The sequence below is a fragment of the Antedon mediterranea genome, chromosome 3 (assembly GCF_964355755.1).
Source record: "Antedon mediterranea chromosome 3, ecAntMedi1.1, whole genome shotgun sequence".
NCBI lineage: Eukaryota > Metazoa > Echinodermata > Crinoidea > Comatulida > Antedonidae > Antedon > Antedon mediterranea.
In genome coordinates this window covers 19,519,905-19,630,682 of record NC_092672.1, presented here as the reverse complement: position 1 = coordinate 19,630,682, position 110,778 = coordinate 19,519,905, and the positions used below count along the sequence as shown (strand labels likewise).

Genomic DNA, 110,778 nt, shown 5'->3' with positions numbered 1-110,778 from the left:
CACCTATTTTTTACCATTAGCTGTTGCCTCCCTCTAACTAATTAGAGATCAAAGACCACAATTTGGATGAATCCAACATTTTCCTTCAAATTTTTCCAAATTAAATACTCACTTTAAAATAAAATTTATAGTTCAGTAATACATTTTTAGAGTAGAACAGCGAATAATTTGAAGAAAATTTGACAAAATATTGGCAACACACTTGAGCAGTACTTAGCTGGTAGATACCACACTTAGACTGGCAACACACTTGTTACTTCTAATGTTGTCTGTTCATAGTGCTGAACTGTTTATGTGAGCGGTACTTAGCTGGTAGATACCACACTCAGACTGGCAACACACTTGTTACTTAACAAAATGTTTTCTGTTCATAGTGCTGAACTGTTTACATGAGCGGTACTTAGCTGGTAGATACCACACTCAGACTGGCAACACACTTGTTACTTAACAAAATGTTTTCTGTTCATAGTGCTGAACTGTTTACATGAGCGGTACTTAGCTGGTAGATACCACACTCAAACTGGCAACACACTTGTTACTTAACCTAAGTTTTTCTGTTCATAGTGCTGAACTGTTTACGTGAGCGCTACTTAGCTGGTAGATACCACACTCAGACTGGCAACACCCTTGTTACTTTAAATCCTTTCAAAGAAACTGGACATTTTGATGTTCATATGATTCATCGTTACCATAGTGATCAAAAGGTAAACAATGATTCGCTAGTATACTATTGATTTTTAGGAAAATTTATATGTTGGTGACATCACTATTAAAATCTTGACTTCACTTTATCTTCAATATTGGGCAAAAATATTAAAATGTCCTCAGTTGCACTTAGAAGTGAGAACTTAGAGATATATGCAGAGCTCCTCTGAAAAGATAATTGTTTTGCTGAATATGCTATTTTATGTCACATAATACTGTAGTTATTCACTTTGACCAAAAATTGGAAAAAAAACATTATTTACCTGAAAAACTGTAATTTTTTAACATTTGGTTAAGTTTAACCATTAATTTTGTCTTTTTTTAAAGTAAAAACACTATATTTGTTTGTTTTTATTTCTTTAAAATGAATAACTTTTTTAAAACAGCAAAATGTATTTGGAATTGCAGAAACAGCTTTGTGTAATCTTACTAGAAGACTAGACAAGATTAATCAGTCAATAATTGTCAGCGGTGAAAGTGGTTCTGGAAAGGTAATTCAACAATTTCAGTTTTACGTTTGTTTTCACCAATGTAATCAGAGTCAATTTTTTACCTTTAAAACCATTTCTTGTTTATTTTGAAATAATGGAGAGGCCCAAACTTAAATAAAAATAGAGAGGCTAAAAGCATGGACAAGTAATAGAGAGTGCTATAATTTGTTTTTACTGTTTCAAAGGACACTGTTACAAAATCAGCATTTATTGAATGTCACATAAATGCTTGCCAGACGTGCAAAGAGGGAATGTTGGCAACCCATTTTCACAAATGCAGTTTAGTCAATATTTTTTGTGAGCATACAAAAACGTTTGTTATTCTCTGTCATTTATTATTGTTTTATTACAGACATGGAATGCAAGATGTTTACTAAAATATCTGACAATGGTGGCAGTATGTAACCCTGGGTAATAAAAATAAACACATTAATATCATTAAACAATCTCATGTATGTAAAATTACAGTTTTTATTTCATCATAATTATAGATTTGTCTCTGTTTTGTTACTTATTTGTGATAACTTGTTGTCTTTTTTGTTCATAGTGGTTTTACACCATCACCAGCAGATTGCATTGAACGTAGAATATTAGACTCAAATCCTATTCTTGAAGCATTTGGTAATTATTATGTTTATCTTTAATAAAGTACAGTAAGATACACATGTCATTCTCAAATGTAAAAACATCTATGTACTGTTATGGTCCTAAGAAAGATCGCTAGAAGTTGGACCTTTATTTTTGTAAAATATACAAAATCAGAATTTTTAAATCATATCAATATATCAAATTTTCTATATTCATCATCATTATCATCAACAGATAAAGAAAAAATAGAATAAGAACAGTCGATAAAGAGATGAGAACCAAATAAAAATGAGCATAATGATAGTGTACCATTAAAATTACAAGAAAACCAGGGAAGAGTTAAATTAAATTGTAATTTAACTCTTCCCTGAGAAAACTGAAATATAAAAGTCAATAAATATCATACTGATTTAAAAATAAATAAATAAAGCTACACCTAACCTAAAATTGATTAACGCTTTATGTAAAATGAAATTTAAAATGATAATTTAAAGCAGTTTGTGTACTGATTTTACATTTTGTAATTCCTGCATAATCTTTAACCTTCAGTCATGGTGCCAAAATCCTTTAAACTCCTAATATAATATATAGGCTAAAACTGTTGATCAGCAGTGGCCAACTTACAGTATGTTCTAAATATGAATTTGGTGAGATTTTATGCTCAAATTAAATTTTTGGCAGATTTGGTATCATTAAGACTAGTAGAATTAATTGCAATTGATGGCAATATTTGATGGCCTGCACCAGTATATATATATACAGTAATATTAATCTTTTTCCACCCAGTACCCTACACCTCCCTACAACTCCATCTCTGTTAGACAACTATTATTTCATTTTCGTAGGCAATGCTAGCACAACCAGGAATCACAATAGTAGCCGCTTTGGAAAGTACATTCAGCTACAATTCAGTCGGTAAGTTTCATACATTATTTTTATTTGTCAATGTTCAACCAACATACTGTATACAGGCCATGCATTTTGAGTTTCTACATATGCCATTTTGTGTGTCATAGCAGGCAAGAATGAAATTACACACAAGAGCAATTCTTATTTTAACTTTACAATTTTGTTTTCAGTGGAAATCATGTTGTTGGTGCTTCTATTCAGACATATCTTCTTGAGAAAACTAGAGTTGTTTATCAATGTGATGGTGCCAGGAATTTTCACATCTTTTACCAAGTTAGTATTAGTTATGTTTCGTTTTTGTGTACCTTTAAACCGGATAACCAACTGTTTAACTTAACTGCTGGAAACTGTGATACATTTGCATATTTCTGTTGCCATGTTTCTAAAGTGAGTAGGCTAATAGCAAACATATACCCTTTGGTTTTAATCAGGTTGTTAAAATTCTACTGATATTCACAGGGGCCTGTTTTTTTGTTTGTTCTGCGCATTTGTGCTTTGTCCTGGTATTTAACTGACCGTACACCTGTTTGAAAGTATCGAAGCGTGACTTTTTTTTTCTCACAAACTTGAGATTGTACTAATGATAGCACCGTCAACTATACAATGACAATACTTTTCCCGTGATTTCACAAGGTTCGTGAGTAAATATGAAAACATGTAATAAGTCTGGAGATCAATGTAGGCAGATGTGAAAAGGATCTTTCTGGTACTGATATTAAACATCTTGAAACAAAATTGTCACTTTGTAATATTTTGTAATATAGCGCAAGAAAGCACTCACTCTACTAATGTTATCAAAGCATGAAATATATTATTAGTTTATATTATTCTCATTATTAGTCTTTTTAATAATATCATTAACATTTCTTCTTTCAAATTATCATAGATGCTGTTTGGCGCAAATGAAAGGGAAATGAGGAACTGGTTACTACCAAATGTATTGAGTTCAGACAACTTAAACTATGTGAAACTAAACCGTTCAGAAGATGCATGTAATCAAAAGGATAAACAAGATTTTATAGTTACAAAGCAAGCAATGTGTAATGTTGGACTTAGCAGGTCACAGCAACAAGAATTATTTAAAGTAAGAAACTTTTACTTAATTAGTTAGTAAGAAATTTCTAATGTTGGACTTAGCAGGTCACAGCAACAAGAATTATTTAAAGTAAGAAACTTTTACTTCATTAGTTAGTAAGCGATGTCTAATGTTGGACTTAGCAGGTCAAAGCAACAAGAATTATTTAAAGTAAGAAACTTTTACTTCATTAGTTAGTAAGCGATGTCTAATGTTGGACTTAGCAGGTCACAGCAACAAGAATTATTTAAAGTAAGAAACTTTTACTTAATTAGAACTGGTTACTTAACAAACATTGTTTTACCAGGGAAGAGTGAATTCACTGGTAAAACATGGTTAAACTTAGTGATATTATTAGTAACTGAACCAAAACAATGTGTTTAGATGCCTTGGTTGAACTAATCCAGCACATGTGGACAGTAAACATCAGTGAACTAACTGAACCAAAGCAATGTGTTTAGATGCCTTGGTTGAACTAATCCAGCACATGTGGACAGTAAACATCAGTGAACTAACTGAACCAAAGCAATGTGTTTAGATGCCTTGGTTGAACTAATCCAGCACATGTGGACAGTAAACATCAGTGAACTAACTGAACCAAAGCAATGTGTTTAGATGCCTTGGTTGAACTAATCTAGCACATGTGGACAGTAAACATCAGTGAACTAACTGAACCAAAGCAATGTGTTTAGATGCCTTGGTTGAACTAATCCAGCACATGTGGACAGTAAACATCAGTGAACTTTTACCTAGTTTTTACAATCATGATAGTATATTGATTCAAAACAACTTTTACAAATTTATGGTAATGAAAACCAAATGGTAGTATATAAATAAGTGATAATAGACTTTGATGTTTTTTATACATAAATCTAATAGTAATGTTATAATTCTATTTTTTGAATTATTGAATTGAATTTGAAAATGTGTTTATTTGTAGGTTCTAAGTGGTATACTTCATCTTGGAAATATAGAGTTTATTAGTGATGATGTCACTGGACCATGTAAAATTGATTCTGAAAAACAAGGTAAATGATATAAAGGTTATGCTGTTTAATTATTTTCTGTATTATACCAATAAAAAGATTGCATACAGTATTTATAGTTTAGCTTAAAGTAGTTGCAACCTTTAAGATTGCATACAGTATTTATAGTTTAGCTTAAAGATGTATTGTCCCCCTGAAAAAAAATTTTTTTTCGATATTTTTGTTGAATAGGCCATTTTAATTGCACATAAAAGTTATTCACTTTGACCTCAATTTGGATTGAAAAAAATATTTTTTTACACGGGAAAATCGCAATTTAATGCAAAAATTAACCAACCGGAAGCTATTTGTCTGGAAGACAAATGTGTTCCGGTTTAATTTAACCCTTGACCTGAGTTAGCTCATAAATATTCATATAGTATGGATACATCGTGTGGATGATGACGATTTCCAAATCAACAGCCAACAACGATAGCAATGCCATGCGTGCGATCGAGAGAGTCGAGTAGTGATGCGAGACGAATCTTGAAGAAAACACGAAAACTATAGCTAGCAGAATGCTAAGTTAGAATTACAGTTGGTAACTTTGATGTTGAATCTTATTCATTTAGGTGAGTTTTTGTTTCGCTAACAGGAGAGGCCTAGCTAGGCCTAGGCCCGAATTTGCTGCTACTGTACTACTAGTCTACTACTACTAGTACTAGCACTGACAGTCTCGAGTAGCCTAACTGCTGCCTACTTCTGTCTCTAGAAGTAGAGTGTAGTAGGCCTAGGCAGTACACTGCTAGCTAGGGCTACAGTAGACCACCACCAGAAGGGATGTATTTTTGTTTTAATCATGATGAATTGGTTTAATTTTTAAAGATTTCAACTATCTATTCGGCAGTGAAAATTAAAAAAAAAAGAAAATCTAAATATTGTTTTGGATGTTTTACTGATGCAATATTTTAAAAATATTTTCTGTATCAAATGCAATAGGTTCAAATTAACATTCCGCAAATAAACATTTTATGCAGATATTTTGACACAAATTTCTTTTTTTTTTTTAGGTTGATTGATTGAACAATAAGAGCAAGTAGTGAGAAACATAAAATGTATCGTACAGTGGCAACATTCACAATTTATTGAAACGTTTCTTACTATTAAAATGACACTTTGTAATGGATGTGATTGTGAGCGATCTTAGAAGACTAGGCCTATAGCTGTCGTAATTACTGCCACAATCAACACATTGATAATTAGTAGACAAATTGACACAAAAAACAATACAGGAATTCAATAAAGATATACTGTATATATATATATTTTATTAACTCCTTTTGCACTGTAATATTTACAGTAAAATTATGAAGTGTAAGTAAATTTGAAGAATTTATACTGTGCACTGTTGTACAGTAGTAGTTTTTTTTATTTATTGAATGTTATGTTTACAAAATAATATACTGTACATATAATACAAAAAAAATTATACAATATTTTACAAGCTGGACAAGAACATATTGGCCGAATGCAGCAGGAGAGTCAGAAATATTTTTCCTGCAATATCCAATCATATTCCAATACCGAGTCTATCATTGTTGTCTTTGGGTGACCTCTGTTCCAGTCTTCATCAGCTCAACGTCTTTAAAAAAAGTAAAAGCAAAGTATGAAAATCTGGAAAAAATAGATCATGCATATTTAGTGCAAAATTGGGCTAGTGAAATTGCTTACTTTGACATAGTCAAATAAGTATACTACTTTTCTATGGTAATTAAAACACATTACTTATAATGTTATAACTTATAAAAATAGAAAATAAATATTTGACTTACTACAGTACAGAGAACATTTGTTTGTGTTGTAAAATGGTTAAGCTGGCTTTTCCCCTCTGTCTACTTGTACAGTGCTGCTGGAAGGTTCTCAATTTCAGGCTTGTATTGCAACCATTTTCCCTGAAAAATGTTTGTTTTATTTTTATCATAAAAATTAGTTAAACAAGCTTCAACTGTAAATATATATGGTACAGCAAGCTGGCTGTATTTTCAGAATGATGGCATAATCCTAGGCCAGTCTATGAAGAGTACAATGTATAGGGCCTAGCTGGGCATCTTCTGCAGGGACCCGATTGTCACAGTCTGCTTGCTACTAGCCTAGTAATATGCAGCAGCATATACTAGGCCTAGCCCTGAACTGAAAAAATCCCAGGCTAAGTTAATTAATTTACCTTCCTGTTATTATTGCGTTATATATATTATTATATTTAAAATAACCGTCTAGGCCTACATACCGACAAATTAACAGCTCAGCTTTACATATTTATACGATCAGCCATCCCAGGGAAACCCACAGTCGCGTCGATCTCTGGTGGTGGTGTTGTACCATACAACGTGCATCGTCCATTGTTAGATCAGATCTCTGCTGTGTGGATGCTCATTAACATATCATGCATATGTATGAGTTAGCTCTACCGGCCGAATTTCTGAGCCGATGAGTTCGAAAAAATGGTAAATTTATTTTGATTTTTTTATAAGCGAAATCAATATTTTTTTCGGATTTTTTTTCGGTGGAAGTGAATAACTTTATGTTAACTACAAAACGGTCTATTCAAAATTTGATTTTTTTCATCTTTATTTTTCATTTTTTGGGGGACAATACATCTTTAAAGTAGTTGCGACCTTTAAAGGGGGATTCTGGGTTTAAAATTGCTTTTAAATATCGTTTATTTATTAAATAAAAAATATTATAACAATATAGACATGTCAGAATGAAGAAGTAATAACGAGAAATTAAAAAAATTAAATTTCATATACATTTTAGGGTAAATTCATGGAAAGTCTGTTTTTCAGCAGCTTAGGGAAGCTCATTAATATTCATGAGATATTCACAAAATCACGTATTCCAAACTCGCGACGTCATGTACGTTGTGTTTGTCAACTAATTTACATCTCTCTCCCCTGTCAAACGACGACCACCCGATCATTGTGAAATACATTTTTTGTAGATTTTCTAAGCTAGGCCTAAAGTGTAATAATAACAGTAGTAGCATATATTTATTTGACATTTAATGAAATACAAAATTTAGTACAGATTACGGAGTCATAAATTATACTATTTTTATACCTCTATAGTACAGATCGTATTATCGGCTTCACGTACAATACTACTCTAGGCCTAGGCCTAGCCTAATGGGCGAGAGCCATTCTGATTCCATGCCACGATGGCTACGTTAAAACAATGGGGCCCATGGGCCTAGAGCTAGCCTACTACTAGACGTTTGGCCCATAAATAACAAAACCCATCCTATCAACCAAACTCCTAAACAATCTAAACCTAAAACGTTCTACAAAATCGGCTGTAAATATTGAAGCAAAACAAGGTCCGATCGCCGTCCACACGACGTATGGTGTCCCGATCGTCTAAGTAGGCCTAAAATAAAATAGGCTTAGTTTACTCTCCAAAAAAGCGGATACTCATGCATCAAGCAAGTAGACCAGGTAGTAGGAAGGAGACCTAGCCGATCCGGCCCAGCTAAAAATTGAGCTAGCTAGTGTAGTAGACCCTATGCGAATTTATACTACCAGGCCTTTTACTATAGGCTGCACTACACAAATATTCCAACTCTCTCATTCGAGCTATATTATCTATACCATTCCGGTAGGTCGAGTCGACCTTCAATCAAATACTGTACATCGTTCATGTTGTGATTATAGACGGGGTATACTCGACCCGACCAGTTTGGTATTGTTGTATCTGCTTATCACGTGATGATGCCAGGCATGGGCAGCAGAGAGAGCACGTGTATCGTCGTCTCGCTCGATCCTCAGCAGGAATTTACAGTATGCGTTACGCTTCATTGATTTTGATTTTTCCCTAAGTCGGTGCGAAAATCGGCAAACGTAAAGTGCAAACATATCTAATTTTTCACTGTTTTGATGAATTTTCATAAAAAATTGACTTTATAAATGGGAAGACCGACTAAAATTACATCAGATAAGTATAATTTTACAAAAGTAATTGATATGGTTAATGATAACGAGTCGTCGGAAGATGAACCATTTCACGAATTTCCTATTTTGTAACCACAGTGTGATTTTGCCGTAGCTGCACTTGTAATCTGGCCTGATTTCACAGCCTTCGTTCTGCTTCACTGGGCGCTTATATAAATTGAAACTTTTACCGTTCAAGAGACAAACAAATATATTTTACATTTTTTACTATTCATTTTAAACCCGGAACCCCCCTTTAAGATTGCATACAGTATTTATAGTTTAGCTTAAAGTAGTTGCGACCTTTCATACAGTATTTATAGTTTAGCTTAAAGTAGTTGCGACCTTTAAGATTGCATACAGTATTTATAGTTTAGCTTAAAGTAGTTGGAACCTTTAAGATTGCATACAGTATTTATAGTTTAGCTTAAAGTAGTTGCAACCTTTAAGATTGCATACAGTATTTATAGTTTAGCTTAAAGTAGTTGCAACCTTTAAGATTGCATACAGTATTTATAGTTTAGCTTAAAGTAGTTGCGACCTTTAAGATTGCATACAGTATTTATAGTTTAGCTTAAAGTAGTTGCGACCTTTAAGATTGCATACAGTATTTATAGTTTAATTTAAAGTACTTGCGACCTTTAAGTTTTAATTGGTTGCTTTTTTTTATATTCTGGATCTTTTTTTTTTCTATGTAATTCTTCTTTACACAAATTTTGCTCGCAGCGTATCTCTAATTCTGGTCAACATAAGATTGTATAACTTTGTCATATGATTGACCTGTAGCTGTATATGTGCAAGAAAATTCGTTACATGACTTTACAGTCGCACAGCGTAAGTTACGCGCGATTTTATGAAATTGTATGGTTGATAATAAATTCTGAACAAAAATTTATTTTTCAATGAAACTTTACAAAAGTGTATTTAATAATATGGAACAATGTTTAACATGATAAAAATGGCAAGCTATGCAAAATATTAAGTGAGTACACATATTTGAAATTTTAAATTGCGCAATTTCTAATTAATTTTGCATACATTTCTGGCAATTTTAAGCATTTCAAAATTTTCAAATTTTTTTGCGTTTTGCGCACGCACTTGTGCGCACAGCTCGTACAAAGAGTAGGAAAATGGTTTTTGAAATTGATCTTCGCTTTTCATACTGTACCTTCTGTATCAGATTTCATTCATTTTGATGAACTTTAATTGCAAAATAACGACGCATGTGCACGTTAAACTTTAATAATCATATGCTGAAGAATAGGTAATTTAATGCAAATTTGTGCAAAAATATACCTATTTTGAATCGTTATAGCTCCTCAGAGTGGCTGGTTACCCCCGTTTTTTTAAATGTATTATGGAAGCTAATGAGTTGTACTGTAGATATCAATTCATGTACAATTTGTACCTACAGGATGTTCTGACGTCACCATATGGCCACTCAAATTTTTAAAATAGATTTTTTTTCTCTTTTGTTCTAGTTAATCCAATTTAGTAGAGCGCATCGCGCTAATGCGTACCCCATTTTCTCCTAGATTTTAATAAGTTCTTTCGCAATCAATTCTTTTTCACATGAGTTACAACAATTTTAATTTTTATTGCGTCATCATACAAAAATATAACATAAGTTACTTAATTGCATCTTTACCTAGTATATTTTAATCTGTTATAGCTCATCGTAATGAAAAGTGACCCATATGATTAAAACTTATTATGAAAGTTGTTTAATTGTAGATTTGAATTCATATACATATTGTGTCTATCTGATGTCATGACGTTATTATATGGCCAGTTGAATTCAAAAAGTCATATTTTCATCTCTTGCGTAAAAGTTCATCGCGTTTAAATGAGAGCGCATCTCACTTTTACGTGCCCAAAATTCTTCAAATTTGTCTTAAAGTAATTATTTAGGTAATTATCTTCTAAAATAGTTATCTTTATACTGTATGTCAATTTGATGACGTCATTGTGTTTATAATTGGATTTAAAAGATGGGTCTCGTAATTTTGTCTACAGTATGTTACACTGTATATAACATATACATTATTTTCTGTAAATACTGTAATATGCTGTATGACACAAAATAGGTACAATTCAGCACTGTAAACATATTTAATTCATGTCATAGGATGGCATAATAATTGTTGGCGTTCATATAGTTTAAACATAATATGTGCAAGTTGCGTTTGCGCGGATAACCCGAACTCGTCAAAGTGACGAGTCGAGTTCAAATCTAGTTTAGTTTTCATTCTTTTTTGGTTTTATTAGAATTTTTAATCTATATTAAATTGGCATTTATTTATTATTCAAAAAATTCTATCAACAGTTTATATATCTTTTTAGTATTTTTTAATTTGTTTTTATTTCTATCATAATATAATATATGAGAAATAACTAAAAACAGACATAAGGAATAGCTTAATATTATTGTAGGTTGGTAAAAAAATATCGTTATTAATTATGTCATTTTAAAATCTTTCTTTTGATAAAATATTTCAGCCAAACAGAGATTTTATAATTTACTAATTATTCAATATATCATATTTTTATTTATTAATTTTTTTCAATCTTTCTTTAATACATTGGAATACAAAAAAAAGCAGACATTACATCACACAGAGTAAAAATAGAAAAATTATACATAATCAATTCACCTATATAAACACCCTCTTATAAACTTATGGAAATACAGTTGTGCACGTCAAGGCACAATATAGAGTGATACAAATCTATGTTACAGAAGATTATCGCAGGCTCTCCACTCTTCCCATTCTTCGGCTCTATTATTAATCAAACATCTAAACTTTTTAATTGTAAAGTAATATTTTACAAAGCTTATGAGGCCGGTGGATGAGAGGAGGCCCAAAAACTTAGTTATATATATATAAAACTTTAGTATTGACAAAAGTAAATTAATCCTATTAGATGGTGTGTATATATATATTTTTTTATATCATATTGTTGTACTAATAGTACTAATACTATTGATGTTGCTTCATCAGGAGTTGACACATCTGTTAATGCTGCTGCACAGTTACTTGGTCTTGATGTTGATGCCTTAACTAGATGTCTTGCATTCCGACAAATCACTGCATCTCACAAGCGTAGAAAGAGTGTCTTTATGAAACCTTGCTTAAAAGATGAATGTCATACAAGGAGAGATTGTCTTGCAAAGTTACTCTATGCCAGGTATTTTACAAACATTAAAGCTATATTTGTTTGTAGTGAAAGAAACCTATTTACTCTTTTGAAAATGATCTTGTGCAGTATTTGCCTTTTTACTGACCTGTTATACATTCAAAACAAACCCACAGAAGATGTTGTACAAATCCAATAACTTGTATTTGCTTCCCCATATGCATGCTGGTCTGCACCGAGGCGGATTGTCCACAACAAATCGTACATACACCTTTAAACATTCACAAAAATTAAATAAACATACATTACATGCAAACTCTAATACATAGTCACTTTAATTTCATTTTTATTCTGCCTAATCTCTCTTGCTGTCATGGTCTGACTTTTTTCTTTCTGCCTAATTTCTTTCTTTGTCATGTAGTTAGTATGTAACAGGAGAAAATATTTTCATGCAAACGTTTTCAACCCTGCTTTGGTTTTACCAAAAAAAACTAGCTTTGAAGACTGACTAAATTATGTTTTAATGTTTCAGAGTTTTTGATTGGCTCGTTGGATTTATCAATGACAGTACCATGGCCAGGAGTTGGCAGTCTTACATTGGTCTACTGGATGTCTACGGATTTGAAAGTTTTTCATTTAACAGTTTGGAGCAATTATGCATAAATTATGCAAATGAGAAGCTTCAGCAACATTTTGTGCACAACTTCCTCAAAGCAGAACAGGTATTCCAACAAACTTATTTTCTATATATAGAGTATGCTAATATACAGTTGGTGCTACGGTGTTTTATTAGTGATAATAACAACAGTTCTTTTATTTAAAAAAAAATGAAGAAAAATAATATGGCACTTCATTTAGTTTATATCAAATGAATCTTGTAAAAAAAATATCAAAATACTAGTATAATTATAATATAATATAAAATAATTAAGATAACAATAATAATTAAAGTTTATGAGAATTATCATTCACTTTTTTTCTCTAACAGTGATAATGATGAACCTTTATAAACATAATTATACTGCTGATTAAACAGCCATGTTTGTATTATTTTAGGATGACTGTCAATCTGAGGGAATTCCAAGGAAATTTGAAGACTTTACTGACAATAAAACATGACTTGATGTTATTAAAGGCAACATCAGTATATTTGCACTTATGACTCAAGTAAGTGTTGCTATTCCACAGCAAAATACAAAAAAATAATTTGTCATAGTTTTTCGCCAATTATGGTTGGAAAAGACCTGTATTCTGTTGTTTGTCTTTTTATTGAAAGATAAACTGCTGTAAAAAGAAAGCTTAACCCCAATTTAAAAATATTCACCTACTGCACATCAGTGATGGTGAGTGACCTTTTGCCCAGTGAGTTAGGTGCAAAAGTACAGTAGCACCACAACCGGTTGCAATCTACAAGTTGGTGTGCTTAGTGGAGACTGTCCATCTAAGGATCACAATCATGTTATTATGTCATTTACTTTCTATGAACTAATTGCAAGTTTATCTTGTTTATAGCAATGCAAGTTAAACAGACATTCAGATCCAAGTTCATTTTGTGAGTTTCTTCATGACACCATCAGCAGTGCAAGCTTATCTCGTGCACACATATCAGTGACATCACCAGCTTTTGTTGTGCATCACTATGCAGAGAAAGTTACGTACCAAGTGGATGGTCTAATTGAAAAGAATAAGGTAATATACTTACAACTGAAAGCCAGTTTTACAGTATATTCACAAAAAAGGGGATAGAAGGTTATAAATAGTTTCTCAAAGCATTGCAATTATGGAATAGTGCATCTGCTTCGTTTAAACTCATTTCTCATAATCTTATAACTGAAAATAAATACCACAGGAAAATGTATCACTATCAATGGCTGTTTGTAGCTATAGGTAATGCTCTATCACCTGTGTAAGAAGAGAATACACCATTTAAGTTGGAAAATCTTTTGCTCTTGCTAAACTATCTTAGCTCATTTGTTCAAAACTTGTAGTGAGTACAAGGAGGAAGTACCAGACAATTTAACTATGAACTAGAATACAACATAGTGTATAGGAACAAATTAAAGGTTAGCCTGTCATTAATAAAAACAATGGTCAGCAGTCAAATAGTTTATATTTATTTTATACAATGATATTATATAGCCAAAGGCTAGATGTCAAACTACAATGTTATCACAGTTCAAAAGGTGACTCTCCATGGAGAGGGAACCAACAAAACAGCGGCTGCAATCGACCAATCAGATATGCCCTACGCAGTATGCACTGCTATATGCCTGTGTTGAGCCTATCTGCGTGAGAACGATACGAAACGCAGCGTGTTAAGCGTATAAACGGATTCTATATGACCCTCGTATACAAAAAATGCTAGATTACCAATAAATTATTCATTCCATTGCAATTAAAAATATATTTAATTTTATAAATCTTCACTGTGCTTTGATAAGAATATATGTTGTAATTTATGTGGTCTTAATGTATTATGTTAGATTATTATTTTTTATATTAAATAATGTTTTTGAACACATTTATGGCCGACATCTTTTAGTTCCCCCTCCTGTTGGAATCACTTTTCAGTCTGGAGTACGCGCTAAGCCTTCGGCTTATTACGTATCTCTGGTTTTATATCAAAATAAGAATTGGTTCACTAACACAATTCTATTTAGAAAACGACAAGAGTGTTTCGACCTATTTAACCACACATCCTCTCCATTATTACAATTGCATCAAGTTAAGAACAATCAATTTAACAACTTGCCCTCCTGCCCTATTATCAGGGCTTTTTTTTTTCGAGTATCCCTATAATATTTACTTCGAATGGAAACCTTTATTGCTATTACATTATATTTGCTCATTAGATTTGATGTGCAGTGTACACAGGTGAATGTTCATTTACTAATTAATCTATTGTGTATCATTTGATTTTTTTAGGATGGTATTCCAGCAGAACTTGTAGATTTGCTTAGAATTAGCAGCAAGAAGTTTGTGCAACAACTAGTTGATGCTGATGTTACCAGTTTACAGGTGATTGATCTTGTCATTTGTTTTATACACCGTAGTAATACCATACTAACATCATACTAACATCAAACTAACAATGTAGTAACACCATACTAACATCAAACTAACAATGTAGTAACACCATACTAACATCAAACTATTACATAAAACTAACAATGTAGTAACACCATACTAACATCAAACTAACACCATACTAAAACTATACTAACACCATTTTCTCTATTGTTCAAATCCATTGCTTTTTAAGTTCTGTCTTCATCAATGTTACATCATGAAACTTTTAAACAAAGAATAAATGTGTGATATTTATAATGCCTTTGCATCTTGTCAGTTATGTTAATAGTTCTATTTAACCTACAATAGGTTAATTTTATTATTTTTTTTTCAGAGTCCAAGTAAAACAAAAGGCAAAAAGACTACTTCTACAGTGGTATCAAAATTTAAGGTACAGAATCCTGAAAATTGAAACTCATACAAAACTTAATTTAGAATCTTGATGACTTTAGTATGGAACATCAATTACAAAAATACCTTCAAGACTGAGCTCTTGCTTTAGAATTTAGATAGGTTTTTTGCTTTGTTGTTGTTTTTGCTTTCTTAACCCTATATTTTCTTGAAAGGAGGAGAAACAGGGAAACAAGGCCTTTTATGGGTTTTCCTCAGCATCCCTGTTTTTGTATATTGTTGATGTTTCATATTTTGTTTCCTGTATATTATATTAATTATAATTTATCTGTAAATGGTTTTTTATGATAAAATAAATAAAATAAACATCTGCAAGATCACTCAAATTATTGCTTCCCAATTTTTTTTTACTTCTGTTGAAAATGTAACTTATAATATATGCAAGATATTTTATTTTTTGATTATCAGACATATTTCCTCAATCTGTTTTGTATTTACTTATACTTATTTTGGTTGATACCATTTAGTTTTTACATGTAATCTTCGGGGTAACAATCTAACAATTGCATCTTATATCTTAGAATTCATTGGACAGTCTTATGGCTACTTTACATGAAACAACACCTCACTACATCCGCTGTATCAAACCAAGTCTTGAGTGTCAACCAGACAGCTTTGATAACGTTCATGTTATAAATCAACTACGTGCTTGCGGTGTTCTTGAAACAATTCAGATCAGTGCAACAGGCTTCCCTACCAGGTCAGCTTACAGGGATTGTTTTGTGTTCTTTTTATACTAACAATGCACCCATCTATGACTGGTTTATACCCTGGTTAGTTAAGTTCACTTGAAACAATTCAGATCAGTACAACAGGCTTCCCTACCAGGTCAGCTTACAGATTTTTGTTTTTGTTTGATACGCTGGCTAAAAATTTTCGATATTGAATAATTAAGCAAAAACCAAAATCGTTGTGCGTCGTAATTTGTATTTTTATTGTATTTTTTACTATTACCAATCAAATAGCTTGCTCTAGGACTTTAATACTAAAAGATGAGGGCGTATCAATTTGATCTCTAGTGCACGTGCGTACAACTGAGGGACTAGTGCTGTTCCACCGTACCACACCGAGAGTGCTATTGCTATCCAATCTAGTTTGAACAATACCATGAAACCCCCAGTGGTCTAATGGTTAGGATATCTGCATATCAAGCAGAAGGTTCCGGGTTTGAATCTTGGTGGAGGCGACTTTTTCTCATTCTCACAGATTTCCTCATCTTCATCGTTTCAAATTAATTAATTAAATTTCAGTATATCACCGGGCGGTATAGAATTTATTCTGTGCCTGTGATGTTTATAATATATACTATATATATCCCTGTGCATACTGTACATGTTGAACACCTACTAACATACTTGCCAGTGTGTTGTTTATAATATATACTATATATATCCCTGTACATACTGTACATGTTGAACACCTACTAACATACTTGCCTGTGTGTTGTTTGTTATACTTGATTCTGAACGATAATGACAATTTTCTTATAGAATGTTGTACAGTGATTAGAAGAGGTATGAATTATTAATAAGGTCAAACTCAGAAGATATCAAAGATTTGGATACAAAAAGTAAATGTGCTGTTATTACGAATCTGGTTTTAGCTGAAGCAGACAAAGAAAATAAATTGAAAAGCTTTTTGTGTGGAAAAACAAAGATATTCCTAAGAGAGGGACAGGTACTTAATAGTAGTTTAATAATAATTTAATTATTTTATATTTGCAGTAGAATAAATTAAATTTTAATTAGTTTAAGTGAATATTTTATGGCAAAGGAATCATTAGCAATTATTTGACTTTATACGGTCATTTTTCGCCAAGGTAAGGTGAACTAGGCAGTCTTATTAATTAGGCTAGCCGACCCAGCCAAGTCTACTTACACTTTGCCACATATTTTAATATAACAGATGTAATATAGTTCCTCGAGAAAAATATCGTTCCCTCGGGGATGTCAATTTTTATATTTCACCTCTAAGCAGGCAATATCTGTATAATATAAACCTTTGCAGTAGAGCTGAATGAGTGTCGTAAAATAAACCTTTATTTTAAAAAGTAGTGCTACAGGAATATTTTGTAGTATAAGATAGGAAATTCACCAAAATTGACTAAATAATTATGTAAAATTGAGGCATTTTTCTTTTAAAAAAAAGTATATAAATATAAAAAGAAAAGAACAATTAATTTGACACAATTTAAAAAATACCATTTTATTAAAAATTATTACCCAGTTAAATGTGTGTAAGTCATTGAAAGTCAGTAAAATTCCTATCTTATAACATTATGAAAAAGTTGTAGCACCAAATTATAATACTTTTAGCTTTTAGTTTTTAGCTTGTCAGTGTAAAAAAGTAAGTAAGAATCTGCATCATTGTATATTTATTATATTCCGTTATTTTTCATTTAGTTGGATAAACTTGAAGTTGCAAGATTGAAGGAATTCAATTTAAGTGCTGGTGTAATACAGATATGGTGGAGGAAGATCCTGGCAACCAAAAGTAAACAAGAGGCAGCTGTTGTTATCATTCAAGCAGGTATTGATTGTAATAGTGTTTTGACAAATATCTTGCAGGCATCATGCTGTTACCAAACCAAGCCACTAATTGTCACTAATTAGAATTGATATGTTGTAGGTTTTAGAGGCTGGTGAGAGAAGATTTAAAGAGACGACATGAGGCAGCACGTGTCATACAGTATGCTATGATTGGATATTCAATTCGTTTACACCAACGCAAGTTAGATGAACAATTAAATGAATTGAATTCAGACGAGGTAGGCCTTTTACTTAAAACTAGCAATTTTCAATCTTCGTTGCACCAACAAACTTTACAATGTGAAGTATGTTCCTTCATCACTAACACATCCACCTCATTTACATGTACTTACTTTAATGTTAAATTAACACATCATCATATGTACTGTGCTATAAAACTAATAATGTTGAATAGAGTATATTTCATTTACTGAGAGATTGCCTGTGCTTGGTTCCGCCTCATTAAATGGTCAATCAGTTAATTTTCATGAAATATTCTCCGTATTCAAATCATAAACATTCAGTTTATGATTTTTAATCTAATATTTTTTTTTCTTGATACAATTTAATACAATTTAACATTTATTTTTACCAGTTTGCTGATTCTGATGTGCAAGAATGCAATGATGAACAATCGCAACAAAACAATAGCATATTAACAGAAGGTATACTGTCAGCAGTATCATTGGATATTGAACCTCATGACAGTAACCTGTCAGTGATAGTTCAAGCAATGGCACCAAAGAAGTTGAAGATCAAGACAAGAGAGATAAGTTTACCAGTAAAGAAGTTGAAGATCAAGACAAGAGAGATAAGTTTACCAGTAAAGAAGTTGAAGATCAAGACAAGAGAGATAAGTTTACCAGTAAAGAAGTTGAAGATCAAGACAAGAGAGATAAGTTTACCGATAAGAGCATCAATGAAATTAAAGAACCAGAAAATGTAAATAACAATTATAGAATACAATTTAATGAAAATGGTAACCTGACCTGTAATAGTGGTAGAAGTGAGGGAAATAGAATAGTAAACATTGAACAAAAGAAAGATGGGGATGAAATATCTCAGAAGAGCTCAAATGAACAAGTGGTACACATACACCAATGGCTAGTGAGCACCAGAATAGTATACTTGTTGAAGAGGAGCCTGTAAATCAAGGAACTACTACCATCATTAACAAGTTTGTGCAAGTTGCAACAACTCCTGCAGTTGATATAGCTTTTGGTATTGTGTTACTTGGTTTGTTGTATCATGGTCCAGTTAGGCTTTAACTTTTAGTCTCAAACGCTGCAAATGGTCTACTCTATGGGTCAAAGAAAAATGAAGATGGATGACACAGAAAGAAAGATGTTCTCAGTCACGTAGTTTTGCTGTTTCAGATTGCAGTATTAGAATTTTCAATTGTTTATATATTTGTACCATCGTATACAAACAACAAGAATTTAGAATCTTTGTGGAGCTCTGTCATCTTTGATTTTGCTTTCATGCATGAGTAAACTTTATGAATATGAAATTATCCTAATATTAAATTTTATTATAAACAAATCGTGTAAAACTAACAATATAATTATAGTAAATAAAACTAATTCTCAGGAATATGATTTGTGATTTTTATGTCTCATGCATTTAGGATCATTTACAGATTTCAATGTTGTGTTTTTCTCTTAAATTCTTTTTGACCCTATTGGTCACGTTGAGATTTAAAAGAAAATAGACAAACAAAAATACAATACAAAAAAGTTAACAATATTGTATATCATTTATTAAAATAGAATATGAAATATGTATTTATGTAATGCATACACCACAACATTGTACTTTATCTTGATAAGTTTACAATTTTAGTCAGATCATGGAGGTTTTTCCTCCATGGTCAGATCAATAAACAAAAATATTGAAAAAAAGGTATACCAATGAAATATATTAAAGATGTATTGTCCCCCAAAACCATGAAAAATAAAGATTTTTAAAATCGGACTTTGAATAGGCCATTTTGCAGTTTTAATGAAGTTGTTGATAGTCCGGTGGCAGGAGGGGGGACATCACCACCCGAAAGGGGACAAATTGCCATCCAACTTTTCTAGACTAGAATTTTCCGTAGATTACGAATATGGAAATCGATCAGGATAGGAAGCGTTTTCGAGATATAAGGGGTCAAAGTTCAAAATTGACCAATTACAACAATGTATTATTATTATAACAAATTTATTGAAGCACAATTTGGTCTTTTATTACATTTTTATGATTATAAGTGTCTATTCAATCACTTAATGAAAAAAAAATCCTTTGTGATTAAGGGTCAAATGTCAATATTGACCAATCATAGAACGTACCTATAAAACCAAATAAAAACAAATATTGAATAAAAATTGGATGTTTTCTCATCCTATTAATCAATCATACGCAATGTAAAAGAGCGAATACATCATTTCATCAGTTGACATAAGGTCAAAGGTCAACATTTTAATACGCGTATTAGTTAACAAATAAATGCAACGTTGTCCAAACTATGATATTGATGGTTTTACAAGTAATCAAATTATTTGATTAGTAAAGTTATGTTATTTCATTATAATACTGTATTTAATCAAATCAGACTTCGATCAGGATAGGAAGCGAATAGGAAGAGATAAGGGTCAAAGTTTAAAATTGACCAATTATAACAATGTATTATATACATATGTATTATAACCAATTTATTAAAGTTCAATTTGGTCTTTTAATACATTTGTATGGTTATAGGTATTGTATGGTGTTATTCAGTCGCCTTATAAAACAAATACTTTGCAATTAAAGGTCAAATGTCAATATTGACCAATCACACAATTTGCATTTAAAACCAAATAAAAACTAACATTTAAGACAAAATGTTATGTTTTATCATTCTATTAAGACATCTATCAATCATACACAATCAAAAGAGCACATTTATCATTACACAAGTTGACATTGGTCAAAGGTCAACATGTGAATAAATGATATAGGCCTACTAAATAATGCAAAGTTATTCAAACTATGAGATCGATGTTCATAAATGTAATCACGTTATTTGATCAGTGAAGTTATGGTATTTTTATATTTTTTCTAGTGCGCATTATTTTAAATATATTAATATAATACTGTAAAATAAATAATAAAATTAATATTATGACGATTAAAATGTTATGATGTTAAAATGTTGCGCTGACCTTCAATGATTTGCCACTATACAGTTGCATTTATTAGGGCTACAATATTCGTTTTTGGAAAATAAACTACTATTCATCAGAACCAGAGAATACCAATTCGTACAGGATAAGGCATAGGCAGATCCAGGTGGCCAAACTCAATCCACAACTCACTACACAGACAGACCACAATTTTTATATAGTTTGGCCCATACAGGAAAGAGTTTCCTGTATACAAAGGATTCTAAATAACCTATATGGATTTGCCCGAATGAACCCTCTAAGGACCCTTTTGGGATCTCTATGTGGTGTGCGACATAATCCCCTGTATTAGAAATTAGTATGGGGTAAATAGTTCATAGATAATAAAACTAAATGTGCACCCTCAATCTTTAAATAACATTTATGGATTTGCCCAAATGAACCCAAGGGCCGGTCGTTCTCCATGGATGGACATTAAGCCCCATAATGGAAATATAAGGGGTGACACTGTGAGTTCATATAGACAGGCGCGGCCCATGAATTAAGCTGCCTGCGCACTCTCGATCCTTAAGAAAAATTTATGGATTTGCCCAAATTAACCCAAAGGCCGGTCCTCCATGGACATTAAGCCCCATAATGGAAATATAATGGGTGACACTGTGGGTTTATATAGACAGGCAAAACCATGGAATAAAGCTGCCTGTGCACTCTCGATCCTTAAGGAACACTTATGGATTTGCCCAAATTAACCCAAGGGCCGGTCCTCCATGGACATTAAGCCCCATAATAGAAATATAATGGGTGACACTGTGGGTTTATATAGACAGGCACATGGAATAAAGCTGCCTGTGCACTGCCTGTGCACTGTGCACCGATTTGGATTTTGCCTAAAATGAAACAACAGCAGGTCATCTATTTAGACCCTTCTGTGGTTCTCTACTACTGTATGTTCAGTTCTACATTTGGCTCCTGTGTTGGATCAATGCATTTGGCTACATAAGTTACTGTGTTAGAAATATATCGGGTAACTAAAACTGTAGGTTCCAATATTAAGCCATGGGAAAAGCCTGTCTGTGCACCCTCAATCCTTTTAAAAGGAACCCATATGGATTTGCCAAAATGAACCAAGAGTAGTAACTTCTGAATTCTCTATGAGCCGTACATTCCGTTTATTGGAGATAGCCTACATGGATACCTGATTGAAATTGCTCAAAAGAAAGACATTGTACTGTATAGTAATAGTATTATTCCCCTTCCACACCTCTTTGAATTAAATCCGCCCTGATAGGCTCTTATGTACAGGATTTCAAGGCAATAATCACACTTGTATTTTTCAAACAGTATAATCTATTAGATTGAATAAAAATATCTATTATAAACAATTTGCCGTTAGAAATCTCTATGCCATGTCGTTATTTAGATGAGAAAAACAGGTCAAATGTTAAAATTACAGAAAAATAGGTGTTTCAGTCACTTTTTGAAAAAAATGTTGCATTATGGCAAGTATAAACATATATATTGTGAACAATTTGACACCAAAATTGGCTTCTTACGACAAATATTTATTAATTTATGTTTTTATAACCTTATTCAATTATGTCAAAGGTTAATAACCACACTTCCGGTCATTTTCAAGCAATATCATCTGTTATACTGAATATAAATGTATATCTTGGGAACAATTTGCTCCTATTTTTAATTCTCTCCGACCTGCCGTTATTTAGATATAGCAAAAAGAGGTCAAAGGTCAAAATTGCTAACAATGGGGTTTCCTGTCAATTTTTCAAAGAAAGTTCTGTTAGAGCTAATATAAACATATACATTGTGAACAATTTGACACCAAAATTATCTCACTACGTCCAGAATTTCCAGAGATATAGCATGTTTTTATTTTGGTCAATTTTGAACTTTGACCCCTTATATCTCGAAAACGCTTCCTATCCTGATCGATTACCTTCCATATTCGTAATCTACGGAAAATTCTGGTCTAGAAAAGTTGGATGGCAATTTGTCCCCTTTCGGGTGGTGATGTCCCCCTCTTGCCACCGGACTACGACTTCCATAAGAAAAAAACGGGGGTGGGGGGGGGGGAATTATTTTACCTATAAAGACAAAATAAACAGTTAAATTACCCAAAAACTTCCAGACAATTCGACAATTTTTTGCTTTAAATTACATTTTTCTCAGGTAAATACACTTTTTTTCAGATCCAATTTTTTGTGAGAGTGAATAACTATTATGTGACATTAAAATAACATATTCAACAAAAAAATTTAAAAAAATATTTTTTTAGGGGGACAATTATCTTTAAATTATGAATGTTAATGTTCAAGTATTGCTAATAAATATACAGTGGGTTTACACATATTTCTCATGTGAAATTGTGTGTAAGCCGCTAAAACTAGCCATAGCCACCAAAGCACAAAAGACTCATCCATTTAACAATATATAAAAAAAAACCAGTTACAGAAAGTCCAAGTCCAAGTCACACTGTGGATGTGATTGACTGATTGGAGGCATCGGTATGGCCAGTAAAAATATCTTTTATTTTGGTGATGAATGGGGAGAAAGGTCCATTCTATTTTAGGTTTTCAGAAGCCTATCACACACTAGACAGCAGCTGACCATGTTTTTGGTATACAGAGTAAACAACTTTAATCACACACACCATCTTTTTACAGTTAGAATTATCTTCTGATTAAAATTTATTTTAAAACATATGGTTTTATAATCCCAATTGTTTATATTATTGAAGCATTATGGTACCAATAATCTTTGTAATTGATCAATTATGAGGAAATATGCCTGTAAATTTGTAAAAAAAATTGACTTGATATCAATTTATATCATACATTTGTGAATTTAGAAATATAATTCATGTTATAGGTACTCTTGTTGTAATATTATCATGTTATAGGTACTCTTGTTGTAATATTATCTATCTAAATATTATCGGTAATAATTTTACGACATTTAATAATGCCATAGCACATTTGCAATCAGATTTGATATTTTTTAAAACTTTGACCCCTTTTATCTCAAAAACGCTTCCTATCCTGATCGATTACCTTCCAGATTCGTAATCTACGGAAAATTCTGGTCTAGAAAAGTTGGATGGCAATTTATCCCCGTTCGGGTGGTGATTTCCCCCTCCTGCCACTGGACTATTATCAATACTTTTAAGATTTAACCAGATACAAAAATAATACAAATATTTTTGTCATTCACTTACCTGACATCTCATATCAGGTACATGACCTATGTTCTATTACTTTGGTCTATTAAAACATAGTTTAAAGATCTTTCACTTTTAAAAACATTGTTTCAATAGGTCTTCTTCATTGTCTTTTATTAACTATGTATCTCCTATTGTTAATACAAATTGTTTATTTGTTGAACTGAGTTACCATACAACTACAGTTCATACTACTACTGTTCGCAATAGACTGTGTCTAGTAATTCTACAATATCCATTCTCTCAACACTGCTCTCAAGGCTTTTATTACTTCCTCTCGTTGAACTGGTGAAATTTAAATGTCACCTCCATTTCATCTTTTTAACACCTCTTTAACCTCTTCTATTTTGTCTTCATTCAGCAACCCACGGGTTTCAAAGTCCAAAAGCAGACTCCAGCTGTCTGTATACTCCTTAAGGACAGGGAAGTTGTATCGTCTATCAACAGCTTCTATATCTGAATCACTAAGACTTTTTCCAAGAATAAAAATCTTTTTTGCTCGTAGTGAAAATGATGCTACCTTACGCTTCTTGATATTTTTGAAAGCAGGAAGCTTTTCTTTAATGACCGACTGAAAGCCAAATTGTTTCGTTACTTTTATTGCATCATACAGGACAGAAAGATTTGTTTGACTCAATTGTCCATTTGCAGTTAAAAGAGCTAACAGGTTGATTGTACTGGTAACCCTTTTCAACTCTTCAATGTCATCTACTATTTCTATGCATAGAACTTGTAGTCTGTTAAGGAGACCACGATCATCAAACCATTTTGCAAAGTCTGCAATCAACTGTTTGAAATTATCTTCCGAGAAATCTACATGGTTGAAGAAAAGCAAGTTTCCAATATTGTGAAATAAATTTAGGATAATTAGCATAATTATCATAGTTGTTGAATCATTGATTGAATATGTCTGTATGCATGATGAATTCCAGAAATGAGATCAAAATTTATATTGATAATTAATATCCCCAAAACACAGACATGGTAGTTGAAAGTGAATCTCCTTAGTTTTTATCCCAGATACATTTAACTTCACATAATGTATCTATCCTTCTGGTTTCTTGACGTAGTTCCCAACAGTAGTTTCATCATAGTTGTGAAGCATGTTTTCACCTTAACTGGTACTAATTACATATGAGTAAGTTATTTCTACATTTAGCTATTGCCATTTCAACATTAGCTAATATTTTCTACATTAGTGGTTGTAACACTACCCTATCCAAGGATCTCTAATGATCTAATGATAACCAACTAACCTGTTTGTAATGAGCTTGTAGCCAGAGGAGTAGTAGTATCTATACAAAATAAAAGTCATAAAAACAGTATCACAATTTATTCAATACACATTGTTAGTTTCTATATATAAATTTACGTAAGGGCAAAATTCGGTAAATCGCGCCTTACTTCTAGAATGTTTACTCGATGGTATATAAAGTTGGTTCATACTTTCGATACTGATTTTAACCACCTGATGTAACCCTGTTTACTAATTAAATGGAGTTCGATAATTAGTTATTGACGTTTAAAACGAATTTAGGTTCAACGATTTGCCCCAAATAGGGGTGTTTTCCCGATCGTGGTATACACTGTCCAATGCATGTCTATCTTGAAAAATACCCGCATACAATAATACGAGGATGCTTCGCATTTTCCTATCTCCTCCTACGATAATTGTTTTTAATGGATGAAAACCGGTTGAACAGCTCGAGTACAGCATCATAATGTTGAAGACAGACCTATTTTCTTAAAAACATACTATTTTGATAGATTTAATATACATTTATACAAATGTATTGATTTCCGATGAATGGAACATTCCAATAATAACTCTTTGCTTTAACGCAAGTACCACCAGCTGTAGGTAAATTTATTGGCCCTTGGGGAATTAACCTAAAACCTATAGATAAGTATTGCAATACTTGGACATTACTGTAAATACGTATTAACATTTGTGGTCGCCATTGAATTTGAGTGTGGGTACAGTTAGATGTATAACACAATCATGTACAAATAAACGTATTACTGTGAGTGTAGGCCCTACTGTTATATAGAACGTACAATATACAAATAAACTGTAGTACTGACAGTTGCTTCTCAACGTTTGTATTAATTAATAATTACAAAGAATATAAACGTTGTAGTGGTACGTGTATCGTTACATGTACTATGCTATTTCAATCGACTATGACAGTGACAGTTTTAACAAAGTATTAAGTCGCAAATGTGTTACTGTATCAAGTGGTATATTATTTATAGGCCTGTGAGTAGGCCCTACTGTTATATAAAACGTACAATATACAAATAAACTGTACTACTGACAGTTGCTTCTCAACGTTTGTATTAATTAATAATTACAAAGAATATAAATGTTGTAGTGGTACGTGTATCATTACATGTACATGCTATTTCAATGGACTATAACAGTGACAGTTTTAACAAAGTATTAAATCGCAAATGTGTTACTGTATCAAGTGGTATATTATTTTATAGGCCTGTCAAAGTGAAAAACATATTTCGTTACTGTGTAGATAAATAATATATTAAAACATTGTTCTTCTTTGTACCCATATCCTCTTCCCCATCCCTCAAAACTAATGTTACACACAAAACACAAATTGGGTTTATTTAAATGAGTCCAAATAACAAATTTGGACTCATTTTGTGACAAGTTTCTCTTTCGGAAGTAATTCCCAGTGTGCTAATTTCAGTTTAATACATAAATCATCGTGTCTATTTATTCGTTTCTGTAAACAATAATAACTATTATCGTCCTGCAGTACGTACATTACAAAAAGCATTTTTTTACGCTGAAATTACTGTGTATTCGAGAACCATCTGTGGGCACGACCTAGATGGTACGCGAGCGAAGCGAGCGTACCATCTAGTTTATTAAATTAACTATTCACTAGGATACACTGTTTTATTATGCCATTCACATTGGACCTTATTCATGTATTTTGTGTCATGAGATTTGTCTCACTAAATAGAACATTTGCGATTTAATACTTTGTTAAAACTGTCCCTGTTATAGTCGATTGAAATAGTAAAGTTCATGTAACGATACACCTCTACGTCGTTTATATTTTTTGTAATTATAATAAATAATTAATTAATACAAACGTTTTGTATATATTGTGTTTATATATCCAACAGTACCCACACTCGCGGTAAGAAATTTGCGATTCAAATGGCACCCAAAAATGGTTAATACGTATAAATTTTGTATTGCAATACTATATCTAAAGGTTTCAAGTTTATTTTCGAAGGGCCCATAAATGTACCTACTTATGTTAAACCAAATACTTAAGTATCTGGGAGACTGAGAGATTGAATTCTTCCATTCATCGCAAATCAATACATTTGTATAAACGTATATTAAATCTATAAAATATTATTTTTTAAAGAAAATCGGCCTGTCTTCAATGGTTTTCAGCTATTAAAAACAATTATCATAGGAGGAGATAGGTAAATGCCAAGCATCCTCATATTATTGTGTGCAGGTATTTTTCAAGATGGACATCCATTAGACAGATTGGAAAACTCCCTATTTGGGGCAAATCGTTGAACCTAAATTCGTTTTAATTGTCAGTAACTAATTATCTAACTCAATTTATATTAACAAACAAGGTTATATCAGGTGGTTAAAATCAGTACCGAAAGTACGAACCAACTTTATATACCATCGAGTAAACATTCTAGAAGTAACGCGCGATTTACCAAATTTTGCCCTTGCGTAAATTTATATATAGATACTAACATTTTTCTAAACTTTACTTAAAAATGAAGACCATATCAATTTTGTTTTTAATAGTTTGATTTTTAAGCCAACTTGTGGGAAAATTAGCTTGTGTGTTAGTGTTAGTTAATACTTCTATGCTTTTGTTAATCTCAGATAACATAATAATTCAGGCCTAAAATAGTAGCTCACACAGCTTTGTTTAAAAACAGATATTCCCATTCCTAGTATAATCGTTTCTAAAAAAACCTGCCAACACATCTTTCATGATTTTTGTTTAAATTCTATTTCGAATTTGCTGAACTTGAGACATGATGATTTTTAGAAATACATTATTTATAATGTTTGTTTAATTTGGGGAAATTAAGTGTTAAAACTGTCATCCTGTATTATATCTCATCCTTATTAATACAAACAATTGTAAATCTGACGGAATCTACAATGAAAATATTATATTCTTTCCTTGATGATTTTTTTAGGTTTATCTTAAGTGGATACTGATAATTTCATGACTATATGCAGATTCCACTTTCAAATTTAAAGTCAAGTCAGCCCTCCACATCTCGTGGAGTAAACCTTCCTTGAACAAACAAATCTATAACTTAGGCGTCACACTTGCCATATGATTGGTTGTTGCCTACATTCCTTGCTTTATTATGCTAATTATTTACTTATTTACATACAATATGTCCTATTGGTATATAAGCACTCTAGGCGTTGTTTACTGTTCTGATCATGAGAATATTTTCTCGAAACATGTCACATTTACATTTTAAGGCAATTTGCCTTTTTATTAAATGCCTTGCTATAGTCACCCTAACTCGTAAATTTGGTGGTATTATTCATGATAGTTTCATGTTATCATTTTTTATTTTATCTTAGGTGGATACTGATAGTTTCATGTTATCATTTTTTTTTTTATCTTAGGTGGATACTGATAGTTTCATGTTATCATTTTTTTTTATCTTAAGTGGATACTGATAGTTTCATGTTATCATTTTTTTTTATCTTAAGTGGATACTGATAGTTTCATGTTATCATTTTTTATTTTATCTTAGGTGGATACTGATAGTTTCATGTTATCATTTTTTTTTATCTTAAGTGGATACTGATAGTTTCATGTTATCATTTTTTTTTATCTTAAGTGGATACTGATAGTTTCATGTTATCATTTTTTTTTTTATCTTAGGTGGATACTGATAGTTTCATGTTATCATTTTTTTTTATCTTAGGTGGATACTGATAGTTTCATGTTATCATTTTTTTTTATCTTAAGTGGATACTGATAGTTTCATGTTATCATTTTTTTTTATCTTAAGTGGATACTGATAGTTTCATGTTATCATTTTTTTTTATCTTAAGTGGATACTGATAGTTTCATGTTATCATTTTTCTACTATTAGCAAGGACTAATAATTACATACAAGACATTTTTTTTATTATCTGGTATTATCATCAACAAACCTGATGAGCTTGTTTCCCCTTATTCTGCAGGGGAAACTCATATAAACTGATTTACATTATATTGTAAAACCATTATATGGTTAAAACCATGTATTACTTTAACAATTAAACCTATCTATAATTAAAACGGCCTTTGTAGATGTCTCTGGACTAATCTTTGTACATTGTATTGGTAAAATGTGGTATCAAATAAAAATACTGCAAAAAGAAAATTGTGATGATAATCAAAAATTTCAACTAACCTTCCAAAAATAGCCGCTTTAAATGATTGGTAATCATGCGTTCATTGCCACATTTAACACTATTAGTATCTAGTTTCAAGCACTTTTTCAGATCATGTAAATGAGGCTTCTCTGCTGGATTACAAGCAGTACACAACACACATAGATTGTAGCCAACTCCTTCTCTAGTCACAAGTACAGTTTTTAATTGATGCTTTAGATATCTTAACACCTACAACCAAGTAAAATGTAGAACATAAGTTAAAAATATAATAGGTTGAAAGCTTGAACCAACCCATATAGGCAAAAGTGCTAGACGCAATTAAGCAGAGCAGAATAGATTATGAGGGGTGCCTCAATGGCTCTGAGTGTTACATGATAACAAAGATTTAACATAGAAGGTGGAAGCTGTTTATATATAGTATTTAGCCAGTTTGCCAAATTCCAATTTGGGGCATCAAGTTTTCCTGGGATACCTTACGCCTACAACTAGGTGGTCCAGCGTGCCATGAATTTACATAGTTTTTGGGTGAATAAAAAAGACATTATATACATATCGTAGATTAAAATATTATAAATATGTCTTTTGTAATTTTTATTAGAGTCAGCAATTTGAGTTTCGTACATGGCGACTTGAACGTACATATGATAATTTCCATTTATTTCCGTTTATTGGCAATCATTACATTCAAGTGCTGGTGTTAACAATGTTATTAATAAAGCCTATCATGCTATTCTTTACCTCTATGCAGAAACTTGGCTGCGGTTCATTCATTTGGTCTCTAACATTACCATCAACTTCAGTCAGATAAGTTATTTCAAGCTGATGAGGAAAATTGTCTTTGTTAATTTAAAATGAGTTAAATAATATATGCAAAACATTACCATTGTATTCATTGTGCATTCAATGTATTCATAAAAATGAAAATGTAATACTGTAGTGTAATAGTAGTAATATTGAGATTGTAATTATTTAAAACTCTGTTTGCAATTACAATTTTGTCTTTAAATATATTTATTTGAAAAATTAAATAAATAAATGAATTTCCAAACCTTTAATGCATGCTTGTTTTCAATTTTCACTGTGCCTAGATTGACCCCATGTTCCTTAAAGTCGAATTCACTGCGGTTTTGAGACACAAGTTGTTCTCCATCTTTATTTTTTACCTCCATCAAGTCCAGAAACGCAACAACCAATGTATTGTAGACAGCATTAGGAAGAAAGTCTACAGGTGTAAGATAGATTGACACCATATTTTGTTTGTCCGTTTCAACTTCAAGACTCTTTTCCTCGGTTTTCATTCGAGATGGAACCAGGAATACCCGGTTACCTTCGGTTACCTGCAGATGTAAGCAAAGAGTTGTAAATTAAAATATTACAAGTATAACATTTAAGCTAATTTAAGTAACATCCAATCTAAAATAAAATGTTTAAAATTTTGAATGTAAATACAATGTATCTGTATGATGTAGTATGTTTAAGCGGATATTAGCTCTTGATGGCATTTGCAGCAATAAAGAAATTGAATTGAATTGAATTAACTTACCTTCAATTTCTCAAAGAGCAAACTAAATGTTTTCATCACTTCAGTAAAGATTTCAAAGCGATGTGGGTCTTCCTTTAATTCATGTTTCCATAAATACCGTAGCAGTCTTTCTTCCAGCATTCCTTCCTCATCAAGCCTTTTCCACAGCACCCTCATTTGCTTCTATATTTAAAAAAAAAACCCAGTTTATTCTTACTTTACACAGTGCAATCACATGATCAATACAATTATACTGTTTCACATCAAGTTACTAAGAACAGATTATTAACATCACCTATACATCCACATGATGACAATCTAATATCATAATAAAATACATTATCTACCTACCACTTTAATAGACGGTTTAACTACCGTGATCACTTTTGTCACCATTTGAATCATCATTTTAAGATCTGTTATCACAGTGTTCTTCAGTTTTTTGTTAGTACTTGAATGCAAAATGATCCCAATGTCATTCATATACTCTATGGCAGTGTCGAGCCCCTCTTCGGAAATTTCACATTTAGTGCCAATCCTGGAAACCTAATACAGAATTTAATTCAAACAAATAACTTAACTTAGTACATTACTTGTAGAGCCTGGAGAAAATCTAATGGAAAATTCAATGATAGGCCAGGACTATAAATATTACTAATGTCTGTAGGAATAAAACAAAGTAACAATAAATAATAATATTATAATTACATTGGAATCCACAATCAAAACTTTACCTCCTCAAACGTAATACACAATTTTGTTTCACCAATTCTTTGCAAACTTTCCTGTAAATTAACCCACTTTACTGGAACTTCTCTCACCATTTCCTTCATGTATCTACCAACATTTCGCTTAAGTTTTGTAATACCTTCAGGTGATTTCATGGTGTTATCAACCATGTACATTTCACGATCTACATGGTGAGCATATGGCATTCCTTCCATTTTATCAAACATTTTCTTGTACATCTTCATAACCTTCAATTAATAAATACATTCATATTGCTACTATCGCTGATAACTCATCACAATGATTACTGATCACGCTAATACTGTATACTGTATTATCTATATTGTATATTTCATTTGTATGTATACTTGTATAATGTAAAGAGGGACTACAGCGACAGGCCCATCGGGCCTTTTGTAGTCCCTCGACTATATATATTATATGCCAACCATTGTTAATGTTATGCTATGATATTGTCAATAAATGTTTCTAGAATGAATTGAATGAATGAATGAATTTAATATTTTTACTTTGTATTCAATGTGTGTGGTAAATAAAAAACAAACAAGTTTAAAAAGGCCATTTAATAGGCATTATAAATACAATTTAGCTCAATTTGAAGCGATTTTGAATTTTGATGGCCATCTTGGACTTAGAACTCATATGTTAAATTACAAAATACATTCTGAGGATGACATACCCAATCAAAATTTTTCTGAAAGAGCATTTAATAGGCATTATAAATACAATTTATATCAAACGGGCAGTCATTTTGGATTTTTGTCGCGATGTAGGATTTTGTTTGCGCCTCCAGGCATATTTTGAAGCTAAGTGTTGACAATAATATATCCACTGAGAATACTCACATGATCAGCGAGATCAATCTGCGTGATCTCAGTGATCATCATGATCAGTGGTTTACAATACAATATGTCAAAACCTAATATACACAATCTTCCATAACTGTTACAGGCTGTTTTATTTAATTCATACTGTAATTCAAAATGACAAAATCTCAAACAATGTTTCTACTTTACTTTCTTTAATGAATTCTTTTGTAATGCATTAAATTAAATGTTCAATTTTCATGTTATATTAGTTGATTGTATAAACATGTACATTATACCTCAAAATGCTTTTTGTTCTAATTGTACTGATGGGTTGTTAATACAGTCAACCTTTTTGTAGGCAAAATATTAATTCTAAAGAGCCTATTAATTTACCTTACTCCACGCACAACGCAATTCATAGTTGTATAGGAACCAGTATATACAAACAAATTACGACTGGTCGCCGTTACCCATACCACACGTGTGACACATTTAAAACTTTTCGGTTTCACTCAGTTACAGTATAAATAGAACATGGGCAACTATACATGTAACTAAGCTTATGTCTACATTTTTGTGCGCCTGTCCGTTTCAGTCAGTTGAGGTGTATAGTGTTCAGTTGCTAGGAGCGCTTATGTTGACATAGTTAGGAAAAAGAAAAGATATAAATATCAAATATTTATATACTATTTACCTCCTCCTCTTTTTCTGATGCTGTCCCTGACAATTTGTCCACATGAGTTGCAACCAAACAGATGGGAGGTGACTCTATGTTCTTGCCATCAATTGAAATAGTGTTTCCTGAACCATGTTGTACAGTATGTTCATAAATGGACCTTATCCAGAAGAAATTCATGTCCAAATTAGTCATTCCTAGCTGACCCTAAAATGACAATGACAATATATTTTTAAACTAAAATTGAAATTAAATTACATTATTAAATCATAGCATTTGTAGTTCACAAGATTGTCTAAAGTACTTGAAAGTTTAACTTACTATTTTTGAACCCCGTGGTTTAGCTGGCTCATCCAAGTTGTCCATGACATTGAAAGCAACACAGTATGATACTGTATTTGTCAGGAAAAACTGGAAATTAACAAGGATTATGTTTTCATGGTTAATTATAATAATAATATTACAATATTTTATATAGATAAAGTTTAATGACTCAAGTAAAAACTTCAACATTCTATTTGCACACTACATACTGTACTGTTTCATCAAGGTGATGAAATAGCTCTTCTTTTATCATTTTTATGAAACAATCTAGTGCGCAAATAAATAGTCATTTATTTATCTATTTTGCTCTGCTTTTGTTGTGAGCACTTTTGTTCATGCCTCATCAAGTCAAACATGCAGATTAATGCAGACTGTAAAATAAACTTTCACCATTTTTACATTGTGATACCAGACCCCTACCAGGACTGTGGTTCCTATGTTGTGGGAACTAACTTGACATGATGTGTATTGCTATGTATGTTTTATACACTGTGATACCAGACCCTTACCAGGACTGTGGTTCCTATGTTGTGGAAACTAACTTGACATGATGTGTATTGCTATGTATGTTTTATACACTGTGATACCAGACCCCTACCAGGACTGTGGTTCCTATGTTGTGGGAACTAACTTGACATGATGTGTATTGCTATGTATGTTTTTTACACTGTGATACCAGACCCCTACCAGGACTGTGGTTCCTATGTTGCGGGAACTAACTTGACATGATGTGTATTGCTATGTATGTTTTTTACACTGTGATACCAGACCCTTACCAGGACTGTGGTTCCTATGTTGCAGGAACTAACTTGACATGATGTGTATTGCTATGTATGTTTTTTACACTGTGATACCAGACCCCTACCAGGACTGTGGTTCCTATGTTGCGGGAACTAACTTGACATGTGTATTACTATGTATGTTTTTTACACTGTGATACCAGACCCCTACCAGGACTGTGGTTCCTATGTTGCGGGAACTAACTTGACATGTGTATTACTATGTATGTTTTTTACACTGTGATACCAGACCCCTACAAGGACTGTGGTTCCTATGTTGTGGCAACTAACTTGACATGATGTGTATTACTATGTATGTTTTTTACACTGTGATACCAGACCCCTACCGGGACTGTGGTTCCTATGTTGTGGGAACTAACTTGACATGATGTGTATTGCTATGTATGTTTTATACACTGTAATACCAGACCCCTACCAGGACTGTGGTTCCTATGTTGTGGGAACTAACTTGACATGATGTGTATTGCTATATATGTTTTTTACACTGTGATACCAGACCCTTACCAGGACTGTGGTTCCTATGTTGCGGGAACTAACTTGACATGATGTGTATTACTATGTATGTTTTTTACACTGTGATACCAGACCCCTACCGGGACTGTGGTTCCTATGTTGTGGGAACTAACTTGACATGATGTGTATTGCTATATATGTTTTATACACTGTGATACCAGACCCTTACCAGGACTGTGGTTCCTATGTTGCGGGAACTAACTTGACATGATGTGTATTGCTATGTATGTTTTATACACTGTGATACCAGACCCTTACCAGGACTGTGGTTCCTATGTTGTGGGAACTAACTTGACATGATGTGTATTGCTATGTATGTTTTTTACACTGTGATACCAGACCCCTACCGGGACTGTGGTTCCTATGTTGTGGGAACTAACTTGACATGATGTGTATTGCTATATATGTTTTTTACACTGTGATACCAGACCCTTACCAGGACTGTGGTTCCTATGTTGTGGGAACTAACTTGACATGATGTGTATTGCTATATATGTTTTATACACCGTGATACCAGACCCTTACCAGGACTGTGGTTCCTATGTTGTGGGAACTAACTTGACATGATGTGTATTGCTATGTATGTTTTATACACTGTGATACCAGACCCTTACCAGGACTGTGGTTCCTATGTTGTGGGAACTAACTTGACATGATGTGTATTGCTATGTATGTTTTATACACTGTGATACCAGACCCTTACCAGGACTGTGGTTCCTATGTTGTGGGAACTAACTTGACATGATGTGTATTGCTATGTATGTTTTATACACTGTGATACCAGACCCTTACCAGGACTGTGGTTCCTATGTTGTGGGAACTAACTTGACATGATGTGTATTGCTATGTATGTTTTATACACTGTGATACCAGACCCTTACCAGGACTGTGGTTCCTATGTTGCAGGAACTAACTTGACATGATGTGTATTGCTATGTATGTTTTATACACTGTAATACCAGACCCTTACCAGGACTGTGGTTCCTATGTTGCGGGAACTAACTTGACATGATGTGTATTGCTATGTATGTTTTTTACACTGTGATACCAGACCCTACCAGGACTGTGGTTCCTATGTTGCGGGAACTAACTTGACATGATGTGTATTGCTATGTATGTTTTATACAATGTGATACCAGACACCTACCAGGACTGTGGTTCCTATGTTGTGGGAACTAACTTGACATGATGTGTATTGCTATGTATGTTTTATACACTGTGATACCAGACCCTTACCAGGACTGTGGTTCCTATGTTGCAGGAACTAACTTGACATGATGTGTATTGCTATGTATGTTTTATACACTGTGATACCAGACCCTTACCAGGACTGTGGTTCCTATGTTGCAGGAACTAACTTGACATGATGTGTATTGCTATGTATGTTTTATACACTGTGATACCAGACCCTTACCAGGACTGTGGTTCCTATGTTGTGGGAACTAACTTGACATGATGTGTATTGCTATGTATGTTTTATACACTGTGATACCAGACCCTTACCAGGACTGTGGTTCCTATGTTGCAGGAACTAACTTGACATGATGTGTATTGCTATGTATGTTTTATACACTGTAATACCAGACCCTTACCAGGACTGTGGTTCCTATGTTGCGGGAACTAACTTGACATGATGTGTATTGCTATGTATGTTTTTTACACTGTGATACCAGACCCTACCAGGACTGTGGTTCCTATGTTGCGGGAACTAACTTGACATGATGTGTATTGCTATGTATGTTTTATACAATGTGATACCAGACACCTACCAGGACTGTGGTTCCTATGTTGCAGGAACTAACTTGACATGATGTGTATTGCTATGTATGTTTTATACACTGTAATACCAGACCCTTACCAGGACTGTGGTTCCTATGTTGCGGGAACTAACTTGACATGATGTGTATTGCTATGTATGTTTTATACACTGTAATACCAGACCCTTACCAGGACTGTGGTTCCTATGTTGCGGGAACTAACTTGACATGATGTGTATTGCTATGTATGTTTTATACACTGTAATACCAGACCCCTACCAGGACTGTGGTTCCTATGTTGCAGGAACTAACTTGACATGATGTGTATTGCTATGTATGTTTTATACATTGTGATACCAGACCCCTACCAGGACTGTGGTTCCTATGTTGCGGGAACTAACTTGACATGATGTGTATTGCTATGTATGTTTTATACATTGTGATACCAGACCCCTACCAGGACTGTGGTTCCTATGTTGCGGGAACTAACTTGACATGATGTGTATTGCTATGTATGTTTTATACAATGTGATACCAGACACCTACCAGGACTGTGGTTCCTATGTTGCGGGAACTAACTTGACATGTGTATTACTATGTATGTTTTTTTACACTGTGATACCAGACCCTTACCACGACTGTGGTTCCTATGTTGCGGGAACTAACTTGACATGTGTATTACTATGTATGTTTTTTACACTGTGATACCAGACCCTTACCAGAACTGTGGTTCCTATGTTGCGGGAACTAACTTGACATGTGTATTACTATGTATGTTTTTTTACACTGTGATACCAGATCCTTACCAGGACTGTGGTTCCTATGTTGCGGGAACTAACTTGACATGTGTATTACTATGTATGTTTTTTTACACTGTGATACCAGATCCTTACCAGGACTGTGGTTCCTATGTTGCAGGAACTAACTTGACATGATGTGTATTACTATGTATGTTTTATACATTGTGATACCAGACCCTTACCAGGACTGTGGTTCCTATGTTGTGGAAAATAACTTGACATGATGTGTATTACTATGTATGTTTTATACATTGTGATACCAGACCCTTACCAGGACTGTGGTTCCTATGTTGCGGGAACTAACTTGACATGATGTGTATTGCTATGTATGTTTTGTTGTTATGATTATTTCAAAACCATTGGCTAGGTATAACCTACTTGTTTAGACGTTCAAAAACAAGCTGCATGCTGTCACCCAGACAGTGAGCAAACCCTGTCAATGTCTAAATATAGCGCAATTTCATTGTTGGTATACACATGAGCCTGTCGTATTGTCGTCATTGACTAGGCCAGAGTGATACATAACAATATGATTGTAAATTGGAACAGATACCATCAATGCAGGCAAGAACACATGGTAATTTCTTGTAAGAGGGATGCATGTTTTTCCACCATCATTCAGCTTGCATTGATACATGTGGTAATTCTTACAAGAGGGGTGCGTGTACTACGTCAAATGGAATTTACACAACTATTTTTCAGCTTGCAGGAGGTCACTGGTGCATGCGTGTGTAGGTCAAGTTTAGTCATTTATTAATCATTTCACTTTTCTTTCAGTTAACCAAAAAGAAATTAATGTTTATCATTTTGCAATTTAAATGACTAAAATCCGAGTATCCGTTCAAGTTCTTTAAGTGGTAAAAAATATACAATTTTTGGTTGGAAATTGTGTTTTTTTGCAGTTAAAATATAAAGCTTTTTTGATTACAAGACTTTTACTTGTTTACTTGTAATCCCTCATAATCATATGAATAGAGGGAAATTGAGGCGAAGTATATTGCTTATAAGCCCCTCGCAGGTCATCTTGTACAAATGGTGTGGACTTTAATGGATGGTTTACCCAAGCCTCATTTAGTCTATTTTTAAACAAATTTAAAGAACTAGCTGAAACAACATAGTCTGAAAGACCATTCCACAAAAGTACAACTCTAAAAGAAAAAGAATTCCTTCTCAAGTTTAACTTGTATTAATTCATTGTTTTATTTGTGAATGTAGTGTATATTTCATTGATATATGTTATCCGATGATGTTTTGAACGCGTGGAAATCAGCTCAATGAGATTTTAGGATAGATTTAAAATCACATTTTCTCTGAATAAATTGATTTTAATCATAAACACACTTATGCATAGCTTGAGACAAACAATTTAAATTTTGTAAGTATAAATTACCATTTAATACAATTTCTTTAAATTACCATCAAAGTCATACTACTTCAATTATTGATATTATTTCAAAAGTGATACCTCTCTGTTTACTTTTTCATTTGGATAGTGATTTGCATTTATTATTGAGTCTTACGACCTTCTTCCTTTTTAGATCAGGAATAGTATTTGTTGTATTTAGATTGTGAATAGTATGTGTAAAGTATTTATTTTAGCATTGTTTATTGTAGATCACCTATTGATCTTTATTCAACATTGCAATATTGCATGAAATAAGAACAAAAGAGAAAGAAAGAAAGGCCTGGTATAATTGGTGGAGGTATGGTATTCTGAGGTTTTTTGATTTGTTTACTGACGATGTTTAAATAATATATTTAACCTCCTCATTCCCACATCTACTCCACTCTGCCCTCCACCCTCTCTTTTTACTGTTGACAATATTGACAGGTACAAATGCCCTGTGGTCCCCTCCCCTGGATCAGCCCCTGGTGATGTTTTATATGAAAACTTGTGATAAAAAAAAATCAGTAATTGAAACATGTAAGATCAATGGAACTAGAAAAACCAACAAAAACATAGCATAGTCTAAAAAAAAAGTTGCACATTGATAAAATAACCCTGTTAAAAATGTTCTTGGCAAAAGAACACATTATGTAAAAAGAAAAATAAAGTCTGTTCTTCTTATTTTAATCAACAATTAATCAATACAAAAGGTCTAATAGTATTTAAGAACTTCAAATTTAATTATTTCTGAACCCAATCAAAATAATATTTGTTTTAAATATGACCCTTAGAATACATGTGATATTTATAATACAATAATGAAAACATACCCTGTGCGTTATATAGTAGTCTAGTTGACCAGCGTAGTCCCATACACTAGTTATGTCACTCACTTTTTCTTTTCTTCTTACCATCTTATACATACCATTCTTAAATTTAGCCCAGGTTCCAACATTGCCTTCTACAAAAAATTACAGAAACAAAACCAATATAACAGTGTTACTGATCAATATCATTATACATCTTTTATGCAGATTTAAATGTTATAAAAGCTTTATTAGTCTGTACCTACCTTCTTGTAACCTTTTATCAACCTTTTCTCCTAAAGCATGTGAACGAATTTGCTCTGATAGGTCAATACCTATACAAAGCAAGAAATGGACAATTAGATTAGGAAACCAATGTGTTGTATGGGATGAGAGGAATACAATGATAAGCAATATTCTGAACATTGACAGTAATTTTCCAATTTCTGGTATCTGAGGTGATTTCAATCACCTCTTTGAAAATAGAAGACCAAGACGTAATGGTTGCATAGCCAAATGAATTTTGAATTGTTATTTGTTGTATAACCAATGTATAAATGGCATTATATTATACATTTAAGAATGTTTTTATTTAAAAATTAGTATTATTTTATCAAAAATAAATTAATGTTAAAATTATAGCAAAATGATGAATATGTAAAATTTAACATTTTCAGTTGCTTTTCTCACCATTTACATCTTTTATCTTTTTCCATTGACTACAATCCTTCTTTGCTTGAAACACTGTGGTTGTAACGATTCCATCTGTGGATTTTTCTGCAGAATTGAATCTATTATAACATTGTATAGTAAAGTTAAACATTTATTGTACGTTTTAGACACATACAAAGTATGTATAAAATGACTAAATCATAAAAGGAGACTGCATTTAAATATACATTCCAATCATAAAACAACTGATAAATTTTAAATAAATAGAACATTTATAGTAAGTTAATTAAAAGTAAATTAAAGTGAATAAAATTAATGTTTTTATTATTTAATAAGAATCATAATTTAAAATACTACAATGTTACCCTTAGTGTATAGTAATTCAAATTAAACATTCCCTTACCAAAGCTGAATGCCTTCACTTACCATTCACAAAGCATTTCTTAGCATTCTGATTAAGAAGCTTAAACTATGAATGCCTAAAATCTTAAAATGATCACTAAAATGGTTGATGGTTAATACACAGCAAGATACCGTAATATAAACAATATACCATTTTACTTCTTACCTTTCTCCAACCATAGCCTTTACACAGCTAGTCTTGCCAGCACCTTCTTTTCCTAGAAACATACATCTTGAATTCACAACAGACATGCTACCAGTTTTAAGTTCTTCTTTATATATTTTAATAGCTTGTTTACCCCTGGCACGTATCTCTGCAGGAACTAACAATTCTATTATGACAAAAAATAAATATCTCAATCAGCCTCTGTAAGCCTTAAAAATGCTTCATATTATCATCTATATATTAATGCTACTAAATTGGGGCCGCACATAATAGGCTATGTCACTTTCCTAAATTTTAAGGATAAACACTAAAAAAGGCAAAAAATAACTGTAATTTGACGTCTCATGCAGCGACCATGTTACGTCACTGTATAAACTACGCAACTTCCTCTGTTGTGTACCACCATGGCCGGATCTACAAACACCATGCCGGGCCGCCAAATTAAAACAGTGTTTAGTCTCGGTAGCCAAATAACCATATTGAATGATCGCGTCGCTTTAATTAATTATACTTATCCTTTGAACAGAATGATTTTCGTAAATCACGGTTTGGCCCAGTGAGTAAAACGCCGTGGCAATGATATCAATGCTTATGGTACATTTAAGTTCGATTACGCGATATGTGTAAATAAGCACCACTTAAAGCAAAAGATAAAAAACTAGCAAGATACCAAACCTCACACAAAGAAATAGCAAAATATCAAAAACAATTGAAATAAAAAAAAATGTAAATGAATAAAAATAAACACACTCAAACCAATCCCAATATTTCGGATTTAGGGCGTGTTTTTCATTCGATTTATGTCCCATTTTTTTATTTGTAAATGTGACCACTAATTCTGAGCATAACTAAGAAACAAAATATCAAACAATACACAACGAAAAATACACCCAAAATATAGATTGGTATTTTACGTTTATGTTACGTTTTTTTTTAATGTTATTTTCGTAAAATCCCATATCCAGTATTGCTTTCATTTTTGAGCTTACAGATATTTCAAAGTAAAGGAATATTTTGTGTAGCAAAATCAATGGCTGTAAATAGTTCTGAATTTTTATTCTTGACAATTAAAAAAAATAAATAAATTTCAGAGTACTTTTATCAGGGAAGACTGCATTTTTATTATATTTTCTTCTCCCATGCGAATTAGTATATAACCACATATAAAGGCAGAAAAAGACTATACGGAGCACGGGTTACTGCAAAACATTATTTTGTTATTAAACAGTAAAATAAATGTCATCTCATATACAGTACAATAGTTCTCGTCAACTTTAATAATATAATACCCCTGGTAAACTTGAACCTTGGGAAATGATACCTTAAGAATAATAAATTATGTCCGAGTACCATCAATACAATAATATTAATACAAATATATTAAACCAACTATGTCAATTAACATGATAAAATAGTGGCATCCATGTACAATTATGCTATTGATTGGGCTGGATCCAGAGAATTGAGTTCCATTCATTTGGAATGAAACAGAAAAATAAAGCCTGCCAGCTTATATAAAAAAATATTCACCTTACAGTTTGTTTATGAAGTAAAATTTAAAAATTTATAATAGTAGCATTGATAATTTCAAATGACTACCTGTGCCACACTCTATTTGGAGTGTTGTTATAAACATCTTAAAAAAACTACCACAGAGAAAGTGACACCTAGAAGTAACTATAGTGAATCAAATCTGGAAGTACTGTAGTGACCATTTGAACCTACCTTTTGTGAAACATTTCAGATAGGTAGGATAGGTTACAGTTTAAAGCTTTTGCACTGTGTTTGCCTATCTTAGATTAATGCATAATTTATATTTATAAACTTTACTTACTGTCAAAATAGTTTAAAATCACAGTTTTTTCTTTTTTCGTTATTTTCATACTTGTTTCTACAATAGATTCAGGTGTCTTTCCTTCCTAAAAACAAAAATATTTTACTTAAACAAGCTATTTACAAAGACATATTAATTAATAGACACCAAGATCCAAAACACTACCTCTGTTCTGTAGTAGGCAAGATCTATAAATCCAAACATAAATAGTAATACTATACTAATAATGAGAAAAGCTGCTGGCGGACAAACCAACTTTTATCTATTTGATCGGTAAAAGCAAGAATAGCAATTTTCTATTGGGTGTTAAATTTTCACCACATACTACACTAACCATATAATGGGAAGTCGGTCTCTTTATCCCATAATATAAGGGAGCTTTTACATGTTTGAATTTGATAAATAAATATAAGTGCACAGTTGTTTTGACAGAAAACCCCTACAATTGTATATTTGGCTACCACCATAGACCTACCTTTTGTGGTGGTCGAAGTGGTCCCTTAAGAAAGAGGTTGTGGTCCCTTGAAAGAGGTGGTCACTTAGGAGATGTGTGGTGCTTAAGAGAGGTGATCCCTTACGAGTGGTGGTCGACTATGAGAAGCAGTCACTTAACAGAGATGGTGGTCGTCAAAAGAGGTGGTTACCTATGAGAGGTTGTCGTTACAGGAGGTGGTCGATTAAGGGAGATTGTTTAAGATGTATAAAGGTCGTTTTAGAAAATTGGTCGTTTACGAGAAGTGGATAGACTGATAGCTATAAAGTAAAGAGATGCATTTGCACAAATTTAAGAGCCATTGTCTGTAAGAATCAAAGAAATATCAAAAAAAGTGGCAGACTCAAAAAAATGGATTTCTTTCAAATTTTGCACATGGCTACATATGTGTTGAGAGAAATCAAATATGAAGTATTTTTTATTTCACACGTATATTTCCATGGCAACGGCCAAATTTGTGTTTTTGACAAATTTTGTCCTTTTTTAAGGTTTTTTAAAATGGATATTGGTACTACTTTGATGAACGATATTTTTGTGTTGTTCATTTAATTATAAAAAATAATTAGTGTATGCATAATAACAATGCCTTGTGTACCTGTTTCAAATTTTTTTATTTATTTTTTATTTTATACTTTGGGAGATACCATTTATTTAAAAAGGGGTGTTTTTCACTTTTTTTAAATTGTTCAATGCAACTAAACTTTACTTCACCATAACGCCCAAAGTGGTGTATTTTTTAAGCTGATTTATTACAAATAGGTAGTTCTAATGTTTAATAATTGATTTCTAAAATAAAATACTGGGGTAAATTTAAAATCTACAAGCAGTGTTGCGAGAAACATAGGCATTTTTATAATAAAAAAAAACATGGTATATTAGTAAAAACATTTTATTTTCTTTGATTATTTGATTTGAAACTCATTGGTCAGAAAAATTCTTAATGTTTTATATAGTTCTAGTTGTGTTGTGAGAAAAAAAATTAATTTTTAATTATAGATTCTGTAATTCCCAGTTTTAATTTTATTTTATAGGTTATATCCTCTCTGGAAATTTGAATAAATTATCAGATCGTTGTGAATTTTAATCTTTGCAACAGATTACTCCTCTCTTATTTTGAAGCTCCTCTTTCATTTGTTTACTTCTTTTATTTGCTAACCTAAGCAGATCCCACATGCCCATCCACCACCACTTTCGACTACCACCCCTCTCCCCCCCCCCCCCCGACTATAACCACAAAAAGATAAACTGCAACACTTTGGTCGATCATCCACTATAGAGTGTCAAATGCATGCATTCAAGCACCACCCACACTGCCGCTACCATCGCCCCAATAAATAAACGGATTCAAACTCCTCCATCCCACCCCTCCCCCTTTCTCCAAGCCCCCACCCACCCCAAGTTAAAAATTGCAATGCAAAAGATAGGACATAAAGTTTTTAGACCCTCCTTAACCTCCTAACTATTTAAAAGTCCTTGATCCACCACTTTCCCCTCCCCAAAATAGAACCAATCAAAAGTCAATGATATACTCAGGTATGTTAATGCTACATAACAAATATTGAAGCCCTGATTTGAAATTTCATTTCATTTAAGGTCAGCATGTAAAATATCACACTTTATTATTAAATATTGGTTTTAAATTCTATATTTTTTTTACTGTGATGGTTGGATTCATTATTAATTATTAATTAATAATTATCTGATAATTATTTCATTTCCCTTAGTTATGCATAGCAACAGTTACTATGGTAACTAAAAATGAGATATTCTTTAGATTTTGCATATTTATCTCATACAAATTTAAATTTGTAGATTATTAGCAGGCATGCCTTATTTGCATTTTCAAATTACCGTTTCACAAGGTCATATTCGTAAGCACTTTCTTCTGTGATTATTTTTATTCATGAAAACCCCATATTTTATTTACAGCGGCCACCTCCCTTAACGGACGCACTTTGAAAAGCCTGTTTGTTCTTCCTATCTAATTAGTGCATTTGGTGCTTACCGTAAGCAGCTGCGGGCACCTTTTTATACTAAAAATGAGATTTTTTGTAAGCGGCCAATCGAAAAATGTGATACTTATTGCATGGACCTATGAATTAGAGGTGCATGTTTATTGTATTTCTTTATATATTAGCTTTATTTTGAAGAGGTTTTAAAAACATTACTGTGAAGAGATGAGAAAACTACACAGATTTTGACCGACCATTTTTTATATGATAAAAGTTTTTAAAATTTGTCTGAAAATGCTAAAAAATACTAAACCACCTGATTATAAATAATAATAGGCCTACAATTAGCTGGAAAATTGAGACGCTCGTTTCGTTAAGAATATCGTATATAGCCATAATAAGTGATTTTGGCCCTTTATCGGCAGAACCTCCCGTAAGGGGTCACCGCCCGTAAGCGGCCATTTTTCCAGGTCCCGAGGGTGGCCACTTACGGGAGGTTCAACTGTATTAAAAAAAACAATTATCCTTAGTTACGCATAGAAACAGGTTCTAAGATAACATAAATAATACATTTTGACATAACTTGACCCAACAAATGACCCTTTCACAAGGTCAGACATTTTCTGGGATTCAGTAGATAAGTAAATTTGGGAAGTTAGTAAAGCTATGTATTCAATTGTTTGTAGTCATGAAACCCCATATTAAAAATATTGTACTTAGTTACTTATAGAAACAGTTGCTACAATACACTATAGGTAAAACGTTGATGTCATTTTACCTCAATATGTAAATTTTTTTTTTTTTCATGAAACTCCATATTTAAATATCATTTGTTACGTAAACAGGTTTAAGATAACACTAAACGCTTTTTTACCTTTATTCAGATTCGTCAAGACTTTCTTTCTGAGATTATTAGGATTCAGTATTTAAAGTAAATTTGGCAAAAAGTAGAAATGTAAAACTATGTAGAAAAAATGTTTTGTATTTATGAAAAACCCCTTATTTTTTTTAAATGTTCGCATAGAAACAGTTACTATGGTAAAATGTTGACCTCAAAATGAATGAATTTACAAGGTCAAGTTTGTCATTAATGGAATGCAGTAGAAGTCAAATTGGGAAAAATTACAAATGCAATCAATTCTTTGTATTTATAAAAACGCCATTTTTTACGTTTTTTTTTTAAATTACTTTCCTTAGTTACACATGGAAATGGTTGCTAAGGTAACACTATAGGTAAAATATAAAAATTGTTGAGAATTGTTATGAACTATCTTGTAAATTTTGATCAAACATTAATAGTTGTAGTAAAGTGGGGACCTGTCCTGTTTTTGCATTCTGACCCCTTTTGACCTCAAATGACCTATTTACAAGGTCAGATTTTTTGGGAGGTCTTTGTATCTCTTTACACAAAATAGATTTAAAAATTTATAAAAACCATTGACTCAATTATTTCCAAGTTTAACATTATTTTCCATCAACTAAATATTTCAATGCAAAATACTGTTTTTCAGGCAATTAAATGAAATAAACCTGGCAACACATTCTCCTATTTTATCTAAACTATTCGTATGACTCTAGTAGCATTATGACAAGCCATATATACATTTTATTATTGAATTAGCCATATTTAAATTGTGTTTCATGTGTTTTGTTTGTTGATATTTTGTTATATTTTTTGTATTTTTTGTATTTTCCTGGCAACACAAAACCTATGTACGAAATTTACCCCAGTGTTTTTTTCGTGATTATTGTTGACAAACCTATTGACTATCAAATTAAAAAACCTCATTGATTTAAAAACACCACTTTGGAAGTTATAGGTACGTTTATGAGGTATACTTTTATAAAAAAAATATTTTTTAAAAACACCCCTTTTTAAAATAATGGTATCAACCAAACTCCATTTTGTAATTTTTTTTTTTTTCTACATTAAATGGAACTCAATACATGTTGTTTACACTGCTATAAACAAAAACTGTATACTGTAAGTATTTTTGGTTAGAATAAGTATACAAGTTTGTACTTTTTCACTATAGAAAATCTGTGAAAAATGGCAAAAACATCAAAATTTGGATAATTGACCGTTGTCATGGCAACGGAGGCTAAAAATTAAAATGAATGTTGTAGATATGCTTTTTATTGAAATGTCTATTCATGGTAAAAATTTGAGAGAAATCCATTTTTTTACATCTGCCACCAAATCTTTGATTTTTACAGACAATGGCTCTTAAATAGGTTTGTAAAATATATATTTTTACATAATAGCATTAGTAACTAATTAGCTGTGAGGAAATTTCCTTACTATTAGCTGTTGACGATTCTACATAGCTGGTGTTGACTTTTTATTTACTACTAAAAGCTGTTAGTGTTTCTACATTTTTGACATTAGCTATATTAGTATAAACAAACATCCTCGTATGCCTCTTTTAAGGTTTTAATTGGGCGTTTTTAGTTTATCCTTTTTAATAAGATCTAGACTTTCTAATGCAGAAACTTCTCAAACACTAAACTTGAGTGCACAGGGTCTGCGGAAGATGCCGACTTTTGTCACGAAATAAACGTCAAGCTCTGTTAATTACCGTCCTCAAAGTTCATCATTCTGCATCAAATTTACATCTATTTATGTAAGCAATTTCAAACAATTTTCTGTAGATTACCTTATTTAGCAATGTCAATAATGCACCATCATTTTTAATGAGAAATTTCACAATTTCTGGAGTAGGGTTGGGGTTTTCAATCAGGTATTCATATAGTGGAGGATTTCCATTCTGTGGAAAAAAAATGAATCATGAAGTTTAATTTTTTTTTTGTGAAAGAAGAATGTCAAGTGTGACGCTGTATTTATCTTATCCTTAAAAATAATTCCATAATTCACATGTGATAAAATAATTTGTTTTAACTATCTTAAATGGTAACGATGTTAATCTATTTCCAACACAATCACTTTAATGCAAATAAAATATAAAACCCATGTTTTCACAATACTCATATATCCTAACCTAATAGTACATTCATTACAATTTTTGTGGCAAACCCTATGTTTTCATACCCTAATGGCAACAATTAAAGCATTTTAGTGATCAAATTTCATGTATTACCATGTGAAAAACACAAGTCACGCTTGAGTGATTTTTGTCCAAAAATAGTCACCCTTTTTTCTGGAAATGTTGGGTGCGGCAAAGACGCCAACAACAACAACAATAATATTAGGGAATTCATGATTCAACATTTCAATCTTTATCGAATCATTGTTTAATGTGTATTGTCTTTATGAAATAAGCAAAAGGCCTATAATTGACAATACACTAACAGTAAAGTAAAATACATTGTTATTCAGTTTATATAATCGGCTGTTATAAGTTTGTCACCTCTCAACAAATCAAATGATATATTGGGAGGTTTTATGAAATCATGTCCAAACTATACAGGGCGCTATAATATTTTGAAAAATACATTAGACCATAGAGGGCGCTACTAAAAATGTAAAGGTTTTGGTATTTATAATAGTAAATATGGGTATGCCAAATGGCGGAAAATACAAATATTTTAATTATTAAACAATACATGAATTTATTACAAACGTTGTGCGGATATTTAGCATATTTTCTTTTTCTTCTTATCTAGAGTCTTAATAGAGATTAGAAATATCAGGATATTTTTCTGTATATTCAAAATTGCTTTCGCCATTATCAGCATAGTTGGGAGGTCTGCTCTTTATGAGTTATTTAACTGAATGATTTAGATTTCAATGTCAATTTCTAGATTGAATTACACATTGAGAATAATCCTGAAATCTGTTCAAAAAATAACATTAAATATTCTTTCTTTCATTTAATTCAGATTCGAGCTGTGCGCATGTGTAGATCAGTATTGAAATACTGGTGGCTACAGAGTATAATAATGAAGCATAGGTTATAGGATTAAACGCCCTTATTAAATAACTTATGAAGCCGGGCACATTATCTCTACCCACTGCCATTACTTCATGTCGTCGAAATATCCGATAGGTCCAATCTCAGCATAAATTATACAACCCACAATCTTCCTATCAGTTTAAAATCGCTGTGATAGTAGATATTGTCATCTTTGAAGGAATGGTTTTTTAAATAGGTCTACCAAAAATCACACAATTTAATAATAATTATCATTATTATTAATTATATGATGAACCAGATATAAAAAAAAGAAAAAAAAAGAATAGAATAATTTACTAGAGTAGGTGAAAGATTGTTGCCATACAGTATTACTGAAATTGTCTGTATATATATTACCTTATTTTGTGATGTCACTGACGCCCCCTTATTTATGAGACAGGTCACCATTTCTAATGTAGGATCCTTATATATAGGAGCCAAATGTAAATGTAGTGGAGTGTTTCCAGCCTGGAAAGAGGTCATAATCATCAGGTTTTAAAATACTGATTAAAGAAAAAATGTTACATTGGTATTCTGTCACATGACAATTTTATTCCTAACTCATTTATAGCAGAAAAAAAAAATAACAGAGTTACACTGACAAGGCTATAGTGCCACTCACTTACCTCTGTATAAAAATAAATATGTAAATTCCTTTTTTTCTTTTTATTTTGTAAATGTACGACCTCTGATGCATTTTACAAATTATATATTTATACCATGTGAATATTTATACTATGTTCGGACATACAATGTTGTCTTTTTTTTTAATGATATTTTTTTATGAAAGTTGTAATTTACAAAAATATCCCAAAGTGAAAATAATTTTAGATCAGGAATATATGCCTTTCTCAGTTTCAATATAAAAAAACAATATATATATATATTTGTTGATTTTTTAAAATACAATAGTGGACATTGCACTGATATGTTATACAGTCATTAATTGATAAAAAGTGTTACTGTAATAGTAGACCAAAATAATAAATATTTTGTCATTGTCACTGGCAAGCCCAATAAACTATACTGGCATGTGACCATTAACAAGTCAGAACTATATTTGATCTTGATCTACCTAAAAAAATAATTGATTTTGAATGAAGGTTGGTATTAGACATTAGGATAAAACAACATTTGTATTTGTATGGTCTCTTTCTTGATAAAAATAGTTTCTATAATATTGCACTGAAAGAGTTTATTTTCACTGCACAACATAGAAACATTGTAAGATGTTTTATTCTTTAATCCGTTCATCTTGTTTAGTTTCACCAACATACACCACGACGACAACAACAAAATTACAACTAAAATTATAAATCAAATGATAATAGGGAAATGATGTGATCACATAAAATCAAACTTTACTTTAAAGTGTATGAATCTCAACTGCAGCAGCAGATATCAAATGATTTGATCATATAAATTACTAGCATCAGCACCCATCTTTGTGTGAGCCCTACTGACGAACAGATTTTAAGGTTGACGTAGTTAAACTTAAAAATGCAAGAGTTGCAATTGAAGTCTCATTTTCTATGTTTTAAAGTAGGCTATGCATGAATGTTTACGGTCAGTAACTTTCATTGTAACAAAAATAAATACAGAATATTTTACACTACTGTATATTTTAAATACACTTTACAGGGAATAATTTCGCCAGTGTAGCATAGCAAAAAGCTATACAAAACAACCTTTTTGCTACACATTTCTACAATTGTGTAGCAAAAAATACAATACAAAACTATGTTTTTTGACTAAAAAATCAGTTTGATTAGCAATTTTGCTAAACAAAATTTTCAAATGAAATTTTTCCCTGCTTTAGGTATATCGTCCGTAATCTGAAGTTAAAAAAGCAAGTACACATTATTTACGAATTCGAAAGTATTGCTAGAACATATTGAATTGAAAAGAATTTAGAAAATTATGGTACGTCCGTAGATATGCAAATAATAAATATTATTATTTAAATTAATAGTTACCGTACAGTACAAAAAAAATGTTTTCTACAGTAGTAGCCGTTTATAACTGAAATACACAAAACAAATAAGATACAAAATGTGACGCTTTTATTATCTTTACATGTAATTAGGAAGCTTACGGAAGAATTATAAATTACTCCATGGGCTTATACTATATATACATTAAGAATAATATAATAGGCAAAGTATGTTTGTGCGTTTAGAGTACAAGGAGGAAAACAGTGATGAAAAACAGGATGAACCAGGAGGTAAATTTATAGTGAAATTTGTCAAGGTGATTATTGATTAAGGTTGTGGGAAGTGAATTAAGTAAACTAAAACATTTAGTAACTTGTACAATAATAAGAATAGTCAATGTGAAATAGGGTTAAAAAGGCAATCAGCATGTATGAGTAGCCATAATGCATTTAAAATCAAAATCAGTAAGTCATTAAAATAAAATTAGATATGGTTTAATTGACTTTTCAATTCTTTAAAGGTTTATAATGAAAAATTCAAGAGAATTAAGTTCACAAACCGAGAATACGCATTAAGTTACAGCAAGTGCAGGTGTTGGTTGTAAGAAATCTTGTGCGCGTAACTTTGTGAAACATGCCATTTTTAATCCATAGAAAGTTGACTCTTGATATGACTTAAATTAAAAAAGTGTCAATACAAAATGACGTTTGGTTTTTTGATATATGATCAATCATTTAAATTCATAAAATCGGGCGAAAGTCATGTTGCGTAACTCTGACGTTTAAAAAAAATAGTAGGTGCACAACTTTACGAAGTTATGAAATGTGGAATGAAAGAAGAATAATACAGATAAAACAAGTTGATGATCATTTTATACAATCACAAAGAGTTATCCTCCAAGGTGTGGATAACTAATTATGCAGCCATTTTACAAAAAAAATAATTATGCTAAAAAATGTTATCTTTTGAAATAAAGTGTGGTAGTTAAAAAAAAAATCCAGATTATTCTGTCCTAGCGAATAGGTCGAATAGAAAAATGATTTGACCCCATGTGTATCATCACATACAGGGTAGATGCTTTTTTTTTTTTTTTTTTTTTTTTTTTTTGGTGTATTTGTATATATGTATTTTTCAAAAGATCTCAATCTGAATACATTTAACCATTTCACATATAAACATCAGTGTGGTAAAAGACCTACTTAACAAACAATAAATTATATAGACACATTTAATATTAAAAACTCATTACAATCCAGCATTTGAGCAGAGAAATAATATTTTGAGGAAGGTTTTCATTTAAATTTCTCCCTGTTACCTTATTCAAGCTGTGACAATTGTATTTATCATGGCTCTGCACAACTATGAATAAACATCAGAATGGTTGTCAATATTATAATTAGTAATAAAGGACAATTATATAAAAACAATCTGATCCCATCATGTGTCTGAGCAGCATTGTGTTGGAATGCATTGGATAATAAGACACAAAGGTGTACAACTGGTGTCTTTAGCTGTGATTGACACGCTGCACTATCATAGACAGGTAGATGTTATTGTGTATTAAATAGTTAAAGAGATGATAGCATTCAGTTAATTCTATTAAAAAGTGGTAGGTTATATAGGTTATACGATAATGTTACTATTGTAGTTTTAATGGAATGAAACTATGTTATGGAATGAATCTACAAAGGCATAGTATTATTCGCTGTTTAAACACTGTAATCATGTTGGATAAGGTATTCAGATTAAGGTGCATGTATATTCAGATGGGTAGTGTAAATCCCAAATAATTTTTTTAAAAGCAATTTAATTATAGAAACTACTATTTCATTTTTGTTCAGTTTTATTCAGAAATATATGCTTGATGTTCTTCTGAATTCAGTTTTGTGAGCATAAAATAATATCATGACTTGTTTTTGTATGCAATGTGTGACAATGCTCTAAGTAACACACAGCGTACCCAATTAATGAAAAGGGCGTTGCAAACTACAGAAAACCACTAATCTCTTCTCTGTATTGACATTATGCTCTTATACTCTTTCATGCTTTTATACTTTATTCAAATTTGTCATTCTCTTATACACGATGTTAAATGCACTGTCATTTTTGTTCTCTTTTGTGGCTTGAACCATATTATATAATTATAGGAATGCTTCATTGATAATCAACTTAAATAGTATCCAGAAGTTTTTGCACACTGGCTGAATATTTAATTCAGATGGTATCGTAATATCATGTATAGTATAGAGTCTGGGCCTGTCATCACAATCACCATGGATACGTGACTTAGTAACACATATTATTTTCCTTTTAGTATATATATCATTTTAACTTTGAAAGAATCAAATGGAGCTCAGGAAGCCATGCTTTATTTATAATACAAAAAAAAGGATTTTATCTCTGTCCACAGCTTTACAGACTGACAGGTCTCAAACTTTTGGGATTCATTAAAAAATAAAAGATAGAACCTTGATAATATAAGTTATAATATAGTAATAATAATAAAATTTGTGAAAATAAATAGTATACAATAACAATATATATTTATTATTTGACCCTTGACCTATTAAGAGTTGCATTTAATAACATAACATTATTACATCAGTGGTGAATAAAAGATGCAAAGAAAATGATTTGAAATTGAAATTGAAATTTATATTTATACTGGGTAAAGTCAAAGACTGGTCTCCCAGAGGGCCCAGTTGGTGATCAGTGGCTGTGATGTACTAATACACCGGGGTAACCCCCTACTGATCGTCTCGAAAGATGTACTAGGTTCTTTAAAGTGCACACGAGCTAGATGTGTACACTAGACCTACGGTTTATAGTCCTTATCCGAGAAGACTCGTTCTACCACCAGACCCATGGAGTGAGTGAGCCTCGAACCCCTGCCGATGTTATGGCTACGTAATTACGGTTCCACTGTCTTAACCGCTCGGCCACTCACTCACTAGATCGTACTTAATATTATGTTGTTTTACAAAAAATCAATTCATATCAAAAATTATAATAATCAAAATCAAAATATTTAAACAGACAATGAAGTCAATTTTGTTTAAGAACTGTTGACAATGAGTTTGAAAAAAGTATGAAATAAAAGTAGGTGCAATGTACCTGGTCTGATGATAAGAACCATGCAACATTTGCAGATTGATTTTGCATTAAAAGAAATATGTGTATACAATATAATAGGAAGTATTACAATAAATTGTATAACTTTATGAGTGATTGTATCTGCATCTTGATGAGTTTCAAGGATGTATACGGTAAGTAGAAACCAGGTGATACATTCAAGTTCAATTTCTCTTTCAACAATAAAAAAAATAATAGTTTATGAGTTGTTAACTCAAAGTCATGTTTGGAGTAAGGAACCTAAAAGTTTTACATGATACAGTAGTCGGTAGACGATTATAAAAAACAAACAATTAATCTGTGCATTTGTATAAGTCCAGTGTATGCACAGTTCTAATAATTATCAGAATTGTTCATTGAAAGTTTATTTTTAAAATGCGATTGAACAAAGCTTGTGAAGTCATTTTTAAACTTAGACCAATACAATGGCCAATCACAAAGTGAATGTATAAGTTTTTTTTAATGTGAACCTATTCATTCTTTGTGTAAGATATTTTTATATAAATTTTTGTTTGTTGCTTCATATCTTGTTATCCAGTTTCTGCTGTATGAATATAAAAGCCACTGTTAAATATTTCCATACGGGGAGGTGCAGCATTTATGAGGTATATTACCAAGGACTTGGTAACACAAGTGTGGGAAATGATGGGGTGAAATTAGTAGTTATGTCCGGCATCAAAATGTCACGATTTATCGCACAATTTTAGAGAGGATTTTAGCTTCACTGGATGCTAAGCCCATTGCTAAAAGGGGTCATACCTTTGAGAAACTTAGCTTCTAGTGTTATTGTGAACTCCTTTGCAAACGCAATTGCGCCCCCTATTGCGTTGCCTTTTACCTGTTAGGTAGCGCAAAAGTGCCTCATTTCTGGAAGTGGCTGCTGGTTTGTATGCAAATAATATTGTCAAAGTCTACATAAAAACTTATGAATTTGGGATTCAATATAGGACATGGCTATGTATTATTATTTTTGTCACCATATAGCATATTGCCATTCAGACTGACAGGAATATATTAAAACCCTCACTAACTTGATGATCAAGATCAATAACACAGGGGTATTGCTAAACTGCACAAACCCCAAAAACCCTGCGCAAACCTCCATTAATTAATTCAATCTAACAAGCTATATGCTATTCTGACCAAGAAAAACCACATGGCCTATTTAGAATTAATTTCATTTTTGTTTTTTTTTATTTTAAACATACATTAATTAATTAATTAGCAGATATTTATTATCAAATCATTTTTAAAAACAGATTATAACATAAATAAGAAAGCATTGTGGTAATCCATGCATGAAATGGCTAAAAAATAACAACAATAATTGTGCCCTCATTATTACATTTAACTACATAATGATTTTCACCTTTTTTGGGTAATTATTCTTCTTTTCATTTAAATCATTTTCCAGGTAAAAGTAAAGTTCTCGGAAAATATAGGTAAGTATGAGGCAATGTACGTTTTTGGTGGTAAATAATATTTATTGAGTGACAAGACATAGTAGTATCAGTATTCTACAAACAATAGAAAAGAAGAATTGTTTTTTTTAAATTGAAGTTTAAATATTTGTTATGGTCAAGGGGGAAAAATATACAGTACAGTAAGGTATAAGAAACGGCATATGAAATGCAATGTACTGAATTCAAACCACTGTGAGGAAATATGACAGAATAAGGTGAGCTTCATTTCTGCTACCAAGAAATATGTAAATAAACATACTGCATATAAATAATGTAAACATTTAATGATAAGGCTCTGATTAATTTCTTTACAAAATAGAGTAACAAAGTTGAGTGATAAATTAGGCAAAATAAACAAACTATTTGTTGTGCACATGTCAACAAATATTTGTGGTATACATTTTCAAACAAATTAAATATACTACTAGTCTAGATTTTGAACTAGTAATAATTTTGAATTATCCTACAATCCCATTATCAATGACAAAACATAAATTGTTATTAGTATGTACTGTCCACCTATGTATTTAAAAATTTTTAAAATACAATGTGTGAAAGTACCTTGTTTTGTTGATTTGCATCAGCTCCCTTATTGAGAAGGACCAAGCAGACTTCGTGAAAACCCCTATTTGCAGCTTCAATCAGAGGTGTTGATCCATTCTAAAAATAATAAATGCATATGATAATTCAATTTTTTCATACAAATACTTTCATATAAACTCTTTTAAAATGGTATTTACCATCAATTTGCAAATTTATTTTGTATTTTAAAAGAATGACAGGTTATTATTACTTATGCCTACATCTCGCATTGAAAATTCACCCTGCTGAATTCTTATTTTCATCATCAAACCTCATTAGGCAAATTGCAATCAATATCATCAGCTTTATATTTAAATTATTTTTAATATTTGATTAATTTTTATTTACTTTTTTAATTTTCAAGATGAGATGAAAGGTACAGTAAAATCATATCAGTCAACATTAACTGTTAATATGAATGCTCTATAATTGTTGACATTTGATTCATGTATTATTGTATCAATGATAACAACAAAGTTCAAGATACAATAAAGAAGTGTTAAAGTATCAATACATCATATAATGAATTATTAATATTACAAAGTGCACAATGATCCCATTATTTTGTGATTAAGCTGTTTCTAAATTTGAATACAGTATTGACTTGATAAACACCTATTTTATTCAAATTGTTAGAAAATTATACATATATGAGAAAAAATGCATTATCAAACCTGTATGATTTATGATTGTTAAAAGAATATAAAATTGCAAGGTATTAGATACTTAAAGCATTGCACTGTATATACAGTATGTATATACTGTAGACAATCTGAGCCTGCATTAAAGAGGTAGGCCCTACTTTAAATGAACTTCTGCTATTGTCTATTCCTATAAAAATGTTTGTTATGTATACAATATAAGAACATATGCTTTTCATTTTCAATAACACATATATAACATTCATTTTTTTCAATTTCCAGATACAGCTGTAAGTTAGTTGAAACAATTTTATGTAATGTTTTATAATTTAGTATATTTTTTCATTTTTCACCTTCTTTATCGGATTTATGTTTTGGGCGTTGAGAGCAACATTCCATTTGTTCAAAACACGAGAAGTAATAGCTTTTGATTTAAAGCATGAGTATACATTTTGCTGTTATGTGTTATGTGTTATTTAATTGTTATAATACATTCATCCTTAATATGTACAGACAGTATGTATGCACAGCTTTTTTATTATTTATGTTTTAGTTTTTTAGGCTAGTTAGGGACGTAGGGGTACACAACTAATCAAGCTCTTTTGAGTTTTTATGTGATTCCTTTTCATTTTTTTTATGTTCTCATATATTGTTGTTGTATATTTTCTTGATTGAGGATGAATAAAGAATATTTGAATTTGAATTTGACATATTGTTGTTATGATTCTTAATTATACTTACAATCTTTTGGAATGGCATCAACTAATAAAGCATATTGCAATAGTCAGCTCTTCTACATAATGTATGGAGGATTTCAATAGATGTTTTCAGCCGGTTAGAATTGATTATGTCATATATTTTGTTAAACCCTGAATCTATCCTTTTTTATATAGCCTTGTTTCTACATAAGTACTAATTTCATGGTAACTGTTTTCATCATCAGATTTTGGTGGGATGAACATGACATAAATTAAGATAAATATGATTACTTCCACGCGAAATTACAGAAATTTTCAAAATTAATGCTTTCATCACTATTGTAAACAACAACACTATTAAGAATAATATAATAGGCAAAGTATGTTTGTGCAAATAGAGTACAAGGAGGAAAACAGTGATGAAAAACAGGATGAACCAGGAGGTAAATTTATATTGAAATTTGTCAAGGTGATTATTGATTAAGGTTGTGGGAAGTGAATTAAGTAAACTAAAACATTTAGTAACTTGTACAATAAAAAGAATAGTCAATGTGAAATAGGGTTAAGAAGGCAATCAGCATGTATGAGTAGCCATAATGTATTTCAAATAATAAGAATGGTCAATGTGAAATAGGGTTAACAATGCCATCATGTACTGTAAGGGTAGCCATAATACATTTAAAATCAAAATCAGTAAAATCATTAAAATAATATTTGATGGTTTAATTGACTTTTCAATTCTTTTAAGGCTTATAATGAAAATACGCATTATTAGTTACAGCAATTGCAGGTGTTGGGTATAAGAAAAAATCTTGTGCGCGTAACTTTATGTGAAGCATGGCATTTTCAATCCACAGAAAGTTACTCTTGATATGACTTAAATTTAAAAAGTGTCAATACAAAATGACGTTTGGTTTTTAATCTATGATCAATCATTTAAATTCATAAAATCGTGCGAAAGTCATGTTGCGCAACTCTGACATTTTTAAAAAGTAGGAGGTGCACAAAACTATACAAAGTTATGAAATATGGAATGAAAGAAGAATAATACAGATAAAAAAAGTTGATGATGATTTTATACAATCACAAGGAGTTATCCGCCAAGGTGTGGATAACTAATTATGCAGCCATTTAACAAAAAAATAATTAAGCTAAAAAATGTTATTATTTGAAATAAAGTGTGGTAGTTGATTAACTTGGATTAATGTAAAACAAAAAAATCCAGATTATTCTGTCCTAGCGACGGATGTAGATATTGAAGGGAAGCGAATAGGTCAAATAGAAAGATGATCTGACCCCATGTGTATACAGGGTAGATGTTTATATTTGTGTTTTTTTTTCTTGGTGTATTAAAACCTTTTTCAAAAGAAAACAAAAAGAGGAATATATTAAAATAAAGAAGATTTAATTTTATGACTATTTATTTGATGTTAAATTATGGTCTTATGGATTGATATTTCATCAGGTATTACAATTCAGACATCTCTGATCATTTACCTATTTCAAAAATAATTGATTATGATTAACTTTCAATAAGGTTGACGTTCTTGACCATTGATACTGAATTACAGATATAGGTGCATTTTGCTTTTATCTTTCTCAAACTGATTCGTCTAAACTGTACAGTTAATCCTAATGTTGGATACATTTTTTTATATACTTTTTGAAGTTAAAAAAAAACCAAAACACTAAAACAACTATTGATGACACCCTCTACACACCCCACCTAAATAAATTTAGTAAACATTAGCATAAACTTTTAAAAATTCATAAAAGTTCAAATATTTCAAGATAAAAAGTATAGCCACATTTGTAAAACTCTGTAATTCTATATTCTAAAATGGCAAAGACCTAATCTGTTAATTACCACCTCCCATATAGCCTCTCATTTATATCTGAAACAGAAGTGCTTAATATAATTAATAATTTGAATTCTAGTAAAGGTTCAGAGCATGATTCTTAAAAAGGTTGCTCCATTAATTATAAGCCATCTCACATACGCCATTAATTAATCATTCATGATGGGTTCTGTACCTAATCATATTAAATGTAAATCCTGTATTTAAAAATAGATACTTTTATACCAATCTTAATTTTACCCATTTTTTCAAAAATATAATGAAAAATGTATGCATACAATACCACTTGTCATGCTTTTCTTGAACTCACTAATATAATTCTGTTAATACTGCATTTGAAAGTACTTTTCTAGATTTATCAAAAACTTTTGATGTTGTTAACCATGATATTTTCTAGTTGTTTCGTTATGGTATTTTGGGGCCTTTCATAGCGTGGTTAAAAAGATATTTTACAGATCGAAATCATTATTTCAAATTAATAATTAGTAAATCTTTCAGACACAATATTTTTTTATGCAGATGATACAACTTTATATTTTCATAACAATATTGATGTCTTGTTGAACTTTTTAAATTTAAAGTTAAGTAAGTTAGTAAATTGTTCACTACAAACTAATTATTAAATAATACGACTAAAACTAATTGTATTAGTGAACTTACACACAACAATTGTTATATTTTTTTAATGGAAAATTAATTGAAAAAAGTGAAGTATCATTCCTTGGTCTTTTAATTAGATTATTGGCTGCCAACAATTTTTCTCAAATAAAATATCTAAATATATTAGTATTCTAAAGAAATTAAAATAAAATGTTTTACTTATACATTACTGTAACATTGTTTGGGGCGGTGAAGGTTTATCAATATTGTTTTTAAACCAAAAAATGATGCTTATAACCACAAAATTAAGTATTTAACAAAAATATATTTAAATTTGTTAATTGACAAACCAAGTGAGTTGTACACTATTGATTCTATCACTTTTATGTTGGTTAAATGAGGTTTGCTATGTTTTTTGGATGATTGCAGAGTTTGGCAATTATTTTAAACAAAAAATAATGTTTTATCCCAAATATAGGTGAAATTGTCTTGATTCAACCCTTGTTTCTAATCAGAAAGACTTTTGTATAATAATTGAAAATCATTATCTCTCCAACTACTTTTCTGATAAAATAATATGCTATTGTCTATATTTCTGTTGATTTTATTTATTTATTTTAAGTTTTGGTTCCTGTATAGTTATTACCTTTATTCATGTAATTTATTTTATGTTTTCATGCTACTTTTTAAAGAAATTAATGTAACCTAAATATATTTTCTGTTTTGTATTCATTTGACCATTACAAAAAAAATTGTTTTGAACTTTAACTTGATAATAAATTATTTGATTTTTAACTCATCACAAGCCCTCAAAATGAGTGCTTATGTTTTTCAAGTGGAGTCTGTTAGGGATATTTTGGTTCACTTTTTTCCAAAAGCATCAAATTTGGTATACAGGTTGCCCACCCTATACAAATTAAATTTTTGATGGGCGCCAAGCAAAATGACCCCTTGGGTCACCTAATTTGCATAATTTTAAATGGCGGACACTTTCGCTTAAACAGTCTATATCTCTGAAACTACTGGTCATAGAGAGTTGATTTTTAGCTCAAAATGTTCAGAACATAAACATTCCTATTTACTCTAATGAAGTATTTTTTTTTTAAAAATGACCGGAAGTACCAGTTTTAACCTTTGACCCATATTTTAAAGCATTGCCATATCTCAGTAAATAGTTGTCACAGACAGTTTATTTAAGTGTCAAATTGTTCAGAATATATATGTTACTATTTAGTTTAATGAAACATTTTATCCTAAAATGACCGGAAGTACTCAGTTTTGCCTTTGACCGTTACGGTGTAATTACCAACCTTGTTACGGTTAATATATTTTGATATCCATAAAACTACTTGTCATAGAGAGTTAATGCGTAGAAGACTTCATTTAAGTACTCGATTAGATGAGATTGGGTATTTTTTGTATATACAATTTTCTCATTTCTCATTTACATTACTCTAGACTCACTACAAATAGGACAATCTATTCAACTTTGTTCAGTATACTTTGTTCAATTGCACATGCAAGCAGCCATCTTCGACAAGTGCTCAAAAGTGGGTTGCAAAATAATATCATAAATATACAGTTAACTATACAATTAACTGAACAAATTTATAAATTTTATGTATTTAACAAGTCAATAACTATACTTCCTGACATTTTTTTGAAAAGTCTTCTATTAAGCAGAATAGAAACATATATATTCTGAACAATCTGAAACCAAAATGAACTTTCCACTCCAACCCAATAATGAGATATGGCAATTTGCCTGAAAAAACAGGTCAAAGGTCAAATATGGTATTTCTGGTCATTATTTGAGAAAAAACTTTATTATAGTAAATAGAAATGTTTATGTTCTGAACATTTTGACACCAAAATTAACTCTCTATGACAAGTAGTTTTATGGATATCAAAATATATTAACCGTAACAAGGTTGGTAATTACACCGTAACGTTCAAAGGCAAAACTGAGTACTTCCGGTCATTTTTGGATAAAATGTTTCATTAAATTAAATAGTAACATTTATATAACACCTATATAAATTCCGGTCATTTGATTGGACGAATGTGGGTCACATGGCGTGCAATAGTACGCACTATTCAACGATCGTTAAATAGTACTTTTTGAAACATTTTTGTTTGTTATTTAGATGTTATATAAAACAAATAATGAATGTTTTGTATTCGTGTAATGGTACAAATAATGGCACTTGGTGAATGATGAAAGGTTATATCAACTCGGCTTTGCCTCGTTGATATAACCTTTCATCATTCACCTCGTGCCATTATTTGTACCATTGCACTCATAAACATTCATTATTTGTATAATATATTCTGAACAATTTGACACTTAAATAAACTGTCTGTGACAACTATTTACTGAGATATGGTAATGCCTTAAAATATAGGTCAAAGGTTAAAACTGGTACTTCCGGTCATTTTTTTCAAAAAAACTTCATTAGAGTAAATAGGAATGTTTATGTTCTGAACATTTTGGGCTAAAAATCAACTCTCTATGACCAGTATTTTTAGAGATATAGAATGTTTAAGCGAAAATGTCCGCCATTTTAAATTATGCAAATTAGGTGACCCAAGGGGTCATTTTGCTTGGCGCCCATCAAAAATTGAATTTGTATAGGGTGGGCAACCTGTATACCAAATTTGGTGCTTTTGGAAGAAACTGAACCAAACACCCTTATTTCAGCCCTAACAGACTCCACTATATGTACATTTGGATAAAAAGAAAAAGCCAGTATACAATCTAAATTAATAGTTGTGCATTAAATCAGGGCAATTATTAAATAAGTCAATGTACATTTTATTTTGATTTCAAATCTCAGGGAATAATTAATTTATGTGTGAAATTATAGGACAATTCTCAATAAAAAACACATTATAACAATACTGCTTGAACATTAGATGAAGGCTTCAATCACTGAATGTCAGTAATTCTTCAATAATTGACAGAAGGTGAAAAGGTGTAAAACTAATCAAAGATTTAACATTACAAGAAATAATTCAGCAACAGAAGGACTTGATTGTTCCATAGTTTTGTACCACAATACTGTAAATGAAATTCTGTATTTACCTAAAATAATACAAGGTTTAGGTAAAAGGAAAATCAACATTTAGTGCATATTTTATTAATTTTTTTACAAAAATACTACATAGTGTAAATTTTAGTTTATTTAAAATATTAAATAATTCAGTGTTTGAACTATCAAGAACTATTGGTGGTTGGACATTATTGTTGGACACGATACCTGGGTCTTTATACATGCTGATATAGAGAGTAGAAGGCATGGAACCACATTAGCACTATTTAGTCAGTGAAATCGACTAGTAGCCACATGCTAGAAAGATGTCCTATTCACGCTGCCGTGCTGTTTAAGGATATTTTACGAAGATGTGGGTACAATAAGTATCTATTTGGACTGCATAGCATTCGCTGGGTTGGTGTTACCTTAGCCGCTAACGCAGGGGTTTAAGGTAGGTTGTTATAAAGCATGACCAATGAAAGGTAAGCCACATGTTAAAGGTTTCCCAGTTGTTGGGCTTATAGTAATGTTGTTATATGCATTCAGCCATATGTGTACTGTGAATAAAGTGTATGTAGACAAGCAATTTTATGTCTCTTGTCTGTTATTTAACATTCTTGATACGGTGCTCTACTACAGGGGAAGGGAAGTTGGACTATTCTGTCTTAAAGGGTGGAAATGGGAAGATAAATTTAGTTTACTACTAAACTATAGCACAAAAATAAAAATTTGAAGTTGCACAAAAACACCAGAAATGTATTAAAACGTTATATTACATATATTTAGTCATCTGATTATGTTTTTTCCCACACCGTTTATTTTTCCTTTATTGTAACACAATAAAATCAAAAAAATTATGAAACATAACTTATTAGAATGTATGATCAATAGAAATTTATTACCGATTAAGACTTTATATTGGTAACATGAGAGAATTCAACTAGTTAAAGCCATAAAAAAGTAAATAAATGAATTACTTAATGAGGTATTGTAGTTGTAAAATAAACATTTTCTATGCATATTATTAGTTAAAAAATGAAACAAATATTGCTAAATGTGTATGAAATTGGTCTGAATCAAATCAATAAACTAAGAATAATTCCATCTATTTATTCATAGGAAAATTGTTATGGGATATAGTTTTATTGAATTTAATTTTAAAGGAGATAAATCTTAATTTACTCTGTGAACATGAATGTAATTCTATTGAAAAGGTAGGACTATCAAACTGAAACAAGGATGAACAAAGGTCAATATTAGTTTTAAAAAAAGGTTGTACTGAAATAGAATCTACAACAATTAAGAGTTTATAAACAATTCTAATACATTTATATAATGCAAAGTCATTTACATCCATTGATTAAAATATAAAGTTATGCTACAATAACTTGGCATATATTTTTTTTTAATTGTTAAATAGCTTGTACTGAAAATTGAAATTATAATATAAGTTCTTTTAAAAGTAATCTTTTAACATTAATGTTAGAAAATGTTAAACTTTTTAAAATTATTAAAGTTGAACCTTACATATAGCTACTGTATGTTTATCCTCAAAAAGGTTTTGTTTGATAAAGTTGGATGATGGAGATAAATATGAATGAATAAAACATGATATAAAGTGCAACTGCAGACTTTGCGAAGCACTGGTGATCACCATTGTCAGTGGTCTAAAATATGTCATAATGTTAAATGTTGGATACACTCTGAACTTGTTACAGTTGTGTAGAACATTTAAGTCTAAGTTCAGCTTTCTTGTGTTTCTTAGTGGTATTTCACCTCTAATGTAGGTTGTTTAGTGTTAAACAATTTCCATTTATTTTTTGTTTACTATAATTTACTATGTGTGTATGTATATCTAAATAAATTTTAAGAAATAAACATTTTTTTAAATAGACTAAAAATATTGCTATGGATCAATCATCACCTAGTTATGCTAATGATGATTTGTTTATTTTTTTATTTTGTATGACATTGTAATGGTGGTTTGATACTGTAATTATTATGTAAGGTGATTTGTTAAAAACTAGGTACGGTAAATAACTTACAAAAATTATATTTGTGCCGCTATTTCAGTTTTATTTATGTTTGTTAATCCTGAGTATAAAGAAAGAATAAATGTGGCAGATATACTATCTGTATCTTATATTGTATATGGAAAAAATAATTACAACCTAATAACAAAGAACTATAATTGTGGTGTGTATTAAAAGATCACTTTAGCTCTCAACCAAATTCTGCATCATCATTCTTGGGATTGGTGGTGGTTACTATAACCAGGAGGTGGTTGGAGTTGGTGGTGATGTTGTTGAAAGGAATAAAGGTAAATGAGTATGATAATAATTATAAAATAAATGAATACAGTCTATATGTCTATCAACTAGCATCTTTGATCATTTGTACCTCTATGTGATATATAGGTAGAATCATAGTGTTTCAAAAGTTATTAAACAGTTTTGTGAAAATGAACTAAAAAAAATTGAAATTTTGTGTAATAGAAGTGTACATAATTCCGACTTAATTACTGTATATCTACACTTTGGAATAAGGATTATATTTCAATAGTATGTTGCTGTAGTTTTTATTGTTTTATAAAGAGTTCAATGGAAATGTTTAAACATGACAAAATGTATAGTGTCATAGCAATTTTTATGACTAAATATCAGAGAAAAAAATATATTGAAAAACTTCAAATAATGCCAATTCTAGCATCAATACAGTTAAATAAAAACATTAAATAGCATTATAACATGCAGATATTATTATTCAAAAGATCATTATATTTAAAATACAAAATATCAAAAAATATGACTATGAAAGAATGTATAACTTACTATGTTTTGGATACTGATGTCTGACCCTGCATCAACCAGCAGGTTACAGCAGGCTGAGTGACCTGCCTTAGCTGCCCAATGCAAAGCTGATTCTCCAAACTAAAATATAAAATCATACAAGTTAATCTTTTACATATTTATTGGTTAATTAATATTTTATATAATTATACATCCATTAAGTGTCAATTTTCAAATTCAATTTGTAACTTGTATTTGCTGTGTGTGTTGTGATCATATACGCAATGCACACAAATACTATCAAATTAGCTTTTTTAAATTTTATTTCTACTTTTGTATACATTTTTATTATTATTCCAGTTTTTACATAAAAATGTTGTTGCCTGGTATTTAAATTAATTAACTTTTTTTTTATTTAATATTGTTTAAATATTAAACTACTGGATTGGTTTGGTGTACAAACTTTTACTTTCAGGGGCATGTTTAAAACTTCAATATATTTAAATTATCCTTTGTGCGATCATAGAGCAAAGAAATAGTTCATTGCTGTATGGTGTGATGGTGGCATTAGCTAGTACAAGTTATTGTGAGTGTAGCATATCCTATTTTATCGATTGCTTTGGTACTTTCATTTCAATTGGAAGCCTTGCACATGGAATATTATTTTGTATGTAATGCAAATCTATTATTTTATATTATCAGAGATAATGGCCTGCACTATTCTAAAGAAAGATTTGTTAGTGTACCAACAAAACATTGTCCGTTTTAAGAGGTTTGACGTACACACATTAGTCTAAATATTGATTGTAACAATATTAATGTTGAGTTTAATCTGATAAAAAAACAAGGCCATATACATGGCTGCAGTCGTGTGCGCAAATTTGAGTTAGTGTTCACCGACCGACCAACATAGTGAGCTGTAGAGTCACGTTGCACACGACTAAAATAGATAAACAAGTTAATTTTAGACATCTTTTTGAACCACATAACAGATATATGTATAAACATGTTTTCATTTTTTTTATTTGTTAGATCAAATGGACAGTTTTTAGAAATACCATGACCATTTCCATACCTCCCTGGATAGCTCAAGCCTGTCTTTAAAGTGGGTGAAGGTTTGGCTGATACCAAACAAATCATATCAATGTAAAAAATATTAAAATTTATACATTTTAATAGATTTTATAACATCTTTATTATTTGTGTTTTATATTTATAAATATATCCGTCATTACGGATTGGACCCCATTGGAAATAAGTTTACTTTTTTGTCGACTTAATGGGTTATCCAGGTATTCTTTTAATACATTGTATATTTTAACTTTTTATGTATGAATATCGAATAAAATCAATCAATCAATTGACTTATTAAAATGATTAAAATTTACACCAAAAAAAATGTTATATTCTTTTTATTTCAAGGATATAACAAAAACAATCACTGGAAATAAGACATTATACAGTAATTATAAAAGAAGTAATAAACATTATTTATTCATATGTATACATACTGACATTTCAAACAAATTTAATGCAACTAACAATTATCTAATAAAAAATTATATAAATCCTATATAACTAATTTAAAACAAAAATAAATAATCTGATATTAATATATTATTTTGATGAACATTGAAGACAAAAAGTTCAATATATTGTGTATAGGATGTGAATAATATTCACTGAGGCTAAAACTTTCATAGTAGACCATGCTCACCAGGAGTATACCAATAAACAAATAAAGTGCTGTATGTTCCATAATCATTGCTTATCCCATCAACATTTTTTATACTTCAGTAAATAAAATAAATAAAAAAGTTAATTTTCAAAAGTAAACAATAATTTTCGCACCAGTCCTTTAGGCAGTTACATTCAAGAGAACGGAAGCATTAGCCATGCAGAAGCTTATAATAGATTACTGAGGCTGAAAAAATGGGTATTTAGAAACACAAACTGGGCATGAGCACACCACAAAGCAGGTCTGGTAAGAAAGTCTAAATGGGAATTTGTAAACTCAAACTGGGCATGTGCACAGAGGGTCTTTGAGATATGTACAGTATGCAGACATTAGTTTGTAAGACCTATGTTCAATAAACAATAACTGTGTTTTGGCTGTCAACATAGAGGCCAAGTATAATTACCATCATATATATCATTGAAGAATGGTCAAAACAATCCTTTCTATATGGTAAATATTTTTGCCAAATGGGGTGTATACAGATGACAATTGTTTGATTAGTGTGTATGTTTGTCGGCTGCTGCTGTACAACGAAGGCTCATGGAAAATTATACATTTTTTGTTCACTGAAATGTATGGGTATGAGTGGGTCACTCCAACCTTAGGGAGTAATGCCACTCAGAATATGCATAGTACTATAGTCTATAGTAATTTAAACTATATTTATGTTACACAAAATGTTTACTACTGATTTTTAAACAAAAATAATTGATAATAAATCTTTATTTCTTAAATTATTAAATAGAATATCAATTTAAAAAATATCATTTAATGAAGAAAGAAAAATATTAAAAACCGTTATCTCAGAAAGTCTTTTTTTACAGTAAAAATTATTTCTTGTTTATTTTTATTCATTGATGTCTGAATTATTGGAATTCTGAAAGTTATTTGCAGACAGAAAACACCATAGAATCTCACCTTTTAAATAAGTTTCGGAATTTGTTTAAATAGTGAGATTGCTCTGTAGAAATAGATTCAACTGGCAGGACCAGTATGATGTAGTGAAACAGAAAGATGTGGGCCAGTATGTGTACCAATTAGAATTAAAAGAACATGTATGTCATGTCTGGCCAATTTATCTATATTTTATTTTATTGTGATTATCAACCACATGTGTATTCATACTTTATAAGGTATTTAGATGCGCAAAGAAAGAATAATGTAAGGTTTATTAATTTATTACTATACATTATACAAATGGAACATACTTTTGTTGAGTAGATAATATTTAAACATTACATTCAATCCAATCAACTGTTGGTGTGAACGATGAAATAAAGTATGACACCCCTAAAGTGTAAAAATTAAATAAACTTAAATACAGAAAAACAGTTTAAAATAACATTTCACATTTCATTGAGTTCAGACAGGTATTTGAGGCAAGTTTTTCTTAAGTGAATATATAAATGAAAAAAGGGAAAACTATCTAAAACTAACTAGACTATCTTTAACATTTGGAGGCAAGTTATGAACAGACGTGGAAATGAATTAAAAATATTATAATGAGCAGAATTCGTTCTTGAAATACTATGGACAAATACTACAGAATTAAGGTGGCGCAAAATTTGAGTAATGTAATTAATGTTTCGTGGCCAATACATTTATAGCGGCCGAAAATGTTGGCCAAAAATGTTGGCCAAATTAGGGCTAGTAGACCTTGATATACATAGTGTAAGCCTCTATGATAGGGTCTACTTTACCAGAACAGAAGATCAATGTAAATATTGCAGTATAGTATAAAGTCATTTTGATAACAGCATAAAGAATTGTAGTACAAAACAGTCCCATATAATAAATGATAATATGTGACTAGGAAAACAGTTAAATGGAGAAACAATTAATGTAAAGTACATTTACATTTGTTTTGAAGATAATGTGTCATCATTGTTTAACTTTCATTTTCAAGTGCATGTGTATGTAAAATGAAATGTGTGAGCTCTCACTGTAAGTATGCGTTTAGGGCTTTTGTACATTCCTACTAATAAATGATATTCAAATTGTTGCAACTTCATTTTAATTATTGTTTTTTAAATATTTCTGATCTACTGATTTCTCAAGAAAATACAACAATCCTTAAACAAATTTCTGCCAAGAGCACCAACTTGGCATCATAGTTTTTGTTCACTATAATGCTTTTTTTAATTGTCGTACACAAAGGTCATGTGTTTATTTATTGCAATTCAAAAGATTTCTATGCATAATAACATGCCTACCAAAAATCTAATAATGTTATCAATACTACACACTACAACAAAAATTGTAATTAGAATAATCAATTTAACATGTTAAATCAATTGCATGTTTTATCCATGTATAATAATGTGTATAAAAAAAAGCATTATATAATATAAACATTAAAAAGGTGTTGCATTATAGGAATGCTAAATTGTTTAAGTCATTGATAATCAACTTAAATAGTATCCAGAGGTTTTTGCACACTGGCTGAATATTTAATTCAGATAGTATCGTAATATCAGGTATAGTATAGAGTCTGGGCCTGTCATCACAATCACCATGGATACGTGACTTTAGTAACACATATTATTTTCCTTTTAGTATATATATTATTTTAACTTTGAAAGAATCAAATTGAGCTCAGGAGGCCATGCTTCATTTATACTACAAAGTAAACTCAAGAGGAAAGATGTAATCTAAAACTTGTTTAGTTGGGGGTAGGGGGGGCGGAGAGGTCATAAAATAAAAATTCCATTAAAAACTTTGCTCTGCGAAACATTTTTCACCATCTCAAGAGTTTATACTACCCTATTTCCTATACAGAGGATTTTAGCTCTGTCTTAACCCCAGCTTTATACTATAAAGACTGACAGATCTCAAACTTTTGGGATTTATTAAAAAATAAAAGAACCTTGATAATATAAGTTATAATATAATAATAATAATAAAATCATTTTTGTAATGGAGCTTGTTCACAAACATAATGTGTGCATAAAACATATGCAAAATAAAATCTAAAAATGACCACAAAAGATTACAACAGGAAAAATTGATTAATAGATTAATACAATTTAAAGAATTAATAATAACACATAAAATGAGTTTTTCAATACTCTATAAAGAGTTGTAAAATAATTTTGCAATATCGATATGAATAAACTATTTGATTTGTTTTCTTTCTTAATAGTTCCATAATTTATAAATTCATTTCATTTCAAGTAACATTTATTATTCTTTTAAATAGAACATTAACATTTGACAAAAATAAAGAATTAAAATAATAATAAATATACTTTTGCTTCAAAAAATAAACATATACAATTTTTTTTAATTGCTAAAAAGAAGAGGCAAAACTAGAAGTTACTTGTGGCGGGCAAGCCATGTACAATAAAACAAAAATACAGAACAAAACACATACAAAAAAAAACAGACAAATAAACAGGACACTAAACGATATAAATGGTAATTATTGGAATTTAGTAGCCATATGCGGCAGAGGAGATGAAAAACGGCTAACAATAATCATTTAAAATATACTAGTAATTTGATGAAATGTAGTTTTTTACTTAAAATACAGAAAACAATTCCTTGAGATCGGGGTACATGTGATATCATTAGGAAGTGCATTCAATAATTTAGAGGTACTTATTAGACATTACTACAGTGACATACTTTAAGAAGTATGAATGAAAAAATGTCTAAGTAACAGAAAAAAAAATATAAATGTATTTATGATTGATTCCAATGTCCAAATAGAAAAAGACAAAAAGTATTTTATTTAATTACCTTTTCACATATTGTCTAGTAGGCCTATTATAAGCCTAGATGCCTAGGCTAACTCTATTGGTGATGTAACCATCATTTAGTTTTTAGAAAATCATAACATTTAAATAGTACACCTACCGTACTCACTATTAAACAATAGTTTCACACTTTCATTTACTGTATATATGCCAGTTAATCAAAATGGTCATTTTAATTTCAAAACATGACACTAGCTTAGCTTACTCTAGTAATGCACATTAATTGTATTATTAGTCTTACTAGATATAAACCAAAATTTAAACCAGTAGCCCTATGGTATTCGTATACAACATGTGAGTTGTTTACTAAGGCATTTTTAGCATATACACAAAATTAATATATTATGATTTGTTTTATTTGATTTGATTTGTTTAATCAATTTTCAATAAATATTCAATAAATGTTCTGCTTATATTAAAAATACATAAAATAATAATTATATAAACACTTGATAATAACCAATAAAAAACATAGTATGTGTAGAAGGAAACCTATATAAGTTTAAAAACTTTACGCCTAGGCTCCCTGAAAAAATTTATAAAAAAGTTGGGAAGAAGATGATACAAAATACGATATAAATCCAAATAAAAAGGAAGGAGAAGGAGAAGCGAAAACATCAGACAGTCGAAGATTCAGGCAAGCTCATTGAAAAAAAAGGTAATTTTCAAAGAATGCAATACCATGAAAGATGGAGTTTAAAAAAAAATTAATTTTTTTGGGTGCCACCCATCGAGTAATATAATTATAAAATTATAAACAAACCCTCCTACTGTATTTTGAATGCTACAAATTGAAAAAAATATTTATTTGTGATAATACTTAAGGAATTTTAAATATTTTAAATTGTATTGAACAATTTGAATTAATTAAATAAATGTTTCTATTTCTGATTATTATGCTTTATTATTTAAATTCCTTTTACATATCACTATTACATACTGTAATTTTTTTTGGGGGAATAAAGTTACCTATATATATTACATACTGTCATGTGAATAACCTTTAGTGTAGAGAACTCAAATTCTTATTTACAGTAAAATTAAAGGGCTATGGACATCTCTGAGTGAAGACATACTTGCTCTGCATAATATTTAATTCCCAACAGTTGATCATTCTAAAGTCATTACATTTTACTAAGAATATAAGCCTGAGTATTCATAACACATTATTAGTGCTTTATCTCGAACTATGAATACAAGAAAAACACAAAAGCATAGTATAGGTAAAAAAACTGAGCCTATACTGAACATGCTATGAATAAACAAGCACAAATGTGCGATACTTGGGGTACAGCAAAAGAAGCTGTAATGACGTCAGAAGACGGGATGTAACGTCACATACACATCAATAACCTTGCTACCAAATACGGTTATTTTTTGCTATTTCCGGGAGCAGAAGTACTACAACGAATAAGGGAGGAGTAGTACTTTATAAATCGCACTTTTTTCGATTGGTACCATGTTTATGACGTCATAATTGACGATTGAAGTATGAACATTTTCTCTCTATAGCTTTGTTCACCTATTACCCTAGTATATGCATGCAATGTTTCAGAGCTGGCAGACAATGCGTAAAGAACTAGTAGGACTTGAAAGTTGGCTCTGTAGTATCCAGATGGAAAAGAAGAGAGAGTCCTAGACTCGGGTACCCCAAGTCAAAAATGTTGAATGAATGTATTGAGTGGTGAAATGGGTAGCTTAGCAGCTGATAAATACTAGGATTGACAAGGAAAGAGCATCACTAAAGCAAGGCTAACAAGCATTGCTAAACAGAAATGTTATGGAACTTCAAAGTAAAAATTAAGGATAAATTTAAAGCTACAACGGGTAGTTTGACATGAATGTGTGAAACATCAAATCTAAACAGGATCAGGATACAATAGCTACATGGAAGCTGAATTGCTACGAGTTGAAAGGCATTCTAGATGCTACAGCCTAAGATTTGGTAACATCAAGGAAAAGATCGAATGCAACTTGTAAAGGACATATTTAAAACTGATCTTGGCTTAAATAATATTTTGATTGAAAAATGCACACTGAACTGGAAAAATCAAGGTGAAGATCTACAGTATGCCTAAGACACATTATCATTTATAGGCGCAGCCGCAGAGATCCATTGTAATTCGAAAAGCTAAGGCTATGAAGGCAACAAACTTTTATGCCGGCTGCCGACATCCAGAAAAAGCATTTAATGAAGGAAAATGATTAAAAATGGTAATCTTTAAACATACTATGTTGGTCATGACTTACAGTAGGTAGGTACAATATACAATTGATAGTTTATGATTCAGAAATTCTAAACAAATCACCACCTTTGTCATACGCATAATGTATTTAATAAAACTGTTATGAACATTTCAGAACACAATTATTGATTTTTTTTATTAAAAAATATAACCAGAGTTATTATTGACAAAAGAACTATATGAGATTCGCTTTTTATAAATCATTAAACAAAAAAGAATTCTATAAGTGGCTTTATTTACAAGTCAACTGAAATCTAATACCATAGAGAAATTTGCGGTTATTATAAATTAATTGTTTTAATCAAATTTAATAAGCATAATCTATTTAATAATTGTTCTATATCATCTTATCAACTATTGTACTTTTTTCCCACAAAAACTAATGCAGAACTTATTGATTATTTTTAAACAAACAATAGGCCTACCAATTTTGATATTTTATCGGGTATTACAATTCAGACATCTCTGATCATTTACCTATTTAAAAAATAATTGATTATGGTTGATGTTCCTGACCATTCAGACTGAATTAAGCCCTTTTCACATAGAATTGCGGCAATATCCCAATAAGCAAGCCGGTATTATTGCCGGTATTATTGCCGTTATTTTACCATTTTCTGTGTGAAAGGCCACAGTGAAAAGGCGCAATATTTAAAGATTACTGTCTTCATAAAATAGAGGTCGCACTTTTTTAGAAAAAAAAATGGAGGGTACTGCCGACGAAACATGCCTAGTCTGGGTTCCAGACGGAGTTTTGTCTTAATATTAGTTAAAAGATAAATATTTTGGCACATATGGCGTTTCATACGTATACTACTTGATTTTGGATACTCCGTCTGGGGAAACACGCACAAGTCACGTGGTTTGACACCAAGAATTCTTGGTGCATACGATTATCCGGTTGACTAGTTTCAGCTGCATGCGATTGGCGACTCTCTCGTGTACACCGTTTAAATATTCATATTTCAGAATTTCAAAGACTCAACAACTAAGATGATGCGCATGCGCTATGTCACGTTTAGATAATGTGTACTTGGGTACATTTATGAAAGTTCTGAAGGCTAGAAATTATTTCATATGCCTAGTAGTCTGGTAAACATTTGATGGGATCTTTGAAACATGAAAACTCGTCTTGATATATATGATAGGCTAGCTTCTCCGCAAATCAAACATTGAATGGATCATTTATTACGCGGAGATAATTTTGATCTAATTCCCACCCAGACCCAGTCCTGTTCTGTGTGGTGGTGGTGTAGCCCTGTTGTGTGACGGTGGTATGTAGGCCTACTTCATTGGCGTTTTATTTGGCAGGTCATACGTGCGAGTTCAGTAGGACCTACGAAAGAGGCCTAGGCCAAGGACTAAACAATTAATAAACAAAACAACTTGGCATTACTATTTTATATTTCAACAGTCTCGATCGTACATACTCGATCTCTTTCATTTTGAAACACAATGATCATTGGTTGATTCGAAATCCATATTTACATACCGCCCGCCCCATATAGCCAATACGGTATGATAACATACGTCATTCTTATCGTTTGTTTGCGGTCTGCAAATCGATTTCTATACGTGTTTCACAAGTCTGTATTTTCAGACAAAAATCGCGGTCGAAATAAAAACAAATAAATAAAAAAAAAAGATAATACAGACTTGGGGCAAGTCTAAAACATGCCATGCGCGCACATGTTTACTGATGTGGTTTGGTGTGTCTGTCGTTTAGTTTTATTGGTTTTTATTATGATGCATAAAACCTATATTTTTGCCCATCACCACTCCGTGCTACTAACTGCCCGATCGTGATGGCCATTATACAGAAACAAGCCTACAAATAGACGCGAATTTAATTATCAGAAGCTGTTAAAAGCTAGCACCAGGCGCGCACACCAGAGGATATTCCCGCTAGAACTATGCTTACTAGGGCCTATAGGCTTACGTACGTTACAGCAAGTTAAATAATCTTTGGACCAACATCTGTTATATTTTTATTATTATTGCCCGTATTCTTCCATTGTATTATTTAACCTAAACAAATATATATTGATATAATCTAATAATTTGACCTAAAATAATTGCCACAGTCTTTCTCAATCAAGTACAATGTCCCAAATTTATCAATGCTTCGCTGCGTAAGCAGGCCTTATATCGTGGACTCTTCACACAGATCAGGCTTACAGTACGACCGTGACGGTAATAGTACTGCAATTTTACTAGGCCCAGAGGTGGTCTAACGGTAGCCTGCATTAAGGGGTTTTTACCCTTTTGGCACATATAGAGATATAGGGGCATTTTGCTTTGATCTTTCTCAAACTGATTCGTCTAAACTATACAGTTAAGCATAAACTTTAACAAATTCATAAATGTTCAAATATCTCAAGATATAAAAAGTATAGCAACAATATTACTGCACTCTGTAAAATTTCAAAGAAAAAAATGCTACAAAACTAAATTCAATCAGATTAAATGTAACATATAACAAATGAGAAGTAATACATTCTGTAATTAATCCCGGTTAAAAAAGTAAAGATACACCTCATGTTAAAAAAATTAATGATGAATATTTTTATGATACAAACCTAATTAGCCAGAATGTAATTACATTATTTTTAAAAAATGTGTAAAACTCTGTAATTCTAACCTAAAAATACCAAAGACCTAATCTCTTAATTACTACCTCCCATAAAGCCTCTCATTTATATCTGAAACAGAAGTGCTTAATATAATTAGTAATTTGAATTCTAGTAAAGGTTCAGAGCATGATTCTTAAAAAGGTTGCTCCTTAATTATAAGCCATCTCACACACGGCATTAATTAATCATTCATGATGGGTTATTTACCTAATCATATTAAAATTTTAAGTTAATCTTGTATTTCAAAACGGATATACAGTACTTTATATTTTAATATATACCAATCTTAATTTTAACCATTTAAAAAAAAAATATTGAAAAATGTATGCATACCATACCACTTGTCATGCTTTTCTTGAACTCACTGATTCTGTTAATACTGCATTTAAAAACAATTAATTTCATTAAGTACTTTTCTAGATTTATCAAAAACTTTTGATGTTGTTATCCATGATATTTTCAAGTTGTTTCGCTATATACAACTTTATTTCAATATTGATGTATTGTTAAACTTTTTAAATTTAGAGTTAAGTAAGTTAGTGAATGGTTCACTACAAACCAATTATTAATTAATACGGCTAAAACTAATTGTATTAGATATAAACTTACACACAACAATTGTTATATTTTTGTAATGGAAATTAATAAGTGAAGCATTCCTTGGTCTTTTAATTGGATTATTGGCTGCCAACAATTTTTATCGAATAAAATATCTAAATTTATTAGTATTCTAAAGAAATTAAAGTAAAATGTTTTACTTATACAGTACTGTAACATTGTTTGGGCTGGTCATTACGCCCCCTCTAATTCGAGAGTGAAGGTTTAGAAATTATTTTTTAAACCCAAAAATGATGCTTAACCACAAATTTAAGTATTTAACAAAAATATATTTACATTTTAATTGACAAACCAAGTGAGTTGTACACAACTTATTCAATCACTTTTTTGTTGTTTAAATGAGGTTTGCTATGTTTTTTGGAGGATTGCAGAGTTTGGCAATTATTTTAAACAAAAACTTATGTTTTACCTCAAATATAAGTGGAATAGTCTTCATTTAACCATTGTTTCTAATTAGAAAAAGTTTTATATAATAATTTTTCTGATGAAAATAATATGCTATTTTCTATATTTCTGTTGATTTTATTTATTTATTTTAAGTTCTGGTTCCTGTAATGGTCATTACCTTTAATCACATTTTATTTTATATGTTTTCATGCTACTTTTTAAACAAATTGTGTAACTTACATATATTTTCTGTTTTGTATTCATTTGACTATTACGAAAACAAGGCCAACATCCATAAGTCGCGTGCTAAAACGCATAGTGATACCGGACCGACGGACCGACAGACAGACCGACAGACCGACCAACCTACATAGTGAACTATAGAGTCGCGTCCACGGGACTAAAAATTGTATTGAACTTTAACTTGATAATGTTGTTATTTGTTTTTCAACTCATCACAAGTCCTCAAAATGAGTGCTTATGTTTTTCATATTACATTTGGATAAAAGAAAAAGCCAGTATACAATCTAAGTTAATAGTTGTGTATTGAATCAGGGCAATTATTAAATACATTACTAAGTCAATGTACATTTTATTTTGATTTCAAATCTGAGGGAATAATTAATTTATGTGTGAAATTATAGGACAATTCTCAATAAAAAAACATTATAACAATTATACTGCTTGAACATTTAGATGAAGGAGAAACGTCAATCATTGAATGTCAGTAGTTAGTATTATTGTAATCAATTCCCCGTCAAGGAGCCACTATTGTTGTGTATGCAAAGCAAAAGTGATGATACTGTCAGTTTCATAATTTATCTTTGCAGGGAACCATGTTATGTACATCGCACCTTGATACCTTGATATGTAAATTAGGCTAGTCACGGTTTGTTGTCTTGTAGTCACTGTTCATGGTATGAGAGCTGTGCACAATAGGCGATACGTTGTATTAACGTTGTTGTACACCTTTAATGCTCCGTGTGGAGACAATCTTATATTATTATTTACTTATGAATTAGTTAGGTTTGATAGACATAATGATGATAGTATGCCCATGTTAACGGCGAATTATGTATGATAAGCCGTAGTATACGTTAGAGACGTGCTTCACGGCGCCGTGTCAATTGTTTCTCTGTTTGTTTTTATTTTAGTTTACCGGATGAACGGATGGATAGAAATAAAGTGAGCAAGTATAGCTCAACAAAGAGAAGCTATTCTTCTGTGGTTTTGTCCGCGTTTAAACTGCGGGGGTTCCATGTAGAACAAGGACATTAGGTTATGTTTTTTTAAAGATGTATTGTCCCCCACGTGAAAAAATGAAGAATAATTACATCAGACTTTCATAGGTTATTTGTAGTTTTAATCAAGTTAATCAATTGCGTAGAAAAAAACGAAGAAAAAATCATGTTTTCACTACAATGACACCAAACCAAAAATCCATTGGCTGGCAGGCAATTTGACTTGTTTGCTTTAAATTACAGTTTTTTCAGGTAAATAATTTTTTTTCCAATCCAAGTTTTGGTCAAAGTTGATAACTATTATATGATATTAAAATGGCATAATCAACAAAAAAATGTAAAAAAAAATTGTTCAGGGGGACAATACATCTTTAAATAATGAACATGTCCATATCATTTGTTGTATGAGAGAAAATCTGTGAAAATAACATATATGGCTCTGTGGTCTAGTGGTATGATACTCGCTCTGTAAGCGAGAGGTTGCATGTTCGAATCCCGCCAGAGACATTATTTCATACAACTAAAAAGTATGGAACTTTCGCCAATGAGCTATTATGAGATTATGTTCCGAATATGAGCACTGTTTCTATAATTTACAGTATGATTTATATAAAATTCTCATATATAATATATAATAGGTAGGCCTATAACTCTGTTTAATTTAAGCATCGTTATGCACATGTTTATAGCTATGAATATGTACGAACACAAGTTAACAAAACACTGAGTTCTAGATTATTAAACAATTTTAGGTAGGGTATGATAAAAAAATAGCTAAAAGTACAGTTTTTCTTGTTCAAACATTTAATTCTTTATATCAATGTATAGAGTAATGTCTACTCTACATTTTAGTAGAAGAAGAAGTTTAATATTTGATTCAATTTGAATTCAGTTTAAATTTTATGCCATTACTTTACAAATAACATATCCTGAAATCAGAAAAACTACAAACTTTTGTGACAACATCAGTATAACAAAAATGTATTCCCCAAAGTTGTTTGCCTTTTATCCATTCACACAAGGTCCAAGATACCATTACCATCAGACACGTGCCTGACACATCAAAATTGTGCAGCATGAAACAAATGAGAAATGCATGAAATGCATTCAATAATATTTTAATCGTGTATTAAAATGAGCATTACTAATGTAATGATTAAAAAAGTTTAAAAAAGATTGATTAAACAAGAATATTCTGAGACAGATACAATGCAGGATCTGCATTAGTTGTAGTTGTCATACCAACAAGCAACTTCAAGCACTAAGCAATCTAAGCGCTATAGTTTTCATGACATTTATTTAATAGAGAATAACTAAATTACAGTAATCCACCAAATGATTGCTAGATTAACTGCAGCTTTTTAATAGCCCAAAAAATAGCATTTTAAACTTGTTTATTTTTTTTGTTAATGTTGACTTGTCTGCACAATCTTGATGGTATAAATATGTTAAATTCAAGATGTAGAATAGTTAGACAATTTAATAAAAATTTCAAATAAGAAAAAAATATGAAGGTATTAACAAGTAGCCTCTATACCATAATAAAATAATTACATTCTTAGGCTACATTTTGTGCTATTCTGTTTGAGGAACAAGCATTTTAAACTAAAATGAATAAAATTTAGGATTCTGATCCTGAATGGTTCTCAATGCAAAAATTAATTTATGACTTACATGATTTTGTTGGTCCACTGCTGCTGCCATGTCTACCAACATTTGGCAGACATCGACATGACCATATCCTGCACCCACATGCAATGCTGTATCGCCATTCTATTTAACATTTAAAAAATAAATATGTTAGAGAAATGCACATTTTTGTTAATAATAAAACAAAAAACAAAATGACAACCTTTACATAAAATATCACAGTTGAATAAAAACATATCTTATACTAGTAAATACAGAATACCTGTTACAATTATAGTTTAAAACTTCACAGTACAATCAGTCAGTTTGATACCTCATTACCCCCAGGCGCCTTGCCCTAATTGCGGTCACTTTCTATTCCCCATATGTATGGATGCATCCAATAACAAAAACAGACAAAATAATAAAGATGTTATGGTTATATGATATTAAGAAGCTCATATTTGTGTAGCATTGCAAGTCAAAAAGGTACAGCAGCCTGCCTTGCCAGACTCCCCGGCCCTCCCCCTTCCTCATCAGTCTAGCCTACCACACCCGCCCCCGCCGTGCGTATCCTACGTAGGCTAGGTCTTTGATACTAAGCTTTACTGGGCCTAGGCATATATATTATTATTATTTTGGTCTCTCCAGACACAATGTGAAAACTATTTTGTGCATATATTTATTAAAATGTTTATCACACCACCATACTCAATAATAATATAATAATAATTAATATAATTATGAATATTGCTTTGTGTGCAAGGCTAGGCCTAATTCGGAAAATTGCGGTGAATGAGGATGAAGAAGGAACAGTCAAGCTAGGCTAGACTAATGGGTAAACTATAAATAACATGATCAGAACATTTATTATCAGAATATTTATGATAATAAAGGTACAAAGTATTTTGTAAGGTAAGTTACAGGCCTATAGGCTATTTAGAATTTGAAGGATTATTGTTTAAAAATGTAATTATAAACGGTAAACAAAAAACACATTGTTTGTTTGTTTTATCTTTATACTGGGTAACCTCTTCAGTCAAAGACTGATCTCCCAGAGGGCCCAGTTGGTGATCAGTGGCTGTGATGTACTAATACACCGGGGTAACCCCCTACTGATCGTCTCGAAAGATGTACTAGGTTCTTTAAAGTGCACACGAGCTAGATGTGTACACTAGACCTACGGTTTATAGTCCTTATCCGAGAAGACTCGTTCTACCACCAGACCCATGGAGTGAGTGAGCCTCGAACCCCTGCCGATGTTATGGCTACGTAATTACGGTTCCACTGTCTTAACCGCTCGGCCACTCACTCACTAGATCGTACTTAATATTATGTTGTTTTACAAAAAATCAATTCATATCAAAAATTATAATAATCAAAATCAAAATATTTAAACAGACAATGAAGTCAATTTTGTTTAAGAACTGTTGACAATGAGTTTGAAAAAAGTATGAAATAAAAGTAGGTGCAATGTACCTGGTCTGATGATAAGAACCATGCAACATTTGCAGATTGATTTTGCATTAAAAGAAATATGCGTATACAATATAATAGGAAGTATTACAATAAATTGTATAACTTTATGAGTGATTGTATCTGCATCTTGATGAGTTTCAAGGATGTATACGGTAAGTAGAAACCAGGTGATACATTCAAGTTCAATTTCTCTTTCAACAATAAAAAAAATAATAGTTTATGAGTTGTTAACTCAAAGTCATGTTTGGAGTAAGGAACCTAAAAGTTTTACATGATACAGTAGTCGGTAGACGATTATAAAAAACAAACAATTAATCTGTGCATTTGTATAAGTCCAGTGTATGCACAGTTCTAATAATTATCAGAATTGTTCATTGAAAGTTTATTTTTAAAATGCGATTGAACAAAGCTTGTGAAGTCATTTTTAAACTTAGACCAATACAATGGCCAATCACAAAGTGAATGTATAAGTTTTTTTTAATGTGAACCTATTCATTCTTTGTGTAAGATATTTTTATATAAATTTTTGTTTGTTGCTTCATATCTTGTTATCCAGTTTCTGCTGTATGAATATAAAAGCCACTGTTAAATATTTCCATACGGGGAGGTGCAGCATTTATGAGGTATATTACCAAGGACTTGGTAACACAAGTGTGGGAAATGATGGGGTGAAATTAGTAGTTATGTCCGGCATCAAAATGTCACGATTTATCGCACAATTTTAGAGAGGATTTTAGCTTCACTGGATGCTAAGCCCATTGCTAAAAGGGGTCATACCTTTGAGAAACTTAGCTTCTAGTGTTATTGTGAACTCCTTTGCAAACGCAATTGCGCCCCCTATTGCGTTGCCTTTTACCTGTTAGGTAGCGCAAAAGTGCCTCATTTCTGGAAGTGGCTGCTGGTTTGTATGCAAATAATATTGTCAAAGTCTACATAAAAACTTATGAATTTGGGATTCAATATAGGACATGGCTATGTATTATTATTTTTGTCACCATATAGCATATTGCCATTCAGACTGACAGGAATATATTAAAACCCTCACTAACTTGATGATCAAGATCAATAACACAGGGGTATTGCTAAACTGCACAAACCCCAAAAACCCTGCGCAAACCTCCATTAATTAATTCAATCTAACAAGCTATATGCTATTCTGACCAAGAAAAACCACATGGCCTATTTAGAATTAATTTCATTTTTGTTTTTTTTTATTTTAAACATACATTAATTAATTAATTAGCAGATATTTATTATCAAATCATTTTTAAAAACAGATTATAACATAAATAAGAAAGCATTGTGGTAATCCATGCATGAAATGGCTAAAAAATAACAACAATAATTGTGCCCTCATTATTACATTTAACTACATAATGATTTTCACCTTTTTTGGGTAATTATTCTTCTTTTCATTTAAATCATTTTCCAGGTAAAAGTAAAGTTCTCGGAAAATATAGGTAAGTATGAGGCAATGTACGTTTTTGGTGGTAAATAATATTTATTGAGTGACAAGACATAGTAGTATCAGTATTCTACAAACAATAGAAAAGAAGAATTGTTTTTTTTAAATTGAAGTTTAAATATTTGTTATGGTCAAGGGGGAAAAATATACAGTACAGTAAGGTATAAGAAACGGCATATGAAATGCAATGTACTGAATTCAAACCACTGTGAGGAAATATGACAGAATAAGGTGAGCTTCATTTCTGCTACCAAGAAATATGTAAATAAACATACTGCATATAAATAATGTAAACATTTAATGATAAGGCTCTGATTAATTTCTTTACAAAATAGAGTAACAAAGTTGAGTGATAAATTAGGCAAAATAAACAAACTATTTGTTGTGCACATGTCAACAAATATTTGTGGTATACATTTTCAAACAAATTAAATATACTACTAGTCTAGATTTTGAACTAGTAATAATTTTGAATTATCCTACAATCCCATTATCAATGACAAAACATAAATTGTTATTAGTATGTACTGTCCACCTATGTATTTAAAAATTTTTAAAATACAATGTGTGAAAGTACCTTGTTTTGTTGATTTGCATCAGCTCCCTTATTGAGAAGGACCAAGCAGACTTCGTGAAAACCCCTATTTGCAGCTTCAATCAGAGGTGTTGATCCATTCTAAAAATAATAAATGCATATGATAATTCAATTTTTTCATACAAATACTTTCATATAAACTCTTTTAAAATGGTATTTACCATCAATTTGCAAATTTATTTTGTATTTTAAAAGAATGACAGGTTATTATTACTTATGCCTACATCTCGCATTGAAAATTCACCCTGCTGAATTCTTATTTTCATCATCAAACCTCATTAGGCAAATTGCAATCAATATCATCAGCTTTATATTTAAATTATTTTTAATATTTGATTAATTTTTATTTACTTTTTTAATTTTCAAGATGAGATGAAAGGTACAGTAAAATCATATCAGTCAACATTAACTGTTAATATGAATGCTCTATAATTGTTGACATTTGATTCATGTATTATTGTATCAATGATAACAACAAAGTTCAAGATACAATAAAGAAGTGTTAAAGTATCAATACATCATATAATGAATTATTAATATTACAAAGTGCACAATGATCCCATTATTTTGTGATTAAGCTGTTTCTAAATTTGAATACAGTATTGACTTGATAAACACCTATTTTATTCAAATTGTTAGAAAATTATACATATATGAGAAAAAATGCATTATCAAACCTGTATGATTTATGATTGTTAAAAGAATATAAAATTGCAAGGTATTAGATACTTAAAGCATTGCACTGTATATACAGTATGTATATACTGTAGACAATCTGAGCCTGCATTAAAGAGGTAGGCCCTACTTTAAATGAACTTCTGCTATTGTCTATTCCTATAAAAATGTTTGTTATGTATACAATATAAGAACATATGCTTTTCATTTTCAATAACACATATATAACATTCATTTTTTTCAATTTCCAGATACAGCTGTAAGTTAGTTGAAACAATTTTATGTAATGTTTTATAATTTAGTATATTTTTTCATTTTTCACCTTCTTTATCGGATTTATGTTTTGGGCGTTGAGAGCAACATTCCATTTGTTCAAAACACGAGAAGTAATAGCTTTTGATTTAAAGCATGAGTATACATTTTGCTGTTATGTGTTATGTGTTATTTAATTGTTATAATACATTCATCCTTAATATGTACAGACAGTATGTATGCACAGCTTTTTTATTATTTATGTTTTAGTTTTTTAGGCTAGTTAGGGACGTAGGGGTACACAACTAATCAAGCTCTTTTGAGTTTTTATGTGATTCCTTTTCATTTTTTTTATGTTCTCATATATTGTTGTTGTATATTTTCTTGATTGAGGATGAATAAAGAATATTTGAATTTGAATTTGACATATTGTTGTTATGATTCTTAATTATACTTACAATCTTTTGGAATGGCATCAACTAATAAAGCATATTGCAATAGTCAGCTCTTCTACATAATGTATGGAGGATTTCAATAGATGTTTTCAGCCGGTTAGAATTGATTATGTCATATATTTTGTTAAACCCTGAATCTATCCTTTTTTATATAGCCTTGTTTCTACATAAGTACTAATTTCATGGTAACTGTTTTCATCATCAGATTTTGGTGGGATGAACATGACATAAATTAAGATAAATATGATTACTTCCACGCGAAATTACAGAAATTTTCAAAATTAATGCTTTCATCACTATTGTAAACAACAACACTATTAAGAATAATATAATAGGCAAAGTATGTTTGTGCAAATAGAGTACAAGGAGGAAAACAGTGATGAAAAACAGGATGAACCAGGAGGTAAATTTATATTGAAATTTGTCAAGGTGATTATTGATTAAGGTTGTGGGAAGTGAATTAAGTAAACTAAAACATTTAGTAACTTGTACAATAAAAAGAATAGTCAATGTGAAATAGGGTTAAGAAGGCAATCAGCATGTATGAGTAGCCATAATGTATTTCAAATAATAAGAATGGTCAATGTGAAATAGGGTTAACAATGCCATCATGTACTGTAAGGGTAGCCATAATACATTTAAAATCAAAATCAGTAAAATCATTAAAATAATATTTGATGGTTTAATTGACTTTTCAATTCTTTTAAGGCTTATAATGAAAATACGCATTATTAGTTACAGCAATTGCAGGTGTTGGGTATAAGAAAAAATCTTGTGCGCGTAACTTTATGTGAAGCATGGCATTTTCAATCCACAGAAAGTTACTCTTGATATGACTTAAATTTAAAAAGTGTCAATACAAAATGACGTTTGGTTTTTAATCTATGATCAATCATTTAAATTCATAAAATCGTGCGAAAGTCATGTTGCGCAACTCTGACATTTTTAAAAAGTAGGAGGTGCACAAAACTATACAAAGTTATGAAATATGGAATGAAAGAAGAATAATACAGATAAAAAAAGTTGATGATGATTTTATACAATCACAAGGAGTTATCCGCCAAGGTGTGGATAACTAATTATGCAGCCATTTAACAAAAAAATAATTAAGCTAAAAAATGTTATTATTTGAAATAAAGTGTGGTAGTTGATTAACTTGGATTAATGTAAAACAAAAAAATCCAGATTATTCTGTCCTAGCGACGGATGTAGATATTGAAGGGAAGCGAATAGGTCAAATAGAAAGATGATCTGACCCCATGTGTATACAGGGTAGATGTTTATATTTGTGTTTTTTTTTCTTGGTGTATTAAAACCTTTTTCAAAAGAAAACAAAAAGAGGAATATATTAAAATAAAGAAGATTTAATTTTATGACTATTTATTTGATGTTAAATTATGGTCTTATGGATTGATATTTCATCAGGTATTACAATTCAGACATCTCTGATCATTTACCTATTTCAAAAATAATTGATTATGATTAACTTTCAATAAGGTTGACGTTCTTGACCATTGATACTGAATTACAGATATAGGTGCATTTTGCTTTTATCTTTCTCAAACTGATTCGTCTAAACTGTACAGTTAATCCTAATGTTGGATACATTTTTTTATATACTTTTTGAAGTTAAAAAAAAACCAAAACACTAAAACAACTATTGATGACACCCTCTACACACCCCACCTAAATAAATTTAGTAAACATTAACATAAACTTTTAAAAATTCATAAAAGTTCAAATATTTCAAGATAAAAAGTATAGCCACATTTGTAAAACTCTGTAATTCTATATTCTAAAATGGCAAAGACCTAATCTGTTAATTACCACCTCCCATATAGCCTCTCATTTATATCTGAAACAGAAGTGCTTAATATAATTAATAATTTGAATTCTAGTAAAGGTTCAGAGCATGATTCTTAAAAAGGTTGCTCCATTAATTATAAGCCATCTCACATACGCCATTAATTAATCATTCATGATGGGTTCTGTACCTAATCATATTAAATGTAAATCCTGTATTTAAAAATAGATACTTTTATACCAATCTTAATTTTACCCATTTTTTCAAAAATATAATGAAAAATGTATGCATACAATACCACTTGTCATGCTTTTCTTGAACTCACTAATATAATTCTGTTAATACTGCATTTGAAAGTACTTTTCTAGATTTATCAAAAACTTTTGATGTTGTTAACCATGATATTTTCTAGTTGTTTCGTTATGGTATTTTGGGGCCTTTCATAGCGTGGTTAAAAAGATATTTTACAGATCGAAATCATTATTTCAAATTAATAATTAGTAAATCTTTCAGACACAATATTTTTTTATGCAGATGATACAACTTTATATTTTCATAACAATATTGATGTCTTGTTGAACTTTTTAAATTTAAAGTTAAGTAAGTTAGTAAATTGTTCACTACAAACTAATTATTAAATAATACGACTAAAACTAATTGTATTAGTGAACTTACACACAACAATTGTTATATTTTTTTAATGGAAAATTAATTGAAAAAAGTGAAGTATCAATCCTTGGTCTTTTAATTAGATTATTGGCTGCCAACAATTTTTCTCAAATAAAATATCTAAATATATTAGTATTCTAAAGAAATTAAAATAAAATGTTTTACTTATACATTACTGTAACATTGTTTGGGGCGGTGAAGGTTTATCAATATTGTTTTTAAACCAAAAAATGATGCTTATAACCACAAAATTAAGTATTTAACAAAAATATATTTAAATTTGTTAATTGACAAACCAAGTGAGTTGTACACTATTGATTCTATCACTTTTATGTTGGTTAAATGAGGTTTGCTATGTTTTTTGGATGATTGCAGAGTTTGGCAATTATTTTAAACAAAAAATAATGTTTTATCCCAAATATAGGTGAAATTGTCTTGATTCAACCCTTGTTTCTAATCAGAAAGACTTTTGTATAATAATTGAAAATCATTATCTCTCCAACTACTTTTCTGATAAAATAATATGCTATTGTCTATATTTCTGTTGATTTTATTTATTTATTTTAAGTTTTGGTTCCTGTATAGTTATTACCTTTATTCATGTAATTTATTTTATGTTTTCATGCTACTTTTTAAAGAAATTAATGTAACCTAAATATATTTTCTGTTTTGTATTCATTTGACCATTACAAAAAAAATTGTTTTGAACTTTAACTTGATAATAAATTATTTGATTTTTAACTCATCACAAGCCCTCAAAATGAGTGCTTATGTTTTTCAAGTGGAGTCTGTTAGGGATATTTTGGTTCACTTTTTTCCAAAAGCATCAAATTTGGTATACAGGTTGCCCACCCTATACAAATTAAATTTTTGATGGGCGCCAAGCAAAATGACCCCTTGGGTCACCTAATTTGCATAATTTTAAATGGCGGACACTTTCGCTTAAACAGTCTATATCTCTGAAACTACTGGTCATAGAGAGTTGATTTTTAGCTCAAAATGTTCAGAACATAAACATTCCTATTTACTCTAATGAAGTATTTTTTTTTAAAAAATGACCGGAAGTACCAGTTTTAACCTTTGACCCATATTTTAAAGCATTGCCATATCTCAGTAAATAGTTGTCACAGACAGTTTATTTAAGTGTCAAATTGTTCAGAATATATATGTTACTATTTAGTTTAATGAAACATTTTATCCTAAAATGACCGGAAGTACTCAGTTTTGCCTTTGACCGTTACGGTGTAATTACCAACCTTGTTACGGTTAATATATTTTGATATCCATAAAACTACTTGTCATAGAGAGTTAATGCGTAGAAGACTTCATTTAAGTACTCGATTAGATGAGATTGGGTATTTTTTGTATATACAATTTTCTCATTTCTCATTTACATTACTCTAGACTCACTACAAATAGGACAATCTATTCAACTTTGTTCAGTATACTTTGTTCAATTGCACATGCAAGCAGCCATCTTCGACAAGTGCTCAAAAGTGGGTTGCAAAATAATATCATAAATATACAGTTAACTATACAATTAACTGAACAAATTTATAAATTTTATGTATTTAACAAGTCAATAACTATACATCCTGACATTTTTTTGAAAAGTCTTCTATTAAGCAGAATAGAAACATATATATTCTGAACAATCTGAAACCAAAATGAACTTTCCACTCCAACCCAATAATGAGATATGGCAATTTGCCTGAAAAAACAGGTCAAAGGTCAAATATGGTATTTCTGGTCATTATTTGAGAAAAAACTTTATTATAGTAAATAGAAATGTTTATGTTCTGAACATTTTGACACCAAAATTAACTCTCTATGACAAGTAGTTTTATGGATATCAAAATATATTAACCGTAACAAGGTTGGTAATTACACCGTAACGTTCAAAGGCAAAACTGAGTACTTCCGGTCATTTTTGGATAAAATGTTTCATTAAATTAAATAGTAACATTTATATAACACCTATATAAATTCCGGTCATTTGATTGGACGAATGTGGGTCACATGGCGTGCAATAGTACGCACTATTCAACGATCGTTAAATAGTACTTTTTGAAACATTTTTGTTTGTTATTTAGATGTTATATAAAACAAATAATGAATGTTTTGTATTCGTGTAATGGTACAAATAATGGCACTTGGTGAATGATGAAAGGTTATATCAACTCGGCTTTGCCTCGTTGATATAACCTTTCATCATTCACCTCGTGCCATTATTTGTACCATTGCACTCATAAACATTCATTATTTGTATAATATATTCTGAACAATTTGACACTTAAATAAACTGTCTGTGACAACTATTTACTGAGATATGGTAATGCCTTAAAATATAGGTCAAAGGTTAAAACTGGTACTTCCGGTCATTTTTTTCAAAAAAACTTCATTAGAGTAAATAGGAATGTTTATGTTCTGAACATTTTGGGCTAAAAATCAACTCTCTATGACCAGTATTTTTAGAGATATAGAATGTTTAAGCGAAAATGTCCGCCATTTTAAATTATGCAAATTAGGTGACCCAAGGGGTCATTTTGCTTGGCGCCCATCAAAAATTGAATTTGTATAGGGTGGGCAACCTGTATACCAAATTTGGTGCTTTTGGAAGAAACTGAACCAAACACCCTTATTTCAGCCCTAACAGACTCCACTATATGTACATTTGGATAAAAAGAAAAAGCCAGTATACAATCTAAATTAATAGTTGTGCATTAAATCAGGGCAATTATTAAATAAGTCAATGTACATTTTATTTTGATTTCAAATCTCAGGGAATAATTAATTTATGTGTGAAATTATAGGACAATTCTCAATAAAAAACACATTATAACAATACTGCTTGAACATTAGATGAAGGCTTCAATCACTGAATGTCAGTAATTCTTCAATAATTGACAGAAGGTGAAAAGGTGTAAAACTAATCAAAGATTTAACATTACAAGAAATAATTCAGCAACAGAAGGACTTGATTGTTCCATAGTTTTGTACCACAATACTGTAAATGAAATTCTGTATTTACCTAAAATAATACAAGGTTTAGGTAAAAGGAAAATCAACATTTAGTGCATATTTTATTAATTTTTTTACAAAAATACTACATAGTGTAAATTTTAGTTTATTTAAAATATTAAATAATTCAGTGTTTGAACTATCAAGAACTATTGGTGGTTGGACATTATTGTTGGACACGATACCTGGGTCTTTATACATGCTGATATAGAGAGTAGAAGGCATGGAACCACATTAGCACTATTTAGTCAGTGAAATCGACTAGTAGCCACATGCTAGAAAGATGTCCTATTCACGCTGCCGTGCTGTTTAAGGATATTTTACGAAGATGTGGGTACAATAAGTATCTATTTGGACTGCATAGCATTCGCTGGGTTGGTGTTACCTTAGCCGCTAACGCAGGGGTTTAAGGTAGGTTGTTATAAAGCATGACCAATGAAAGGTAAGCCACATGTTAAAGGTTTCCCAGTTGTTGGGCTTATAGTAATGTTGTTATATGCATTCAGCCATATGTGTACTGTGAATAAAGTGTATGTAGACAAGCAATTTTATGTCTCTTGTCTGTTATTTAACATTCTTGATACGGTGCTCTACTACAGGGGAAGGGAAGTTGGACTATTCTGTCTTAAAGGGTGGAAATGGGAAGATAAATTTAGTTTACTACTAAACTATAGCACAAAAATAAAAATTTGAAGTTGCACAAAAACACCAGAAATGTATTAAAACGTTATATTACATATATTTAGTCATCTGATTATGTTTTTTCCCACACCGTTTATTTTTCCTTTATTGTAACACAATAAAATCAAAAAAATTATGAAACATAACTTATTAGAATGTATGATCAATAGAAATTTATTACCGATTAAGACTTTATATTGGTAACATGAGAGAATTCAACTAGTTAAAGCCATAAAAAAGTAAATAAATGAATTACTTAATGAGGTATTGTAGTTGTAAAATAAACATTTTCTATGCATATTATTAGTTAAAAAATGAAACAAATATTGCTAAATGTGTATGAAATTGGTCTGAATCAAATCAATAAACTAAGAATAATTCCATCTATTTATTCATAGGAAAATTGTTATGGGATATAGTTTTATTGAATTTAATTTTAAAGGAGATAAATCTTAATTTACTCTGTGAACATGAATGTAATTCTATTGAAAAGGTAGGACTATCAAACTGAAACAAGGATGAACAAAGGTCAATATTAGTTTTAAAAAAAGGTTGTACTGAAATAGAATCTACAACAATTAAGAGTTTATAAACAATTCTAATACATTTATATAATGCAAAGTCATTTACATCCATTGATTAAAATATAAAGTTATGCTACAATAACTTGGCATATATTTTTTTTTAATTGTTAAATAGCTTGTACTGAAAATTGAAATTATAATATAAGTTCTTTTAAAAGTAATCTTTTAACATTAATGTTAGAAAATGTTAAACTTTTTAAAATTATTAAAGTTGAACCTTACATATAGCTACTGTATGTTTATCCTCAAAAAGGTTTTGTTTGATAAAGTTGGATGATGGAGATAAATATGAATGAATAAAACATGATATAAAGTGCAACTGCAGACTTTGCGAAGCACTGGTGATCACCATTGTCAGTGGTCTAAAATATGTCATAATGTTAAATGTTGGATACACTCTGAACTTGTTACAGTTGTGTAGAACATTTAAGTCTAAGTTCAGCTTTCTTGTGTTTCTTAGTGGTATTTCACCTCTAATGTAGGTTGTTTAGTGTTAAACAATTTCCATTTATTTTTTGTTTACTATAATTTACTATGTGTGTATGTATATCTAAATAAATTTTAAGAAATAAACATTTTTTTAAATAGACTAAAAATATTGCTATGGATCAATCATCACCTAGTTATGCTAATGATGATTTGTTTATTTTTTTATTTTGTATGACATTGTAATGGTGGTTTGATACTGTAATTATTATGTAAGGTGATTTGTTAAAAACTAGGTACGGTAAATAACTTACAAAAATTATATTTGTGCCGCTATTTCAGTTTTATTTATGTTTGTTAATCCTGAGTATAAAGAAAGAATAAATGTGGCAGATATACTATCTGTATCTTATATTGTATATGGAAAAAATAATTACAACCTAATAACAAAGAACTATAATTGTGGTGTGTATTAAAAGATCACTTTAGCTCTCAACCAAATTCTGCATCATCATTCTTGGGATTGGTGGTGGTTACTATAACCAGGAGGTGGTTGGAGTTGGTGGTGATGTTGTTGAAAGGAATAAAGGTAAATGAGTATGATAATAATTATAAAATAAATGAATACAGTCTATATGTCTATCAACTAGCATCTTTGATCATTTGTACCTCTATGTGATATATAGGTAGAATCATAGTGTTTCAAAAGTTATTAAACAGTTTTGTGAAAATGAACTAAAAAAAATTGAAATTTTGTGTAATAGAAGTGTACATAATTCCGACTTAATTACTGTATATCTACACTTTGGAATAAGGATTATATTTCAATAGTATGTTGCTGTAGTTTTTATTGTTTTATAAAGAGTTCAATGGAAATGTTTAAACATGACAAAATGTATAGTGTCATAGCAATTTTTATGACTAAATATCAGAGAAAAAAATATATTGAAAAACTTCAAATAATGCCAATTCTAGCATCAATACAGTTAAATAAAAACATTAAATAGCATTATAACATGCAGATATTATTATTCAAAAGATCATTATATTTAAAATACAAAATATCAAAAAATATGACTATGAAAGAATGTATAACTTACTATGTTTTGGATACTGATGTCTGACCCTGCATCAACCAGCAGGTTACAGCAGGCTGAGTGACCTGCCTTAGCTGCCCAATGCAAAGCTGATTCTCCAAACTAAAATATAAAATCATACAAGTTACATCTTTTACATATTTATTGGTTAATTAATATTTTATATAATTATACATCCATTAAGTGTCAATTTTCAAATTCAATTTGTAACTTGTATTTGCTGTGTGTGTTGTGATCATATACGCAATGCACACAAATACTATCAAATTAGCTTTTTTAAATTTTATTTCTACTTTTGTATACATTTTTATTATTATTCCAGTTTTTACATAAAAATGTTGTTGCCGGGTATTTAAATTAATTAACTTTTTTTTTATTTAATATTGTTTAAATATTAAACTACTGGATTGGTTTGGTGTACAAACTTTTACTTTCAGGGGCATGTTTAAAACTTCAATATATTTAAATTATCTTTTGTGCGATCATAGAGCAAAGAAATAGTTCATTGCTGTATGGTGTGATGGTGGCATTAGCTAGTACAAGTTATTGTGAGTGTAGCATATCCTATTTTATCGATTGCTTTGGTACTTTCATTTCAATTGGAAGCCTTGCACATGGAATATTATTTTGTATGTAATGCAAATCTATTATTTTATATTATCAGAGATAATGGCCTGCACTATTCTAAAGAAAGATTTGTTAGTGTACCAACAAAACATTGTCCGTTTTAAGAGGTTTGACGTACACACATTAGTCTAAATATTGATTGTAACAATATTAATGTTGAGTTTAATCTGATAAAAAAACAAGGCCATATACATGGCTGCAGTCGTGTGCGCAAATTTGAGTTAGTGTTCACCGACCGACCAACATAGTGAGCTGTAGAGTCACGTTGCACACGACTAAAATAGATAAACAAGTTAATTTTAGACATCTTTTTGAACCACATAACAGATATATGTATAAACATGTTTTCATTTTTTTTATTTGTTAGATCAAATGGACAGTTTTTAGAAATACCATGACCATTTCCATACCTCCCTGGATAGCTCAAGCCTGTCTTTAAAGTGGGTGAAGGTTTGGCTGATACCAAACAAATCATATCAATGTAAAAAATATTAAAATTTATACATTTTAATAGATTTTATAACATCTTTATTATTTGTGTTTTATATTTATAAATATATCCGTCATTACGGATTGGACCCCATTGGAAATAAGTTTACTTTTTTGTCGACTTAATGGGTTATCCAGGTATTCTTTTAATACATTGTATATTTTAACTTTTTATGTATGAATATCGAATAAAATCAATCAATCAATTGACTTATTAAAATGATTAAAATTTACACCAAAAAAAATGTTATATTCTTTTTATTTCAAGGATATAACAAAAACAATCACTGGAAATAAGACATTATACAGTAATTATAAAAGAAGTAATAAACATTATTTATTCATATGTATACATACTGACATTTCAAACAAATTTAATGCAACTAACAATTATCTAATAAAAAATTATATAAATCCTATATAACTAATTTAAAACAAAAATAAATAATCTGATATTAATATATTATTTTGATGAACATTGAAGACAAAAAGTTCAATATATTGTGTATAGGATGTGAATAATATTCACTGAGGCTAAAACTTTCATAGTAGACCATGCTCACCAGGAGTATACCAATAAACAAATAAAGTGCTGTATGTTCCATAATCATTGCTTATCCCATCAACATTTTTTATACTTCAGTAAATAAAATAAATAAAAAAGTTAATTTTCAAAAGTAAACAATAATTTTCGCACCAGTCCTTTAGGCAGTTACATTCAAGAGAACGGAAGCATTAGCCATGCAGAAGCTTATAATAGATTACTGAGGCTGAAAAAATGGGTATTTAGAAACACAAACTGGGCATGAGCACACCACAAAGCAGGTCTGGTAAGAAAGTCTAAATGGGAATTTGTAAACTCAAACTGGGCATGTGCACAGAGGGTCTTTGAGATATGTACAGTATGCAGACATTAGTTTGTAAGACCTATGTTCAATAAACAATAACTGTGTTTTGGCTGTCAACATAGAGGCCAAGTATAATTACCATCATATATATCATTGAAGAATGGTCAAAACAATCCTTTCTATATGGTAAATATTTTTGCCAAATGGGGTGTATACAGATGACAATTGTTTGATTAGTGTGTATGTTTGTCGGCTGCTGCTGTACAACGAAGGCTCATGGAAAATTATACATTTTTTGTTCACTGAAATGTATGGGTATGAGTGGGTCACTCCAACCTTAGGGAGTAATGCCACTCAGAATATGCATAGTACTATAGTCTATAGTAATTTAAACTATATTTATGTTACACAAAATGTTTACTACTGATTTTTAAACAAAAATAATTGATAATAAATCTTTATTTCTTAAATTATTAAATAGAATATCAATTTAAAAAATATCATTTAATGAAGAAAGAAAAATATTAAAAACCGTTATCTCAGAAAGTCTTTTTTTACAGTAAAAATTATTTCTTGTTTATTTTTATTCATTGATGTCTGAATTATTGGAATTCTGAAAGTTATTTGCAGACAGAAAACACCATAGAATCTCACCTTTTAAATAAGTTTCGGAATTTGTTTAAATAGTGAGATTGCTCTGTAGAAATAGATTCAACTGGCAGGACCAGTATGATGTAGTGAAACAGAAAGATGTGGGCCAGTATGTGTACCAATTAGAATTAAAAGAACATGTATGTCATGTCTGGCCAATTTATCTATATTTTATTTTATTGTGATTATCAACCACATGTGTATTCATACTTTATAAGGTATTTAGATGCGCAAAGAAAGAATAATGTAAGGTTTATTAATTTATTACTATACATTATACAAATGGAACATACTTTTGTTGAGTAGATAATATTTAAACATTACATTCAATCCAATCAACTGTTGGTGTGAACGATGAAATAAAGTATGACACCCCTAAAGTGTAAAAATTAAATAAACTTAAATACAGAAAAACAGTTTAAAATAACATTTCACATTTCATTGAGTTCAGACAGGTATTTGAGGCAAGTTTTTCTTAAGTGAATATATAAATGAAAAAAGGGAAAACTATCTAAAACTAACTAGACTATCTTTAACATTTGGAGGCAAGTTATGAACAGACGTGGAAATGAATTAAAAATATTATAATGAGCAGAATTCGTTCTTGAAATACTATGGACAAATACTACAGAATTAAGGTGGCGCAAAATTTGAGTAATGTAATTAATGTTTCGTGGCCAATACATTTATAGCGGCCGAAAATGTTGGCCAAAAATGTTGGCCAAATTAGGGCTAGTAGACCTTGATATACATAGTGTAAGCCTCTATGATAGGGTCTACTTTACCAGAACAGAAGATCAATGTAAATATTGCAGTATAGTATAAAGTCATTTTGATAACAGCATAAAGAATTGTAGTACAAAACAGTCCCATATAATAAATGATAATATGTGACTAGGAAAACAGTTAAATGGAGAAACAATTAATGTAAAGTACATTTACATTTGTTTTGAAGATAATGTGTCATCATTGTTTAACTTTCATTTTCAAGTGCATGTGTATGTAAAATGAAATGTGTGAGCTCTCACTGTAAGTATGCGTTTAGGGCTTTTGTACATTCCTACTAATAAATGATATTCAAATTGTTGCAACTTCATTTTAATTATTGTTTTTTAAATATTTCTGATCTACTGATTTCTCAAGAAAATACAACAATCCTTAAACAAATTTCTGCCAAGAGCACCAACTTGGCATCATAGTTTTTGTTCACTATAATGCTTTTTTTAATTGTCGTACACAAAGGTCATGTGTTTATTTATTGCAATTCAAAAGATTTCTATGCATAATAACATGCCTACCAAAAATCTAATAATGTTATCAATACTACACACTACAACAAAAATTGTAATTAGAATAATCAATTTAACATGTTAAATCAATTGCATGTTTTATCCATGTATAATAATGTGTATAAAAAAAAGCATTATATAATATAAACATTAAAAAGGTGTTGCATTATAGGAATGCTAAATTGTTTAAGTCATTGATAATCAACTTAAATAGTATCCAGAGGTTTTTGCACACTGGCTGAATATTTAATTCAGATAGTATCGTAATATCAGGTATAGTATAGAGTCTGGGCCTGTCATCACAATCACCATGGATACGTGACTTTAGTAACACATATTATTTTCCTTTTAGTATATATATTATTTTAACTTTGAAAGAATCAAATTGAGCTCAGGAGGCCATGCTTCATTTATACTACAAAGTAAACTCAAGAGGAAAGATGTAATCTAAAACTTGTTTAGTTGGGGGTAGGGGGGGGCGGAGAGGTCATAAAATAAAAATTCCATTAAAAACTTTGCTCTGCGAAACATTTTTCACCATCTCAAGAGTTTATACTACCCTATTTCCTATACAGAGGATTTTAGCTCTGTCTTAACCCCAGCTTTATACTATAAAGACTGACAGATCTCAAACTTTTGGGATTTATTAAAAAATAAAAGAACCTTGATAATATAAGTTATAATATAATAATAATAATAAAATCATTTTTGTAATGGAGCTTGTTCACAAACATAATGTGTGCATAAAACATATGCAAAATAAAATCTAAAAATGACCACAAAAGATTACAACAGGAAAAATTGATTAATAGATTAATACAATTTAAAGAATTAATAATAACACATAAAATGAGTTTTTCAATACTCTATAAAGAGTTGTAAAATAATTTTGCAATATCGATATGAATAAACTACCGTATATTTCGGTGTATAAGTCGCACTTTTGACACGCAAATTTGACCTCCAAATTAAGGGTGCGTCTTATACACCGAACATAAATGCCTCACCACACAGATTGTACATAGGCCTAGGCTATCACCTCGTTTGCTAGGCCTGAGTAGGCTAGGCCTAGCTACAGTAACTAACTAACGTTACGGCAACCTGCTTCTGCCTAGGCCTAGTTTTCAAGTCATTTTAGCATGATGTTATACTAAATATGATGAAAAGATTTGTTCATTATGGCGCTCCGATAAAATTTCATTTGTAAACGTTTACGTCGTACGATTGGAATAGTATTTATTTATACAGTAGTTATACGCACGATCGCCGTACCCCAAGCGCAAGCCCTTCTTTTGGTGGCACATGGTGTACGGTATTCGACTAGTATATTCTCCAGGTGATTATAGCATGGACCTAGCGTACACACTTCTCGGATACATAGATACTAATCGAATACGATTGTCTGTGAAAACGTGCGCCCTCTCGAAATGATCGAGCGAGGCTAGCCCACACACGTGCGTGTTACACACACGGTCATGCACTCGATGTTGCGGCGAAACTCATGAATAACAAGTGAGAAAGAACTTGTTGAGGCTGGGCGCGGCCGAGCCTAGGTAAGAAAAAACCTAAATAAAGGACGCCGTTGTAGATATAACAAAATATATTATCACAATAATATTGATTACAATTTAAAAAAACATTGTTTTGATGAAATATAAGGTGCGTCTTATACATCGACGATATAAAAAATACCGATATTTTACTCTCAGTTGAGGGTGCGTCTTATACACAGGTGCGACTTATACACCGAAATATACGGTATTTGATTTGTTTTCTTTCTTAATAGTTCCATAATTTATAAATTCATTTCATTTCAAGTAACATTTATTATTCTTTTAAATAGAACATTAACATTTGACAAAAATAAAGAATTAAAATAATAATAAATATACTTTTGCTTCAAAAAATAAACATATACAATTTTTTTTAATTGCTAAAAAGAAGAGGCAAAACTAGAAGTTACTTGTGGCGGGCAAGCCATGTACAATAAAACAAAAATACAGAACAAAACACATACAAAAAAAAACAGACAAATAAACAGGACACTAAACGATATAAATGGTAATTATTGGAATTTAGTAGCCATATGCGGCAGAGGAGATGAAAAACGGCTAACAATAATCATTTAAAATATACTAGTAATTTGATGAAATGTAGTTTTTTACTTAAAATACAGAAAACAATTCCTTGAGATCGGGGTACATGTGATATCATTAGGAAGTGCATTCAATAATTTAGAGGTACTTATTAGACATTACTACAGTGACATACTTTAAGAAGTATGAATGAAAAAATGTCTAAGTAACAGAAAAAAAAATATAAATGTATTTATGATTGATTCCAATGTCCAAATAGAAAAAGACAAAAAGTATTTTATTTAATTACCTTTTCACATATTGTCTAGTAGGCCTATTATAAGCCTAGATGCCTAGGCTAACTCTATTGGTGATGTAACCATCATTTAGTTTTTAGAAAATCATAACATTTAAATAGTACACCTACCGTACTCACTATTAAACAATAGTTTCACACTTTCATTTACTGTATATATGCCAGTTAATCAAAATGGTCATTTTAATTTCAAAACATGACACTAGCTTAGCTTACTCTAGTAATGCACATTAATTGTATTATTAGTCTTACTAGATATAAACCAAAATTTAAACCAGTAGCCCTATGGTATTCGTATACAACATGTGAGTTGTTTACTAAGGCATTTTTAGCATACTAGAGGGTGAGCTCGCTTCGCTCGCTCCCCCTCTAGGAAGTGTAGACGATGGTTCTCGGAATGATAATGTTCTCCTTATACATTTTCTGTCGGTTACCATTATTGAAAATGCTTGACATTCGTAAAACTAAACTACTTTGTTTCACAGTGTTTTAGATGATTAATAACATTTTAAAGTATAGTTTTTATTGTTTGGTAGGGCCCTTTGGGGAGGCGGAGGTCATTTGAGGGAGGTGCTTATTCGAGGGATATATGTTAAATTTTTTAGTTCTAATAATATGGTAACATTAATAATAAAATGAAATCCTCTCATAGATATGAAAAGTGGTAAAAAAGAATAACAAATGCTTGGTAAATTGCAGATAACAGTGCGGTGAATTCTACTACAAATAGTATAATTGTGTTATTATAAATATGTGGATGGACGTTTATTAGATAGTTGGGTTGTGGGGGGGGGGGGGGTTATTATTCAAAGTGATGTTTTATTGGAGAGGCGTTTATTCAAATGAATACCATCCTAATAATTATTAATACATTATTTAATTTAATCATCTTTTGAAACTAACTGCCGTGACAGAGTGGGCCCAAGAAAGAAGACATTACGGCTTGCAACATGGGCAGACATCTCGGTCCTAACGGGACACAGGAAGATAGCCTACAGTTATTCCTGCAAGCTTACTCAATAAAACTCAGCTATCGGGATTTCACTCGAAAAATGTCTTATCAAATCTCCCTATGTAATTTTATAATACTATTCCCCACAATATATTCTGATTCTTTATGGCGTATATTTAATTTGATCTTTATTAATTTGCAGTATAATTCCTATTATTTAACTACTGTACCTTCACACACGTGTGGTATGTTTTAAAATAAACAAAAAACTGAAATGGCTATGATTAATGGCCAATTTTTTTTTTCGTCTTCCAAAGGGACACTGTATTGATTGATGGAAAGTGCCTGTTTCCAGTCACCTTTAAGGTCAAATCTATTATTTTAACTGCTCCCTTGTGTATAAAAGAGAGAAAATATTTGAAACTAAGTTGAACTTATCTTAAACCCGGAAATTACTTTGACCGGGAAGAATTGAAATTGAGAGGAAAATCCAATGTTGAAATCATAAATGTTGTTAAAAAACTCTTTATAACATCTTCCTAAGATATAAATATGGAACAATAGCGTCGGCGTGCACACTAATGTTATCAAATCTACGTTTCGCGATACATCTCGGATAGATAAGGTAGGTATCCAAGGCGGAGATTTGTAGAGAAGTTTTTGCATTGTGCTCGCCTATGTCAGAATTAACCATAATTTATATATAGATACACAAAATTAATATATTATGATTTGTTTTATTTGATTTGATTTGTTTAATCAATTTTCAATAAATATTCAATAAATGTTCTGCTTATATTAAAAATACATAAAATAATAATTATATAAACACTTGATAATAACCAATAAAAAACATAGTATGTGTAGAAGGAAACCTATATAAGTTTAAAAACTTTACGCCTAGGCTCCCTGCAAAAATTTATAAAAAAGTTGGGAAGAAGATGATACAAAATACGATATAAATCCAAATAAAAAGGAAGGAGAAGGAGAAGCGAAAACATCAGACAGTCGAAGATTCAGGCAAGCTCATTGAAAAAAAAGGTAATTTTCAAAGAATGCAATACCATGAAAGATGGAGTTTAAAAAAAAATTAATTTTTTTGGGTGCCACCCATCGAGTAATATAATTATAAAATTATAAACAAACCCTCCTACTGTATTTTGAATGCTACAAATTGAAAAAAATATTTATTTGTGATAATACTTAAGGAATTTTAAATATTTTAAATTGTATTGAACAATTTGAATTAATTAAATAAATGTTTCTATTTCTGATTATTATGCTTTATTATTTAAATTCCTTTTACATATCACTATTACATACTGTAATTTTTTTTGGGGGAATAAAGTTACCTATATATATTACATACTGTCATGTGAATAACCTTTAGTGTAGAGAACTCAAATTCTTATTTACAGTAAAATTAAAGGGCTATGGACATCTCTGAGTGAAGACATACTTGCTCTGCATAATATTTAATTCCCAACAGTTGATCATTCTAAAGTCATTACATTTTACTAAGAATATAAGCCTGAGTATTCATAACACATTATTAGTGCTTTATCTCGAACTATGAATACAAGAAAAACACAAAAGCATAGTATAGGTAAAAAAACTGAGCCTATACTGAACATGCTATGAATAAACAAGCACGAATGTGCGATACTTGGGGTACAGCAAAAGAAGCTGTAATGACGTCAGAAGACGGGATGTAACGTCACATACACATCAATAACCTTGCTACCAAATACGGTTATTTTTTGCTATTTCCGGGAGCAGAAGTACTACAACGAATAAGGGAGGAGTAGTACTTTATAAATCGCACTTTTTTCGATTGGTACCATGTTTATGACGTCATAATTGACGATTGAAGTATGAACATTTTCTCTCTATAGCTTTGTTCACCTATTACCCTAGTATATGCATGCAATGTTTCAGAGCTGGCAGACAATGCGTAAAGAACTAGTAGGACTTGAAAGTTGGCTCTGTAGTATCCAGATGGAAAAGAAGAGAGAGTCCTAGACTCGGGTACCCCAAGTCAAAAATGTTGAATGAATGTATTGAGTGGTGAAATGGGTAGCTTAGCAGCTGATAAATACTAGGATTGACAAGGAAAGAGCATCACTAAAGCAAGGCTAACAAGCATTGCTAAACAGAAATGTTATGGAACTTCAAAGTAAAAATTAAGGATAAATTTAAAGCTACAACGGGTAGTTTGACATGAATGTGTGAAACATCAAATCTAAACAGGATCAGGATACAATAGCTACATGGAAGCTGAATTGCTACGAGTTGAAAGGCATTCTAGATGCTACAGCCTAAGATTTGGTAACATCAAGGAAAAGATCGAATGCAACTTGTAAAGGACATATTTAAAACTGATCTTGGCTTAAATAATATTTTGATTGAAAAATGCACACTGAACTGGAAAAATCAAGGTGAAGATCTACAGTATGCCTAAGACACATTATCATTTATAGGCGCAGCCGCAGAGATCCATTGTAATTCGAAAAGCTAAGGCTATGAAGGCAACAAACTTTTATGCCGGCTGCCGACATCCAGAAAAAGCATTTAATGAAGGAAAATGATTAAAAATGGTAATCTTTAAACATACTATGTTGGTCATGACTTACAGTAGGTAGGTACAATATACAATTGATAGTTTATGATTCAGAAATTCTAAACAAATCACCACCTTTGTCATACGCATAATGTATTTAATAAAACTGTTATGAACATTTCAGAACACAATTATTGATTTTTTTTATTACAAAATATAACCAGAGTTATTATTGACAAAAGAACTATATGAGATTCGCTTTTTATAAATCATTAAACAAAAAAGAATTCTATAAGTGGCTTTATTTACAAGTCAACTGAAATCTAATAACATAGAGAAATTTGCGGTTATTATAAATTAATTGTTTTAATCAAATTTAATAAGCATAATCTATTTAATAATTGTTCTATATCATCTTATCAACTATTGTACTTTTTTCCCACAAAAACTAATGCAGAACTTATTGATTATTTTTAAACAAACAATAGGCCTACCAATTTTGATATTTTATCGGGTATTACAATTCAGACATCTCTGATCATTTACCTATTTAAAAAATAATTGATTATGGTTGATGTTCCTGACCATTCAGACTGAATTAAGCCCTTTTCACATAGAATTGCGGCAATATCCCAATAAGCAAGCCGGTATTATTGCCGGTATTATTGCCGTTATTTTACCATTTTCTGTGTGAAAGGCCACAGTGAAAAGGCGCAATATTTAAAGATTACTGTCTTCATAAAATAGAGGTCGCACTTTTTTAGAAAAAAAAATGGAGGGTACTGCCGACGAAACATGCCTAGTCTGGGTTCCAGACGGAGTTTTGTCTTAATATTAGTTAAAAGATAAATATTTTGGCACATATGGCGTTTCATACGTATACTACTTGATTTTGGATACTCCGTCTGGGGAAACACGCACAAGTCACGTGGTTTGACACCAAGAATTCTTGGTGCATACGATTATCCGGTTGACTAGTTTCAGCTGCATGCGATTGGCGACTCTCTCGTGTACACCGTTTAAATATTCATATTTCAGAATTTCAAAGACTCAACAACTAAGATGATGCGCATGCGCTATGTCACGTTTAGATAATGTGTACTTGGGTACATTTATGAAAGTTCTGAAGGCTAGAAATTATTTCATATGCCTAGTAGTCTGGTAAACATTTGATGGGATCTTTGAAACATGAAAACTCGTCTTGATATATATGATAGGCTAGCTTCTCCGCAAATCAAACATTGAATGGATCATTTATTACGCGGAGATAATTTTGATCTAATTCCCACCCAGACCCAGTCCTGTTCTGTGTGGTGGTGGTGTAGCCCTGTTGTGTGACGGTGGTATGTAGGCCTACTTCATTGGCGTTTTATTTGGCAGGTCATACGTGCGAGTTCAGTAGGACCTACGAAAGAGGCCTAGGCCAAGGACTAAACAATTAATAAACAAAACAACTTGGCATTACTATTTTATATTTCAACAGTCTCGATCGTACATACTCGATCTCTTTCATTTTGAAACACAATGATCATTGGTTGATTCGAAATCCATATTTACATACCGCCCGCCCCATATAGCCAATACGGTATGATAACATACGTCATTCTTATCGTTTGTTTGCGGTCTGCAAATCGATTTCTATACGTGTTTCACAAGTCTGTATTTTCAGACAAAAATCGCGGTCGAAATAAAAACAAATAAATAAAAAAAAAAGATAATACAGACTTGGGGCAAGTCTAAAACATGCCATGCGCGCACATGTTTACTGATGTGGTTTGGTGTGTCTGTCGTTTAGTTTTATTGGTTTTTATTATGATGCATAAAACCTATATTTTTGCCCATCACCACTCCGTGCTACTAACTGCCCGATCGTGATGGCCATTATACAGAAACAAGCCTACAAATAGACGCGAATTTAATTATCAGAAGCTGTTAAAAGCTAGCACCAGGCGCGCACACCAGAGGATATTCCCGCTAGAACTATGCTTACTAGGGCCTATAGGCTTACGTACGTTACAGCAAGTTAAATAATCTTTGGACCAACATCTGTTATATTTTTATTATTATTGCCCGTATTCTTCCATTGTATTATTTAACCTAAACAAATATATATTGATATAATCTAATAATTTGACCTAAAATAATTGCCACAGTCTTTCTCAATCAAGTACAATGTCCCAAATTTATCAATGCTTCGCTGCGTAAGCAGGCCTTATATCGTGGACTCTTCACACAGATCAGGCTTACAGTACGACCGTGACGGTAATAGTACTGCAATTTTACTAGGCCCAGAGGTGGTCTAACGGTAGCCTGCATTAAGGGGTTTTTACCCTTTTGGCACATATAGAGATATAGGGGCATTTTGCTTTGATCTTTCTCAAACTGATTCGTCTAAACTATACAGTTAAGCATAAACTTTAACAAATTCATAAATGTTCAAATATCTCAAGATATAAAAAGTATAGCAACAATATTACTGCACTCTGTAAAATTTCAAAGAAAAAAATGCTACAAAACTAAATTCAATCAGATTAAATGTAACATATAACAAATGAGAAGTAATACATTCTGTAATTAATCCCGGTTAAAAAAGTAAAGATACACCTCATGTTAAAAAAATTAATGATGAATATTTTTATGATACAAACCTAATTAGCCAGAATGTAATTACATTATTTTTAAAAAATGTGTAAAACTCTGTAATTCTAACCTAAAAATACCAAAGACCTAATCTCTTAATTACTACCTCCCATAAAGCCTCTCATTTATATCTGAAACAGAAGTGCTTAATATAATTAGTAATTTGAATTCTAGTAAAGGTTCAGAGCATGATTCTTAAAAAGGTTGCTCCTTAATTATAAGCCATCTCACACACGGCATTAATTAATCATTCATGATGGGTTATTTACCTAATCATATTAAAATTTTAAGTTAATCTTGTATTTCAAAACGGATATACAGTACTTTATATTTTAATATATACCAATCTTAATTTTAACCATTTAAAAAAAAAATATTGAAAAATGTATGCATACCATACCACTTGTCATGCTTTTCTTGAACTCACTGATTCTGTTAATACTGCATTTAAAAACAATTAATTTCATTAAGTACTTTTCTAGATTTATCAAAAACTTTTGATGTTGTTATCCATGATATTTTCAAGTTGTTTCGCTATATACAACTTTATTTCAATATTGATGTATTGTTAAACTTTTTAAATTTAGAGTTAAGTAAGTTAGTGAATGGTTCACTACAAACCAATTATTAATTAATACGGCTAAAACTAATTGTATTAGATATAAACTTGCACACAACAATTGTTATATTTTTGTAATGGAAATTAATAAGTGAAGCATTCCTTGGTCTTTTAATTGGATTATTGGCTGCCAACAATTTTTATCGAATAAAATATCTAAATTTATTAGTATTCTAAAGAAATTAAAGTAAAATGTTTTACTTATACAGTACTGTAACATTGTTTGGGCTGGTCATTACGCCCCCTCTAATTCGAGAGTGAAGGTTTAGAAATTATTTTTTAAACCCAAAAATGATGCTTAACCACAAATTTAAGTATTTAACAAAAATATATTTACATTTTAATTGACAAACCAAGTGAGTTGTACACAACTTATTCAATCACTTTTTTGTTGTTTAAATGAGGTTTGCTATGTTTTTTGGAGGATTGCAGAGTTTGGCAATTATTTTAAACAAAAACTTATGTTTTACCTCAAATATAAGTGGAATAGTCTTCATTTAACCATTGTTTCTAATTAGAAAAACTTTTATATAATAATTTTTCTGATGAAAATAATATGCTATTTTCTATATTTCTGTTGATTTTATTTATTTATTTTAAGTTCTGGTTCCTGTAATGGTCATTACCTTTAATCACATTTTATTTTATATGTTTTCATGCTACTTTTTAAACAAATTGTGTAACTTACATATATTTTCTGTTTTGTATTCATTTGACTATTACGAAAACAAGGCCAACATCCATAAGTCGCGTGCTAAAACGCATAGTGATACCGGACCGACGGACCGACAGACAGACCGACAGACCGACCAACCTACATAGTGAACTATAGAGTCGCGTCCACGGGACTAAAAATTGTATTGAACTTTAACTTGATAATGTTGTTATTTGTTTTTCAACTCATCACAAGTCCTCAAAATGAGTGCTTATGTTTTTCATATTACATTTGGATAAAAGAAAAAGCCAGTATACAATCTAAGTTAATAGTTGTGTATTGAATCAGGGCAATTATTAAATACATTACTAAGTCAATGTACATTTTATTTTGATTTCAAATCTGAGGGAATAATTAATTTATGTGTGAAATTATAGGACAATTCTCAATAAAAAAACATTATAACAATTATACTGCTTGAACATTTAGATGAAGGAGAAACGATAGACATAATGATGATAGTATGACCATGTTAACGGCGAATTATGTATGATAAGCCGTAGTATACGTTAGAGACTTGCTTCACGGCGCCGTGTCAATTGTTTCTCTGTTTGTTTTTATTTTAGTTTACCGGATGAACGGATGGATAGAAATAAAGTGAGCAAGTATAGCTCAACAAAGAGAAGCTATTCTTCTGTGGTTTTGTCCGCGTTTAAACTGCGGGGGTTCCATGTAGAACAAGGACATTAGGTTATGTTTTTTTAAAGATGTATTGTCCCCCACGTGAAAAAATGAAGAATAATTACATCAGACTTTCATAGGTTATTTGTAGTTTTAATCAAGTTAATCAATTGCGTAGAAAAAAACGAAGAAAAAATCATGTTTTCACTACAATGACACCAAACCAAAAATCCATTGGCTGGCAGGCAATTTGACTTGTTTGCTTTAAATTACAGTTTTTTCAGGTAAATAATTTTTTTTTCCAATCCAAGTTTTGGTCAAAGTTGATAACTATTATATGATATTAAAATGGCATAATCAACAAAAAAATGTAAAAAAAAATTGTTCAGGGGGACAATACATCTTTAAATAATGAACATGTCCATATCATTTGTTGTATGAGAGAAAATCTGTGAAAATAACATATATGGCTCTGTGGTCTAGTGGTATGATACTCGCTCTGTAAGCGAGAGGTTGCATGTTCGAATCCCGCCAGAGACATTATTTCATACAACTAAAAAGTATGGAACTTTCGCCAATGAGCTATTATGAGATTATGTTCCGAATATGAGCACTGTTTCTATAATTTACAGTATGATTTATATAAAATTCTCATATATAATATATAATAGGTAGGCCTATAACTCTGTTTAATTTAAGCATCGTTATGCACATGTTTATAGCTATGAATATGTACGAACACAAGTTAACAAAACACTGAGTTCTAGATTATTAAACAATTTTAGGTAGGGTATGATAAAAAAATAGCTAAAAGTACAGTTTTTCTTGTTCAAACATTTAATTCTTTATATCAATGTATAGAGTAATGTCTACTCTACATTTTAGTAGAAGAAGAAGTTTAATATTTGATTCAATTTGAATTCAGTTTAAATTTTATGCCATTACTTTACAAATAACATATCCTGAAATCAGAAAAACTACAAACTTTTGTGACAACATCAGTATAACAAAAATGTATTCCCCAAAGTTGTTTGCCTTTTATCCATTCACACAAGGTCCAAGATACCATTACCATCAGACACGTGCCTGACACATCAAAATTGTGCAGCATGAAACAAATGAGAAATGCATGAAATGCATTCAATAATATTTTAATCGTGTATTAAAATGAGCATTACTAATGTAATGATTAAAAAAGTTTAAAAAAGATTGATTAAACAAGAATATTCTGAGACAGATACAATGCAGGATCTGCATTAGTTGTAGTTGTCATACCAACAAGCAACTTCAAGCACTAAGCAATCTAAGCGCTATAGTTTTCATGACATTTATTTAATAGAGAATAACTAAATTACAGTAATCCACCAAATGATTGCTAGATTAACTGCAGCTTTTTAATAGCCCAAAAAATAGCATTTTAAACTTGTTTATTTTTTTTGTTAATGTTGACTTGTCTGCACAATCTTGATGGTAAAAATATGTTAAATTCAAGATGTAGAATAGTTAGACAATTTAATAAAAATTTCAAATAAGAAAAAAATATGAAGGTATTAACAAGTAGCCTCTATACCATAATAAAATAATTACATTCTTAGGCTACATTTTGTGCTATTCTGTTTGAGGAACAAGCATTTTAAACTAAAATGAATAAAATTTAGGATTCTGATCCTGAATGGTTCTCAATGCAAAAATTAATTTATGACTTACATGATTTTGTTGGTCCACTGCTGCTGCCATGTCTACCAACATTTGGCAGACATCGACATGACCATATCCTGCACCCACATGCAATGCTGTATCGCCATTCTATTTAACATTTAAAAAATAAACATGTTAGAGAAATGCACATTTTTGTTAATAATAAAACAAAAAACAAAATGACAACCTTTACATAAAATATCACAGTTGAATAAAAACATATCTTATACTAGTAAGTACAGAATACCTGTTACAATTATAGTTTAAAACTTCACAGTACAATCAGTCAGTTTGATACCTCATTACCCCCAGGCGCCTCGCCCTAATTGCGGTCACTTTCTATTCCCCATATGTATGGATGCATGCAATAACAAAAACAGACAAAATAATAAAGATGTTATGGTTATATGGTATTAAAGTCTATTTGAACATGATACATATTTGAGGAATGTGACTTTGTCACCTTCACTAAAATCAGGTCACATACTATAAGCACTAAGCGAGTATGACCATACTGATGTAGCCATACCCCTGTACCAGACACCACACAATATAGAATTTGGTATATTTGAATGATTGTTCAGATGTTTTGCCCAACTCTGACGTCATTTGTACTTCATACTAAGTACATTTGAGAATACTTGCGAAAAAAGTTCTTGGGTGGGAGACGAACCCACGACCTCCAGATCACTAGCCTGCCGTTCATACCTCTGACCGCTTGCGCTGATGGCTAGTGGTTAGATTCGAGCCCAAGTACGCAGCGTAATTGTATTAAACTACTGTGGAGTAGCTTTGCGTCAGGGAGTTGAGTAATTGGTCAGATGTTTTGCCCTATTCCCTACTCCACAGTAGTTTAATACAATTACAACCCTATATATTTGAATGACTTCCAGCCCTATAGTGATTATGATCATACTGCTGTAGCATAGGACTACCCCTGTACCTACTACACCACATAAAATATAAACAGTGATTATGACCATAATGCTGTAGTATAGGAACCCCTACCCCTGTACCTACTACACCACATAAAATATAAACAGTAATTATGATATACTGCTGTAGCATAGGACTACCCCTGTACCTACTACACCACATAAAATATAAACAGTGCGCATGATCAACTGCTGTTACGCATACTCTAATAATCTTAAGATAATGAAGCCTTGTAGCTACAAATGAATATCAATATATTATCTACAATTGTAACTCAAAGTATTGATATGGATTGGCATGGTAAGGTC

At 30.8% G+C, this 110,778-nt stretch overlaps 1 protein-coding gene, 1 long non-coding RNA gene and 1 pseudogene across 3 annotated transcripts; 1 reads left to right on the top strand and 2 right to left on the bottom strand.

The window, feature by feature from the left end:
* Positions 1 to 818: 818 nt before the first annotated feature.
* On the top strand, positions 819 to 18,811 carry LOC140044120 (unconventional myosin-XIX-like; annotated as a pseudogene).
* Positions 6,071 to 7,382, bottom strand: LOC140043689 (uncharacterized). 2 transcript variants are annotated; one of them, XR_011844352.1, is made up of 3 exons: positions 7,021 to 7,382; positions 6,566 to 6,685; positions 6,071 to 6,407 (listed from the first exon to the last, which is right to left on the bottom strand). It is a non-coding gene; the product is annotated as an uncharacterized lncRNA (long non-coding RNA). The 2 variants fall into 2 exon arrangements; XR_011844351.1 differs by having other exon boundaries at positions 6,071 to 6,375; positions 7,021 to 7,377.
* A 5,748-nt stretch (positions 18,812 to 24,559) lies between the features above and the next one.
* Positions 24,560 to 110,143, bottom strand: LOC140044118 (uncharacterized). Its single transcript, XM_072088599.1, has 22 exons — positions 110,072 to 110,143; positions 109,544 to 109,642; positions 93,438 to 93,536; positions 83,753 to 83,851; positions 56,339 to 56,437; positions 49,606 to 49,716; positions 47,992 to 48,102; positions 42,890 to 42,974; positions 41,056 to 41,221; positions 40,506 to 40,606; positions 40,082 to 40,150; positions 39,840 to 39,970; positions 33,750 to 33,839; positions 33,447 to 33,635; positions 31,928 to 32,170; positions 31,545 to 31,739; positions 31,215 to 31,376; positions 30,721 to 31,008; positions 30,410 to 30,490; positions 29,689 to 29,899; positions 25,503 to 25,541; positions 24,560 to 25,059 (listed from the first exon to the last, which is right to left on the bottom strand). Exons 1-22 carry the CDS (start codon positions 110,141 to 110,143, stop codon positions 24,560 to 24,562), a joined length of 3,240 nt encoding a protein of 1,079 aa, XP_071944700.1.
* Between the last annotated feature and the right edge of the window lie 635 nt (positions 110,144 to 110,778).

What these genes read in the sequence shown, in the direction of transcription:
- LOC140044118 (XM_072088599.1), bottom strand. Translation starts at nt 110,143, where the DNA reads ATGACGTCAGAGTTGGGCAAAACATCTGAACAATCATTCAAATATACC. An exon ending in AAGGCTATGGTTGGAGAAAG is followed by an intron (nt 40,607 to 41,055) that starts GTAAGAAGTAAA and finishes ATGTTATAATAG; the next exon opens with ATTCAATTCTGCAGAAAAAT. An exon ending in AACCACGGGGTTCAAAAATA is followed by an intron (nt 33,636 to 33,749) that starts GTAAGTTAAACT and finishes TTGTCATTTTAG; the next exon opens with GGTCAGCTAGGAATGACTAA.